At 41.0% G+C, this 120,784-nt stretch overlaps 4 protein-coding genes across 5 annotated transcripts; all 4 read left to right on the plus strand.

Moving 5' to 3' along the window:
- Positions 1 to 274: 274 nt before the first annotated feature.
- Positions 275 to 10,817, plus strand: LOC310985763 (uncharacterized protein). Its single transcript, XM_083971410.1, has 5 exons — positions 275 to 436; positions 1,502 to 1,658; positions 2,006 to 2,142; positions 7,070 to 7,327; positions 8,481 to 10,817. Exons 1-5 carry the CDS (start codon positions 370 to 372, stop codon positions 8,657 to 8,659), a joined length of 798 nt encoding a protein of 265 aa, XP_083827536.1. The 5' UTR covers positions 275 to 369; the 3' UTR covers positions 8,660 to 10,817.
- Positions 10,818 to 22,510: 11,693 nt separating this feature from the next.
- Positions 22,511 to 55,264, plus strand: itga7 (integrin, alpha 7). Of its 2 annotated transcripts, none has more exons than XM_083972315.1 (25): positions 22,511 to 23,056; positions 36,823 to 36,950; positions 38,098 to 38,177; positions 38,374 to 38,629; positions 39,568 to 39,699; positions 43,598 to 43,805; positions 44,142 to 44,338; positions 44,721 to 44,809; positions 44,951 to 45,078; positions 45,871 to 45,966; positions 46,070 to 46,131; positions 46,435 to 46,604; positions 47,188 to 47,343; positions 47,964 to 48,079; positions 48,327 to 48,513; positions 48,652 to 48,726; positions 48,998 to 49,077; positions 49,222 to 49,299; positions 49,589 to 49,691; positions 49,886 to 50,101; positions 50,308 to 50,427; positions 50,630 to 50,743; positions 51,423 to 51,521; positions 51,799 to 51,924; positions 54,342 to 55,264. In XM_083972315.1, exons 1-25 carry the CDS (start codon positions 22,839 to 22,841, stop codon positions 54,495 to 54,497), a joined length of 3,390 nt encoding a protein of 1,129 aa, XP_083828441.1. In that variant the 5' UTR covers positions 22,511 to 22,838; the 3' UTR covers positions 54,498 to 55,264. The 2 variants fall into 2 exon arrangements, with proteins under 2 accessions (XP_083828441.1, XP_083828442.1); XM_083972316.1 differs by lacking the exon at positions 39,568 to 39,699 and adding an exon at positions 40,436 to 40,543.
- Positions 55,265 to 58,570: 3,306 nt separating this feature from the next.
- Positions 58,571 to 60,666, plus strand: npffl (neuropeptide FF-amide peptide precursor like; the record flags this gene model as incomplete). Its single annotated transcript, XM_083971632.1, has 3 exons — positions 58,571 to 58,720; positions 59,608 to 59,723; positions 60,546 to 60,666. 3 exons carry the CDS (start codon positions 58,571 to 58,573, stop codon positions 60,664 to 60,666), a joined length of 387 nt encoding a protein of 128 aa, XP_083827758.1.
- A 12,918-nt stretch (positions 60,667 to 73,584) lies between these two features.
- Positions 73,585 to 116,444, plus strand: LOC310986533 (protein phosphatase 1 regulatory subunit 1A-like; the record flags this gene model as incomplete). Its single annotated transcript, XM_083972471.1, has 7 exons — positions 73,585 to 73,665; positions 91,612 to 91,672; positions 109,037 to 109,074; positions 109,182 to 109,245; positions 110,862 to 111,044; positions 113,819 to 113,926; positions 116,365 to 116,444. 7 exons carry the CDS (start codon positions 73,585 to 73,587, stop codon positions 116,442 to 116,444), a joined length of 615 nt encoding a protein of 204 aa, XP_083828597.1.
- Between the last annotated feature and the right edge of the window lie 4,340 nt (positions 116,445 to 120,784).

Here is a 120,784-nt window from a genome sequence, read left to right on the forward strand (position 1 = left end):
CACTTTGAACATCATATGACCATTATATTTAGGCTACGTTATTCTTCCAGTTTATGTAGGCTACTTTGTATTTAACCAATCTTTAACTAATTAATTCTTTTGTACTTGTGGAATATTTGAAAGGAGTCACAAAACATATCGGTATATATCAAAAAAAGGAAAAAAATAAATAAAGAAACTATAAGCTCGAGTTGTTCCGCGAATGTGCACGCGCGTCATTTCCCGGACGGTGACGTAGGCCGGGCCGTGACAGCAGCAGCAGCCGCTGAATGTGTGAACACATGAGATCAGACCAGACTGCCTCTCCCAGCGGTCGGCCGGAGGAGATCCCCACTTTCCTGCTCTGTATCCGTGAATCTGGAAGGAGCAATGGCGTCCAGCCTGAGCAGTGTTGTTGCCTTGGTATTATGTGTGGCTCTGACCCCTTGCGTATCAGGTGAGTGTGATTTTAAAAGTATAAACTAGCCTTTCGTGTTCTCTCGCGCTATCTTGTGTCGTTGTTGTCGTCAACTGCGCTTTTGTAGCTCGCGTCGACCTGTACGACAGGACGGGCCTCACTCATTTAACTGGGCGATGTCAGTGACGTGAGGGTATCTCTTAAAGTTAAACGTAACATGACCAAACATTAGTTTCACATGAATACGGCTCAAAAAGCCCAGCTCGGCCCCTTCTTTCTTTATTCGTAAGTCAACAAAGTGACAAAGAAAGCACCAACATTAACACCGACAAAGAAGCCCACCGTTCAGGGACTCAGCAGCTAGCTTAGGTTGTTATGTGTTTTCAAACTGCATTTGCAATGCACTGTAAGATTGTCACTTTTATCATAAGAATTTGTAATATTATTATTGAAAAAAATGTTAATTACAGTCTATGCCGGCCAATGCAAGAAAGAGCCATAAAATGAATTGCCTCCGTAAATCGTATTGAAATAGTTTAAGCTAACTTAAGCTATATGGTCCTTTTGGGATCTGCATAGTGCATGAACTGTGGCATATAGGCCCTAATAGGTATGTTGAGAGGTGTTTATGTAGTCCACTGTTGATATAACGTTAACGTAGATAGATGGCAGACATGAGGGGAGTCTCTGTTACGCCGTTTAATTCAACAAACTACAGCCTTTGACATAACTATAAAGATGAACCAGAACCTCTGAATATAAACTCCCACCATCATAAAGGCAGGAATTCCACTCTTTTTTAGATAGATGTAGGCATAACCTGGAATCTGAGTGTATTTGAAGGTGAACAATAGAACCTTTAGCACAGGCATGGGCGAAGGATGAGCAACAACTCTGCTCTAAAACTGAATGTAATTTTAAATGTGGCTTTTACATGTAATTACATGAGTTCACACAAACACAGTCACAATCCACCTGACACCGGCCCTGCTCTATCACCACCAGCTAGATCTAGTTGGTGGTGATAGAGCAGGGCCTGTCTCTACATTACTGTATATTACTGTTCATGTCTCATTTTTCCTGCCTGTCTCTGCTCTTTTACAGGGGGGAGCGACAAGGAATGTAACAGCTATACAGATAGCTATGGGAGGTATCGCTCAGGAGAATACTGCTACGTAGGATATTGCTGTGGGTCTTGCCACAACAGATACTGCTGTTCAGATTCTTTCTGGAAGCTTTCTGAGGACAAACAAGAGAACTGGTAATCATTTCTATCTTCTTCTGTACTAGTTGAGGAGTATCCTGTAACTTCAGTTGGCACTGTTGTGTGGGTTCTTTCTCCTATTCGGTTTGTAATCTGTTATTGCAGCGCATTGCACTGTAGCTACCAAGAAACAGGAAGTGGTGTCTTCCTGTGCCCGACCACCTGCAAAAAGCTCTACAATCTGTTAAAATCTTCACAAACATCACATAAAATATACCAGCTTGTGTAGTTAATGTGCTGCTTTGACATTCGGCTATTATTCTGAATTAGTAAAGTAATTGAAACCCTAAACCTAACCTGATTTATTTATTTTTTGGTTAATTTAGTCTTTCTTTATTTTCCAGTGATTTTTCCGACTACTCGTCGTCAGCAGCGCCCATGGTCGTTGGGATTACTATGGCTGTAATCACTGTGCTCGTCTTCATCTGCTGCTGTCTCTGTCCCTGCTGCTGTTTGTACAAGGCATGCCGCAGGCCGCGACGTAAGTAGCCAATCACAAATGATTATCACTGACTGTTGAATGTCGAAGATGCTTTTAAATACAGAACTCTATCTGTATTTAAGAGTTCAGCTGTCTTAATACATCTGTACTGTTTTTTTGCATGAGTTAGGCTGCCGTTTTTCACAACAGGCAGGCAGTACACGCAGTTCACAATTTCCACTTGTGATGAAACTCAGAGAGGTGTTGTTTTTGAGCAGTCTGGGAAGCCCAATTTTGCTACAGAAGTAACTACGGCATTACAAAAAAGATGTTTCAGGCGTAGTTCAGCTTTTGACTAATTAGGTAACAAGAGTTACTTCAGCCTTACAAAGTTGGGAAATATGACAATGTATACCAGAAGATATACCATATAGATTATAAATGGTGTTTTCTGTATAGATTTTGTCCTCCAATCCAAAAGTTCTATCTATGGTCAAAACCGGAAGCTGGTTTTGGAATTGTACTTTTACGTTTCCATGGTTTTCAGTCGTTGTCATAGTTGCGGTAAACGCATGGATCTATTAACGCTGGCTTTTAACACGGATGTCAATTTGTGTGATATCAATTGTTAAAAGCTGGTGTGATGATCCATGCGTTTTGCAGATTGTCATTGAAAAAAAAAAATCCATGCATTTACCGCGACTACCGAAACCAAAATTCCACTGCGCAAAACAAGCTTACGTTTTTGACGTTCGGAAAAAGGTGGATAGGAAGTCTGTATCCTGGACCCAGCTGGTTGACAAGTTAACATGGAGGAGAGCTGGTATTTAAGAGAACAGAACAAAAACAGAAACTTAAAAGGAGATGTGAAATCACATCCTGTTTTTACTGTATTAACTTACTATGATGTATTTACTTACTTTACTTACTTACTATTTGATCGGCCAGAAAATTTGTATTAGAAGATGATTGGATGGTGATGGAGCTCATTCAGCTGGCACTTTGTTTGACAAGAGTGATGATGACAATAAAAATCTAAGCAGCTGTTAATGGTGAAATCAGAGAGAATTGAATCGACAGGTGCTGCAACAAGCCGCTGCCCATACTGTATGTGGCTTTCCTGCACAAAAGCCACATGTTTTTGTATAGCTGTTTTTTTGCTGTCTCAACCAAGTCGACATACACATGAAGTGTCTGGTTGCTTTCCTGTTTAAAAGACGTCAAACTCTTGGTTTCCAATGTGTTGGAGTGTTTATCTGTCTAGTTTTCAAAGCAGAGTACGAGGGGACTCATTCCAGGACTGTTGGCCCACCCACCACATGACTTTCATTACTGCAGTAGCCTGGTCTCACTAATAACACTGACACTGAGGCAGAGCTCAAAATGATCTAATGCTCACACAATCATGAGAATATTCAAAAGATGTGCGACGGTGACAGCCACAGATACTTCATGTATGACTTTGTTGTGTGCTTGTCATCAAATGTTCTACAATGGAAAGTTTCACTTGGCTTTTTTGGTTAGCAGTGAGTGTAGCCCACAGGTTGATATTGCAGTTTAGTCATCAGAGATAATTGCTGGATTATACTGTTTTCTGCTGTTTAACGAGTCAGGGCCTGTGTATTTTACAATGCTCTGAGTTCCCATCAACAAATCTCACGAAAAGACCAAAAAAAACCCCAAAAAACAGCGATGAATCGATCTTAACAATTCTTAATCCTCTCCACCATGAAGTGAGCAACATGTTCCTGTGCTACAATAAACAGGAGTGCTGCTGACATTCATTATGAACCAATTCCGACATGAACTTGTCCTTATGTTATGAATATTCACCAGAGCCCACATCAATTTACAATTCCAGCTACTCCTATTTATATACTATTTGACATAAACTGCCGTGTCAGATGTTTGTAGAAATGATGTGGTTTTTCCTAAATAGGAACGTGGTATAGCTGTTTTTAAAGGCTGCGTCTGTACAGTAGAGGCCAGGGGGGCTTGTGGCTGAATGCCACAGACAGACAGGGAGGGGAAGTTGGAAAATATTGAGAGATGAACCAACACATTTTTGGCTTTTACTCTCTTGATGGAATTTGTTGTCGCTATCCCTGTCCTTTGAGTGATGGAGCTCATCTCCTGTGAGTAAAACAGTTAGATACAGTCACAGGCATGTTTTTTGTAATTATTATGAGAATCACATGTAAACAGAAGTGCTTGTCTGTTTTCCTTGACGTGGAAACTTCATACACGGCCTCTGTTCTCCCTGTTGTCGCCAGAGCCCATGTTGTCCTACATGCATTTACATGCACTCAGTCGTCCAGTTATAGTCGATTAAGGCAATCATTTGGTTGTTTGAGTGTTTGAGCAGCAGACATTTAGCTTCAGCTGCTGCTTTTGCTTTTGTGTTTTTTATCACGACTGTAGAGACGACATCACGCCACGTCAGGAAGTGAGCACAGTTTTATTATGTTGGAAGCACTCTTATGTGGTTTCAAACCAAGACTCTGCCTTTCACAGTTTCATCTATATTGTGAATGTAGATCATATCTAGATGGAATCAATTATTTCATTGTCTCTGCTCCCCGGAGGTGGAGTAGTAAAGAAACTGGGTCTTCTTGTGTATTTACATTTTCATATCCTAAGCTTCACTTACTGTTTTCTGTGAGATTTCCTTCAATGAGTTGAAGTCTAGATCCTCCAATCCCCCCTCACCAAACAAAGATTTTATATATATATTTTTTTAGTTATTTTGATTTGATTTTAATGTTTCAACCTAGTGAGGGGATCCACATTACTGTAATAATCAGTCTCTATAATATCCGGTCATTAAAAATATTAATAATAGTAATATCAAGAGTGAAAGAGGAACTACACACTCTAGAGCTATGAATCCGCTTTCAGAAAACAGCAGACAAAAAGACTAGTTAGTCGTGTCCTGTGTGGCGTGAGATGAGCCAAATAATATGAAGCTATAAATAGTACTTTTATCAACGACGACGATGTCAGTAGATGTGACTGTCTGTACAGGACGAATGCCACGTGTCTGGACCAGTTGTGACTTATGCTCTGTATCTCAGAGGAAATGAGAGAAAGAGAAAGTGCTTGAAAATTGGTGAAAATAACAAATAATCTTGGGTCGCTTGACACGTCTCTTAAAAATGAACGTGTGGCGGTTCTTGAGTGAGACCGGCATGCTGAAGGGAAAAACAGACAGATGTAATTATAAATTGGGCTGAGTGTTTGATATGCTCAGTCTTAGTTGGTTTGATTACTCAGTAAGTAAACAATGACATGTGACATTCCCATTATTTTGAGCTTTGTGTAATCGGGGACAGCCGCTGTCCACCGCTCTCTTTCTTTGCACTTTACATCTCCTCTTTTGTCCTCCTCAACCCAGTACTCCTGCTGCCAGATTTCTCTCAGCACTTCACAGTTATCAAACTAGAGTCACCCACCAACCATCGCCCCCTTTGATCCATTTCTCTAAATGGCTTTTCTTAAAAAGCGATAGTGGCGGAAGGCAAAATCACATAGAGTAAGAATGTGGATTCCCTGACTCGGGCTGATGCCTGTCGGGATCCCGTCCAAGAATGTCAGAGCTCCACCTCGTGTGATTCATTGTTTCCATGACCACCACTGTAGGGAAAAACCTATGATCCGCCCACATCTTTTTACAGGAAGTGGTCATGAACGCTCCCGCTCTGTTGCAAAATAAAAAAAGTTGTGGTGGGTGAGGGGAGGGGGAGGGGGTGAAAGACGCACACACACACAAACACACAGTTCTTTAACAGTGCTGCCTTTCAGTTTCTGTTTCTCTGCAAGGGCGTAGGTTTGTTCTAGAGCTATATCCACCTGTTTCACTTGAGTAAGTACCATGCTCCCTCTAACAGTGGTGATGAAGTCTAAGCTTTCTATTGCTCATACAAAACTGAGGATTTAAAAAAAAACCCGATAAACTTTAAATGAAGAACATACTATTTGAGATAAACAGGGACAGGTGTCCTCTGGTCTCTCTCATAAAACAAAGTCAAATCTGAACAAACAGATGAGGTATTTTTAGTTCCAATTAGACTTCCTGAGGATATGGTCTGTTTCTGATGCAAATAAACATCATAAATCTGCCTAGAAGTCACACAGAAAAACAAGCTCCTCTTAACTCCAGGCCTGCCTGAGAATCATCACGTCTTCCTACACATCAAAATAACCCAGAGATTGTTTTCTATACATCCGTTGTTGAATAGTACAGGAATATCTAACCAGTCTACTTTTAATGAACAATAGGAATACAAATAAACATCACAGGCTAAAAAACTAAAGTTACAGTCAGAGTCTCAGACTTGAGAATGTCAGGTATGTGCTTTATCTAATTTTGTAACCTAAAAACATGCATAGAAGTAGCTCAGAGAAAAGAGAGTCTTTAAAGTACACGCTGTTGTAGATGAAGCTCGGATGGACGTAGAATCATTTGTATCAGCTTTTCTCTGGTTTTGGATGTTGGCAGCTGGATGATCAGAGGACACTTGAGTGGTTTGGGAAGAGTTTCCTCTGTGAGCATCAAACTCACGAGCTCCTGTATTCTTTTCCATTAAAAGTAATCTGATGAAAGCCACGCAACGGTTTTAGAGGCTCCCAAATAAAGCAACGGCCAGACAGTACAAGTACAAGTATGGACGGTTCAATTTTAGAAGCTTGTTGACTCAGTAGATTTTTTTCTCGGCTCTCTTTCCTTAGTTTCACTATGAGATCTGGGCAGTTGGATAAATGCAGAAGTGGTAGTCTGACTCTGAGCTGAGGCTTACTGCACATTTAACAGAGACACTGCCTGTGTGAAATCAGAGCTTCTCGTTTGGTTTAAATGTTGTAATAGGCGGAGTAAGTGAAAAGTTAAACATGTATTTGTGCTCCCCTATGCTTTCTTTCATCCGAGGCTGCAACTGAGCTGCCTACTTAGTCTGTAATCAATGTGTTTCTCATCTGTGTCTGCCTACAGCGGTGGTAGCAACAACCACTCACACAACAGTGGTCACCAGTACGGCTCAGCAGTACCCCCAGCAGGCCATCGCAACGCCCAGCCAGCCTCAGGTCTACCAGGGGGCCCAGTATTCGCCCTACCAGCCCGTACCAGTGCAGCCAGGATACGGGACCCAGCCCATGCCCCAGGCCTACGGAGCTCAGCCCATGCCCACGACGCCCTACCCAGCAGCGCCAATGTTCACAGCGGGACCACCTCCGACCTATCAGGAAGCCAGTGAGTGTCACAGAGTGAAAATAATCAGTGTGCGACTGTGAAACATAATTGTTTCTTGGAAGGAAAAATTAAAAGATTAATGGACAGATTAATCTGCTCACTGTGCCACTGGAAATGAGAGATCAATCTTACATTTAATGAGCATTACTGAAAGACAGCTGATTGCAACATTATGACATCATTCCACAATAAATGTCAGCAGTTAATCATCTGACTCTTCCTCTTGGTGTGCACAAGATGATAATTACTGCTTTAATATTATGCAATATTTATTTATTACATTTATTTTAGCTGCTCACCTCACAGGTGAACTCACAGTGAACTGTGTCTGAATGATCCGGCTCATCTGCCACAGACAGCACAGGCAGCTGCTAGGGTGGAACAGTTCATGAAGGGATAGTTTAACATTTTGGTAAATTGGCCCATTGCCATTGTGTATTTGATGAGGGAAACCAAGAAATCCCATGAGCCTTCGTAGCGTAGCTCTGAGCAGCTCGCGGCTCTGCTCCGCAGATCTAAAAATAGCTTGCACCGATAATTAAAGGTAACGGACCTACTCCTAAAACTATATATAGGGATTATGGCAATGGGCCAATTTGACATGGGGATGGAGGGTTGGAGTGTCGAGCGCAGCAGCCTAGTCAGTTGTAGCAATTAAGCAAGTAGGAATTTATGAAAAAAATGCACATCTTTGCAAATGATGAACATTACTTAACTTATTGTATTTATTTACCTGTATGTATTTATTTATTTATATGGGGACACATTAATCGACACTACTTTAACTGTACATGTGCCAGTGTTAGCCAAGTGGCTAATTTTCAACTGCAACATTACTTTCCTTGAATACTGTGTCTTTCAATCTGTGTTGAAAGGACAAGTCTTGGGGAGTTTTAGGATTAACATAACTACACAGAGCTAAAGGTTACACAGTGTTTTTAGAAACACAAAGTCTACACCCTTTACCCTAAGGTAATAACACGTCATATTGAACATGCAATTTTGGTCAAAATGGCTGCAGTCGGAAGTATCTGCTGCCGGTCTGAACTTAATGTCTGGATCTTGTGGAAACAGGAAATGATCCATTCATGGTGACTTTTTTTTTGTTTTAAACCCTCTCAGCCACTTACTCATGTTTTCTTTCTGTGTCTAGCCGGTCCAGCCTACCCTCCCAACCCAGCGCCTTACAGCCAGGCTGCATTCAACCCCAACCAGCCAGCGTACCCGGCGCAGCCTCCCGCCCAACCGCAGCCCAACGCTCCGTACGCCCCCCCGGATTTCCTTTCCCAACCCGCCTACAACCCGGATTTTGTTGCACCCAGGACCGGATGATGGACCACACAGCGCCACGCTCACAGCCACTTTAAACATGCTGCAGAACTGGAAAATGTGTGATCCGAGTCAATATGAGAAAGAGTCATATGCTGCGGCGGTTGAATGTGGAAATCTGAACGACACATTTGTAGTTGTTGAAGTGATGTGGAAGAGTTACCACGTGAAAAATGTTGACACCTCTTGGCTCTGCATGGACATACAATATACAAGTGGTGAGATTTACTTTTCGTTTTTATATTTCTCAGCGGCTCTGCCATAGTCATCTTGGTGAATTAAACACAAAACCACTAAGTCTGATATTAAAGAGAAGATGAAGTGCTTCGTCATCAGGCATCTGAACGTGCCTCAACATGTCCCTCATAGTCCCTGTCTATACAGTGCACTGGACAAACATGCTTGACCTCCTTAATCCACTATCTGCAGTGATCACAGTCGCATTCATGGTCAAATTTGGCAGAGGGAGTTTCAGATTCCATGACTGGATTTAATTGAGCCCTTTCCAGTTTACTTCAAACCCATAAAGTGCTTTTCAGATGATATGAGGTATGTCTTTTTATAACTCCCCAGCAAAAAGGTCTGTGTAAGTTCTCAGTCATTCAGGTCATGGTAGTTGTTTAGTGCTGAAGTTGCAGTTTTACTGCAGGAAGTCCAGTTGCCTTCTCATTTAGCATTTATTTTATAATGCCCAGCAAAAAGGGAACATTCAACATGTAAATTCAACAAAGTAAACGCAGTGGCACACAGGATAAGATCACTTCACATGTAAGATGTTATGTGTTTTGTCTTTTCTTTTTTTTCATTCATCTGTTCACTCTTTCACTCGTTTTCATTTTCTCATTGTACAGTTGTGCACATTTAACTGAGCTAAAATGCATCGGCAGCTTTGAAATCAGTTAACCAAAGGAGATTGATCACTTTTCGAGCAACCCAACGTTCACCCCGTCTCATCTGCCACCAACACCGACGTTACACTTAATGCAAGAAACGATTGTGCCTTCTCAGCCATATGACTTTTATCAAACAACTGTGTGCATGTCATTTCGAGCACTTTAAAGTCTCATTTTGTATTTATTCTTGTTTCTGATATGGTTGTGTTACCTCCACTGAGCTGCCCTCATAGAGGTTAGATTGAGTTAAAGTTACCGTAAAGTTTACCCTCCCACCATGTTTTTCAGTGTATCCTGAACAATATGACTGCCATCAAACTGTGTAGCCTTGTCATTTTAGTTCCTTTAGAAACACCTCAGACTCTGTCTGTTTTTTATGAATCTTTACAGATCATCGGTTTCTTATTCATTAATCTGTGTCGAATCATAAGTTCTACTTTTGTCATTGCCATCACTATTGCCTTTATAAGACATCACCAATGTAACAGTAAAGTTTTTGGAAAAGTAATAGATGGAAAAGAAATTAACAGACAACCCTCCCCTGTTTTGCTCTGCCTTGTCACTTTTCTTTCCTTTGTGTTTTTCCAGCAAAGCCATTACTTCCTCTTTCTGCTGACTGAAATGACTTGAAATTTAGTTTTTACTAAAGTGACCTTTATTTCTTGTAGGTAGTCACAGCTCATGTGACAGACTGGACTTCTGAGTCACCCTGTTGCCTGATTTTATTTTCAGTGTCCTTTGTTGTGGTCAAAGAAAATAGTACCTAACATATTCCATTATATGTGAATGTCACGGGTGCAGATTTCAGAAGACTTCCAGTCACATCTATGCTGTGGCTTATTTAACCCTCCTGACGTTTGACAGACCACATACAAGCTAAAAAAGGGGTATAATGTCGTCACACATCAACTTGTAATTTGCAAAATAGGTTTTTTTGTGAGGAATGTGCATGCGTTTCCTATGTCGACCAATTGATTTATCTAAATTTCTTTGTAGGCATGCCCTTTGTCTCAGGTCTAGCTTCATATACTTGTATGTTCTGCCTGTCATTTTTAGTCTTGTGGCCAGTGTTGATTCGACAAGGTGACTTAAGTTGAAAAGTTTTTATTTGTGTGTTTGTGTGCGTGGATTATAGCCATTCATGTTCCGGCTGTTTCTCGTCCAAGAATAGTTGTCATTGATGCTAATATGAGAATATATTTACATGACTTTTATTGTTAAAAACCCTCAACTTATTCTTTTGTGTTCAATAAAATATATTTTTTGCTTCCCTCCCTAACTTTGGTCAAACTTAATTGCAAATGCAAGTCAGTTGGGTTAGTGAATAATAATAATTATTCATGATTTGATTAAATATGTGTCTCAAAAACAAATAATTTCCCCAAAGATTTACTAAGGAAAAATAAGAAATACAGATGACAGTGTCTAATTGGTATATTTACATACAGTATAAATTTACTTCCTCAAACTAACTAGATCTGCTTTCTAGAGTAGTGTATGAGCTGAATGGGTTTGAACATACAGTATCTGAGGAATAAAGCTGTTAGTTGGGAGATAAATTACAAGTGCTGACACGAAACAAAGGACAGACCAGAGGACAGTGTTTGGGTGGAGTCACTCGATTGCAGCCACATCTGAATTGCTTAACTGCAAAGGGAACATAAAACAGTGCTACGTAATCCTGCCTGTGGCCTGAGTGTCTGTGGTTCATATCATTTCCATCCTTATGAAAACATTGCTAGCAAGCATTATGTGTTGAGAAAGTTACTTAAGGTATATGTAGATGTATGGAAATATTTTAGCAAATGGTACTTAAACTATAAAGGGGTTAAAAGCAGACAAATGTGAACCATGAACTGTGAGTCCCCAGTTTGCAGGAAGTCATTTTGCAGAAGAGACTAAAATTAGACATGGGGGGTGGCTCCTGGGCCAGATGATCCCAGATGTCCCACCTACACTAAATGACTCCATTGTTTTGTCCTGTATCATTAGAGGACTTCATTGTTAACAGCTAAAATGTACCAAGTGTTTGTTGTGTATACAGACATCCTCGGGTAATAAAAGTAGTTTGCTGTGCTGCTGTTCTGTCTGATTGACATGTGTACCTGAACAGAGGGATAGGCCAGATTCTCTGCCTATGACTCAGTAGATCAGCTCCTGAAAAATTGCAATTTAAAGGTAACATATTATCCTAAGTGAAATGTCTTTGTGCTATTTTTTCATAATGCAGCTCTTGGCGCTTTATCAAAGTGTTACCGTTGCGACTTACGTTACTTTGTGAGGTCACTGGCCTCAGCCATGTTCTCAAGCCTATAGCCCATCCAGGCCCACTGTTGGAAGCAGTCAGCCAAGCAGTAGTTTAATCAGCCAATCAGAAAAGAGGCTCTGAATCTCACTGACCTGTAGTTCCTAGAGAGAAGTCTGAGAGAGAGGTTATGTATGGGTAAGGATGTTTTCGGTACTAAGAACTGATGTGAAAACTTAAAGGGATAGTTCACCCAAAATTCAAATTTGACTCATTATCTACTCACCCTCATGTCAACTAAGAGCTGTGAGAATTTTCAGAGTCCTCCGTGCCTTCTCTGAGTTACGGGGGGGTCCGCGCAGCAGTATTTGTCCATATAATGGTTGTCAATGGATACCAACTTTCTTCGTCCAAAAAGACACACCAAAAAACATCCAAATACCTCCATACTGCTCGTATGTAATGTCCCTCTTGTATTGAAGCCCCGACATGAGAAATTGTTCTGAAAAAAATGAAATAAGTCTATATTTTAAGCTTGTTTGTAGCGGAAGCTCCCAGTGTCTCGGTTCACTGCTCTTCCTGTGTCAGTGCAAATCTCGCGTGATTTGCACTGACCAGCGGAACAATTTCTCATGTTGGGGCTTCAATACAAGAGGGACATTACAGACGAGCAGTATGGAGGTATTTGGATGTTTTTTGGTGTGTCTTTTTGGACGAAGAAAGTTGGTATCCATTGACAACCATTATATGGACAAATACTGCTGCGCGGACCCCGTAACTCAGAGAAGGGACGGAGGACTCTGAAAATTCTCACAGCTCTTAGTCAACATGAGGGTGAGTAGATAATGAGTGAAATTTGAATTTTGGGTGAACTATCCCTTTAAAGTAAAACTCTAGAAATTGAAAGACAGTTTAAAATCTAGCCCTGACCCTGTCTGGGACACAGACTTCCCTGCTGTAGCCTACAGTACCTGTGTTTATAAACTTCTAATCTCATGCATCCTCTTCACAATGACACAACAATGAGATGTTTGTGGTTTGTGGTTGAAACATGTAAACGTTTCTATTGTCTGTTTGTGTTCATAATTGACACCTCTTTATCAAGCTGTCATCTTCACCAGCTCACATACAGTATGAATAATGGTTTTGATCTCAATTAGACCTTGTGAAATAAAGGAAAGGGGGTAAACCGTGGGGCAAGTTTGATTTAATGCAATACCAAACCATCCTAAGTGTTTCATATGAAAGGAATGTTGTTGGGTCACATGGGTGGTGCAGGCAGACAGGTTGAAACGGTTGCCTCAGTGTAGTCAGAGCACAAAGTTTCTCACCACCGTACCTATATGTCATGGCTTCAACCGTCTTATACAGTCTCGTGTGGGTTTTGTGTGTGATCCTGCTCCCGACCATTTGGGGTGAGTTTTATTTTTGTATTTATTCAGTAGATTTAAGATATTTGGGACCCGTTCGGTCACCAGGTGAGACCAAAAGGATCCATATCAAGTCAGACTGAGCTTGTATACACATGTAGAGTTGTGTTCAACTCACACAAATAAGGCAACTGTAAACTGTGGAGTTTAGCCTCTCTCCCTCACCCTGTGTTTTATGTCTCACAGCTGATAACTGTAGAGGCCATGGGGTTACAGGCCAGAGTGAAGAACTGCAATGTGGCTCACAGTACTGCTGTGGAGACGGGGACAGAATATACTGCTGCGATGAATGGGAAAAACGTTTAACTCCATATGAGGAAGGTCATGTTGAAAGGTGGGCTCCTATGACCGTTACAGAACATGGTAGAGGAAGAACAAAGCAGTGACATCAATTCACTGGCTAATTATCTATGAGTATTCTAAAAAAAAAAAAAAAAGAAAGAAAAAGAAAATCTGTGTTAAAAATGTGATTGCTTTATCTGTCATACCTAAAATGTGCTGTTTTCTGGGGGGGTTTCACCAGGCTTTCCAGACGCTACACGCTACACCCAATCTTCATCATCGTGCCCATAATGATACTAGCCATTATTGTCATTGTGATGATCATCATTTGCTGTCTATGTCCCTGCTGCTTGATGTATAAGAAATGTCGAAAAGGACACAACGGTAGGACATGTTTTTGGTTTCAGTTTGAGTTGTGCAGGCAGCTGTACAATAAAACCTTACAATGCATAATACATAGTGATAGCAATTCTGTTTCACATTTTCTTGCTGAGTTGGATGAGAAGATATCATTGTATCTATACCTCATTCATGCTGTGCCATTATAAATTCAAATCACAGCAGTTCCTGTCAGCTGCCTAATGTAACTCCAAGGCAGAGACGTCAGGAGAATGTGCCAGCGGCAACATCTCTCACCTGGTGAAAAGACATGTTGGCAATTAACACAAATACTGTACAGTCCATTCAGCTCATGTTGCAGAGCCTTTACACCATTTGTCTCACTTGTTAATTAGGACAAACAAAAGTAGCTCATTTAGATTAGGTATATGGTGTAACTTTCAAGTTAGCACTAGGGCTAAGGCTAACCATCCTAGTGGACAGTTAAGTCAGAATAAGGAGTTATGTCAGTTCTGCAGTGAACACACAGCTAAATTTGCTCTGTCCAGTAGCTACTGATTGAATCGACCATGCAGCAACTGTAGGCTACAGCTCTTTAACTTGACTGTATTTTTTTTTTGTCAGTTTGCTATGTTATGTTCAGACTTGTCTCTTTACCTGGATCAGTAGCAAGTCAGCCAGTGGAGGCTCCAGGAAGTCCTGACTAAGGCATACCCCACTACCTGTGAAATATTTTAAACAAAATGATAATCAGTGAGCTCCGTTTTGGCAAGACAGCAATGTGGTAGCCTACTGTATTTTTCAAAATGTAAACTAATTGTGTGTTTCTACTGTTGTGATATATATCCCAAACATTATAGTAATACATGATTTTGGGGTAAATATCACACCCAAAATCATATATTACTATAATGTTTGGGATATATATCACAGCACTACCTTGTTTTAAATTCATTACTTTACCTTTAGCTGTAATAGCCACCCCGGGAGTCAACGCACCCCAACTGCCACTCACACCCTATGGACACCAGCCATCCTACCCCGGCTACCAGCCCGTACCTGTCCAATTCGGCTCAGCCATGCCCACAGCACCACCTTCGTACCTGGAAGCTAGTGAGTTGTGCAAACATCTGGTTCACATTAAGGGATCTGTGTTTTTTTTTTGTTTTTTTTTATTGTTATGTTTTTTTTTTTCTACCTCAAACTCAGAGTACCCAAGGTCAGGTCCAGTGATAATCTATGTTTTTGTCTAACTCTTGAATATAATAGACCCAAAAATTATGTCACCTGTGTAGGTAAAGCCTATATCATTCATTCTTCAGTGCCATAGATCTCCATCGTCTAAAAATCATTAAAAGACATCAGTGAGTTACATTTGGGTACAAGCTGACATTAAGTCAATCCCATGTTTATCATCCAACTAAAATACTCATTAGTGAACCAAATCAAATCAGCATTTTAGAATAGAACTGAGTGACACCGCCGGTTCTTTAAAGATTGGCAGTACAATCACACGCTATATACAACAATATATACAGGAAATACATACTGACTAAATTTTTTTATTACATTTTTTTTATTATTATTGCTGAAAAGAGAAGAAAAGAAAAGAAAAAAGACTACTTGTCGGGTTGGCTGGTCCTCAGATAGTTCTTTAGGATTATCTTCAGGCTTTCCTGGCTTGTGATGGTGATGTCTTCTTGAGGAGGCTGGCTTTTCTTATTCTCCTCTGCCTCGACCTTTGAAGTGAGCTCATGGTTTAATAAGAGCTGATAGCTGAGCTGAGTTTTCAGCTCCAGCAGCTCTCTCTTGAGAACCAGCTCCTGCTCAGATTTTTTGTTGAGCCAGACTGATCTCCTTAGTTAACTTGCGATGGAGGGCATCAATCTCAGCCTTCAGGTTTCTCTCCAGGAGCAGGTCTTTGGACACCCTGGCAGCGTGAGTCTTGTTTCTTTCTCTAGCTCATGCTGTAGTCCCTGGACTTGTTGCCTGGCACTGAGGAGTTCACCTTCATACCCCTGACTGGATGTCTCTTTAGTTTTTTTGAGATTTGTGTTTTTCTCTCTTTCCGTCTGCACCACAGCCATTACCTCCACTTGGCTAATTGAATGCACCACTTGTTGCTCCCCGTTGCCTTTTCGCAGCAGTTTCTCCTTTTGATTGATGTTCCTTTGTACCTGTCCATGTCGAGGTACCTTTGGAGCCAATCCAATTCTCTCCTGGTCTCTTTCTCCCTGTGTGTGTAGAGTTTCTTAAGGGATTTCTGTCTGACCAGCTGCTCTTTTGTCGGCTCCAATTTTGCCCTTTTCCCAGCTGGCTCTCTCATTGCCCAGCAGGATATTCAAAGTGGAAATTTCATTTTGAAGATCCCTGGAAGCTATCACCGACTGAGCCTGGATCTTGTCTCTGAGTTCTTGGATTGTTGTCTCATTTTTCGTCATTGCACTATAGAACTCACCATCGTGTTTTTGCAGAATTGTCAAAGACATGTTGTGTGAAATCAGACTGTGCTCTCTGTATCTCTGTGTAATGAGCTCAAGTGCTATCTTCTGCTAACTATATGACCAGATGGTGTCACTGATGATATTACTATAATAGACAATTTTACTTACATTCAAAATCACAATAGATATAGGAAAAGAATAGATTAGTAGGACATCAATAGCATGCTACTGTATGGTGGGCAAATGCTGCCCCAATGCTATAGCTTACCCTTTGTCATTTTAATGAAGTAAAACAATTACTTCATTGAAAGCACTTAAAATATCATCACACTTTGGGGTCATAAGAATATATTTTCACATTCTATACAAACAAAGGCATCAAGTGTCACAAATAAAAACTACAATGCAGTCAGTTTACTTGTAAAAGAAAGAATAAAACCTTCAATGCAAACAAAATGAATAATTGGAAAACTCATTTTTCAATAACAATAAACCATATGTTTGTTTTTGTCTTTTTTTAGCTGATCCAGCTCGCTCTCCAGTTGTGACGTATCCCATCCCACCTCCAGGCCAGAATTACCTCCCACCACCACAGTCAGACGAATTCGTACAACTACCCTACAACCCGTCGTACGGTCCAAACCCCTGAACCCTATCACCACATAAGAATTCTATGGAGTGATTGTACTTCCAGTGCCATGGGACTGTGTGTACTGGATTGTGTACACACAGTGAAAAGAGACTTGTGGGATGTCAAGTTAGTTAACATATAGTAAGATCTTACATTTTGTGTTATGTGCCTTATTTAAAACCAGAGTAAAAAGTTGCAAACTCCTTAAATATATTGATGCACTGAGCAGAAAGGCGACTGCAATCCAAATTAAATATAAAAGTTATTTTTATAGAGTTGTTCTTGCACATGTTGATGATGAGTTGTGTTTGACTGTGTTGCCATTTTGCCAGTTTATCTTTTTAATAAACTGAAATGGCCACTAGATGGTGCCTCTGTCCCATTTCTGAATAGAAAATTGACCAGTGGAGGACACTGTGAGGTTTATGTCAGAGGCTGAGCTGCAATATATTGTTATCAAGGAGGTTGTTTTTTTTTGTTTTGTTTTTTAACACTTTATTTGTAATTTCCTGTTAACATATAAAACAATCATATTCTCTGTATTACAAATAACTATAACAAACAGTCCCGACAATAGACAGAGACATTTCAAACCCAAAATCAACGTGACAAACTAGTCATAGACAATAGACAGGCAAAGACAAGAAAAAAAAAAAAAAAAAAAGAACAAACAAACAAAAAAAACAACAACAAGTGCACTTAATACTTCTTATTACAGAATTTGTTCAAGGGCAGATGTAATGATTCAGAGTTCCAGTTCCAGACCAGGTAAATTGTTCACATAAGTTATTAGAGAGTCCCAGGTTTTGTGGAATCTGTTGATGGAGCCGTTGAGGGTACATCTGATCTTTTCCAGTTTAAGGTTCTGCATAACGTCCCGAATCCAGTGGTGATGAGATGGAGGAGTAGCAGCCTTCCATTTGAATAAAATCAAGCGTCTAGCTAATAAGGAGGAAAAGGCAATGACCCTCTGTAAATGAGCAGGGGGAACAGATCCCGTTGGGTCAGAAGGAGGTTGTTTTAAATGCAAAACAGCAAACCTATAATTGTTACAAAAAGGTGACTGTGTTTGGCACACATCATGGTCTGGTTTCATTTTGATGGGGCAAATCTTACATACAAACTGTACAGTCTCCCACCTATTACGTTTTCCCTTAATAGGTAATCCCTGAATACATTTAATTGCAGTATTTATGAAGTATTTACACTGAGTGAGTCACATAGCTAGGTCTTATAACACCAACCACCCACTGTGTTGTGTAACTAACAGACAGCATCTCCTGTGACATGTAGCCTACTGTAGTACAACTCTTTACACATTTAGTCTCTTTTGAGAATACTTAGATTATTAAAACGTTTTTATTCTATCATCCTGAGCCCATTTTGCAGCTAAGGAGGTTGATCGTGATAGTGATTATTACTTGTTTGTGTTGTATGATACACATCGTTTCAAATAACGGCCATTAAAGGGATAGTTCACCCAAAATTCGAATTTCACTCATTATCTACTCACCCTCATGTCGACTAAGGGCTGGGAGAAGTTCCAGAGTCCTCTGTGCCTTCTCTGAGTTACGGTGGGGGTCTGCGCAGCAGTATTTGTCCATATAATGGTTGTGAATGGATACCAACTTTCTTCGTCCAAAAAGACACACCAAAAAACATCCAAATACCTCCATGCTGCTCGTCTGTAATGTCCCTCTTGTATTGAAGCCCCGACATGAGAAATTGTTCCGCCGGTCAGTGCAAATCATGCAAGATTTGCACTGACACAGGAAGAGCAGTGAACTGAGACACTGGGAGCTTCCGCTACAAACAAACTTAAAACATATACTTAAATTTTTTCGGAACAATTTCTCATGTCGGGGCTTCAAGAGGGACATTACATACGAGCAGTATGGAGGTATTTGGATGTTTTTTGGTGTGTCTTTTTGGACGAAGAAAGTTGGTATTCATTCACAACCATTATATGGACAAATACTACTGCGCAGACCCCCCCCCGTAAAATTCTCACAGCTCTTAGTTGACATGAGGGTGAGTAGATAATGAGTGAAATTTGAATTTTGGGTGAACTATCCCTTTAAAGACCTTTAGAAGTTCCTGTCTAATTCATCACGACACTAATTATGTGCCTGATGAAGACGCAGTAGACATGTTGGCTTGTTGTAGCAGGAGCAGCAGGTGTTACTTGTAACATGAACAGTGTTTAAAATGTTATGATCTCAGTGATCACAACTGCAAATGTATTTTCAGATCACAACTCCTGTGCAGCTATATGCATCCGAGTTGCTGTTTCACCTACTCTTGAAATGAATGTTTTTGTTTCCAATACATCAAAGAAATGGAGAAAGACTGCACATTGCTCCATAAATCATCTCACAATGAAATCAGCTTGTTTTGAAATCCATAATGTTGTAACTAAATATTCTAACCTACAGACAGTGTGATCCCTCCTCCTTTGGGATCATGTGCACTTAAATAGCCAGAGTGGGCATGCTTGCATTTAATCCCATAATAACCACTGCCACTCCCCCTTATAGAAACCTGCATTGCACATTAATCAATACAGTAATAGTGCTGACTGCGGCTATCTCAGTCATCGAAGTGATGCGGGACTAAGCCGGGAAAAATGACCCTATACCCGTACGCTGCCTGCCGTCTAAAATAAGCTCTCTCCTTGAAGTGTGGCTCAAACTGCTAATGAGCACTTGTGTCAAGATGCCAGAGTCACGGACAACGTGGCAGATAATCTTTACAGCCAGCCATCTCTGTTTTCCTCCTCCACATCCCTTTCTCTTTCTCTCCTCTCCTTTCCGCTATCTCACCCTCCAACTGTGCTTTCCTCTGTCCGAAGGCATTCTTGCCTGGCCTCCTGCCTGAGCGGCCATTAAGATGTTTTCAGCATTTTTCTCAACATCCCACACACCATTCCACCCTCTCTCTTCTTCTTTTCTTCTTGCTCTGTGGAATCCTCTGTGGTAAATTATATCTTACATCAGAGTGGTCCAGTGCATACATAATAGACAGGGAGCTTACTGTGTTATTGAATATCAGTTCAAAATTTAACCTTTTGTTCAAGTTTTTGATTTTTTTTTTTTCCGTTCTGGGCCATGAGTGTGTGGGAGCTGCTACCGACAAGAGCACTGACTCCCCAGTGCTCGTCAAGATGATCCACAGAGATACAGAAATGCCAAACTTTCCCACATGCATGGAAACAAAAACAGACAAGACAGTATTATTTATATTTGGATATTTTTACATCTGTTCCATTGGATGAACAGTATTGTTATGTGACTTTTAGGCTCACTGCTTGGCTTTATGGATAATAGTAGTGTGCACACTGTTAAATGGCTTGCCATGAGAGCTTGTACAGATATTCATGGTTCAGAGGATGAATAGCCTACTAATGAGTCCCTGACTTGTCTTTTACTGTCACTATGAAGTTCTGGTAAATTACTGGTAGCTTACATTTTTTTTGTCAGCATTATTGAAATTACAAATTACTAATTTGTATGATTCATCCTCCGGATGAATTGTAATCACCTTGGTGATCGTTCCACTTATGGAGCCATCATTAAAGTTTGATTTGTGTCCAAATGGCGTATTGACCAGATATACAGTATATAGGCACAGAATTCCTTTGCCTCTGCTGTACTTTGTGTTAAGTGCTAATTACCTTAACGAAGATGTTAGGTTAACATTGTCTGCTAAATATCAGCACATCTCTACCAAACATATTTTACATTATACTTGTAAAATATTACTGGATAAACACAAGACATTTGTTTGAAGCCCATTAACTGTTCCCTCCTCTTTTAATTACCATGCAAGTACAGCAGGGGGCAGATGTGTTGGACACCAGAGTTGGGTCAGATCACATGAGAGGAGTTCGCCCTCATCCTGGAACCTGGAGTGTGTAGACATTGATGATAGTGCACAGAGACACTAATCTTGGGTCAGTTTTAATCCTCCTTGGTGTGCAAATTTTACAAAGGAACTTTGCTGGCTCTTTGTCAACGCTCAAGCTAACTTCTCACCAGAATATGCAGGAAACACCCACACCACCTTAACCAGCTGGATATATTTAGGTGAAGCAATAATCAATTGAATAGTATCTCTATATGAATGAAAATGTTAATGTTGAATGTGACATTACAAACTTTAAAGAGAAACAATCTACTGATATTAATCAATATCAGTAATATATTAATGTGATTAACATTTTTTGAACAGGGGAATCATGTTATTTGCATGTGGTTTTGACCCAATTTTATGTGAATCACATGTGAACCAATTTTCCACACGTGGTAACATGTTTTACACATGTGTTCTACATGGTAGCACATGTGGTAACAGTTTACTTGAATATATATTCAAGTAAACTGTATAAAATAACTCTATCACATGAAAAATAAAGATTTGGCTACTAGGCAGGATCTAGTTTTTTTCTTTTTTATTACTGATTACTAGTGATTATTTTCTTAATTAATCAGTTAACTCTTTTTTTATGTACTGTTTATGTACTTGTTTTATCCAAGCAACAAAACCAAAACCAGAGGTGTTTCATTTTTTTTTTTTAAATCTCACATTGGAGAAGCTACAACCTAAGAATCTGATTGGGCAACAGTTTTTTTTTTTAGTCACATGTGGCACCAGCACCACACATCTGAATATCCACCTCCAATACTTCACCTGTTTGTATTGTTGGTGTGCAACTGTTGTGTGTGGAGTTTATTGTGCAGAACAGTTGAGGTGACTGACTGACAGCTGCACGCACACTGGCCTGAGAGAAACAGAAATCAGCTGGTTAAAAACAGAGCAGCTGTGGTTGTGGTCGCCCCACATGGGCATTCTGCAGTCGAAAAAAAAAAAAGGGGAAATTCAATCAACATTTTTTATTCATAGTGGCAGATGGACAGAATTACATTTGCTATGCTATTCCTAATTATGTCCCTTGCTCTTTCACAGCTCATATATTTCTCCCACTCTGCCTTTTCATACGCGCTTTAAGCTCTGTAATAAAGTTTCCTGGGTCACTGTGCACATCTTGGCGCCTATTGTCTCCCAGGTTCACTCCAAATCACTGCCACCACAAGTCAAATGTCAGGCCTTTTCAAGCTCAGGGTCCCAGAGCCAAAGCTTTTCTCTTTCTTTTTTTTTACTCAGTGGCTCTTTAACCTCCAAGTCTGTACCTCAGTGTTTCCTCTTTATTCTCCTCAGATCTACAAGCACCTGCAGCAACGAGTGGCTGCAGAAGGAGGTGGTCTGGACCGTGTGAACTTTACAGATAAAACAGTCTGCTGTCTTTTCACCCTCTCTCTCTCTCTTACTCTCTCTATTCAATGGCCTCCAAGTATCTTGACAACCTTGCCTGGTATTTTGGCAGCAGTCCCTTGAGTGTTGATGTCAGCTGAGAGAGGGGAGAGAGGGAGGGAGGGAGGGAGAGCAGGAGTGAGTGGGGGTGGTTTAGGGAGGAGGAGGGGATGGCGGGCTGAAAGAGAGAGAGAGAGAGGGAGGGGAGGAGGAGGAGGAGTGAGCGGGCTATTCAAGGCACTTGTCCTCTGTCTCCCTCTGAGCATAGAGAGGAGGGGGGGAGGCGCACATGCATTGAGAGAAACACACTTGCGCACACACACACACACACCGTGGCCACATTTTCACAGCCTTGCTGCTCAGACTGACAGCAGCAAACGCAGTTGAGAGCCAGCACGGCACAGAGTGAGGGATAGAGGGAGAGAAAGAGGACTGGAAACGAGGGAGTCATCCACAGAGGAGAGGGAAGAAGAGGAGACTTTACAGGATTTGCTTCTTTTTTTCCTCCTCTGTGAACTACAATAGGGAATCTCTCTCTCCCCCCCCCCCCCTCCTCCCGGTGCTCTTCTTGATCTGAACTTGCTCTGCTGGAGGACCCGCACCTTGCTATGGCAGCCCCTGTGGGACATGGGGACACTGTCTCCCCTTCATCTTGCGCCTCTCTCCGCTGGACTACCCTCCTCTGGGTGCTGTTGACCCTTTGTAGCCAAGTGTGGGGCTTCAACCTGGATACTACCCACACTCTACATAAGTTGGGAGACAGAGGCACCTTTTTTGGTTTCTCTTTAGCACTTCACCAACAGATTACTCCAGAGCCTCAGAGCTGGTGAGTGCACGGCTGACTGACTGCGGCACTGAGCGTGTCCTCTGTGCCCTGTGTGATTGTGTGACTTTTTGGTGCACTTGCATACAGTACTCCTGTATCTTGTGTGCTGCACCTGCTCCCTATGCCATGCATTTCATTGTTGTAGGCTGACTTTTTTTTAACTGTGTCAGCAGGGATTTCTGTAAAAACGGAGACAATGATTTTCAACTGGTTTTCCTGGAGCAGATCAGGTCTGATGCTGAGGATCCTTTGATGGGACACTGTAGTTAAAGGATGGGGGAGAGAGAGTGTCCTAAAGTGTGTTGGTCTGTGAGTGTGTTCATGGGCGAGTTGTGCGCGTGTACTTCTGGTCCTTGTGACTGTTTGTTCTTTGATACTCTTGTTTGCCAACAGCTGTTTTCATATTTCTTTCAGTGTGACTGGATTAGTCATAAACCCTGCTCCTGTCCTCCAGAAATAATGAATAAATTATAACATGAAGCCTGTGCTTGTAAATCTTTGCAAGTGTTTACAGCATGACCATTAATAAAGTGCAATCTTCATTTACATTTCCTGTAATTAACATTTAAGGAAGCAGTGACAATAGTTTATCTCACTATGAGACAGATAAAACTCTTGTAATAGCTATAGGTCATAGGTCTGTACTGTTCTTTCCCCTATAAGTTTGCTGGGCATGCTTATAGACATCATAGTTAAGTTAAATTTTCTTTTAAACACAAGAAAATCAGCATATAAAATATCTGCAGATTGTGAAATATGAGTTGAATTCAAAACTTCCCTCTAAAATGAAGAAACACTAACTGTAAATCACAAGTAGCTCAAGTGCAGCACTTATGCCTTGTGTACTGTAATTCAAAATGAATGAATACAGAGTTAATTTACTACAGCTCCCTGTTTTGGAGCTCCATATTTAACTGTTGCCTGCTCAGTTTACCCGGGCTGCAGTCACCCTGTCGCCTGGTAAGACCAGGGGAATGACATCAGCATTCACACAGACGGGAGAGTCAGGTCGCCCAACTGAGACCTGCTCACTGTCCAGCAGCATTCCTCCAGCTTATTTTAAAAAAGTGACTGTGAGCTTAAAGTATTGTAGCCTATCACTCTCTGCTGCTGCCTGTTTTCAAACTGCCACGGAGTTGAGTGCTTGTTCAAACCAATCTGTGCTACATCAGCAGAGCCGATACTGCAAGGAACCGGTCAATAAACTGTTCTGACCTTAAACGCTGATGTGATGCGCCTACTGGAAGAGAGTGGCATGAATAATCCTGCTGCTGGTACACGGTGACATCACATCTGCTGTATCCATAGATGACTTGATATTGGAAATAGTGAAGTCATGGATAATGGATGTGCATTGCCTGATTTTGTTTATATTTTATTCATTATTTTTTGAATATAGAAGAAGGATGAATAGATTAGAATACTTAAATTGTAAACAAAAACTCAATACATCATTGCCTTTTCAGATTATATGGTCATTTTTTTACAGCACAGTTTTTAATCTGGAAACTTCATTTGGAGTTGTGTCTATGGGCGCCAATGTTCATTCTCTTTTAACTTTGTTTTTGGTCTCCAGCAGCTCCTGACAGAAATATCTGGTGCTTTATCTTCTAAATACTGCACTACTTTCACCAGCTAGTCGCTAACAATGTCTATCTGCTGTTTGGCACTGAGCATTTTGTACAGTTGATTTTTTTTAGAACGCATTTGTTGACAAGAGATTTCAGTCCTAATCACTAAAACAGTCTCAATATGAGCAAAAAACTTTCACATTGTCACACTGTCTAAACTAAAAATAATGCAAAGCTGTAAAATTGGCTGATTCCTCAAACCCAACCCCAAAGTTCACTGAAAAGCTGGTGATGACCTTATTAGCACTGACTGTGGGTGAAAACGTTATTCCACTATCAAAAATATAATATAGAGGTAGCAATTTCATTGTTCCTATCTGAATAATACATTTCCATTAGCTGCTGATAGGGCCATACTCTGTGTTATTGCACGAGGGAGTTTAGTTTCCAAAATGCTCCCATTATCATCTCTGCTTGTAATCTCTTCTGATGCACTGTCATGAAATGAGATGCTACTGACTCATTTTCTCTTTGAGTTATTATGACGTTTTGTGTTACTGTGGCCTGTGGCCATACTGTGTCACACTCATTGTTGTTAAGCCACCAAATTCAAGGGTGAAAATGATATCACTGCTTTGATGTGCTTACTCACAATTGTATCAGCCAGACTGTAATGTTTAAGTGCAAATACAGATCAGCTTAGTCACTGTGGAGTTTCACCTGCTTGGGTTTCTGAGTTGCCCAGTCCATTAGAGGCCCTGGAAAAAAAGAAGCAGATTCCTAAAGCATCAGACAAGTTATGTGCATTTCTTCTATCAGCTTCAGAGATGGAAACATTATGTCATGAATGATCTTTTGTTCGGCTTTACAGTATCTCTTCAGTGCAGGATTTTGGCTGCTCCAAGCGCTACGCTTCCTTTTCAGTGTGGCACCAAAAGCCATGGCAAAGGTCGAACCATGTGACACAGTGATCTCAAACTGATTGACGTGTTGTAAGGAGATCCTGTACAGCGACATGTCAGGAGGAAGTAAAAGTATGCCACACTCAGAGGGGGATAAGCACCTCGATCTTCCATCTCAGACCTCCGTAAACTGTCTGTGTTATCTGTCTTGGTTGATGTTGTCCTGAAGCAGAGGCCCCAAGCTGAACTCAGGGGGCTTCTTCTGCTGCTGCTGCTGATGCCAGACAGAGGATGAGATGAGAGGGTATTTAAGTCTGAGTTATGTGTGGGTCTGCTATTTGTACTGATGAGAAGTGCTTCCATGAATAGTTCACTGCCTGGTGAAGACAGGAAGCCCCCTGACCTTAATCCCTCCACTGCCAATCTCCCTGAAACAGCTACTGCATGTTTTATTCTACGCTGTAGAAAGGCATATAATCCACTTGAATTAGGTGGCACAAGTTTGTGCAGATCTGAACACAGAAATCGTACGTTTGAGGACAATAGCACTGCACTGAGACCCTTTAGAGGAGGTGGTCCCTGTGCAGATTCGTGTGCAGGTTGTGTGTGGTGGGAATGTGAGGTGATCTCTGTTTGGCACTGCAGGTTCAAGCTGAAAGGCTCCAGCAGCCAGGTGAACTGCAAAATACTGGGATAAGTAAATTCAGCAGCTGCTAGCATGTAGCTGGAGCACTATGTTCCCCACTTTGTATGGGACCGGGGAACATAGAACCCTTTTTCTTAAAAAGGGTCCTATGTTCCCCGCTGTGTACAGACCGGGGAACATAGAACCCTTTTTTAGAAAAAGGGTCCTATGTTCCCCGCTTTTCCCCAAAAGGACCCGGGGAACGTGCAATTTTTGTACCCATACCTGGAAGTGGAGTTGTGAGTGACTTGGCATATTTTTGCCTATTTTTGAGTGAGAAGTTGAGTTGTGACTTTGAGTGAGAAGTGTAATTGTCCCATTGGTTGGGTTTAGGGAATGAAGAAAGGAGTTGGTTAAGCTTAGTAAAAAGACCAGGTAGAGGCTAGACAGGCCAGATAGATAGAGAGAGTCCAGATAAGTATGAGTCCGATGAGTCCATCGACCAGCAACAGTGGGGAACATAGAAGCCTTTTTTTTTTTTTTTTTTTTTTAAAAGGTCCTACTGTATGTTCCCCGGTAACAGTGGGGAACATACTGTAGGTCCCTTTTTCAGAAAAAGGGTCCTATGTTCCCCAGTACTGGGACCAGGGAACATACCCTTTTTGGGAAAAACGGGGAACATAGGACCCTTTTTCAAAAAGAGAGTCCTATATTCCCCGATCGGGGAACATAGGACCCGGGGAACATAGGTACGCTCCTGTGAACAAAATAATTACCAAGTGGAAAGTGTCTGCTGCCATATTAGTGATGCCCAGTGAGCCCCAGTTGTGATTTGAGCTAAATGCTAGTGTTAGCCTGCCAACAAACTCATAAAAACAACAACTTAGCATGTATAATGTCTACCATGTGCAGAGTCTTAGTTTAGAGTAAAGGCATTCAGATGTATTTGCTAATTAACATAAAATTAACAAGGCTAATATTTGGCAATAAACCAAAGCACAGTTAGGCTACCTGATGAGCTGCAATATATGGCCAACTCCAAACAATTTAACAACAACAACAACAACAACAAAAAAGTCTACATGAAAGCTGATATGATTCATTCTGCAAAATTTCTATGGGAATCCACATGCTATTTGTGGATATGTTTGAGTCAGGACCACGTGGTGGACCAGAGGTCTCATGAGCCACCCTGCTAATGTGGCTAAAATACCGATAGACTGTATTCAGATAAGCTGACTCTATACTGCAGGCTTTTATACATCAATATACTTGATGCAGCAACCATGCAGCATCCGGCATCTAGTGCAGCATGTTGTGTCCAACCTCTGTAGGCATGGTTGTTTTTTTTGTTCTCATACACACAGTCAGTTGTGAGAAATCATATAGACCAGGAGTGTGTTAGTGAAAGCAAAGGGTCTGAATATCATTAAGATATTTCAGTTTTTGCTCTTTAACGAATTTGCTAAAAATGTAAATTTCTATTTTCACTTTGTCACATGATGCTTGTACAGTAGCTATATTATGTTTATTGCACAGGTGTGATATCCAATGTAGCCTACTCTTACAGACTGGAAAACCTGAGGCTTCTACATCTTGTCACGTGATTTAATATCAAGGTTTTTTTTTCTGTCTTGAGTGCTTTGAGTGGGGGAAGGCAACTCTGCTTGCTTCTTTGATGTAGGCCACAAATCATCTCTTATTGTTTTGTTTCTTTCTATGTGGCCTTGAAAGACACCTATTGTGCTTTATCTCCTCTTTCCTCATGTCCAGCCCCCTTTTGTCCTGTTTAGATTCATGTAAGTCATTTCCTTCCTCAAATCAATTTTTCTGTGGCAAATGAATAAATATGAATCAGTGTTATTTCTCTTTCTCAAACCCTGTCATCCTGCTTTGGTTGCAGCATGGTTCACATCATTGTCAATACTGTCAGGCTGTGATTTATCAGACTGCTGGCCTGTTGATTCAATAGACCTAGAATTTACCGTGTTGCGTTGCTGTCATGGAGAAAGCAGAAAGTCTCCGGTTGCAACGAGGTTCATGTTTACCGTGGACCTGCTTTGGTGCCTTTCCGAGCAGGAATACTCCGCCTGACTGGCAGTGGGGCCGCAGGTAGCTGATATAATCCCAGACATCTAGTCTAGAGTTCAGTTCCACGGGCTGAGTAAGAATCTAAAACAGAGCTTTCTGAAGCTGAACAAATCCTCCCATTGGACTGGAGGCTTAATAAACACGGCTTAACAAACAAGAGTGGTGCATGGGAGTCATTTTTGGATGACCTCTGAAAGAGTACAGAGATTGCAGGCGAGGTCAAATGCAGAAGATAAGAAAATGTTTACTTTAAAATCTTTAAGACATGATATTTATTTATGTTTGACATTTTAACATATGCTTCTTTGTTTGGTGATAAGAATGATGAAAAGATCTATATCACTATCTACCCCCAGTCAACCTACGCATAGAGGCAGGAAATGTGGCTGGTTTATATTCAACTAGCAATGAGAGTGTTATAAATCAGTTTGTAGCTCAGCAAGGCAAAAAAAAAAGAGCAAATGTTGAGAATGTTGAAGTGTTCCTATCAGTTTATTTATCAAGTTTGACAATTACTAACTTTTTACTTTGCTATTTAATTGTGTTATTGTGTTTGCCTTTATGGGTCAAACACAATAACCTCTGTCCCTTCCAGTGCCATGTAACACAGATTGTGTTTGAATGAGGCCCAACATAACTGCTTCACACATTCATATCACAAAGAAGAATTTCTGGGTAGCTCATTTGCATTAAAATGGCAAAGTAAAAGCAGCTTTTCAGCCCCGGCTTAACATTCGAGAATGAACCTTCCCCTTTTTTCCCTCCCTAATTCAATTCATGACTTTTCTCCTGCACCATCTTTCTCTTTCTCTCTCCTTTTTGGTTTGTCCCACAGTAACTCTTGTTACTAAATCTCTCAGAGGCCATTCATGTGAGAGCCTTATAAATGTAGGAACTCACCCTGCAGCAGTGCTTATTTATATGAGAGATCAGAAGGAGCAAAGGGTATAGCATTGGCTTTACAGTCTAGCATGCACACAGACACGCACGCACATACACACACACACACACGATTAATGCTCTTTACTACCTCCCACTTACTCTCTGTCTATTTAGCATTCTCCCATTCCTCCACCGGGCTGCCTGGGTTCGGACAAAAGCTCGGTGGGAAGCAGCGCTGCCTGGCTGAGAAGCTTTCAGGAATATTACTCTGCGGACCACGTGCTCATCGGAGGGCGAGGGACAATCTGCAGAGTCAGGAGGAAACATGCAACTTAGATCTGATGCAGGTGCAGAAAAAATCCATAGTTTGGCAGTGTATTTGGAGCAGGAGCTGATTGAGCATCTGCACCTCAGATGTAGTTGGCAGATAAAAACCTCAGGTCACATATTATGAAGGTCAAGATTTCTAGGGTTTTATCGCATTGTCAGTACAAACGTTCAGTATCGTTGGTGTGAATTGCTCTTGTTTGACCATGTCAGGTTTTCTTTCCCTGTTCTTGGATCAAAATTTCAGCTGTTCATACCTCGAAGTGGCCATGAATAACATATGATCTGAGTATTGGGGGAGGGGTCGCAAGAATGATGGGGACGGGAACTGCAGGGATGAATAAATCATGGCAGGCCTTCCCTTTGATTAAATATATGTGTGTGCGCACGTGTCCACGCTAAAGTGTGTGTGCGCTGGGAGGCACTTGGGCCGACTCTGATAAAGATGCAGTTTAATCAATCAGCTGATGGTGTCTCCAGAGGGAACCGATACTGAACCGAGATCAGCGATATGTCATGAAAAGCTGAAAGGAACAGGAAATTACTAAACACGAGGGGGCTTTTTGTTTATACTTAATTTGTTTGACCTTTTTGGTAATAAGTCTGGTTAAAAATACCCTCCTCGATCATTTAAACACATCACAGGCCTATCTTTTCTCATAAAGTCTGCCATTTTTTGGCCTTTTGCCTTAGAGACAGGGAACATGAGCAGAGAGAGGCACATGGCCTTCAACAAAGATCCCCTTGTTGGAAATCAATTTGTGGATCTTGTGGACATGTTGTGCAGATTCCCTTGTTTATCCAGAACTGTGAGTTAAATAAACCTCGAGGTATTGGCTAGGAAAGTACACAATGCTTTGGTTGACACATCCTATCTCAGTTTTGTTCAGGTGGGCTACATGGTTTTTCCCAAAGAAATTTAAATCAAAAGCAACTGCACTTGGTTATTTGTCTAGGAAGACGTTTCACCTCTCATCCAAGAGGCTTCATCAGTTCATGTACGCATCTGACCAGGCTGGGACTGGTCCAACTATCTGGTGTGGAGATACTGGTATTTAACCTCTACACTGGGTCTCCACACCAGATAGTTGGACCAGTCCCAGCCTGTACATGAACTGATGAAGCCTCTTGGACGTCTTCCTAGACAAATAACCAAGTCCAGTTGCTTTTGATTTAAAATTCTTTGGGGATAACGATGACCTGGACAAATATGAATATTCACAGGCCCGCAAGGTTTTTTGTTTCATGGTTTACAGGTATCAGTATGATGTGAATGTTAAAGAAGAGTGTGAGTGGGTGAAAATCTCTCTCTTTCTTCTCTTTGTTATCTCTGATCATCATTACATCATTAAGAGAGAAGATAGAAAGACCATGGAGATGATTAGTTTCTGCAGGGCAAGATGTGTCAGTTGACCTGAAACCTCTAAATTGATGATAGGTGTGACTGAATGAATGACTTGGTGTGATTGACCTATCGGGGGTGTTTCCCTCCTTTTCATATGGTCCTCTTCTCAGAGAGATGGATAGATGGGTGGATAGCTGATTGACCAGCCACACTCTCAAGGTAATAAGAAAAGGAAAGAAAGAACAACTGAAGGTGGAATATGAGAACCAAATAGATTAGTATCTAGATAGACAGACGGATCAATAGATGGATGAGTGGATAAGAGGGGAGAAGAAAGGGAGGAGGTAAAAAAAAGGAACAGGGGAAGGTTGTGTCCTCTTTACACTTTGGACCTGAGGGCCAATCATTACCCCATCTACGTCTGGAAATAGCTGTTCATTTATTGATCAGTAGTGGGGCAGGTGGTGAGCTAAGGGGTTGTTAAAGATGCATGTAAAGAGAGGATGGGGTTACCATTGTCCTCTGATACACAGGAAAACAGTCTGTGTCTTCAGGAAATCTACTACCGGTGTTGCCTCCAAGTTCCAAGGGTCTTTGTGATCTTTTAAAAAGATTAATATCAAACCACCCCTGTGATGCCCGCCGAAAGAATCGCTTCAGCAGGAAGTTGAATCATATCCGTGGGCGGTGAACCACAATATCCCAGAGGAGTTGGTGCGCAGACTGGCAGCTGTTTCTGTCTCTCTTTTTGCACTTTGCTGTTGTTATTACCCCAACCCCTATTCTCCTCTGCCCGGACCGGGAGAGCGTTGAGATGTTCAAAACATGATGATTCAGAGTCGGTCACCTCATTCTCAGCTGTCGTTTGCTCATCAGCAAATCTGAAAGGAGAAACTGGAGTCAGGTGTGAAAGCAGCATTTTCCGTGACAGGCCCTTTAGGTCTGCTTTATGAGGCCCATCATCGTCACAGCGGCCGTTGTCGGACAGGCTGCGGCCAGCGTGTTGATCCAAAGTTTACACAGTTGTTGCGCAGCCTTCTGTTGTCTGCTCCGTATCCACTAAATGTGTGCGTGACTTTGTGAATAGATATCTAAGTTATTCGGGCGCCCATGCCTCTATTAACGTTTGCATGCTTGCACATGTTTTTCTTCGCATGCACGTCTGTGTGTGTGTAAGTGTGCGTGTGTGTTTGTGTGTCCGGGTCAGAGGTCATAGCCTTGCCTCGGGGCAACAACAGAAGGCCTAAAGAGCCCCTGGCCCCCATGCTGATCCTATAGAGCCACTGTCTGTGGAGCAGCAGCCTCACGCTGATCTCGACGGACAGATGTTAAAGGCTGGGAGTAGACTGATTAAGAGGAATCAACTGTTTAGGGAATGTGAATGTTTAGGGAGTATTTGATTCAAATGTTTCACGCCCGGAAAAAAAATTCCAAGAAAGGGTTAGGCTTTTAAAATATTTGCATGTGCCATTTCACTTGCTTTTTAGTTGGGTCCTTGTGTTAAAATGAAGTGTGAAAAAGCCTCCATTCCCTCAAAAGCATGCTCTTTGGATGATGTGCAGTCACACTGATGCCCTTAGCAAATGGAGGCAGAGCAGCTTGTGTGGCCCTCTCGTCACCGACTGAAGTGTTTCCTACTCTTTTCTCTCTCACACATCATTTCTTTCTCATTTTCTCCTTTGTCAGTTTCAGTGCCAGAACTTTGTCTCCACAAACAAGACAGAGCTTTGGGGATTACAGAATACCCTAGTGCAGATGTGTGCGTGTGTGTACTGTTTGACTGTATCGCTAAGCTTTCATAAGTAACAAAGCAATGGCCATATTCTCAGCATGATGATCAGTGTGAAGAAAATAGATTTTTAGTAGCACAGAAGTTGCCAAAAAAGGTTTCTAACCATGTTTTAATGTTGTCACTTATTCAGTATATCGACATAGACTAATGCTGTTTCTGATCTACTTTGGTTTTATTTAAGTAAGAAATATGGTAAATTGCTGTTCATTGTGCGGTGTGCTTAGTCTGATCACATGATTTACAATCTACCGTGCACTTCCACTAAAAAGGCTGTATCCAGGGATGTGACTCCTAGGAGAAGTGGGGGGAGGAGGAAAGGATTGTGTGTGTGTGTGTGTGTGTGTGTATGTGGGGGTTTGGGTGGGGGAGGGGTGGACAGGATTGTGGAGAGAGTGTCAGGGTCACTGCACATGGATATGAGTGCAGTGTAATGAGGATGGTGTCTGTGGGTGCTCTGTGTTTTGTTTGTGATGATTAGCTGGGAAAACAATGATGATTACCCAGAGCTACACACTGTTAAACCAACACGGGGTTATGGATTTCTGTGGCTTGGCAATATGTTGTAATACACTGTTATTGTTTTGTTGCAATCAGTGGTTGAACCTTTGTTTCTGACAAACACGATCAGGTTGATTTACTTGCACTGCATTCCTTGTTTTGCTGTTTTTTAATAGTTTCTCTTCTGTTAATTACTGATTTGAACAGTGACTGACAGGTCCTCTCTACCACAGGTGATGCATAATGTATATCTGTTCATTTTAAATATATAGCCTACTGTTTATTTGCAGATTCTATATATTGAACATTATAACAGTCAGTGATTTTCATGAAATATGATAAATCCAAGTGATGTGATTTTCCCTTTAAACTGCCATGAAGTCAAATTTTTAATTTGTTAAGTTTGATTTATGATAGTGCTAATTAGCAAATGTCAGCGTACCAGCATGCTGTGATCAGATGGGGAAGATGGTGAGTCCCTCTGTGCAGCTGGAACGGCTGTAGACTTGTTTAAATCAGTTAGTCAGATGCAGACAGGCCCCAGGTGCACAATCTAATCTATACGTACATCCTGATAACGTAAATCACACACCATCACCCATACATTTCAGCCATGCTGGTGCCTGCTCTGTAGTGTCTGGGTCCATGCTGGCATTTCACTATAAACTCCATCACTGTCACACTCAACACCCTCATATCTCCCCCAGACTCACAACAACATAATACCCACAACCACACACGCGCACGCACACACACTCTAACTCAATGTCACATGTGGGTTTAGTGAAAGATGAGCTTGGCAGTGGAGATGGCGATCATGCTATCTGACTCAATCATGAACAATGAAGTGAGCTAATACGTGCGTAAAGGGCAAATAATTGAAAGCATTACTCATCCGAGACATTTGATCTGCGTCAAATTTAGGACATGTGTGCCATGTCTGCGTCCCTGCATGCTCCGACTTTAGATAATCAATTGTAAAAAAAATAATAATAATAAAGAAAGAAAGATACAAAGGGTTGAGCTGGGCAGATTGAAGAGGAATTACACACTTAAATCTTTCTCTCCAATGATGCTTTTTTTATTTAGGAGGATTATTTACAAACACGTATACTACAGTATGTATCTGGTAGTATGAGTAATTGTCAATGACATTAGCACAGCTTAAATTCCCTAACACTGCCTCATCCTGTCCTCAGTCTCCCTGACATTTCCTTGTAGTGTCTTGAATTAAAATGATCCTACATCTATCTTAACATAAATGTGATGCCAGTAGGTATTAATCAACCTGCCTTTGAGTTGGCAAACACTGATTTTCATTCATGATGTGATTCTTTCTCCTTGAAGAGTCATTTTTCCTCTGTCATGGTTGTACAGTTGACCACATACAGTATTGATGCATTTGCTGCTCGCAAGCCATTCGACTCTCTTCTCCAAATACTGGTGGTTTAACAGCTTAACAGACCCCCCACCCTGACACCCTGACACCTGCCTGTATGTCTGCAAACCTGGGGATGAGGGGGGTTCAGCTCAGCTCAGCTCCTATACATAAACCAGACCCCCCTGCTGGAATGCTGAGTTGTAAGAGGGATCCAGTCTTATCACTTTTTTTAGTGATATGTTCCTCCTCTTAACCAGATCCCTTTTGTTTAACACATGTTTGCATTAGATTAACACGGGCTGAAATTTTTCATGTGGACCACCGATGATGTGTGCACTGTGCAGTAGCCATTATCACATGAGATGTCTTTGCTTTGTGTAGCTGTTTTGGGTTTCCATTCATTAGGTTAGGGGGTATCGTTCCTGAGACATGCATGTCTGCACCTCAACAGAGGTAGCCTGTTTTTCAGGGAAGACAAGGCAGGAGTAAAAAATAATGTAGCGCTGTCTGGGTGGTATTCTTGGTAATTAGAGTATCTGAGTGTAATATATCTGTGTGTATTGTGCTTTGCCAGGATAAAAGGGTGGACAAAAGGTTTTTTTTTACACTAGAAGTAAAGACATTACATCAGAATGTACTGCTATTTTTGTGTAAAATTACTTCGACAGGGTAATTTAAAACAGTATGGACCATGGTTAGGTGGCTTAAGTGCTTTTTTTTTTACCTGAAATTATGTGATTTTACATTAATTTGTTAAATGTCAGAATAACCAGTTGTTCTTGCTCTATGACTGTCAACCAACATGGACTTTTCCAGAACTGCTACAAACTTCACGAAACATCAAAGTACAACGTTTTAGTTTACTCCTTTTAACCTTCAAGTGTGAATCATGGACTATTCAATAATTAATCAATTATAAATAAGTCTTTAACAGCAAGTTTCTATCTCCCTGTTTTGACTGTGAAATATGAGGATGTGCAGTCTGACTCTGGACTGTCGTAAACAGTATTGTGTCTGCATGCCTGCTGCCACCTGTTGCTCACTAGGAAAGGAAGAGTCCATTTAAGAAGAGGGTGGAGCTAGTGTTGTCAAATATACAGTATATCATGTACTGTATCAAACACACCTATCTCAATTACCCAGCACAAGAGTAGTGAGGAGTTGCTGTACACCCAATACTCATGTTATGGCTGCACTCAGGTTCTCTGTTTGTGTGCATGCTATATCAACTTGCTGCACCGTATTTATAGGACAAAATACTTCCCAGCCACAGAGATAGCTCTAATTTAAGTGTGTACACAACAAGATAGATATGAAGGGGGCTGATGGGGGGAACTCTTCGTGGGCATTGCAGCTAGTTAGTCACACTACTGCACTACTACTACACCGTTTCTGTCAACACCACTATTTTTATTCAGCTATAGGCACATTATAGTTGCTGCTGTTGCTCTAAAGTTAGGATTCATCTCTCTGTGTCCTATAATGCTCTCTTTGTCTTTTTGTCTTTCCATCCTACATTCCGCTCTTTATTCTGAAATCTTTCTCCATTCTCTCAGTTTCCCCACGTCTTGTTTCGCTTCCGTGCATACAGTATGCCACGGCCGACAGTGTTGGGTGGAATGTGGCCCAACGCTTGGTTTTTAAATAGCACCCTAGACTGAATCAGCCACTCCTAATAAGGCAGAGGGCAGTGACACTGGCCCCAGAATATCAGCAACCACCTCACTGAGAATAAAACTTTTCCTTTCCTTAATGGTGAAGCTACTTTACCCATTGACATTACAGAGATGCTCTAAATTGATGCTCTAAATTGAGCTTGTACTTAGTAGAGTAATGGTGGCTTCATTTGTAAAAAAAAATGGACAAATATTGTGTGAAAAAACAACCAAGGTGTTATGTTCACTGGGATTGTGGGGGGTATGACACCTTCAATTTTCAAATGCTGCTTTTGTCTGCTTCACTTTGTTTGTTGCATTGTTTCTGAATATTTGATGTTTGAGTCACAGAGCAAACCATATGCCATGCCATATGAAATACAAGCTGCTCTACATTACTATAATGATATTTTCTAATTAAAAAATAAAGTAAAGTACATTGTAAAAAAGAAAGAAAAAATAACACATACCAAAACTATCCCACCAGCAAGAGTCAGATTTGGTTGAATCACACATCGTGACATTATGCAATGTTTGATCATCACTGCTTTGACTAGACTTTTCATTGTGTGTGCATCAGATTTAAAAAAAAAAATGTTTTATGGAACCCAGGATGAACTTGAAAAAGACATATCTGTGTGAGACACACCTCTGTGGGAGCAGTCATCAATCTTGAATGTCACTGATGTTCCCTCAGGATCCTGGTGGGGGCGCCTCAGGCAGCGGGGCAGGGGAGACTTCGGGGCAGTCGACCAGGAGCCCTGTTCAGGTGTCCAATCACACCAGAGGAGTACGACTGTGAGAGGGTGGACATTGATGGAGATGGTAAGTGTAGCACAGCTGAAACTGTCTTTTCAAACAAAAATAATAGCCTACTATTGATGCATTGTCTGTGTAATATCTTAAGCAAAGAGGTTTCAGCTTCTCATGTTAATATTTTCAAATTTTCTTAGTCATTTGTGACATTTTTTGAGTTTTCAACTAGGCTACTTGAGAATCTAATTGACCAGTGCCTAATTAATTATAGGCTAATTTGTTTCAGCCCCGGTTGTGCACAGCAGAGATGTAACTTTATGATTATTTTTAGGTCAGTTGGTTGGACAGGACCTGTACAGCTAACTGCTAACAAACTAGGCTAACGTTAGCTAACTCAACTTGTCAAACTTACTGCAAATCTTGCATAGATATCGCCGCAATCTGCTCTTTTACTTGCTGCTGTAGATCAGCCTTCTAGTTCGCATCAGAAACAAGTAGCCTGCCTAAAACCTGTGTGGCTGCGTCGGTGCCCACACACCTGGTAACTCACCTGTAATTAGTAATGGCGTACAGTGGGCGCGCGCAAGCTAGTGTAAACAGGAAGTAGATCATCTACTCTGCTGTTGAAGCTTGCAAAAAACAGAAACAGTGGAGACAACTACTGAGTTAAATTAGAGTATCTTTGATACTAGCAACAACAACAAGGTCAGTGGTAATTTCATTTCTGTTATATCTGCTTTTTTCTCTCGCCCAAGACTTAACCCAGGCCGGTGTTTAACTTAGTTAGCAGTATTTCCAAGCACTTAAGTTATGCGTAGTGGACCAAAAAACCTGTAAAATGGTGCATTTTAAAATTAAATAGACTAGTAGTGCGAAGCCCTAGAGCGGTAGATGCTGAGTCAAGTCAAGAGCATCTTGTCAGTAACTTTGTGCACTTTCTAAACAGAGCCATGGAAACGACAGGTGGCGGTGCAACGTTTTGTAATCAAGCTAGCTCTCAGAGAGCGGTGGTGTCATAATGCCACTTGCTTCATATTCAAAAGCTTTAAAGTAATATTGCCATAGTAATGTATTTATTGTACTCTTTACATGTTTTTTTTTTTTTGCATTACATAAAAGAAAAGTATATTATGCATAGAAAAATTATATTTAGGCTACTTGGTGGTTTAGTATGGAAACCAACATGTCTACCATTCCTTTCTGTGTTTTCACTCAGTGAGCCTAGACAGAGAGAGCAAAGACAACCAATGGCTGGGAGTTACTGTTAAAAGTCAGGGCATCGGAGGGAAGGTGGTGGTAAGTACAGACCTCTTTGTGTATTCATTAACACAGGAAGCTGGGTCTGATTCTTCAGACTGATATTTACAAAATTAAATAGAAGACACATTTTCAACTTTGGTTGATCTGTTATTGCCCTGTATTAGCCAATATGACAATATGTTCATCACTAGTGAAAGTATTTATGACAATGCTGTTATCAATCCCTCACCAGACCTGCGCTCACCTGTATGAGCTGAGGCAACGTGTGAGTCAACCTTCAGAGACTCGTGACCCTATTGGACGCTGTTACGTGCTGAGTGAGGACCTGACAGAGCGAGATGACCTGGATGGAGGGGAGTGGAAGTTCTGCGAGGGTCGGCCACAGGGACACGAACAGTTTGGTTTCTGTCAGCAGGGTCTCTCTGTCAGTTTTACCCCGGACAACAACTTCATTCTGTTTGGTGCTCCGGGAACATACAACTGGAAAGGTAAGGAGTCTCACTTGCCTGCAGAAAGAGGTTTTTTTTTTTTACATGTTTATTTATATAGATAAATATTTATTATATGTATACCATTCTGGGAATTGTACTAATTAGCTTTCTTGCTAGTAATCAAAAAAGTTGAATTGACACCACATCTGCATCCAGCTAGCAGGGATCTGTCCTAATGCAACAACATATATATCTGTCTGTCCATCTGAAGATCACTATTAACCTGTTATATCTTTTTTTGTTCAATCCATATACAAATGGGTTTACAAAGTGTAAAAATGACCTAACTCCGTTTCAGACAATCAGCAGAAAGTGACTGTTCCTGGAAAGAAAGTGAATAAGATGATGTCCCAAAATACTGAAATGTTCCTTTTAAGGCTGACACTCAACTCTGGATATTGCAAAGAAAGCGTTAAGTGTGAGCTATGGAATAGAACCAGTCCATGTAAACAGTACAAATTAAAAAACGTATAGGACAATATACAGGGATAAAGAAGCAATTGAACTAATTCATGAGTCAATCTGGTGATTGGACAGTGAAATCATTTCAGAGCAGCAGCATCCAGTTAATTACAGAAAGCACTGAGATACTTCTGATGCAGTAATAAGTTAATGGATTGATTAATATTGCATTGTCATATAGTCAGCCAAGCAAGATTAATTCTATGATTTATTGTGTAATAGTTTAAGGCATTTATATAATTCACATTGTAGTACCACACCACATATAAGCCATGGCTCAGATTTGACTGAGGGTAAAGAATCAGTGTTGTGTGTGTGTGTGTGCGTGTGTGTGTGTGTGTGTGTGTGTGTGTGTGTGTGTGTGTGTGTGTGTGTGTGTGCATGTTTGAGAGGAGCGTGAGTATCAATACTCCTGTGTCCTCCACTAGTGTTGTGTTGTTGTTTTGCTGTGCCCTCACCTATTTCCATTCCAGGTGAGATGCGCGTCCAGCTCCTAAACCAGACTCTGCTAGACCTCGGTTTCTATGACGACGGACCGTACGAGGTGGCAGATCAGAAACAACTTAATGCTCAGCTGATCCCTGTGCCTTACCACAGTTACCTGGGTAGGATTTGCCCTCCCTGCTCACTGCTGCCTGTGCACAGGAGAGAAAGCGAGGGCAGGAGGAGGGGCGACATCAGGGCTCAGGCTGCACCCACCATGACTGATATAACCACAAGAGTTACCACCAGTAACAGCCGCCACCCTGCTTTTCTTAGAAAACATATTTTAATTTCCCTGTCGTTCCCTGCAGATTATTTCTGGCTGATCTGTGTGACTCAGAAAGCTTTGCATATGATCCCACTTCGTTTTTTTTATAAACACTTTCCCATGTGAATGTGGGTGCTCATGTCAAATGTGGTCAGAGCTTATTGTGGCCTGACATAAATTCTCACAATGCCAATATTTGTTTCCTCTCTATGAGAAACTGGGTGTTATCCTCATTCCGCCCTCTCTAGAGACGCTGAGCAGGAAAACATGTCAAAACTTTGGGTGGGTGGTGTGCAACGTCAGGGTGCAGTCTGAGCAGTGAATGTCATCCCTCTTCCGGGTACCCAGTGGTGTTGCAGGAAAAATCAAACACTGCGGCACCACAAAGACAAAACACCAATCAATCACAGCTTGTCTCACCTGCACCTCCTTTCCCCCCCTTTTTTCTCTCCTTTCACTCTTTTTTTCTCCTCACCATTTCACCACCCCATCACTCCCCTCCCACACTCCTCCCTCTCTCTCTCTCTCTCTCTCTCTCTCTCTCTCTCTCTTCTCTCTTTCTGTCTTTCTTTCCCTGTCTTGGGCCATAGGGCTCTTGTTCATGGCTAGCCCTGTTGAAGATGCACTGCTGTACAAAACTCTGGAGCCCTCCAGCCGGCCCACACCGTTTGGGGATGTAGCTCATAATAGCTACTTAGGTTTGTAGGCGTGAGATGTCGTTGTTTGGACCGGATTGGGCTTGTAGATGAAAACGTCCCTCCCTGTTTTCAGTCTTTGTCTTAATCTCTTCTGCTAACTCCACTTTATGTCTACGTCTGTAGATTATAGTGTAATCTATGTACAACATGGGATAATGTCATCACCTTCACTGTTTGTAAAGACACAGCCATCCAAAACTGAAATTATATTGTAAAATATGGTTAATTTGATTTCACTTTCAAACTTTTCTTTACTTGTTGAATGGTAAAGATGGTTGTCTCTTTGAGTAGCAGCAGGGTGTTTGTCTGTTCTGTCTGTCGATCTCCGTTGTCTGTAGTGTTTTGAGTCGGTTTGTCACTCTGCATGTGTGTATCGGTACGAGACTTTCCAGGTGGTGGTGGTTTTTCTCGTCGGTCATCGTCGTTCTTTTTTGACTAAAAGGGGTTAAACTAACAAACACGACCTAGTTATGTTGGCAGCACTTTAAGCTAAGTGCTAATATTAGCATTTAGCTTAATGGTGGGAAGTGCTTTGAGTTAAATGCTAACACACTCACAAGGATAATATTAACATGCTGATGTACCGCCTTCACTTAGTTTTGCATATTAGTATGCTAACATTTTCTGATAGCAGAGAACACAATGTATAGACTGGTGGGAATGCCAACACTTGTGCAGTATTTAGTCATAAAAGGTTTAATTCATGTTCCCACATGATATGTTGGAGATCGCTTAAGTCATTAGGATGCATCATTATGGAATGAGAAAATCTTTCCTTGCTGTGGATGTGGAGATAATTTAACTCGGCAAGTGAAGACTTTGATCCATCATCAGTACTGAGGAAAAGTCAGGGGACCACAAAAATGAGAACGATAAATCCTCTGGTGAGGATTAATGTGGTTGTGACATGTTTTGCTCTGGTGCAAACTGGTGAAAAAGCGTTAGTTAAGAAAGTAGTATTCTGAGACACGTTGTCATTCCGTCTTATTATTTAGTGACCATGTGTAATGACCTGTTGGTGTCTTAACAGGCCTGCTATGGTTATTGCTATCACTTGGTTCCGGTTCTTAATTTTCAAGTGTGTGGATCTGCTATAAATCTCTTCATTCACATACCTCCAAGCCTGCTTACCCTCCTACTCACCATATTGAGCCGTCTACTTGACAACGCTAATTCCCACATGACCTTTAGCCATCATCATAACTCACATGCTTCTGTTGATCCTAACCAGATGATATGCCACGCCTATGCATGCATACTAAAATGTCATAGACAGAGCTTTTGAATTTATGTGATCAAAACACACAGGGCAGGAGCACTGCTGAGTAGTGCTGAATAAAGGCATACAACCCTTATTACCTCCATCAAGACTCAATGACATACAGATAATGATTTTGTGGGGGTTTTGTGCCACAAAGAAGAGGTTACAACTAGAGCCAAAACCACAACTATTAAGAAATATTTTCTCACCAATTTAATTTGTTTTATTTCAGCTTGGAAGTTTACAAATGTACAGTATTTGTCGGAATATGAAAGAAAAGATAAAGAAAAATATTTCTTTGAAGTTAAAAAAAAGAAAGAAAAGAAAATGATGAGCAACAAATGAACAACAAGAGTATATATTGCCTCAGACTTACAGAACTTAATAATACATTTAAATTATATCATTTTAACATCATGGCATAAGACAAACCAGGTATGTAAAAAATAAAAATATCAGTAATGAGAAGGATTAGTCATTCACATGTAGAAATAAGTATGTTCATACAATCACTCATTAAATAAAGAATAGTGATGGGAATTTATCATTATTTTTTCAAACATTAACTAGATAGTGAATATTCTGTTGGTGATTTTAAGATAATGAAGAATTGTACACTGCCGTGCTGAGGTTACAGCTTCCACAGGTGTATGAAATGGACATAATTAGATATCGATTGATCGTTCAAAGAAAATCATTAGAAAAACACGACACACAATTATCACAAAAAATCTTAAGGCCGACGAATTTAAGTGAAACAGTTTATTGGGATTTCCACTGCCGGCCCGGCCTTTGTTAGGCAGATGCAGGGCCCCAATACCTTTTAAAAACCTTTTGTAGCATTGAGCTTCCATTCCCCATTTAGCTTTACAGTGTCAACCTTGTTGTGAGCCTGTGTGTTAAAAGCTACCCAGTGTGGAAAAAGTAGCACGTATTGGTTTTTACAGGAGCTGAGATGCAGACTGTTGCATTCCACACCTGCCACCCTGGAGCTGCTCACTGTTTGTCTCTGTTTTGTCTCTCTCTGACTGCATGTTTACTCAGGACTAACAAATGCCCTGATAGATTATCCTCCCTTTTCGCACCCTTTGCATGTCTTTTTTTTTTTAACTTGTGAAGCAAATGCATGTGGTTGCTTCTGTTTCGATTAAATGTTTGATATGATGTGCAATTTTTCACAGCTTGATACCAAAGATTCAACAAAATCTTGTCATGAAGCAAACAACCACACACACGTACCCATCCCCCTTCCACATCCTCCTACTTGTTCTTGTTATTTGATTTACATGCAAACACACCCCTGCATTCCTTCACACACACACGCACACACACACATGCACAAACACACACACATATAGATGTACGCTTCCACAATGCACATCCATACAAAGGAGGAGATGCTTCAGGCTATAAATCTGATTAATACCCACCACTATGTTTACACACTGCCTTTCCCATAGACGACTGATTCAGAACAGCAGGATCATGAATCTCATGAGACATTAGATGAAGCCCAATACATCTCCTCCTGCCCTTTTGCTCTTACTAGTGGACACACAACCATTCAGTGGCCTTCCCCTAGCAAACACAGCACACAGGACATTTACACCCATCATGGGTTTGGCATAAAATCAATAGTCACTTAAGGCAAACATTTCATTAGTGAGAAGATGAGCAGACCATGCTACACTGAGAGGAGATGAGCCACCGACCCCACAGTCGATACTAACCCCTGACCCTTCCTCTTCCTCCACCCTGCTTTCCGTCTTCTTCTTCTTCTTGTCCTCCACCAGGGTTTTCAGTGGACTCAGCCATGGGGATAATGAACCTCGGAGAGCTCACCTTCGTGGCGGGCGCACCCCGGGCCAATCACACAGGGGCCGTGTTGCTGCTGAAGAAGGATAACGTGTACCGCCTGGTGCCGGAGCACATTTTCTGGGGGGAGGAGCTGGCGTCTTCATTCGGGTACTCGGTCGCCACGGCGGATCTGAACAAGGACGGGTGAGGGACTCAAGTCAGTCTGGACAATCATCAGGAATCAGAGAGATGACTGAGGATTTGGGGCTGTGGGTTGCAAACAAAAGAGATCTAGTGGTGGACCAAAGCAAATAACCGCAAATGACACTTTTGACCCTTCTGACCTTGACCTTTTACCCATACTTAACATTTTCCTTTAAATGAAAGTACCAATTTTGACTTCACATATAACCTGTTAATAATCATATCACACAGAATTTTAAATATCACAGCCAAGTGTTTTGTATTACATGGTAAATGTCTGAGGTGGGTCTTTAACTTTCTCTTTAATTATCTGTTGCTGTTGCTGTTGCTGTTTAGCTGGACAGATCTGATTGTTGGATCTCCCAACTTTTTTGACCGTAAAGCTGAGATTGGTGGAGCTGTCTATGTGTACTTGAACCCATTTGGTCACTGGGATGATCAGGCTCGGCCGATCCGTCTCAATGGGACATATGACTCCATGTTTGGGATGACCGTCGGCAGCATCGGAGACCTGGACCAGGACGGATTCGGAGGTTAGAACAATGTTTTTGGCTCAGCTAATTATGACCCAACATGTCTGGAGAGTTTATAGTGACTGTGAGGTTTTTGTCAAAACCCAAAGATGGTATTTCTTGACACGGATGTTACATTTCAATCTATAACATGATATTTCATCATATATCATCCAAACAAAATATGAATGTGAATGAACTTGCTGCGACCAGGCTAGATTCACTTATTTGCTGATTTCATCTGGTGATCTAACTTTGATAATATTTGAACAGTGTGTGGTAGAATTTTTCATATTTGTCCTTATCACTCTGTCTGTGGGTCATATTTTAATCTATAAAATGAGAGGAATGAAGAGGATTTTAAGTTTAAACATGTAAAGCAGCCTCTCCTATATGTGTGCAGATATCGCTGTGGGGGCCCCATTTGATGGAGATGGCAAAGTTTTTATCTACAGAGGCTCAGAAGCTGGAATTGAGACAAAACCTGCTCAGGTGAGTTACAGGTTTTCAAATGATGAAATAATAATAATAAATGTATTTGTAGTGAGTGGTAGCGAGGGAAGAGGAGTGGAGGGAGGGAGATGATTGTGAATGACAATGAATAAGTAGTAATCAGTGTTTCTTGCCCCTCAGGTGTTGGACGGCCGTGACTTTGATGTGAGACGTTTTGGATACTCCATCTCAGGTGGTCTGGATATTGACAGTAACCAATATCCAGACATTGCAGTGGGCTCCCTTAATGACTCAGTGGTTCTCTTCAGGTGCGAAATATTTGCCCTGTGGCTCTAAATGAAAAAAAAAGTTTTGGAAAATAGTCTAGTTCAAATTCCATATCTAAGTGGACATTTAAAGGGATAGTTCAAAATGTTGGCAAATTGGCTCATTGTCATAATCCTTATAGTTTTAGGAGTAGTTTCGTTACCTTTAATTTTCGGTGCAAGTTATTTAGAGCGGCGGAGCAGAGCCGTGAGCTGCTCAGAGCTACGCTACGGAGGCTAATGGGATTTCTTGGTTTCCCTCATCAAACTCATCAAATACACAGTCCAACAACTCCAAAACGCTCTGGTGGACAAGTTAGACAGAGTTGTTTTCGAGATAATTGCAGAGACTGCTTGCCAAAAATCTGGCCCTGACGGAAACGCGCACCAGCGGTTTTGCATGGATTTCCCTCTAAAACAACTCTGTCTCATAACGTTCTGTTATTATCTCATAGCGTGGTGAATGTGCAGGTCACAACTTGTCCACCAGAGCGTTTTGGAGTTGTTGGATTGTGTATTTGATGAGTTTGATGAGGGAAACCAAGAAATCCCATTAGCCTCCGTAGCGTAGCTCTGAGCAGCTCGTGGCTCTGCTCCGCTGTTCTAAAAACGAACCTATTCCTTAAGCTATAGGGATTATGGCAATGGGCCAATTTGCTAAAATGTTGAACTATCCCTTCAACACATCCTTATGAAATCCAAGTTTTACAATACAATAAAAAAATACTGTTCTATGATCATTTTGTCATAATTTGTCTATCTATAAATCTTTGTGTGTTTCTGTGTGTCTCCAAGGTCTCGTCCAGTCATTCACGTACACAGAGATATATCTGTTCACCCTGAGCACATTGATCTGGGGCAGTCCAACTGCAAGGGCAGAAATGGAGTTTGGTAAGAAAACATTCAGGATAACTTTGCAAAATTCTAATGTAGTATTTTGTCATGCCATTGAATTTGTGAAAGATTTTTTCACTCACCATCTTCTTTTTTTTAGCGTGGAGGTCAACGCCTGCTTCACCTTCTCAGCCCACCCAAAAGACTATGCATCACACATTAGTAAGTCACAACTCAGTCTTCACAACCATTTTTGTTCTTCCCTCTTGTGGGACCTCATATCACCCTCCACTGTGACAAGAGTCATTTCTATTTACAGTAGAAAGTAACCCTATCTGTGGGTAACATAAGACGTTATTATGATTAAATCACAGCTGTGTAGCAGTGTATTCCCCCAGACAGGGGGTTTATCATATGTCCCATCCCTGATGGGCCTTTTAAGTGCTCTCTGTGTGTGTCCTGACATTTCTCTATTTAATCCCTTTCTCTGTTTTCCTGCATCGCCCCCGTCTCACTCCCATCAAGTCCTGGTGGTGCGCTTTGAAGCAGACATAGAGCGCAGGAAGCTGGGCCTCCCGCACCGCGTTAACTTCCTGGGTCGCAGTTCATTAGAGCCAGAGTACACTCAGACCGAAGAAGTGGTGCTGCATCGGCAGGCGCACGCTGTGTGCACCACCGCTGTCTTCCAACTCCATGTCAGTCACTTTGATTTGTTCATGTTGTCCACATCAGACACACGGGTGTAGTCTTTTATTGTGGGGTTAAATGTTAAAGAATCTTGTGTTCAGTTTGAGAAATTTGTAAACAACAGTTGGTGATGTTTGACCTAACTTTTATCTTTTACTTCTATCCACCTTTTTCCGTCAAAAATGTAAACCGATTTTGCTCTTGGAATTGTATGTTCACGTTTCCATGGTTTCAGTAGTCGCGGTAAATGCATGTTTGTTTTTTGTTTGTTTTTTCATTGAAACAATGGATATCACACAAATGGACATCCATTGTTAAAACCCAGCTACATGCCTTTACTGCAACTATGACAACTACTGAAACCATGGAAACGTAAACATACAATTCCACCGGAAGAGCAAAACCGGCTTACGTTTTTGATGTTTTGAAACTTGTGGATAAGGAAATGGGTTAAAATAATAATAGTTTTAATTTTTGTGCTTGGTTTGTCTTGGTGTCAAAATTCTGCACATGTCCCATTTTTTAACCCTATTTCTATGACCAGAGATTATGTTTGAGTATTAACCATTTTTATGATTTTTGTCCCTGCAGGAGAACATACGTGACAAACTGCGCCCCATCTCACTGGCAATAACCCACAGTATCAAGCCTGTTCCACCACACATACACAGACACTCAAGGGTCAAGAAGCTGGAGAATCTGGCGCCTGTACTGAACATCTCCCCATCTAACACAGTTCACACTGAGGTCTGTCGCAACAAAAAGAAGCAGAAGTATTTTATAGTCAGCATGCATGTTAATTGGTCAATTCTATGCTCTTCTTCTGCTGATTCATCATAGGCTTCATGGTTTTGCTCTCTTGAACCCTCTAATGCTTAATAGGTGTTTTAACCCTGGGAGGAGGAGACATGTAGTTAAGGTTATAGAACGATCATAGTCATGGTTAAACGGAGCAATATTGACCGTCCATTGGAAAACAGAAACGCAGCAGTCTCTGGTATTAAGGTCCAATGTTTTGTCCACCCATCAATCCACCCTGAACTCTTATCAAGATGGACCTAAAGAGGGGTTCTGTACATATGCTGTTGTGGGGCATGCACTGAAAAGAGCCACTGCTCTGGGTTGTAATAAGCTGACCTATGGTGTTGTTTTTTTATTGGGAGGAAAGTCTTGACAGTACAGGTCAGAGTAATTGTAAAAGAGGGAGTTTCTGCATTTTAAGCACATAGAAAAGTATAATGCAATAAAAACACATTCTAGCACTTACCTTCCTCCAAAATTGAATTCTGTTTTGAAAGCTGATACTTCTTGATACTGATATCACACATTTATGCTAACGCACAAGTGTCTCCTTTTGCCCCCTGAAGGTGAACTTCAAGCGAGAAGGATGTGGCAACGACACGATCTGCCAGAGCAACCTGAAGCTGAGCTACCAGTTTGGAACACGACCCATAACCTCCGACCTCTTCACCCCTCTGCCAAAGTTAGTATCTGCTTAACCCATTCTGTGTGAGCTGGGGGATTTTATAATGTGATCTGTTGCCTAGCAACCTTAACACCAATGTAAACATAACGCGTGCAACGGGATTTAGTATATTTTAACTTAACTTATTATAGCGCATAGTATTGTAGTGTTTTCACTACAGCACTTTGCCTTCAGAATGTGGTGATTCAGTTCCTGGCAGCTGTAGAGATCTGTTTTCATCTCCATCCTCTTTACCGCTCTGCAGAGATGAGGACGACGTGCAGGTGTTCTCTCTCAAAGACCAGCGGCTGGTGGTGCTGGAAATCACCGTCACCAACATGCCCTCTGACCCGGCTAACCCTCAGGAGGACGGAGATGACGCTCACGCTGCCCAGCTGCTCATCTCCATTCCAGACACACTGTCGTACGCCGGCTCCAGAGTGCCACCACAGGTATGTGGCCAAAACACGGTGCCGTTTGGCAAGTCCAGAGTCTGTGTATTAGATGTTTAGATCCAGAACAATATATTTAAAATGACAGTGACAGTTTTATTACTTATGTGAGACTGAACCAAAATGCTCTGTCTATAGATGAGATGTCAAGCGAACCAGAATGGCTCCCAAGTCGAATGTGACCTTGGAAACCCAGTAAAACGAGACACCAAGGTAAGAAAATCAGTCCAAGCTTGAGATATTCAAAATGATGACATCTACTCATTGAGAGGATTAATTGATAATGAAATTCATTGGTAGTTACAGCTGCATTTATCATCGTTTTAAGAATTTAAACTGAAACAAGATGATCATGTCATAGAAGAAAGAAATCTGCTCTGTTCATGAACATGCTAAACAACAAACATCAGTAAAACACATTTTTGGTTATTATGTGTCATCATTTTGTCCTTTCCTTTGGTGTTATATTTGTTTGTCTCTTCAGCTGAAATTCTCCATCAGCCTGAGCACGTCAGGCATCACCATAGAGACCACTGAGTTGACAGCAGATCTCTTGTTGACAACGTAAGTTCAGTCAAAATGACGTGATGAACTGGTGTGTTTCGTCTCACACCCACATCAGTCTTTGATTATATAATTGCAAATTTTGATCTGTTCAGAACAAATGAATTTTTGATCAATGAGTTTGTGTTTATCGTGTGTTCTCAGTATCAGTGAGCAGCCAGACCTGGCCCCAGTCACAGCATTTGCTAAAGTTGTGATAGAGCTCCCTCTGTCTGTCAGTGGGTGAGTAAAACAGTGACATCAATACGTATAAGCTTCTCTCAAGTGAAGTTGTTTTATATTCATCACATGCTTGTATTTCCTCCAGCTTTAGTAATTTTGTTTTAACAAATATATGTCAAAGCATTTGACAGTGACACATGTGACATATTCCAGTTGTTTTCAGTTTGACATTCAAGGTATATCAATAAACCTAAAATACAAATACAGTTTGACTGTGTGAAAGAGAGTTTAAGCTGCCTAGAGAACAGCGTGTGTACGCAGACTGACTCAATGATGTGTTTTACTGTAGGCTTGCCCGTCCTCACCAGCTGTTCTTCAGCGGGGTGGTGCGTGGAGAGAGTGCCATGACTAGTCTGGAGGACATCGGCAGCCCTGTGGATTTTGAGTTTGTGGTGAGGAACAAGTGTGTGTGAAGGACATGTGTTTGTAAAAAAATAATTTGTTGTCTGACTGAGAAAGAAGAGAGATATTTTCACAGGTTTACAATAGAATTTATTTATTTTCACAAATAAAAGGACCCAAGAAAGAAAAATGCCTGTTATTTCCAGTTCTAAAATTATATCCTGTTTATATTTTTGTCTGTCAGGTGACTAATCCTGGACAAGCTCTGCAGACGCTTGGCTCTGCGTTTCTAAACATCATGTGGCCGTACGAGCTGGCCAATGAAAAATGGCTCCTGTATCCTGCAAGTCTGAAGTTTGAGGGTCACCCAGGCACACAATGCATCCCAACAGGGGCCCTGAATCCTCTAAAGCTGCAGAGCTCCTCACTTGCAGAGCTTCCACAGACTGTCAGTCACAGGGTAAGCAGAGCAGACGTCATGTCTCACTACAAAAGGAAATGCTATTTAACACCACCATTAAACTGTTTTCATGAACCTAAGTTTTTCTCAGCCTGCCCACGTTTTCATGTCAAAGATTCAAGCTGTGCTGGGCATAATACTTATTTTTTCCTGAACCATTTGAAGTGACTGATCCATCTCTGATTGTGCTGACTTTACACTTCCAGGAGCCTGGGAGATCACGGCGCTCCCACCCAGAGGACGAAGGCCAAGTGATGCCAAAAGGCAGCGTGGGACGAACCACCCCAGCTGTGGCAGCTTCAGAGAGACGCAAGTCACTCAAACTGGTAAGAGGAGAAAGACAAGGACAGAGGAAACAAGGAGGAGGGAGTGTTTGATCGATTTGCAGTTAATGCACACAGCCAAATGAATACATGGCCAGCAGAAGATGCAGGCATTGTTTGTTTAGCTTTTCACTATTCTGCTCATGTCTGGGTTCAGTTCAATCCAAACATTGCCCATTGTCATTGTTTTTTGTTTTTTTTCCAGGATTGTCTCTTGGGGTCGGCACGCTGTGTCCTGTTCCAGTGTCCCCTCCATAGCTTCTCCGGTCAGGCCGTCCTCAAGATCCATGCCAGGCTGTGGAACAGCAGTTTCATAGAGGTAAAAAAAAACACAAAAAAAACTCCTGTCATTATTCCATCAGGGCCTTAGTGAGCACTACTCTCACTCTCTGCTTCATTTTGACTGTTAGAGCTGCTGCTGGCACTCACATTGACGCACTGGGTACTACGCAAAGTGAATGAGTGACAACTGAAGCAAGTGCATAATCAGAATGAGTGATGAAATGTATTAATTGGTTTTGAGGTTGGGGTAGTCAGCAGAGTGAGGCTGCAGCTTTGACCTCTGAATCACCTGCAGCTGCAGCTGCAAATCGTCAACAGGAAATATGGGGTGCTCAGAGGTTGAGTGGTTGGCTTAGCTTGAAGCAGTTACTCTCACTCCTTGCTTTCCATCAAATAGATGCATTTCTTTTTTTAACTTAAGAAACATAGAGGAAATATACAGCCAATATGGTTCTTAGATTTCTGATAAAATTGTTTTCCGGTTAGTGCTTGACCAATGAGTTTCCCCACATGAATCACAATGTTGTGGTATGGGAATTGGATTTGAATATTATTGTGCCTTTACAAATTATCATTCATGGCAACTTCAAGCTCTACTGCCAAACTCGATTTGGGAACAACAAAACAAAATAGTACTTTGAACATTTAATGTAGCTGGTTAGGTATTGAATGAATTTCCTGGTTTTCCTAATGGTTACTCTCTCCCTGTCTCTCAGGATTATCCAGCTGTCAGTGCTCTGGAGCTGCTGGTCAGAGCCAACATCACTGTGAAGTCCAGCATCAAGCACCTGGTCCTCAAGGATGCTGCCGCACAGGTACGTGGCTCACTTCACTTCCTGCAAAGCAGAACATCCACTGCCCACATCTCTTTGTGCATGCTACTTCTTTTTGAAATGTTTTTGTTATATCAAGAGGAACACTGTTTTTGTTTGTTTGCATTCTTACCAACAGTGAGCAATACAAAATCATTTCACAACAGGCACTAGTTACTAGGGCCTGACTCATTTATTGATCCACTACATGGCGTTAATTCAGCAGTGAAAAAATATTTCCTGCAGTTGTAATTTTTCCTCTCGTTGTCATTCTCTCCAGGTTCCAGTGATGATCTACCCTGAACCTGGTCGGGGCGACCCTTTCTCGATCCCCTGGTGGATCTTCGTCGTAGCCGTACTGGCAGGCAAAGTGCTCCTGACTGTGCTGGTCTGCATACTGTGGAAGGTAACATACACCAACATGCACACAATACATAATGCTTTAAAAATGGACCATGTGCACTTTACACATGGACCATCTCTGCATCCTCTCGTCCACTGTGTCAAAGTCCCAAAAGCAGTGATTATGTGGTCATTAATAAAACAGAAATCTTCAAGGTGGGACATTAAAATGAACATTTACCCCATTAAGATTCTCATCACAGCAAACACTGATAAAAGCCTCATTGACTTCATCCTGTCAGTTCCTTTTCCTACTCTAGCATTTCCTCATCATTTTCCCCGGCAGTCCAATTATTTGTGACTGCTTTGTTCTGTTCTGTCCTGTAATCATTTTATTCCTTCCAGCTCACTCTCATCTGTTCTCTTTTGTTCTTATGTTTTGCCCTCTGTCTCAACCTTCTGTTTTGTCTCCCCTCAATTTCACCTCTTATCCCTTAATCCCTTTTCTTTTCTATTTCTCATTGTTTTCTTCCTATTCTACCTCTCCCCACTTCCTCGTTGCCCCAGTGTGGGTTCTTCAAGCGCAGTGAGCGACGCCCGCACTATGACACGGAGTACTACCACGCCCATTTGGGGGTCCAACCCTCGGAGGCGGAGAAGCAGGCCTCAGAACTATAATATAATGTATTTCACTCTGGCCTGTTCTCCCCTCCTCCTCTCCCTCCAAGCGGTAAAGCCCTCACCCACAATCGCTTTGTTTTGACCCGCTCTGGTGTGGCTGGTGGTGTTCATTACATACACCATGAAATATTAGCACATTTTGGCACAGATGATCACAAAAACACACAGATGTACTGTAATATTATAGCAGTGACACTTGTTTTCTAAGGCCAGCTCCTCGTAGTTACTGTGTCTATGTTGGCATGGCCGGTTAACCTCATAATCAAACGTGCTCTGAATCTGAAATTAGAAAATTAGCAATAATTTTTGGTGAACACTTAACTGGATGGTGGCAGAGTTACGCTTAACAAAACTCTTGTGAACCTGACAGAAGTAGACAAAACTATATCAAGTTTATCAGTTCTAGCAACAACTGTTGGTTTGGTCGGTCAGCTATAGTTAGCTAGTTATTGTTTCTTTTATTTAAGTTTATTTGAAAACATCTTGAAGTTTGATTAAAATGTTATTTACAGTGTGTGATATTGTACTGAGGGAAAAAATTAAAGCAGCAATGTAACATTCCTAATTTTAAGTATGAGTAAGTATGAGGTTAGATGTAGGTTTATGTTTGTGTGAAAGGGCTGCTAGCATGTGACCACCCTGTGTGTTTAGTTTACACTCTGGTTTCCTGGAGAGCGACCTTCCCAAATCTGGGCTAACATTAGCCTAAACTGTGATACCATCCAGGACCATTTTTGTTACTAGTTGCTAGTTAGCCAGACACGCTAACGTTTTTAGTGTGGAGCATCGAAAAATGCATTCCTTCCACTTTTTCTCTTGTGCTTTTATTTTGGAAAGGATAAAAAACACCACTGATGAGATTAATATTTTTCTTTATAGAGTCGCATGTAAAGATAGAAAAATTGAAAGCTTGAAGAATCTGTTAAAGTTATTATTTGACAGTTGTTTCATGGGGATGGGGTATAGCCATCAGTGATGGATAGTCATGATAGTTTTGATAATGTATCAGCTGTGCTCTTGAAAAGGGCTAAAACAGCCTGTGCACTTTTGCCACCGTGGTGTTATTCTCTGTCATTTGATCAGAAATAGTAAAACTGTGGGTTATGAATTTATTCAAAACTATTTCCTTTATCCAGCATTGATCTGTCAGTCTCATCTGTGCGTATTGAACACCATCCAGCCATCTCTCCCTCAGGGCTGCAAGATGCCTGTTGTGCTGTGTGTTTTGCCGCCACTCTTCACGTCACTGTTTAATTATCTGCACTTGTTCAGTCTGGCACCAGTCAATGACGACTATTCATGTTCAGGATGTGCTTGCCAAGGACTTTTCAATTTCTTAACAATGCCATTGACATGCATCTTATGACCCACTGACTTTCACAGGTGTCAGAGTGAACCTGTCAATTTTTGTTCATATTAATGTGTGCAAAATGTCTTAATGGCACTTTGGCAGTGTGTTGGTGTGTTAATCAAGAGGCTCTTAGGACTGGTGTTGAATTAGAAATGTAGAGCATGTGGATGTGCTTTTTCTTTTTGGATTTGCTTTTTGTTAAAGAGTCACCCTGACTGTGCAAGGTCACTATGAGATAATCAGTTTCCTTTTCATCAGTCTGTGGTGAACAAGGCAACACTTAAATTGAAAAAGCAGGATTAGTCTCTTACTAGACTTGATATTGGAAAGCAAACCTTACCTTATCTACTGAAATAAGGGCAGACAAATGGTGATTCACCAAAGACCATCATTTAATCTTTTTTTTTTCTCCCTTTCTTCACTTCTGTCTCTCCTTCCTGTGCTGACAGTGTGGCTTCTTCCAACGGGCCCACTACAAAGACAAACTGCCTCAGTACCACGCAGTGAAGATTCCTCGTGAGGACCGGCCTCAGTTCCAGACTCGGAAATCAGGAGTTGTCCCTAAAAAGGAATGGGCCACTCACTGGAGCGACGGGACCTCGTAACTTACTTTGAAGCACTGACTGACTGAATTAATTCAAATCACCATGTGTGGCACTCATACTGTCTCTTGCATTGGAACTAACGGACTAAAAAAAAAAAAAAACGGCGCGCATAGGCTGAGACCATGAAATCTTGTGCACACTGTACTGTGTCAGTACTTGCATAATGGCAGCCCGTTACACTGTTAACTGGATCTATATTCTCCCATACAGTAGCCCACTGATCGTTGGCCTTGGATCGATAGCCTATTTATACTGTGCATATTTAACAGTGTTTTACAGTAAATACAGATGAACCAGTGTAGCTGCTCAGTATGTTTCACAGCCTGAACAGGGAGCACTGATGCTCGGTGCCTGTTTTGACTGGCACAACGACGGAGGACAGAAAATCATAACTCAAAGACATGCATGAATGCACAAACATACAGTGTAATTATACTATTAGATGTGTACAGAGGCACTGGATATCGATGAAGAAGCCACTGCCCATGACATAGACTACTTTTTTGCCTTAACTACTGTAAGACTGACAACTGAAATGGGCAATTGAAAAGAAAAGCATTTTTTTATATATAAATGGGATGTTTGGGGATTTAGTAAGCACTGGCGAACAATGAAAGAATGTCAGTTTGTAAAATTGGTGCAGAACACTGAATGTGTTGTTATCTTGGCTTTCTGATTGCTTTGGGCTGGCTGACTAAGCCATTAAACAAGTTCACCTAATGGTCTTTGTATATCTTCAGTGAATAGATAGTGTAATACATGTTCAAGAAGAAAAGAGCCTTATGAGGAGCCTTTTCAATTTGTATCTTTTTGCATTTTTTGTTGGTCTGCCAGTCAGATATATTTTACATCCTTAGTTGATCGCCTGGGTGAACTTGAATAACAAAAAAAAAAAAAAAAAAAACACAGTACAGCCTATCATAGCAATGACTGTAGCACTGTTGTCGCGTTGGAAACCAAATGTGTCAGGAGAGTGGAGCAATATTTGGAGTGAGGCCATTGATTTTTCAATGGATGTCCTGGCTGATAAGGAAAGTCATTTCCCCAGGGTACACAACTGTCATGTCTGAAATCAAACGTTGCTGTCAAAGTAAACCCAACACAATAAATGACTGAATATATATGACACATTGAAATCATGAGGTTTTCAAGAGACACACTTTTTTTTTTTTTTTTTACTGAGATGTATAAATGTTTCACCAGGAAGCACTATGACATTTGTACGTACATAGCTGTTTTCAAATTGTTTAGCTGAAATACTGTATATCCATCTGCTAGTCACCCTGTTCCTTGTAACTCTAGTATAACAGTCAGGGCTAAGATTGTACTTCATCGTAGTACTGACATTTCTAATTGCAAACAAGTGCCTTATGGTGAAAGGGGCAGATTGTGAGCTACTGGCAAGGAACACAAGGCTACTGCAAATTAGATCATGTTGCCCTGAGGCATCTGCTGGGACACCTGTGTGGACAGACAAACATCCCTCCGATACAATATGGAGTGGAGATTTCTGGAAGAGCAGAATTCATTGGAACTAGACAAACTTTCTCTGGATCTAATCTGGGTCATTGAAGTGGCTATAAAGCATGAAGAGTCGGCTTGTTTTTAAGGTATTGCTGGACAATCTTGTATTAGCTGCATGGAGCTCTTGTTGCTGTTCTGACGTTCCCCCATTTTTTTTATTGTTTTTTTCTTTCTTTTGTCTGTGTCATGACTTGGTGTTTTATTTATTTTTTGTTTGGCTGCACTGTTTTAACGTCATAAATGAGGTAAAAGGAAACAAAATAAACCCATCGGACAACAAAAGCTGTGTGGTTGTCATTGGATTTTCAGCCACATGAACAGTTTGAGAAAGCTGCAGTTCACCCATTGAACACTAGATGGCGCCAAAACTCTGAAACAATTTTGAAAAAACAGAACTCTTCTTGAGATACAAAATATAGATTCATATTGATTTTGCACATTCATTCTTAAATTTTAAGTTTAAACATGATTACAAGATAATACCAGCACTTTTATTGATTTTTAAAGGTTTATCTTAAATATTACAAAATAAAAGTTACATGATTCAGTGGAATACCATTTGTGAATGTGTCTGTTTAGCTAACATGAGAAAATGGTTGTATTGGGGACATCAGCCATTGCTCATCATTGTAGCAGTAAAAACATCCATTATCCTCATAATGTCACAGTCACAGAGCTCAGCCTGTGCTGTGGCTCATAAAGAGCACTACAGTATAAGGTCCACCAGATAAAGCTGTGGGGTCAGGTTGACCTGAGTTTTACATCGTTAGCTCATTTCCTGTTCTGACTGGCTGGCAACACATCGATGATTAAAGTGTTCGCACATCATCTCGTCCTTTAGATCCATTTAAATCCCAGCAGCAGCCATCCACAGATGAGATGTTTCACAAGTGTTGCAGCAGAATTATATATAAAAAAAAAAATTGGAAATTGGATATGAGCATAGGTGACCTCCAGGTATGATGAAGCCCATTACTTGTTTTTTTTAATATGTTTCTGTAATGTAATGTAAGAATATGAAGCTCCACATCACCTGCGTATTAGACTGATATGGTGATGTTATCAGATCTAAATCAGTAGGCCTACCTATCAACCATTTTTATTACATGATTCTGTTTTAAAATACACATCTTAAACAGCACAGACTAAACACAAACATTACCTTGTATTATCATGTCAGAGTAAGTGAATTAGATTTTTCCATAATCCAAAAGCTTATGTTCTTATTATAGTCATGAAAACTAATTCCCCCCAGAATCCTTCAGATGTCATCTTGGTTACCATGGTAGTTAAGCAGGGACAGTTAGACAGTTAGTGTGTTTGTGTGTGTGTCTGTCTGTCAAGACGGATTGTCACCCATTAGGCTCTTGGGTGAGCCAAATCTGTTGACGTCTCATCCAGTATTGGACAGGTGACTAATCATGATGCGCGCACACACACACACACACACACACACACACACACACACGGCAATAATGAAGCCAAAATGTCACAAATCAAGCCTAAAGTATTTGTTTAAAATGAACAAAATGAAAGAACCTGACATTTAACAAATGAAGGGTTTATTCTAAGACACATTTTCCATAGGGAGAAGCTTCTTCTTCAACAATACATTACAAAAAACTCATAAAATGCTTCCTTCTACTGTGTAAGCTAAATCCTTTGATGACCTGTCACTACTGACCTTTACAAGTCATTTTTGAGACAGTGCATGTGCATTGTACATGGTCCTGATGATGTTCAAATAATTACACCATGAAACAAAATAACCCTTTACTTGAAAATTAAATCTACAGCATGGTCTGGCCAATTCAGCTTCTATTTTCAAAATCATGACCTCACATACCCTCTGGTTGAGAAACATTAGCTCTACAGTAAGATAATTAAAAAAAAAGCTCGTAAATGTTTTATTGCCATTTTTATGTCTTTCACCGCTTCAAGAGTTGTTGTTTTTTTAGGTTCATTAGTTTCTTTCCTAAGATCATTGAAGTTGTGTGAGCTAATCTGTTTCATATTGACACCTGATTAAAGGGTAATGACTGTTTATACATATTGTGTGTCTGTACTTGCAGCATGGACCAATGGACAAAAGGGACTGGTGGCTCAGAGTCCATTTGCAGGGATTTATCTGTTTAATAACTGGGAGAGTTGTGTTGCATGACCCTAAGGGCCACATAATAAACGCAATCTGGTGCTCAGTCATCACTAATGCCCTGATCCTGCTAAATGGACCTGTTTAACTCTCATATTAGCGGCTGGTTCTTCCTGCATCCTGTCCCCTGTTCCCCTTTGTACAGTAGCATCTTTCTCCAGCTCTCCTGGGGTTTTCCAGCCAGAGACCGTGTGGTGTATATAAGCCCCGGCCAAGATGTTGCCACCACTGACGTTAGCCAGGACACCACACGAGGAGGACGCTTTAAAACTCTGACCAGGAGCCTTTGAAGTCAACAGGTGAACTCGGAAAACCGAAAATCTTCGTCGTCTTCTTCTGCCTTATTCTTCATCAGCTTTCATCTGACCCCCCCCCCACCACCCTCCAGACTGAGACCATGGACACAGCTGCGGTGGTGACTCTTCTGGCTCTGCTTGTGGCGATGGCTGGCATCAGCCAGGCTCTTCTCATCCAAAGTGGTCTGGACAAAAACGACGTCCTGCCAGGCAGCTCAGAGGAGAACATGGCTGACCGCCTGCTGGGGCTGGTGAGAGAAAAAAAAAACACTCACAAACTTCTATCTCAAAATGTAGTATTGTATTGTGGTACCTCTGCTCACTGACTTGTCTGTAGTCAGGGGCACAAAATGCATATTAGACTGTCACCATTTATGCATGTGTGAGTCAATTTACTAAAATAATATTGGCATCTGAAAATAAAAGTCAAATTCTGAGGCGTATCTCAGACACGTTTATGAAAATGAAAAAAACAGTGTTTTTATGAAAAAACACTGTCTGTAGGGAGGATTTCAATATGGACTGTCAGCTGTGCCACTTTAGACAGAGTCAAAAATCTCTTGTGCACAACCTGAAGTCATGCCAACGTTTTTTTAGGAGAATCTGTCACAGTCACACATTCATTTACATACTGTGTCACACAGTATGTAAATGGTATCTCAGCTGTCTTATAAAGTGAGAGAAGCTGAATCACACAGCCAACCTAGATGTCTGATAGCATTCCTCCTCGTGTGTGAAATACACTGATGTATTCTGTGACCAACAGGCAGTCAGAGCAGGAAAGCTGGTTTGATAAAGCACGAGGAATCACATCATCAGTGACAATGTAAGGTTTTCTGTTTGTGTGACAGATATGTCTGGGGTTTTATTTTGCGCGCTGATAAAGCACAAAAAGATCATGAGACACATTCTTGCATCTGTAGACTTCTATTTACATTTCAAGGTTCCTCGTCACAGCAGGACAGAGTTTCTAGAGATGCAACCCCTGGGGTGTGTGTTGCAACACAAAACCGGATCGGTTATTGCGCTTGATGTTCCCAACATGTGTTTGTGGGCTTTCTATTCAAAAGCAAAAGGAAGATTTTTGATACTAAGCTTTGTATTTCTGTGTGTGTGTGTATGTGTGTGTGTGCTGCAGGAGAGCGAAAACACAGATAACAGCATTGATGATCGCCTGCTGACCTCAGTGCTGAGGGCTCTGCTGCTCGGATCTCAGAGAGAAACCAGGAACTCTGTCCTCCATCAGCCGCAGAGGTCAGTGACATGACAGAGCCTGTATCGATCACACACATCAACACACATGTGGAGAAAACATGCAGGATATCAGAATATAAGACGACCGAACCAGCACAATAGAGTACTGAGTACTGTGTGTGATCATTTCAAAGAAATTTCTGTCCGACTCTGTCCAAAGAACAGGTGAAAAGGCAAAAATATATATTTAAAAAAAATCTGTTAGCTGTAATGGAAAAGAAGAAAAAGCTGCATAATGTGGAATTTAAAAGCTGCAGCTAGAGACTTTTTGGTATTTAGCCTTGGTGACTAATGAATGACTAATCAAATATCAAAAGAGATAGTCTGCAGAACATTTTTCTGTTTGACTAATCAACATCTAATTGTTGCTGCTGTGCTTGCAGATGGAATAATAATAAAAAAGAAGATTCACTAATTTGCATCATATCTAAATTATAAAATGTCACTGCATACCATATGCTCGGTTTTTGAACATTGTGTGCTTGACATGTCTATTAGTTTTGAGTTTCTGGAGCCATCTGCCTCTCTTGTGACAAAGATTAGATCTTGTTTTTTAACCTGAAAGTTTGGTCTTGAGGGTTTAAATGTTTTAAACTGTCGCCTGTAATGTTCTTTTACCTTTGACCTACTTCCTATGTCATATTATATCCGATGAGTTAAATACATTGAATGTCTAACAAAACAACATATTAGGTATCTTTTGTATTTGTAGCTTGTGACTGTGCAGTTTTTCCCTCATCAAATGCAGTATTTTTTTTATAGGTCTGTGAAATAAAAATGTCTCTTACATCACTTCGTGCTCCTGTTTCTCCTCCTTTATAGGTTCGGACGTGGCTCCAGAGGGCAGGTAGAGTCAGAGGATCAGATGCATGCCCGTAACTGGGAGGGAGCCCCCGGTCAGATCTGGAGTATGGCCGTGCCCCAGAGATTTGGCAAGAAATAGTCTGGCTGGCAGATTCACACACATCACTGTCCTGGTTCAGGGCCAAGCGGCGGGTGAATGTGGAGAGAGTAAATTTGAATGCATAAACATGAATTATATTAAAAACTCTCCTGCTCTTTTCAACATCGTCCCAGCCCTTATAGGCCTGACTTGAAATTTGGCATTTAGTTAAAGATGACAGGCACTTCATTATATCGTTTTCTGAAAACCAAAAAGCATGTTAACTGGTGTCTATCTAGTCTTCTGAGCAGGCTGCATCTGCCCTGACTTGAATGTTATTAATAAGAACCAAAACATATTTTTTGCTGTAAATTGATTGCTTTATTTTCTGTTATTATTTTGTTCTCTAGTCAAATAAAAGAGCTTTGAACTTGGAGCTAAATTTACGCATATGTGTGCTCATTGTGAATAATGCGCAGAGGACAGAACCATGGGCGTAACCATGCATTTTTTGGGGGGGACATGCCCCCCCGCCATATTGGGGTAATATCCATCTGCCCCCCCCATAATATATAAAAATATGTGACATATTATATCCTCCTTTTAAGAACCCCAGCTGTCACCACGTCCATCTCTTGTTATTCCGATTTATTTTCCATTTAATTCCATTGTTTAATTTGTTGGTTAAAGAAAACTAAAGTGTGTGACCCCCCCCTTATGTGTTAAAATACAGTACATACGTGCTGTGACTAATAATTATTTTCATCATCAGTTTGACAGTTAAGTCTGAGAAAGCTCTAACCAGAGAATATTCTAACTAATCAACCTACAGTATCATTTAGTCATTGCTTTCAGAAATTCAAATATCAAATTAATCTTTGATATCAGGAGATTTTTGAGGTGGTAAGCATCTAAATATTTCCTGATCTTGACTCAGTGTTTTGTCTTGTCCTTCATTTGCAGTCGGTTGCTGGACAGTTTCACTTGTTGGACACATATAAACATGAAAACACTCTGATGGGAAATTGTTTTATAATCTTAACACTAATTGCAAACAATTTGTACAGCACCAGCATGCAGTGAGGAGGAACATCTGCTGGACCACACACAAGCACATAATTACCCCGGTCATTTTTCCACTACATTAAATTTGTTTGTGACAGCTCCCTCACGTCAGAGCAGTGCAAATTAAGTAAAGGACACACAAACATGCACATCTGAAATTTGATATCTTGTGTGTTGAAATATAGCACCTGTAAATATGTTCCTTTACTTGTGTCTCTACACACAATAGTGTGGAGGATTAAATTACATGGAGCCTGGATGGAAATGTTTTTTATCCTGCTATCATCTATTTAATGTAAAGAGGCCGACTGTCTTCTAGCTGTTTGGTGTTCTTGCGTGGTGGTTGCGGTGGCGGTGGATTTACAGGCCACCTGGGGAAGCAGCATGCAATAAGCTTCAGTGCTAATTAAAACACAGAAACATGCAATTACTCTACACTTTCACGGTTTCCGCAGCCAATTACTGGGAAGGGCAGTGCGTCAATCCCTCTTAGGAGCCTTTTATTATCCCGACCTCCAATTCCTCTTTGGGCCAAGAAGACAAAATGAAGAATAACTAGTGTTGATTGGAGCCTGGTGGTGACCTCTTGCTGTTTTTACTGTAGTCACTGCTAACCAACATGTCCGTTCGGTTTAATGTCACCCAATTTCGCCCTTCTTTTCTGGCTCTTTTGCAGGTAAAGCCTCACTCAGTGTCTTTACTGGAAACACACTTAAATGTAACACTGAACAGGCCGAGAGTTAGAAAATGTTGCTGTGCTCCCAAAACTGCAAACCTCATTTCAAAGGAAATCAGAAAATCATACTACAAAAGGTGATGTACATTAAGTTCCAGATATTTTCAATCAATAGAAAACCACAAAGATATTAAGAGCCAGTAGGTTCTCAGTTTAAGTAATTTAGATGCTGTATTATTTAAATGTGACAAACATTTAAAGAAAGAGGAATATTGCCTGTGTGGCAAAACAAACTTCTCCTCAAAAGTGTTTCAAAAAAGGGTTTGCGCTAGAAAAACAAGGGAAAATCAAGATGAGCCAACCCTCCATCACAAAAAACCCGTCATCACGAAGCTCTGTCGTCTTGCAGGACATTTTATACAAGCCCGGCCAAATCTAACTGCGCAGCAATCATCCAGAAAACTCACTGATGTGAAGCAACACACTAAGAATACCACATCATCCTCACAGGTTGTTGTGAAGATTACTGTTAAAAACAATTGAAAAAGGGATGTCCCCACCAAGATTTCAAAGTGTACATTAGGCCTAAAGCAATAATGATGTCTGATCAGAAACTGCAGAGCTAACAAAAAGCATGTTGAGACAAAAAAACACACACACAACGAGAATGATGTGGGTGTGGGTGCTGCTGCACGCAGCTGAAGCCTCTGATCTGCACAGCCAAGTTAAAGAAAAGACCGGACTCATCTGAATTTCATGAGTCTGCAGGGGGGCTCGGGCAAAAACGTCTGTGGGTGCAGCCATTATAAAAGAGACAGACGGGAGGAGATAAGACGAAGAAAGAGATATGCTGATACTGTATTGTTGCTGTCACCATACTGTATACATTAACTTTACATACTGCACTTACCCTTCTGGTGAATAACCTGTCCTTCTTGCTGTTGGTTCCTCAGCCGCCCTTCTCTCCACTTTCCCTCATGGTCATCTTCTTGGAAGGCAGCCATGTCAAAAGTGGAGAGGGAGGTCTCAGACGTTACCGGCCATGGACATGACGCAGCACAATTTGTCACACACAACAGGCTTTAATGGCTACAGTGAGTGAATGATATGGTTTTTAAAAAAATGCAATAGCAATGTCAAGGGCAGACTGCAGAGGGTTGCTCCTCTGCATGATTGAATGCACAAAGTAGGGGATTGTGTCATCTCATAAAGTGCACGAAAGAAAGCACAGATTCTTCATTGTGCACTCAGCATGTGATTATGTTGAAACTATTGGGTCAATATAGGTTACTCCCCTGTTTTTTTTTTTATTTCACCTCAGTCTAAAAGGAGCTATTTGTACATTTTGCAGGCTTCAGCACTGAGCAGAGATGTACAGACAAATCCCAACTCCACCACCCCACAGGAGTTTACTAAACATCAGATTCAGGACCAGTCTGAAACATACTTTTTCATGACAGTAAGAGCTTTTTTTTTTCATAAATTTGTAGCCTTCCCTTTCTCCTGATTAGGCAACCTGTCTTTCCTGTGCTGTAAGACCCTCACCATGCTATTTTTCCATAAAATTATTGACAGCCTTTAAAATAGAGGGAGCACTACAGGATGGTGTGATTCATAGGCTAGATTTAGGGTTTCTGCCTTAAAAGGACTTTATGTCAATAACCAGAGTTATTGAAGATTTAACCTTAACCAATAGCCTACTTCCCTTGAAAAATAAGTAGGCTAAAGGGCAATGCAAAATTGGTTCAGCTCCTGCGTTGCAGTGAAAGGGTTTTTCAGCCCCAAAATGACTTTGTCATTCACCAGAGAAGATTTTCCTTAACCAAGCTTTCACTGACGTCACGTCCCAGGGACCTGGCGGTCAAAAAGCAACATTCCAAAGTGGCCCCGCAATGGACTTTCTATGGACAAACAACCGAGTAATGACTTAAATCATCTGTCAGCGGCCGAGAAAGAAAGATATAAAAACAACTTTGAAGTTTTGGGCACTTGTGACCCATATTCAACACCAGCTGCTGTATACGAGCTGTTTAAAATGACCAGTTCCCTGCCGAAGCTCCAGTTGGGCGATGTATTACCTGGTGGAGAGTCATCATCCTCCACCGCTTGCAACCAATACCTCCGGTGTTATGGCTCAACTGGTTTCTGATTAAAAGCCCCATTTTGTAGTTTTTTTTTTATCTTAAAATAATGTTTCTGAACTCATTGAAGTGGTAGAAATGTACCTGTAACTTTCCTGTGTGGGAACACCGTCCTGGTACCGCAGCTCCGCTGAGCTCCACAGCTGAGCTCCAGCCCACTGAGCCCAGGCTCCCTGCTCCTCTCACCCACAAACCAGAGCCCTTAGCTGGGCTGCACGGTGACCAGCTGCCCCCCTCCTTCCCCCCGGAGCTTTGCTACGCACCGCTACCGACGGCAACGATGACGGCGGTCCGATAGCAGCAGGACCGGCGGCGGCGGCGGCGATGGTAACCCGGCGGGACCGCCGCCACCGGACACCGGCAACAGTACCGCCCGCGGCGGCAGCGACACGGTAACGAGGGTCGGGACCGACCGCGGCGCGGCGAGGACGATGACCGGTGTTGTTTAGCGTATTTTCAGAGTGTTTTCCATTAGTTCGTAACTTTAACATGACAGGCTTTGTCATAGTGTGCAGTGTTGTGCAGACTAGTGAGAGTAGTGTGGCTGATGTCTGTAGATTGGCGGAACAGGTTCACTCACAGACGCATATTGGCTGCAGTAACATGTGAACTGCGGCTTTATTTGTGAATTTGTGACAAATCTGCGGACGGAAGTGCAGCACAGCTGTTGTTCGGTTCGGTAACCAGTTAAATCAGACACCAGTTGGGCCATAACACCGGTATTTTTGAAGCAGCAGGGAGCAGTGTGTGTTTTTCTGCCTTGTCCTAATCCGCGGACAGCGGGGAAGTGGATTGTTTTGACCGCCAGGGGGGCGTTCCATACGGGCCGTGACGTCACATGAAAGCTATCAATTGATAGCTTTCATGTGACGTCACGGTCCGTATGGAACGCCAATCTACAGACAGTCAGCGCCACACTTCTCTCACTCTGCACAACACTGCACAGTATGACAAAGCCTGTCATGTTAAAGTTACGAACTAATGGAAAACACTCTGAAAATACGCTAAACAACACCGGTCATCGTCCTCGCCGCGCCGCGGTCGGTCCCGACCCTCGTTACCGTGTCGCTGCCGCCGCGGGCGGTCCTGTTGCCGGTGTCCGGTGGCGGGCGGTCCCGCCGGGTTACCATCGCCGCCGCCGCCGCCGGTCCTGCTGCTATCGGACCGCCGTCATCGTTGCCGTCGGTAGCGGTGCGTAGCAAAGCTCCGGGGGGGTAAAGGGGGGGCAGCTGGTCACCGTGCAGCCCAGCTAAGGGCTCTGGTTTGTGGGTGAGAGGAGCAGGGAGCCTGGGCTCAGTGGGCTGGAGCTCAGCTGTGGAGCTCAGCGGAGCTGCGGTACCAGGACGATGTTCCCGCACAGGGAAGTTACAGGTACATTTCTACCACTTCAATGAGTTCAGAAACATTATTTTAAGATAAAAAAAAACTACAAAATGGGGCTTTTAATCAGAAACCAGTTGAGCCATAACACCGGAGGTATTGGTTGCAAGCGGTGGAGGATGATGGATTCTCCACCAGGTAATAAACATCGCCCAACTGGAGCTTCGGCAGGGAACTGGTCATTTTAAACAGCTCGTATACAGCAGCTGGTGTTGAATATGGGTCACAAGTGCCCAAAACTTCAAAGTTGTTTTTATATCTTTCTTTCTCGGCCGCTGACAGATGATTTAAGTCATACTCGGTTGTTTGTCCATAGAAAGTCCATTGCGGGGCCACTTTGGAATGTTGCTTTTTGACCGCCAGGTCCCTGGGAAGTGACGTCAGTGAAAGCTATCAATAGGCTACTTTTTTGCCACTTGAAAAATTAGTAAAGAGCCAATGCAATACATAATTTGGAGTTTTACACCTGCCAAAAATTTATTCTTGCTCCTGATCTTCTAAATATAACTCTGGTGAATGAAGTTGTTTTGAGGCAGAAATCCCCTCTCTGTACAACATCAGGAGCTGCAATCAATTTTTGGCAGGTGTAAAACTGCAATATATCTTTCCTACTCATTTTTTAAGCGATAAAAAGGACTGCGGTCCAATAGCCTATGTGACTGGCGAGTGAGTCTTTTATATCAATTAAGTCTACAAAGACATAAAAATTACATTTGACAGACAAAACAAAACAAAAAAGATTAGACATCATGGCCGCGAAATCTGTTTGCGCGTTAGTCTCACAGTCACAGCGATGTATAGGCTAAACTACGCTTTTCAGCTCGTGCGCTCCCGCTACGCCGACAGAAATACAGCGGTTCTTGAGGGGTCTTTATTTAGGCCCTACAGACTGATTCATGACAAACTCATAGCTTGTACTAGCTTGCCTTTCTAGCTCAAAATCATGATTAAAAAAAAAAAGAAAAAAAAAGAACGCCATTTGTGTTGCTTAGTCTCAAACTTACAGACTTAACATCCTGAGATAAATCAGTGTAGTTACTAGTGATGTTCGATACCACAAATTTCCTTTCTGATCCGATAGGCCTACTGAGTAAAATTCAGGCTGGTATCGGCGATATCGATCCGATACCGATCCGATACCGATACTTTGTGCAAATGCACCTAATGTGCCTGGTAAATCTAATACAATTTTAAAAAGTACTGTATTTGTACGAAGGATGCAAGACTTCAGAGTAACGTATTTATTTTAAACTCTGAACTATATTGAGGTAGTGGCCTCGTTTACAAGATAGCCGAAAATAGTGTTTCAAACACTAAAAAAAGAACATAAGTAAAATAATAAAACCATAAATTAAATAAGACAATGATAAACATAATTTTTGTAATTCATTCATTTATAATATTATTTATAATTTTCCCGCAGATATTACAGACTTCGTCTTCACTGTTTGTGGCACTGAAATACATGTAGCTCCACACATGACTCCTTTCCGCTCCGCCATTGACTCTACACAGATGACTTTGTGAGCAACTTACACGTTAAGCACTTACCCCATGGATGTATTATATTAAAGCAGAAGTGAGTGATCCGGTCGTTTTCGCTAATGCTGCGTTCCAGGCAGGCTTTTGAAATCATAAATTACAGCTTCAAGTCACAACTTACGACTTTGTAGCGTTCCAGGCAACCCACTCGTGTTTTTCCGACCTGTTTTACCGGTGAAAGTCACTATAACGGCCACTCGTAACTTCTGACCCGTGAAATCGTACCAGTACGTCTTTTTGTACAGTCTATGTACCAGATCGAACTGGTACGACGTCACAGGTCGGAAAAAAACGAGTTTCCTTGAACGCACCATAACAGTCCTCGTCCCTACGTCGCCACATTCACGGCGTTCCTTGGCTGCACACACAGCCCTGCATGCCGTTCTCTCTCCTCATTGGATAAAAACTGTAGGATACGATAAATGTTTTCTCCTCGACTCAGAGCAGAGCAGAGTGACTGACAGACCCGTGATTCAGACCAAACACTCTATGTAAGTGATTGCTGTCGGAAGATATAACTATTTAAGACTTATATTAAAGCAGAAGTGAGTGATCCGGTCGTTTTCGCTAATGTTGCGTTCCAGGCAGGCTTTTGAAATCGTAAATTACAGCTTCAAGTCACAACTTACGACTTTGTAGCGTTCCAGGCAACCCACTCGTGTTTTTCCAACCTGTTTTACCGGTGAAAGTCACTATAACGGCCACTGGTAACTTCCGACCGGTGAACTCCTACCAGATCGAACTGGTACCACTTCACGGTCGGAAAAATACGAGTTTCCTTGAACGCACCATAACAGTCCTCGTCGCTACGTCACCACATTCACGGCGTTCCTTGGCTGCACACACAGCCCTGCATGCCGTTCTCTCTCCTCATTGGATAAAAACTGTAGGATACGATACATGTTTTCTCTTCGGCTCAGAGCAGAGCAGAGTGACTGAGAGACCCGTGTTTCAGTCCAAACACTCTATGTAAGTGATTGCTGTCGGAAGATATAACTATTTAAGACTTATATTAACACAAATATATCACTCACTTCTGCTTTAACACAAATATATCACTCACTTCTGCTTTAACGACTTACCCAGGTGGAGGAAAAAGTAGTTCCTACCAAACGCGTGTCATTTAGAAAAGATCTGAATAGTTTAGTTACTTTCCACTGTGTTCCTGTTAATGATATGCATAACCACAAATGACTGAAGTATCAAAAGTATTGATATTTCATTTGAGTATGGATTCTAGAGCACACAGACCTGGTATCGGAAGTATCGATATTTCAGTATCGATCTGCACATCACTATTTTCCTCTTCTTGTTTTCTTCTTCTTCAGTGGTTATTTCTATGTTGCTCATGCATAGACTGTAAAAGTGCTCATGCTGCATTGTCTCAGGTGGAACAACAGCTGGAAGTGAAACCAAAGTTCTTCTCTGGTTCAACTCGCTTTCAGACACGGTACCCTGCTGCTACAAACAGACGGTGAGTTATTGAAGCTTTACCTGGGCAGGTGCTACTCACCAAGTTTGCCTTGGCAGCACGTTACTGTTAGGCCTACGTAGTAACGTTAGCATTAGCTTTAACAACACAACCTCATTCCTTTAGCTCGTTACACTTCAGACTCTACAACCATCCCTGTCAATGTAAGGATGTCTGAAACTCTCAACAGCACCAGTAAGTTTACAGCAGCTGCTCTTAGCAAAACTTACAAGCTCCAAAAGACCATGCTAGTTTTTGTATGGTGGCACTAATAGCCTACCAAACACATGAAGAAAATAGAAAGACAACAGAAATACAAAAAAAAAAAGAATAGCTACACATATTGGTTCAATAAGAAAGTCTATTTGCAGGCTCATTAGTATCAATAGATAATCAGATGTGTGCTCTTTTCCATTCAATTGATTTTGCAGGAGGTCAGTGGATTTCAAAAGGAGCCACAGTTTGACACAACTGATGGACCTGCAATGGGTGAGTTAACAAAACAACAAAACTCTTGCTTTTTTTTTTATTATGGTTTACAGCGATGACTGAAAACACTGGAGAAACTGATCCTGACCGCTCATCTTACCCATAATGTATATTATATTGTATCCATGACGACAAACACCCTCTAATCCAAGAGCTGAATTGTGTCAGGGGGTCAGGAGAAAAAACCTTTATGACCATTTAGGTTGGAGGACATGTATTCAACACACCCATCTATTGTGAGAGATAATTGGCTGAACAGATGAAGGCAGATGGGACTGAAGCAGTGCGTATGTGGGTGGATTGCTTTGATTATTCCCAGTAGTTGTGGCTTTTTATTGTTTTCTCTTTATGACTTGCATAACATAATACAACATAATGATGCAGAAAAAGACAGATCACAGTTTGTGCAATCCTATCCAAAAATCTCACTACGTCATGTCAGATAATAATCAAAACCATCGGCATGGACCTGTCAAAACATAAAATAATAAGACTCTACCATTTAATTAGTCATCAACAGGACTTTTTTTTTTTTTTTTTACCAGCAGACTATGTGCATAGCTGTGGGTTTTTCTGTTTGAAGCTCCCTCAGTCAGAGACACAGACACTGTGCTGGTCTTTAGAGATAAAATGAATGCACAGTTTGGCAAGTGCTTTCTTTGCATTTACTGTAGGAGAATATGCAGGCAGCTGATGTCAGCTCTGGCTCCCTCTCAAACACACACACACACACACACACACACACACACACACACACACACACACACACACACACACACACACACACACACACACACACACACACACACACACAATTACACACTCAAACACAATTACACAGAGCGTGTTGCCTCTTATTAAGACACTTCTCTGCTTTGATGACAAAAGACATCATTTAGGAAAAGCTGACAGTGGCTGCTTTTTGTCATCACTCCAGTCTTTCATTCTCTGCTACAAGAAAAAGAAAATGTGTGTTTTGTGTGGAGGATTTGTGTGCAGCTCTAGCAGGGCAACACAATCACGGGGGTAAAAAAGGATTCTGATGCTGTTTTCATTTATTTAGAGGAGGGTTTCCTGAGGTTAGATGCTTTACTGTGTCTTGATTCAGCTTCCTCTAAATCTTTCCAACCCATGCGGGGGCTATTAAATGTTGAGGTCTAGGCAAAATAAAGACTGCTTGTCAGTTTACTGTAAAAGCTGCAAATGTAGGTCTGTGGCTGGTCAGGGGGTGTGTGGCTTATGGTCGATTCGTCCCGGGTTCAAGTCTGTGTTGGGGACACTTACTGCATCCACCCTCTACATTACTCTTTCCTATTTCCTGTCCCTTTCTTAAAATCTGGCGGTGTAGAGTCACCAAGAAGTGAGTTAACCAGGCTGTGTAGCCCAATCCCTCATCTCTGATAGCTGATAGAACATATCTCACCTAAATCTTTGAATGAAGAGGGTGTGGTGGTTGAATATAGTAGATCTCAGCTTTTGACAATTGACAAAGGATGCGTGGAACAAACAAGACGGGGGCAAAACCCAATCTGTCGCTGGACTGTGTACGGTCCCAGTGTGTGAAATTGAAGACACATTGACAAACAGCTTATTTCAACAGAGAATTGCTAAAGCCTGATGGAAAAGTTGACGCTACTTACCATATTCATGAAGTCAGTGCATCATACAGAATTTGCATTTTGCCATCGGCCAGTTTCTGTTCGACTGTCTCCTACAAGAGATGTTCACGTATGAAGTATTTCAGTACAGCCAAATACCTTTTCTTTTAGCTTTTAGTCTCTGTTGGCTGACAGTTACATATAGGCTATCTTATCTCAGCTGTCCGTTGTTTGACAAAATCACCATGCACACATGATAAAAACAACCGATGTGCTTAGGGTATATATTGGTGAAATTATCTCTGAGTGAAAGTTATTGTCTCATTCATGTCTATGTGATTTGTGTTTGTCGAAAGTAGTTAAGTTTTGTTCAAAAACATGATTTACAGTAGATTTCTCACTAAAGTGATGGGATCTGGTAAATGAATACTGTGAAATTCAAAAGGAAGTTCAAAAGGCTTTTATTCTGAAATTACACATCAGATTGACCTGATTTTTTCAGAGTGTCATCCTGAGGTCTAGTACTATCAGTCTGAAGTGGAACCTACTCGAGATATGTGATTTGTGTCTGTCGAAAGTAGTTAAGTTTTGTCCAAAAACATGATTTAGATTTCTCACTTAAAGCAGAAGTAAGTGGTCCGGTCGTTTTCGCTAATGCTGCGTTCCAGGCAGGCTTTTGAAATCGTAAATTACAGCTTCAAGTCACAACTTACGACTTTGTAGCGTTTCAGGCAACCCACTCGTGTTTTTCCGACCTGTTTTACCCGTGAAAGTCACTATAACGGCCACTCGTAACTTCTGACCCGTGAAGTCGTACCAGATCGAACTGGTACGACTTCATAGGTCGGAGTTACGAGTTTCCTTGAACGCACCATAACAGTCCTGGTCCCGACGTCGCCACATTCACGGCGTCCCTTGGCTGCACACACAGTCCTGCATGCCGTTCTCTCTCCTCATTGGATAAAAACTGTAGGATACGATAAATGTTTTCTCCTCGACTCAGAGCAGAGCAGAGTGACTGACAGACCCGTGTTTCAGTCCAAACACTCTATGTAAGTGATTGCTGTCGGAAGATATAACTATTTAAGACTTATATTAACACAAATATATCACTTACTTCTGCTTTAAGTCATGGGATCTGGTAAATGTATTGATGAAGGCGCTAAGATGACATCACCAACTGCAAATGTCTCCTGATGATGTAAACAAACATTTTGCACCGTTACATTTTGAAATAGCAATGGCCAATAGGGAAACACCAACATTACATCACTCAGTCAGCAAAATTAGTTTTTATTGGGCAAATCCTGCTGTTGAAGGACAGACAAAAAAAAAAGATGAATCTTTTTTTTTTCTTTCTTTTTTAATTCACCATCCACATTAAATCTGCTGTCATAATATTATCAGTGAATTGATAAAGTTACTGGTAGTGATATGTACTGTATGTCCAAGGAACTGTAATATTTATGAGAATGCTGCCTGAACAACCCCCACCCCATCACCACCACTGACCCCCTCAAAAAAGAAAAAAAGTAGGCTATTGCTAATCTGGCACAAAACACCCACTGAATAGGTCTTGGCTGGTGTCAGGTATCAGGTCCCAGTAGATGTGTGTGTGTGTGTGTGTGTGTGTGTGTAGGGGACACTCAACCTAGAGACGATCAATAAAGATTGTGCTGGCCAGGCGGTAGTAAGAACAAACTGTGTCAGATACGAACAAAACCAAGATTAGCATTTCACAACTCTGTCTTAAGTTTCAGGCGAAGTTTTTGTCTCTAATTTTTGTTTCATGGAGAGAGAGACATAGTAGAGAGCTGGTTGTGGGAGTGTTAATTCATCAAAATATATCCTAACATATGTAGAGAGATTATTTGTGCCATTGTATTGAATTTTGTCAGAATATATAGATATAACTTAGGCGTGAGAGAGAGTTACTCTGTATATGACTCATCCATGAGACTCTTTTTATATTGAAGCATGTGTAGGACGGTGATATTAAAAATACTTTCTCTTCAAGCAGAAGCCAGATGATGCATCTTTCCTACCCATCCAAGAGAGAGAGAGAGAGAGAGAACATGTCTTTGTTATCCTCTCTCTCCCATCTGTGCAGGCAATGCTGCAGAACAGCCCTGCTCTCAGACATCCAATACAGACGGAAAGAAATGTGAAGAGTGGGTGGGACTTTGTGTGAAAGGGAGTCAGGCTCAGCGAATGAGAGCAAAGGAGAGGTGTTCCTAGCCCAGAATGCCCTTGCCTCCGCGCTATGAGCCGGGAGAGACAGAGAAGAAGGAGAGTGAAGCCACAATAGAGACCAGCAGGTGCAGGCAGAAAAAAAAACAGGGTTAAATAGAAATAGAGTGCCAAAAAACAGGGTTATCTGGGAAAAGTGTGTCAAAAGATTTAGGCAGAGAGCAGGAAATAGTCAGAGAGGTATAGCATAAAACAATCTGCTCATTTAGCAGCTGGATCCTACTTATATTTTTGTTTCAGGGACATTAACTCAGCTCTTCACACTTCTTCTCTTCGGATTCTCCTTCTTCGGATCATCCCCTCCTTCTCCTCCTCCTCCTCCTCCTCCTCTTCGTCCAGACCTCCTCTGTGACAGACAGTGCCACCATGGAAACTGGAAGCCCCAGGAAGATCCAGTTCACCGTCCCCCTGCTGGACACCCACCTGGACCCGGAGGCAGCTGAGCAGGTAAGGAGAAGAGGGGTGAAAGATGATGATGATGATAATGGCACTTTCAGGCTTGTAACAAATTCTTCATTCATCCATCGGTGACTTCTTCTGATGTTCAGCTAAATATATAGAGGAAATCACACTTTATACTTGTAACTATGAAGAAGTTGGACATATTTTTTCCAGTCATTAAATCTGACAAACTCTGGAATAAAAAAGCTTAACAATAGCCCGATAATGATAATAAATTGCTGCTTTAAAAAAATCGCATCATTACCAGTGTCGTATTACCCCCCTGCACCTGCTTTAGCAAGCTGTGGCTTTTAAATGCAGCTCTAAAGTGAACATGATGAATTTAAGATTGATTTTTCCACCTGCAGCCACAGAGCAGCAGTAGTTGTTAGAGGCACACAGGGCTTCAGCTGTGTTGAGCAGGGATGTTGCAGTGTATATAGACGTGTCTCAGGGGGGTCTGAGGTTGTTTTTGTTTAAGTAATTGACTGCATGTACTGCACAGCCGTGACATACCCTACTGATAAAACTTAGTGTGGCATACAGTAACAAGAAAAAACTTGGATCCTATCAATCTGCTATCATCCAATGTGATGTTTTTTTCAATTCAGGCTCAAATATATCAATAGCTTGCTCGACATAGCTAAGGGATAGTTCAACATGTTGGCAAACTGGCCCATTGTCATAATCCCTATAGTTTTAGGAGTAGTTTTGTTACCTTTAATATTTGGTGCAAGCTATTTTTAGAGCGGTGGAGCAGAGCCGCGAGCTGCTCAGAGCTAATGGGATTTCTTGGTTTCCCTCATCAAACTCATCAAATACACAATCCAACTACTCCAAAACGCTCTCGTGGACAAGTTGTGACCTGCACATTCACCATGCTATGAGATAATAACAGAACGTTACGAGACGTAGTTGTTTTCGAGGCAAATGCAGAGACTGCTTGCTGAAAAACTGTCCCTGAAGGCAACGCACATCAGCAGTTTTGCATGAATTTACCTCTAAAACAACTCTGTCTGGTAACGTTCTGTTATTATCTCATAGCGTGGTGAATGTGCAGGTCACAACTTGTCCACCAGAGCGTTTTGGAGTTGTTGTGTATTTGATGAGTTTGATGAGGGAAACCAAGAAATCCCATTAGCCTCCATAGTGTAGCTCTGAGCAGCTCACGGCTCTGCTCCGCCGTTCTAAAAACAGCTTGCACCGACAATTAAAGGTAATGAACCTACTGCTATGACTATAGAAATTATGGCAATGGGCCAGTTTACCAAAATGTTGGTCTATCCCTTTAAAGGCAAGGCTGAATTGATTAAAACATGCAAAAGTGAGTAAGTACTGTAGGGTGCAGTAAAGTGCCTGTAGAATATAGTGGAAAACGGTGTCCCAGTTTCTCATTTATATAAATATAATATGAACAGGACTCATCATTCATATTGAATGAGCCTCGAGTAAATTCAGCCAAGATTTATGAGTCTGACTACGACCCATCTCTATGTCTCTCTTTCTGCTGTTCACTCTTGTGTATGTGTGTGAGTCCTTGCCAGGACTTTTTTTTTGGGGATAGTTTGAGAGAGTGGTCAAGGTTAGAGCTACTGGTTAAGGATTATAAAGTGTCTAAAAGGCTCAGATGAGAAGAACTGAAGGTTAAACAGCTGAACATTGTTGATGTGTTCAAGTGAGAGCTGGGTTGGGTATGACATGACTTCACAGTGGTGATATACAGCAAACAAGACAAATGACACAAAGCCTGCAGCCGTTTCACGTCCAGAGCTGCCTGCAACTATTTCAGTCACGAGTGTCCACCTCTGCATATAAGGAGAAAATTGCCTGCACTTCTGTGAAATAACTTCCATCGGCACAGGAAGGAGCTGTGGCCTCAGCACACAAACGTTTCTTCTTCTGCATTCTTCATCATGGTTTGTAATGGTAAACTACCCAAAACCTGATGTAATACCAACATTTTTCTTGGTTTTTTTTTTATCATAGCTTATTGGATTTGCCCTTCAGCCTGTTGTGACTGCAACTCACAGTCCACACTGCAGAATCTGTAGAAAAAAAAAAAAAACTCTCTATACTGGTTTTTGTGCATCATACAGGGTGAAAGCAGATATCTACAACCTTAGATCACCCCTGGTGCAGCTACAGTAACACACGTCTTGACCCAAACCACAGGTGAAACTAATTTCATTAAGCGTGGCTCAGTTCCATTTATTGTCCCAGTATGCCAGTGACAGTGAGACAGATAGGGAAACAAAGCCTGGCTTGCTCTCTGAATCATAATGCAGCCATTGTTAATATTGTTTTCTGTGTTTTCTGCTGTGACGTAGAAAGTTGTGTAAGAGAAGGAAACATGGTGAATGTATTCAAGGAGCTTCTTCTCTATTAGACATTCCCTAAATGTCAGCCAAACTCAGCTTGTCTCCTCCATCTGTTGTCGCTACAGTTTGGAGAGATGTGCACTGCACTGCAACTACATGTGCATGTTTCTGTTTTACATATACGTTTCTTTTAAGAGGTTTGCTCCACGGAGAGAAGAGGCAACACTATACAGCACAGTACAGCACGTTCTAGCTGACAAAAACTTGATATATTTTACAGATAAAACAATCAAAACTATGCATAAAATATAAATAGAAACAAGAATCAGAATCTGATTTATTTGCTAAGTATGCACAGACATACAAGGAATTTGACTCCAGTTTATGCACTCACTTGTACACACATAAGAATATAAAAAGATGTAAAGAATGAGGACAGCAACAACTGAGCAATAAAATAACAGAGAACACGCACAAGTACAAACATAGTTAAGTAAAGTGAGATAAATAATAAATACTGGATAATTATATACTGTATATGTATGTGTTATTTACAGCAGGGTTGTGTTGCAATATATCTACAGTAAAAAATGAAATTATTAATGAATAAATAGAACAAAAGAATAGAGGAATAAATGAACAAAAAATGATTATTTAATAATGTAACTGCACTTCAAATTGTTGCTCCACATTGTAACCTTTATTGTCACGCATTTGTCACCATGGTTACCCATCAATGGCAACATAATGCATCAAAAATACGTCCACAAAAACAAGGTCATTTTAGTTTTACTGTAGATGTAGCAGCATGAAATGAAAGCAGGGTTGTTGGTGCATGTGTGAGCTTGTTTGGCTGCTGTAAACAGACAGTAGGAGCACTTCTGGTGTGTTTCTGCTACAGGAGCTGCTTAATGAGTGTTTGCTATAGTATCAAACTGCACTTTCTGCTACAGTAGCCTACCAAACACGAGTATCACCCAATCGACTAGGACTAGGATCATCAGGGTTATAACTTTGCTATATGGCTGCCAGCCAACGAGCATAAAGTGTGGCATGATTTTCCGGCAACTAAACTTATTAGTTTGTGTTTTGTGTGGGGCTAATTCTGTTGGTGTGTCATTTTACATTAGGAGCACAATCTGTAAATTGGTGCCTGTGGTACATTGTACATACAACACACTGTATTTGTCTGGTTGTGCCCATGTGTGTGCGTCTTTACCTCCCTGATCAGGTCTCTCTGTCTTGTTTGTGCCTGGGTGTCAGGGACTTGGTATTCACTGTCTGTATTTATTCGGTTCCGTGTCAAGGCAGAGGATTTGTTGATTCAGTACAGGAACACATCCAGCGTAGTGTTTACCTGCTCCTCTTGCCCAGCAGACCGATCTCCTTGTAGCTGTATACAAGTCAAGTTCAGTTTAGTTCTTCTGCAAAACTCAAGAGAGTTCTCAGCTCCCAGCCCCAACAAGCATGACCAAAAGCCTGGCTGATTGCCACTGGGACTTGACCCTCTTAGGATACATTTTCAATTTATTCTGAGACCACTGTGAGTGGCCACTGAGACTGCTGGGTATTAAAAGTGTGTGGTTTTATTGATGAAGCTGGATGAGACAGACAGTCCAGCAACAAAAAAAAACCAAGTAAAAAATAAATGAATAAGAAATAAAGGAATTGTGTGTTTGCGAGCACACTTACAGTATATATGTCGCACCAGGGGACTTCACCCATGGTTCAGTAATCTCTGCAACCTGACACCACCCAGCATGGTGAATCAGCCTCCGTGGAGAACTGCACGTCAGTCAGGACGGCCTCCCCGAGGTCAGACGCTCACAACAACAGCGCACACTCATCCTCTTATCCTCACACAGATACTGTGTGTCCCACAGTTATCGTAACCTTATCGAGCTCACTGTGTCCCCACGAGCACAGACTGACTGTACCAGAGGCAGAGACCTGATGATGGTGTAGATATTCTTCCAACTATTAATACAGTATGTGTCAAGGTGGTTGTGTGTGTGGTTGTGTGTGTGTGTGTATTGTAGTACAGTATGTGTGGGTGCATCTCTTTAGCATTGTTCAACTTTACCTTCTTTTCTGTATGTGTTCAATGTTTAATTTTCATTTTATTTTTATTTGAAAGGGACAGTGCAAGTTAATGGACATCACTCGTATACAATAATGTAAATATGACAGATTGCAGCCATTGGCTAATTTCCATCTGTTGTCCCTATAGCAGATGTTCCCTGGGTGAAGTAGAGACACAAATAAAAACAGGTAATCACATTCTTAAAACAAAGGAACAGTTCATTCAGTAGAGACGTCTGGTAAAGTGCGGACATGCCTCAAGTGCAATTAATAACAAAGTGCAATCAGTCTTAATAAAGTGCATGTAGCAATACATTACCGTATAAAGTGTAATAGTCTGGATAACAGTAAAGTGCAGTAGTCATTAAATAAACATGTTTCAGTCAAATATAAAACATTATGATGCATTTGATGTCATTTGTGTGTGTTTTTTAAAATGAAACTGGTCATATCAGTTTCTAATACGTTATATCATTATAATATAATGGAAAACATAGGCTATAATGTATTTTATTACAAGTTGACTGGGCGTTTCAAGAGATCGTTTGGCACATTAGATGCTTACTCATAGTCTTTCTGAGTGTTAGATGAGAAGATCAATATCCCCCTCATAAAGCTGTAATATGGCACTTTATCATTGTATTATTTGCCTGGACTCAACAAATGAAATCTCTTGTGTTAATCAGTGAGCTTCAGCAGAGATTCAGACCTGCATCAAGTTCAGTTTGTATTACACATCAATATGTTGAATTAAATATACATAAACAGTTTTCTCCTTTGTTGAGAGATAAACAATACACCATTACAACTTTACAATTTAGTATATCTGCAGTGTGTTCTTGCAAGTATTTCCTTGGGTTGTTCCAGACTGGCTCATTAAAACAAAAGAGAGGGCTGTTTTATTTCATGCGTGGGTCTGAATGCAGCCTTATACATGTAGGCACCTGTGGCCATATTTCCTTTATATTAGATTGGGTCAGACTACCTGCTTCGAGTCTTTATACTAAGCCAAGATCCCATCCTGCCTCCAGTTTAACAGCATTTACCATGAGGTTGGGTTCATTTAACCCGATACAGACCAATAAAGACTTGACAGTGGCCTCCTGCTGAGAGGATGACGGTGTTCCAAGGGTTTTGAGGGACTGTACATTTTGAGCAGTGGAGCGTATTCTTCCTGTTTACAGTCTTTGTTCTAATCTAAGCTAATGGGCTGCTAGCTACAGTATAGCCTCAAACACAGATGGTGAATATCCCACCATGTGAAACTATTGCTTTAAGCACGCCTTATGTCCTTGTTAATTAGTTTAGTGCACTAGTCGTGAACACTGGGTTATTTTCTCACATTAAAGTTTTAATGGCAGCACATAAAACACCACCAGCACCATTGCTTTACTTCTAAATTAAACTCACATAACCTCACATTTATTTTATTTTTTTCATTTACAGTACAGAGTGACAGTGTTGCCCACAGAAAGATAAACACTTCATCCTCTCCCATACCAACGGGCAGCTGATGTTGAACTCATTACATAATGGGGAGCACTTGCTCAGGCGATATTGTCCATGTTGAGATGATGAATCGTGACATTTGAGGTAATTGTCTTTTATCAGAGACATTTGGTGGTTGAAACAACGTCCTTCCTAATATCCCCTCTGCTGACGTGTCCCAGTGTCTCTCTCCTTCCTTGAGAACTTAACTTAATGACTCCTCATAGCCTCAGGACGGCTATTTCCCAAGAAGTGCAGTAGATTTTTATTATTCTCACAAGATCAGTATTTCTTGCACATGAAGGCAATTGAAACCTGTTAAAATATGTAGTTTTAACCTGGAGATAAACTCAATACTTTGAAAACTGAGAAACAGCACATTTTTATTTGCGATACAGTTATCACTTTCTTTTTCTTTTAGATTTTTAGGCTGTAATGAGCTGCCTCATTAATGGTTAAAATTAAATCAATTTTTTCACAACCTCTCAACTCATAATTTGTTCTTTTTAATGGATTGTAATTGAGATTTAAAGAATGATTGTATGATCTATTAATCAGCATAGCATTAGAAAAAGTGCTGCAGTTCGTTTTGGTTCAGCTGACCCTTCATAACACTCTGTACCTGGCATGATAAGCCTGTCAAGCCAACTAACTCAGTATGTTATTATCTGCTGTTTGAGGTGCTTGTGAATAGTTACAAGTGCACCTACAGAGCACACCGTATTATCCCGCTTTCTGATTCACTCAGTTTACCTATGGCTGCGGTGTAATACAGTGTGTCCACTGTCCAGGCCAATGAATCATCAGATTACGTTCCATTTGCTAAACATGCTGTAGTTGACAATATAAGCTACCGAATATACACCACAGTCTGAACTAAGTCCTTTCAGCCAAAACTGATGGTTGGAAATCAGGAGCCTCCAGTCTTAAATCTGTCTTAAATCAGGACTTCTTTGTTTCAGAACTCATTCATTTGTTGGTAAATTTGCCTCTGTTGTCATTTTTAATGGATCTTGTAATGTACAAGAGCCAAAAACTTGGTACATGTTTCAGTAGTAACTTCAAAACTGTCAATTTTCAATTCCTTCACACAGTTGGTCCTGTTTTTTTTTTAGTTAAAGCACAAGTACATGTAGGCACCTGCACAGTTTCACAGCTGCTGCAATAACAAGCCCAAGCAGACAAGTTGCAAGTTATAATACATCTGAGTTGTATTTAGTTTTTGCTAAACAGCTGGTATCTACTTTTATTATTCCCAGCAAAACTTTCCTTGGTTCTATTACAGAGACAAAATTACAGTCTCCCCCCTCTGCTTCCCATCTGCAGCAGCAGGTTGAGAGAAATGAGAGAGGAGATGATTTGTATCTTGCGTGATTGAAAGTGAGATGGAGGACTGAGGACTGAAGGAACTGAGATAACAGAAAATATAAGTCAATGGCTGGGTTTTTCAAAGTTCCTTGAATACAGTAATTATTTCTATTCAGAGCCAAATGGGACCACAGTCTGTGAGGATCTGTAATGGCTCAGCATTGATTTCACTCTGAACAAATACCACGATCATATTTCAAATGGCTGCATGACGGATGAAGAATCACATGAACCCTCTCAGCCTGTACTGGCCGGTGGACTGTGCTGAATTCCTACAATTTCTTGACAGCTCAGCAGCGCTGTGGACACTGAATGAAAGGTTTCAGAAAAGTTTTCTTTAACCTTTATTTTCTGCAGCAATTTCCTGGCAATAAATGCTCTTTTTTTCCTGAATCGTGGTGCTGAGTGGCTGAGTGGTTGCAAACACATTGTTCTGCAGAAGGTCAGGGGGGAAGCTCTGATAGCGCAGCGGTTACAAAACTTCTGCTGATTTTCCCAAAGCCGAGTCACGGTTAGAAGGTCAGGTCTTTTAACCTCAGGATTTCCCAAAGTAGATTTTAATTATAAGACATTTTGCCACTTCTGTCACACTAATTAGTCATTAATGTGATATATATGTGATTTCCAAAGCCAAGTCTCTTTGACCAGTGACCAATAGCTGTAGGTTCTCTAACTCATATCATGCTCTTTTCATGTAAGAACACATTGGTCATATATGATACATGAACTAAAAGTCCCAAGAAATGATTTGAATATGAACCTTTGATATGTATCAGCAGTCGCATTTAGACAATGTAAGGTAAATACAATGGATTTTTATATATTCTTTGTCTGTGATTGGTTATGTCAGTGTTAACATTACCGCTTGCATTCATAAACAGGTTTGCGCTTTTGTCTCAGCAAACAAAAGGAATATAATATTTATGCATAACCTTGGTTTGTAATTATTTTCCCTCTTATTGGAGACACAGCATGGAGGTCTGCTGGGAGAATTTGTCTGTGACTCTGCGTGACCTGTATTTTCCAGGCCAAGGGTATTTTGTCCGCGAGGCCCCAGCACAACAAGAATATCAGGCATGCACGGCCTTTCCTGCCCACCCATCACTTCGACGGCTGTTTTTGTTCATTGTTGTGAGGTCTGACAGAACCGCATTTCAGACGCACTGTGGGTTGAAAAGCAGGCGTAGCGGTTTGAAGGGCTGAGTCCGTCCAGTATAAGCAGTGGCATTTGTGTGAGTGGAGATTCAGGGAGTTGGCTTGGCTGCCAGCTGAGGAGAATAACAATGACTCTGAGTTTAACTAGTCATACACGGCCATGGCTCATTGTGCTTGGGTGTGAGCCAGCAGGGTGCACTATTTCTGATATGGCACCAAAATGAGACACAAGGCTAAAATAATAGTAAACAGATTTGTAGTAGACACAAGAGTGCTGCTGAGTAAAACTATTTCACTATATTTTCGTGGTCTTTAAATCCTTGGCTCTAAAGCTATTTGCAAACACACAGGACAAATGAGTTCATAAAAATAAAATGTAGGGATGAAAAAATGAGTAAAGTAGCTATTAAAAAAAAAACAGCACTTATATTACAGTCTGATGTGATTTAAATAATTGCTGACCTGACCCACAGGGGGAGACTGTTCATTAACCTGGGATCCAGGAGTGCAGACGCATGATCATCTGCAGCTTTGACTCTGATACAGTTACACGAGAGACCTTGCTGAGGGGACTGCACAGAGCCTTATGAATTATCATTTAAAATGGTTTTGTTTCAAAGTCAAACTTCCCCAGAGACTAACAAAGTGTAACCTTTGTCATTTTTCAGCAGGTTGAGACATTGTATAGGACAGGAGGGCTTAAATAATTCACTTTTTTAAGGGATACTTCACCCAAAATCAATAACGTCTTACCAAGGAAGGGTTCGGAGAACGTTCAGAGGGGGGGGCTTCCAGCTGGCAACGGATTTTCGTATAATGGTGGCGATAGTGCTCAAAGTTGAATGGTCCAAACAGGGCCGGCTCTAGCCATTTTGGTGCCCTAAGCGAGATTACTCCCAGGCACCCCCCCAACAATGATCAATAATGATCATAACGATAACATACTGTAGCAGTGTATCTCTACTGTATGTCCCCTCTGACCCTGAGATACACAACTTGCACAACAATCAAATTTCATTGAGTAAATCCTGGGTGAAGACATTAAAAAAAATGAGTCTCTCTACAGTCATGAAAATAACCTGTTGTGCTGCTTGAAATGGGTATACGAAAGTCTTCCCAGTGGCTCTGTTGATGTTTGTGCACATGCGCAAGATTTGCTGCAAGATGTTCGATGTATGATGTAAGCACGGAAGAACATCTCGCAGCAAATCTCGCGCAGCCACTGGGAGCTACTACTACAACAAGGCTAAAAACAGAGATCAAATGAATATATTTCCGAACAACTTTTTCATGTCGCAGCTTCGAGCAGTACGGAGGTATCTGGATGTTTCATAGTGTGTGTTTTGGATGATTCAAAAGTGAACTCTATCCGCCGGCATTATGTGAAAATCCGTTGCCAGCCGGACCCCGCCTGGAATTTCAAAAGATGTTTTGATAACTCCGGAAGTTCTCGGAGAGTAGAAAATTAGTACATCTTATGATTTTGGGTGAAGTATCCCTTTAAGTTTTCAAAGTCTAAAAACATGTATGTCCACAACAAACCTACTGTACACATAAACACAGCAAAAGTTGAGTTGGCTGATGTTTCTGGCAGACTGATGTCTCGCCTTCTGAGCATTTCTCCAGGTGAAATGAACGTGAATTACTGTCTGCTCACGCTGGGTAACTCATGTTCATGTACTTTTTGAACCTTGCTTTTAAATTGGATTCTGTAACGTGGTTGTTGCCTGCTGCTGCTGGCAGCTTAAAGATGTACCGTAGGCGTGAGGTTGCATGAAAGTCCATGGGTTCCCCACAATGGAACTGATTCAGGTTGCACTGAAATGTAGCTTTGAGTCAGATCTAATTTGTATTTCACCACCCATGGAGCATGTGGGCCATAGTGTGAGGGTGGGTAATTTCTCAAGTGAGATCCCTGGCAGTGACGAGGTTTTTGAGTGAATTACTCAGTGATTTCAGCAAAGTGTTTATTCGAAAGTGATGAGATTTGCAAGATCACCATCCCTCAAAGACGCTTTAAGCTCTAAAAGTATCGTCAAGATGAGAACAACAGACCATAGTCCCAAACCAGTGTGTTGTGTTGAAGCCTATATCGATGCTGTGTCTAAATCAGTTGGCTGCAGTTCACACCTGGCATCTCACCATAACTCAAAGGCAGCTCTGGTGATTACTTGTTATTGGATTTTGCCTCCTGTGTAAGGTTTTAGTTTCCCTGTGGAAGAAGTGTGAGTTCTTCGTTGCAGAGAAAAGGTGCATGTAAGTTCCAGCATGTAGACAGAGAGAGGGATCGTCATCGCTATTTCTGTTTCTGGACTCGAAAAGCTTGTCCAAGATGTAACCGTGAGTGGGAGAATCTGTTTTGTGCCCCATTCGACCCTGTCTCCTAGAAACTATATTTATATTCTACTAATTATGACAAAAACACACGTTTTGAAGGAGGAGTTATTGCAACCAGATTACTTATTCTTGTAATGTTGGTAAATTAAATATCTAACAAGCTACAAAAATGGTGACTTACTGTACAGACACAACCTGTTTGCTTATGTTTAGGGCCCCTGGTCTTTGCATGTACTCATTCACCCCAACCACATAGACCAGATCGGCATGTTTATGCAAATGAGAATGACTGAGGCATCCTGGGTAATTTATGGGCAGCGCCCGGCATTTTTAAATTCCCTCAGGTGTGCACTCAGTGGCTTTTTGTGTTTTGATGGAGCGTAGACTAACTAACTAACAATCAATTTTAGTGTTTTATCTTTTATTTCTTTTGTAGCACTATGTCTCATAATTATTTTGACACCCTCCTTGAAACCGACCGTTCATGAAAAATTACAATTAATTAATCTACTGGTATGCCCATTTAGCCTCCCACAATCTAACTGGATCAATGACCCCACACAGTGGCCAGAAATGTCTTACCCAGACATCTACACGTATTTTGTCGGATCACCAGGTAGGTTTTGGCTAAGTGTTGTCTGTAAATAGCCTGTTAATAGCCAACTTTTTGTTAGTTTGTCAGCCAGTTAGACTGAACTTTTCAATGGAGGGATCCCGCGCGCTGCCCCTAAATTACCCAGGATGCCTCAGTCACTCTCATTTGCATAAAGATGCCGCTCTGGTCTATAGGAATATTCACAAATAAATAAAAAAAAGATATACAATTTTTCTGTAATTCATCCAGCAACTAGAAAAAGCATTTCCAAGAATGGAAATGGTGTGAATGCTGAAAGCAGCTGAACGCTGTTGCAGAATTAGCAAATAGTGCAAGCAGTGACTGATCACCATACAAATGTTTGACCGAGGTAGGAATCGAACCCACAACCTCATGGTCAGTAGACTTTCATTGTGCCTCTAGGCCACAGTGTACACACAGTTTCAAAGACTGTTGTCTGTTGATGAGCTGCACTCTGTCTCACTCTGAAGTTAACGAGCCCAAAGCTGTAGTTCCAGTGCAAATCAATCTTAGTGCAGTGGTATAAACAAGAAACATGTTAACACAAACCAAGATTGAAAGAGGTAAAGAGAATAGGTGGGGGCGCATATGCATTATCAAGTTTGATCATGTGACCAGACCAAGTGGTATTGGTTAAAGTTCAAAGTGGCTTGCTCAGGTGGGATTTGAACGTGTGACCTTGTAGTCCAGGCAAAATAGCGTTTTCCGACAGACTAATTGTCACAGAAGGTTTTTCACCATACATCATTTCTATGAGGTGTCTAGAACAACATACTAAAAGTCCTAAGAAATCCTAGTTGGGGAAATTTATTTAATTCGCATCATTATTTACTGTATAAAGTCTATGGTGCTGACAACAATACACCTCAATGGGGCTATTTTTTTCCTTTACTCCTATCACAATGAAACTTTACACAATGAAAGTATCCATGAAATGTAACATTTTTTGTATTACAAGTTTCTTTGAAAATTAATTTGAATATGCAAATTAGCCTTACACTAATCAAATATGCCCAAAATACACCCGAATAGGCATCTTTTTTTCCTTTACTCCTACCACAATGAAACTTTATACAATGAAAATAGACATTAAAAGTAACATTTTTTGTAATACAAGTTTCTTGGAAAATGAATTTGAATATGCAAATGAGCAATACACTAATGGAATATGCCCAAAATACACCCGAATAGGCTTATTTTCTTCCTTTACTCCTACCACAGTCACACTTCACACAATAAAAGTATACATGAAAAGTAACATTTCTGTATTTCAAGTTTCTTGGAAAATTAATTTTAAATATGTAAATAAGCTCAACACTAATTGACTTATGGTCAAGAAGCCATAAAGCCACAAGCAGCAACAGGGGCCAAATAACTAACACATTCATGTCCATTGCATAAGTTAACCTATGCACTGAGTGCTGTCACTTGCCACACTTGACTTATGCATACACACGTCACTTGCCACTTAAAAGACCTATATTGACCTTAAGAATTAATTGCACAGTCTTGTCTCCAGTTGCTTTCTAAATTCTTTTTTTTATTATTAGCGAACAAGCCTTACCTAACGACTTTCCTCCCAGTTTGCAGAGAACATCAGAAGAAAGTCAGAATTCATCAAAGTCATTTCAACGGCCATGTGTGATGTTATATTAAATATGCTGTTATGTTCAACAACATATGAGCGGGACTAAGAACTAAGTTATTTGGCCCCTGTTGCTGCTTGCGGCTTTATGGCTTCTTGACCATAAGTCAATTAGTGTTGAGCTCATTCACATATTTAAAATACATTTTCCAAGAAACTTGAAATACAGAAATGTTACTTTTCATGTTTATTGTGTGAAGTGTGATTGTGGTAGGAGTAAAGGAAGAAAATAAGCCTATTCGGGTGTATTTTGGGCATATTCCATTAGTGTATTGCTCATTTGCATATTCAAATTCATTTTCCAAGAAACTTGTAATACAAAAAATGTTACTTTTAATGTCTACTTTCATTGTGTAAAGTTTCATTGTGGTAGGAGTAAAGGAAAAAAAAGAAGCCTATTCGGGTGTATTTTGGGCATATTTGATTAGTGTAAGGCTCATTTGCATATTCAAATTCATTTTCAAAGAAACTTGTAATACAAAAAATGTTACATTTCATGGATACTTTCATTGTGTAAAGTTTCATTGTGATAGGAGTAAAGAAAAAAAATAGCCCCATTGGGGTGTATTGTTGTCGGCACCATAGACTTTATACAGTAAATAATGATGCGAATTAAACATATTTCCCCAACTAGGATTTCTTAGGACTTTTAGTATGTTGTTCTAGACACCTCATAGAAATGATGTATGGTGAAAAACCTTCTGTGACAATTAGTTCTATTTTTGGGTCCAAAATGAGCTAAATTGCCTGGACTATTGTGGTTGGATGGCAGGAACCTTATCCTCTAGGCCATTCCAGAAGACAAGTGTGGCTACAAAACTGGAGAAAATAATTTGTCTAGAGTTTAATTTGCAGAAAAAGTTAAATATTTTAAAAAGTATAAATAGTTAAAAAGAGAAAAGTAATGCCGATAAAGTTAAAAAAAAAAGCTGCACGTATTGATATATGAATTGTTGAAATAGCACAAAGTATGAAGGACTAGAAGAAGACCGTAAAAAGGCGGAAGAAAATGGCTGAACAGAAGAACAATAGTGTGAATGCTTTCAGCATTCACACTAATTATATTGCCACCACAAAATAACTAATGAAACAGTTAAGTTGTATAAATATCTGAATATGACTGAAGATACATTTCCATTCACACAACACCACATACTGTGCAGTATGTGGGCGCAGGCAGGTGCAAAGCTTCAGCATATGTATGTGTGTGTTTTGCCTACTGGCTCGCTCGCTGCATCGTGGGTGTACCTGATTTTATTTGTGGTTTTATGTGACTCGACTGCGGATTCTCACTGAAACAAAAATCTGTCTCTACCTGTGTGAGGATATTACCATCAGAGATACTGATGCACAAAGGGAAATCAGCAGGAGGCAGGGAACACAATGCTGACACTCATCTCAGGATATGAGGTCAGCACTTTCCTTGGAAGAAAAGGGTAAAAAGCAGTTAAGACACCTGTGCCTGCATGTTGAAGGAAAGAAAGGGCACCTTCTTGTTCACAGCCTTCCTGTTTAGCTTCCTGTTGACTATGATTTTAAAGGTAAAGGAGATTTAAAGGGATAGTTCAATATTTTGGCAAATTGGCCCAATGCCATAATCCCTATAGTCATAGCAGTAGGTTTGTTACCTTTAATTGTCGGTGCAAGCTGTTTTTATAACAGTGGAGCAGAGCCGTGAGCTGCTCAGAGCTACGCTACGGAGGCCGCTGATGTGCGTTCCCGTCGGGGGCAGTTTTTTGGCAAGCAGTCTCTGAATTTACCTCGAAAACAATGGACCTACTCCCAAGACTATAGGGATTATGGCAATGGGCCAATTTTCCAAAATGGTAAACTGAGCAGAGGCCAAACTTTTAAAATTAAAAAGCCTTATTCACCCTTCTTACTTTAAGGAAAGAGTTGTGAAAAAACGCATTTACTGTAATAACATAACTCCAATCAGTCTAATGGATCTCTGATCTCTATTAAAAGAACAGGACAACAACCGAGTTTGAATAAAGTCATTTACTAATACAGGATAAACACAATGTCAACAACCACTGTGATGAAAATGGAGAAAAAGAGCGAGGTTAATCAAAAGCTGATTTAATTAACTGTGTAATAAATTGGGCAATCAATGGAGAGAATACGTTTTATGTGTATTGTATGGCTGTATTACAGTAGTAAATGATACAGAGATGACTACAGGTACAGTAGGCTATTTATTTATCTCTTATCTCAACATAAACCCCGTCATAAGTAGAAAACTTAGAGCAGTAGATGTTGATGACCAGGTTTTCTTTGCAACATATTCTGGAGTAGTTTCCCTGGAGACAACCTGTAGCCATCAGCAACTGGCTCCACCCACTCTCTCAGCTGATTGGTGCTCCACAGTCTGTCAACAGGCTTTTCTCTTGGCATCACAGTGGATTTCTCTACAGGCTTCAGATGGTATCAACTACTGTACCATCCTCTCATGGGTTCAGGAGCTCTAATTACAGCTTTTCGCAAATTACTTTAGACGAGATTGGCGTTGTACAGATTCCACGAAACCTTTCAGGACTCATCTAAATGATGACAGGTTAGAAAAATATTCAGAGCAACCTCTGTCCTGATTCAGTTGTTTTTGAGCTGGCTTGTAACATTAAAAGGTTGTCTATAAATGAGAAGCTATTTGGATGCTGTGGCAAAAGAAAGGACAAAAAACGGGCAGACAAACAACAGCAGAAAGGTTAAATTAAGTGAAAAATGGCAGAATGGCACAAGGCCAAAAAAACAATGTGGAAGGTGATTTCAGTACTGTAGTTGTATTCCCTTGGGGCTGGTGCATGTTTCAGAGGTGGTTCCTGCTTTCTCTTTTGGTTTCAACTGGAGAAGAGAGGATTATTGTACAGAACTGTACTGTTTTTAAAGACATCACTGTGTGTGTTTATGCCGATCTACTGATCATGGACTAGTTGTACATCTGATGAGATAGATAGATAGATAGATAGATAGATAGATAGATAGATAGATAGATAGATAGATAGATAGATAGATAGATAGATAGATAGATAGATAGATAGATAGATAGATAGATACATACATACATACATACATACATACATACATACATACATACATACATACATACATACATACATACATACATACATACATACATACATACATACATACATACGGTAACACTTTACTTGACACCTATCTCTATAACACATTATAACCATAATGAGTTATAATGCAGTTATAGCACTGTATAACTATAGTTATAAACACTCATAAATTATAATAATGCTTTATAACAATAATCATAACACACTATAAAGCATTTTATCATGACTTATAAGGTCAGGTATTATAATACGTTATAATTGTTAGTAACTCACTGACTATAATGTGTTATGCTTATTGTTATAACTGCATTATAACTCATTATAAGTATGGTTATAATGTGTTATAGAGATAGGCGTCAAGTAAAGTGTTACCCATACATACATACATACATACATACACCTTTTACTCTTGCTCAAACCTTTAAACGCCTTCTCTCTTTTTTTAAACCAAGTGGGAACATTTTGTAAAAGGCCTGTGATGTTGTATTGTGTCAACCAAAGGAAAACTGCTTTTTATGTGCACCAGCAACATTTAGAGAAGATGTATGGAGGACTGGAGCTCACATGACTTTCAGTCTTCGTCAGCAACCTGTCAACCATGCACAAGGAGAGAGTGTGTTTGTGTGTTATCATGAATAATGGGCCCCTATTTAAACTCCTACGTTTCAGGCTCTTAGGTTTAGGCAGCACTATAGCAGAAATGTAATCACTTGATCCTGGAGGCAACTGAAAATTAATCTCTGTTAATCACTTTCCCTCAAAAATACATAGATGCCGTTCTGATTTTAATTTGAAAGCTGCAGACCCAGGCGGCTCTTGTTTGCCTCTGAAAGCGTCCCTCAGCTCATGGGATGAAAATAATATTTTAGACCATTCTATTTGTTTCATGTGTCAGTTTATAATCTTTGTTATCGTCTTTCCCTGTGTATCAAAATGCATGTTGTGTGTGGGCTGAAATATCCTGGCGTAGAGTCCTAGATCTAAATTGCATCATTTTACCAACTAGCAGCCACACATTTGTGGAAAATACATATTAATGGACCACAGACTATAAATATACAGTGATGTTTGGGGGGTTGGGGAAAAAGAGCCTTACTTGTTTTATATTGCAAACATTTTATCCCTATTTTAATTATAATACAGTAAAATGAATGGTAAAGTTCTTTTTGTATTTTTCAAACACCTTTTCAATCTGTTTGTAACACACTCAATACATTTTGTGTCAGACCTTCAGTTTTCATACCCACTGGCTCGGCTTTCTAACAGCTATACGTTTGAATAGTGCTGATGCGGCTCAGTGAAATGTGCATATCTTTTCATATACTATCCCAGATTGCCTCATGGCTGCTGCCACACTCTACTAGTTGCGAGCCAAGCAGGGAGTAGTAGGTGATGGCAGGCTGCCCTGCTGATCTCCCTGCGCAGCACTGTTGAGAGCCAGCACTCAGACTGTAAGACACCCAAACATGGATCACACAGGCTGCAGTACGGCTGCAGGCATCATAAGGGACAGAGAGTGATGCTGCCTGGTCTGGGTAATGACTGCCATAATCCAGGTCATGAGGGAACAGTGCCAGACTCTCCCAGACTGCTTGAGAAATAAGAGAATGCAAATTTCAGTGCACTGCTTAGCATTTTGATTGGTGGATTGGATATAACCTATTTAGTGCATTAGTGGGTAAATTAGAGCCTGAAAAGTGCTTGAAATTTATCGCTCAACGTTTAAAAATGTTTGAACAAAGGGTCTTGATATTCTTAGTTTCAAAAGCATCTTAAGTTTACTGTCATTTTAATGGAGCCTGTGTTTCTTTTTCACCTGAGGGATAAATGTCATGAACTGTTCTACTTTTTCAGATCAGAAGACGTAGACCCACTCCTGCCACTTTAGTGGCATCCAGTGATCAATCATCACCTGGTAAGACACTTCAGTACAAACACAAACATACTCACACGCATACACACACACACGAGATATCAGCTGTCCAGTCGTGAAATACCAGAACAGAATCACATGTGGAGAGATTTTCTAGACTGCTGGTATTCTGCTAATCTTTCAGAGGAGCTCCACAGTGTCAGAAACGCACACAAGGTCACTTAATAGTTAAATCCTGTTTGAAGATATGAATAATGAATGAGGGCATCCAGCTGTGTGTAATACTCTGCACAGTTTTGGAGAGGTGGGATGAGTGTCTGTGCCACCGAGCAAGAGAAGAGACAAGAGGAAATAATTTACTGGAACCAGGTGGAGAGCCTCTCTGTGCAGAATCTGCACCTGTCTATGTCTGTATTTATTTCATTTATATGTGAGATTTATGTAGTTTAATGTAGTCTTTGCCCAAGCAGCCCAGCAGCAGTCAGAGCACATTCGACTGTATTGGCCCAAAGGTCAGGTCAGGGGTCAGGGCTGCAACTGATTAACCCTCCTGTTGTCCTCCTGGGTCAAGGAAGGAAGAAAGGAAGGAAGGGTGAAGGGAAAGAAGGAAGGAAGGACAAAGGGAAAGATGGGAGGAAAGAAGGAAGGGAAAAAGAAAGGAAAGATAGAAGGAGGGAGGGAACAGATTGGGTCAATTGGGTCAAAAAGGAAGGAAGAAGTAAGGACAAAGGGAAGGAAAGAAGGAAGGAAGGGAAAAAGGATTGTGGAAAGAAGGAAGGGAAAGGGAAAGAAAGATGGAGGAAGGGAACAGATTGGGACAATTGGGTCAAAAAGGGAGGAAGAAGTAAGGACGAAGGGAAAGATGGGAGGAAAGAAGGAAGGGGAAAAGAAAGGAAAGATAGAAGGAGGGAGGGAACAAATTGTGTCAAAAAGGAAGGAAGAAGTAAGGACGAAGGGAGGGAAGGAAGGAAGGAAGGAAGGAAGGAAGGAAGGAAGGAAGGAAGGAAGGAAGGAAGGAAGGAAGGAAGGAAGGAAGGAAGGAAGGAAGGAAGGAAAGAAAGATGGAGGTATAGGGAACAGATCAGGTCAATTGGATCAAAAGAGGAAGGAAGAAGAAGTAAGGATGAAGGGAAGGAAGGAAGGATTGTGGAAAGAAGGAAGGAAGGGAGGAAGGAAAGAAGGAAGGATGGAGGAAGGGAACAGATTGGGTCAATTTGACCCAGAAGGACAACAGGACAACAGGAGGGTTAAGATGTAACTGCAAGAGTCAAAGGTGCTGTGTAGTATTTCACACACTACTGTATGAGTGACCTCAGTCCCCTCAGTGTTTGCCCTGTTGTGATTTTGACAGGGTTGTCTGTAGTTTTCTTTGCAGATCTTTAGTCAATCTGATCTCAGTCTGACATACAGTACAGTACAGTATTTGGGAAAGAGAGGCAGCTGCAAACAGACTGTATCCCTGATTCATCTGTTCCCAACATCATCATCACCAACCAAAACCAATCCTGAACATAACAATAATTGTTTAACCTCGGGGGATTAGGTTTTTGTATCCAGGCGGGAAATGAATCTCTAAAATGTGTCATTGTGAGATTATTTTTTTCTCCCCGCTGTGTTAATAATGCAGGTATATGGACCCACACACTGACAACTGACAATAGTCACAATATGTCTCTCACACATTACCATATTTCTTGTTTTGAATCTTGCGGTGTTACATCTTGGTGTTATTATGCAGCAGATGAACCTTCCTGCTGCATTAGAGCCAGAGAAACAGTACTGTGTGTTTTCCTGTGTGTGTGTGTGTGTGTGTGTGTGTGTGTGTGTGTGTGTGTGTGTGTGTGTGTGTGTGTGTGTGTGTGTGTGTGTGTGTGTGTGTGTGTGTGTGTGTGTGTGTGTGTGTGTGTGTGTGTGTGTTCTCTCCTGGGATCTTAATGATCAAGCACAACAGCGCTCCTCTAGAGTGTTATCCTGTTCTATGAGTCATCCATTGGCTCCCTGCTTCCCTCCCTGCGTCTGTTGTACTCTGGTTTGTGAGTGTGTGACCTGCTGCAGAATTAAGAGATGATCAGATGGGAATTCAGGGCAGGGAGAGTAAATTCTCTCGAGGTGAGAAAACACAGGATGATATTGTGTTTGAATGGATAAATCAAAAAAAGCTGATATGTCACTGTGGATACCAGCAGGGACTGCCATTGTCATATTTATCACAGAAGTTTGACATAATTGGTGTTTTCATCTTGAAAACGACAGTCTTCCTAATTGGATATGATTTAAAAAATGTTCTTCTTTGCCTGTGATCAGTGTGGTTAATCTGTGTCTATGTGTGCCTGTGATCACATGCGCTCGTCTCCATGTTTGAATCAGTAATTGGGCACTGAGCACGTGGAGCTTCTCAGAATTAACTTTGATCAGATTTGAGTGAAAGTGTAGAGAAACCCTCCACGATCTTGAAGATTAGAGACAAGAGGAGAAAAAAACACAAAGTATAAACTTAAGAGGCTTGAGTGGTGTAGAAAAGGAGTTATTTGTGATGTGAAGAAATGAAAATGCAAAAACAAGAAGAAAGGGAGAGAAAGCACAAAAGATCACAGGAAAAGAGCAAAGCATGGCACATGAAAGGTTTGGTATTGTTGTGCTGCACTGGTATTTTAAAAGCATATTTTGAGATGTTTGAAAAGATGAAGAGGTTGAAGAGGATTTTTAGTAAAATGAACAAATACTTTTGAAAGACTTGGTCCATCATGGTAACAAGTCCCAGGACCCTCCTGCAGTATGTTTTAGGTTTGCGTAAGGTTTCAATTTAAAGCCCCTGTACAGACCTTTCATTTAGTGTTGATTTTGGTGGCCCCTGTGGATGAAAGCGGTGGAATGAAGACATTTGTCTGGCCAGCGCGTGTAGATTTATTTTGGAAAGAAGACGGGACTTGTTTTGGGTTTTTTTAGCAGCGTAATGTATCTATTCGTATCATTTCGTCAGTGGTCCGACCCGACCATGCCTTCCAGAGGTATAGAATTAGACTACTTAGAAATAGCGTATCTTCACACTGATGGACTCATTTGCTGTTGTAGGTAACAGAGACACATCAGCAGAAACCAGAGACTTTTGCGTATCCAGTTAAAAGCTCCGTACAGGGGCTTTAAAGGGGAACATACCATGGAAATATCACTCTGCCTTTCCGGCCCCCAAAATGTGAGAATTTTTTTTTTTTTTGAAATATTTTATTTTCCAGTTTTTTATATATGCAATATACAAACAAACATCCATATACCAACTAGGGGTTGCACGACTTCTGATTTTTTAAAGTCGACTCTAATGTTATGAAAGTCGAGTCGACGTCGACTAGTCGCTGATGACGTCATTCATATTTCCCATCATAACTAAAATCACAGGAGGAGGGAAATGCTTTGCAACAATCTGTATTCACTGACTGACAGCTCATGCACAGAAATTAGTCCACAGAACAGCAGCTTTATAAACAACAAGCTGTAAATCAGTTTGTAACATACACTCCTATAGCCTACAAGTGCAAAAGATAATACTGTAGCTACTGTGCATTAAACAATAGCCTCGTCACCATCACAGTCCTGCTCACTCACAGCTTTTTTTCCTGGTTGGTTGTTGCTGTTGTTGGTTGTTGTTGTTGTGCGCGACGTAAAGCTGTCGATATGAGCGGAGTTTTTTTTTTTTTTTAATTGCCGGCAGCCGGACACACAGCCCGCGGAAGCGCAGCGCCTCACAGGCGCGCCGCGCTTGGCGTCTCGCAGGCAGCAGCTTCTCCTGCTCTCTCTCTCCGCGCCGGTCAAACATCAACCCGTCTGGCTACTCGATTTTCCACACACACAGGTCTGTCTCTAGCGCTGTATGTATGGATGTGTGTCTCGGGTGCAGACGCAACTGACAAATATTTATAGACGGACAGCAAACTTAATCATCATTTATTTTATTTTGAAAATTGACCGGATTCTCTCGCCTTTTCTGTGCCCGACTTCCTGTCTGGTAGCGCTCGTTCTATCCAGCTTGACGGCGCTTGTATTTTTTTCATTCAGCGCACTCAGCTGTTGTTTCAAGCTGCTACTCTTGGACTGTCACATGATCAGCGACTAGTCGACGTCAAGCTGAAAACGTCATTGTGGAGCAGTAAAGTCGACTAGTCGATTAGTCGACTAGTCTGTGCAACCCCTAATACCAACAGTATAAAGACACAACACAAAACATGGAGGATAACCTTCCTTACTCTATAACCCCACCACCCACCCACTTCCACCCTGAGAGGGAAAAAAAAAAAAAAAAAAAAGGGCTCAGTCAGTGTGCAAGGTCAATACAAACCACTAAGTACTTGGTGTAACAGATGTACCGATATGGTCTAGATATGGCTGCCATATTTTCAAAAAGGCGTTATATCGTTTTCTAAGACAATAAGTGATTTTTTCCAGGGGAATGCAACTATTCATCTCAGAAGACCACCTGTCAATAAGAAGAAGGGAATCAGATTTCCATGACACTGCGATACACTTCTTAGCAACACATAGGGCAACTTCCATGAATTTGAGTTGTGCATTGTTCATAGAACTGCGTATACTTGTGAGGTTTCCCAATAAACAAAGTTCTGGGTCCCTTGGAACATTAACTCCTGTGATCTTGGTTAAAGTGGAGCAGATATCATGCCAGAAAGGCCTTACTTTCGCACACAGCCAGGTACAGTGCAGAAAAGAGCCAACTTCAGTGTCACATCTGAAACATATTTCTGACAGGTTAGATTTGAATGAATGCAATTTTTCTGGGGTTAGGTATAGTTGATGTAGAATATTATAATTAATCAATCTATACCGGGCATTGATAACAGTTGACAAGCTGTTTTGACACAAATCTGTCCACAGCTGTTCATCAATTGTAATATTGAGATCTGACTCCCATTTCATTCTAGATTTATGCAATCCTGGTTTGGGGCCCTCATTCAACAACAGGTGATACATTTTAGAAATAAGTTTGTGTGTGTTTCCTTCAAAAATAAGTTTTTCAACATCATTCATGACAGGCAAAATCATTTCAGAACCCAAATTAGCCCTCAGAAAGGATCTTAGTTGAAGATAACAGAAAAAAGTTTGATTAGACAAGTTATATTTCCTCTTCAGGTGTTCAAATGACATAAATAGTCTTTTATCGAAGCAGTCCTCCAAGTGTTGGATTCCTTTATGATGCCACGTGTCCAGAATCTTATTATCAAGAGTCATGGGTATAAGATCATTTTGCTTTAAAGGTGTTTTAGGTGACAGTCCCACCTTCAATCCAAGACTTTTGTGGGCCTCATACCAAATTTTTATCAGATGCCTCAATATAGGGTTGTCTGTCCTTTTGTTTACAGTTCCAGAGTTATGCTTATAAATGAAGTCACTATGGACCTTTTCTTTCAGGGGGTGTAGTCCGATTTGAGTCCAAGAGGGGGCGTCACCACTCTCAAAAAAGGAAGAGATGAACCTCATTTGAGCTGCCAAGTAATAGTTCTTAAAACTTGGTAGTCGAAGTCCCCCTGAACCATAGTCCCATGTTAGCTTTCCCATGGATATCCGGGGTACTTTACAGTTCCATAAAAATTCTCTGACATATCTATTGAGAGCTTTGAAAAAGGACTGTGGTAGTGGAATGGGCAGAGATTGAAACAGGTATTGCAATCTTGGTTGTACATTCATTTTAATACAGTTGACTCTACCAATCAAGGTGAGAGGCAAGCCCATCCATCTACGTAAATCATCTTCGATTTTACCGAGCAGTGGGATATAATTCAATTTGTACAGGTTTTTAAGGTTATTGTCTACAAATATCCCAAGGTATTTTATACCATCCGTAGGCCATCTAAACGGACTTGTGCGCTGGAGCTCGGAGTGATCAAAATTTGTCAATGGCATGATTTCACTTTTTTCCAAATTCACCTTATAACCTGAAATACTACCATAAGTTTCCAATACAGTTTGTAATTTGGAAAGAGAATTGCTAGGGTCTTTTAAGTACAAAATGACGTCGTCTGCCAGAAGATTAATTTTATGAACTGCTTGACCCACCTGAAAGCCCTTTATATCAGGATCTCGTCTAATTGCTTCGGCCAAGGGCTCAATTGCAAGAACAAAAAGTGCTGGAGACAGAGGGCATCCCTGTCGACTTGATCTACTTAAAGGGAATGTACATGAGATCTGTCCATTGGTGCTGATTTTTGCCTGGGGTTTATGGTAGAGAGTTTGAACCCAACTAATAAATAATGGGCCGAATCCAAACTTGGCTAACACTTTAAATAAATATGGCCACTCTAACCTATCAAAGGCTTTCTCAGCATCTAAAGCCACAGCTATACTGGGTTCTGTTTCCGATTTTGTTAAATGAATAATATTAAAAAGCCTACATAGGTTGTTTGCTGAGAAGCGCTTTGAAATAAAGCCACACTGGTCTGGATTTATTAATTGTGGCAGGTATTGGCCAAGTCTGTTAGCCAGAGCCTTGGAAATCAATTTATAATCTGTATTTAACAATGAAATCGGCCGGTAGGAAGAGCATTTCAATGGATCTCTATTTTTTTTGTGGATCACAGTAATTATGGCAGTAGAGAATGATTCAGGGAGTGTCTGGGTCTTAGAGGCTAAGTTGATGACGTCCATAAGAAGTGGGAGGAGTAAATCCTTAAATTCCCTGTAAAATTCTGGGGGGAATCCATCTTCTCCCGGTGATTTGTTTGCCTGCAATGAGCCCAGAGCCTTTTCAATTTCTTTCTGTGTAAAGGGCAGGTCAAGAATATTTTGATCTTCCTGGTCAAGTTTGGGCAGTTCAATCGTGGACAAGAATTCATCAATATTACTCAAATTTTCTGGTGGTTCTGATGTGTACAAATTTGTGTAAAACTGTTTAAATGTATCATTAATTTCTGTTGGGTTATATGATACAGAGCCTGTTTCAGTTTGGATTGAATTAATCATCCTAGAGCTTTCTTCTTTTTTTAGTTGCCAAGACAAAACTTTGTGCGCCCTCTCTCCCAATTCATAGTATCTTTGCTTGCTTCTCAAAATATTTTTTTCAATTTTATAAGTGTGCAAAGTATTGTATCTAAGCTTTTTATTTACCAATAACTGGTGTACTTCTTTAGACCTTGATTGTTGAAACTCCTTTTCCAGTTTCAAAATGTCGGTTTCCAATTCTTCTATTTCTGCCATGTATTTCTTTTTGATACCTTTGGTATAAGAGATTATGTGTCCCCTTAAAAAGGCTTTAAGTGTGTCCCATAATATAAAACTGTTGGGAGAAGAAGCACAATTTGTCTCGCAGAATAGCCCAATCTGTTCTCTTATGAATTTGCAAAAATCTGGCTTTTGGAGGAGAGTAGGGTTCAGGCGCCACCTATACATATTAGTAGCTTTTTCAGGCATATAAATGGATAGGGTCAGAGGTGAGTGATCTGATAGTGTTCTAGATAGGTACTCAGATTCTACTGCTCTGTGAATCAGCTGCGTTGCTAACAGGAAAAGATCAATCCGAGTAAAAGAGTTGTGGCGACCAGAGTAAAAAGAATAATCTCGGGTTTGAGGGTGCATTTGTCTCCACACATCAGTTAAGTTCAATTCCTTCATAAATTCTGTGGTAATTTTGGCAGCTTTCGACTTGGATACTGATAGAGCTGACTTATCTAGAACAGGATCCAGGCAGAAATTAAAGTCACCCCCTATAAGAATGTTTTGCCGTCCTCCTGACACCTTCAAGAATATGTCTTGGACAAATGACTCATCATCATAATTCGGTGCATAAAAATTTAAGAGAGTCCAGGGTTCTGAGAAAATCTGGCAATTCACTAAAACATATCTCCCCATTGTATCAACAACAGTTTCTCCAATTGTAACAGGGGTGTTCTTATTTATCAAGATAGCCACTCCTCGGGCTTTAGAGTTAAAGGATGATGATATTACATGCCCTACCCAATCCCTTTTCAGTTTTTTATGCTCCAGGGATGTCAAATGGGTTTCCTGGATAAAAGCAATGTCTATTTTCAGTTTTTTCAAATGTGTTAGGACTCTCTTCCGTTTGACAGGACCGTTTAACCCATTCACATTAAAGCTTACAAATTTCACCACTCTGTTCATCAATTGCAAATGATTTTACAGAGATATTGCCCCTTCCAGAAGACAATTGTGACCTGTACATCCAAGTAGAATATTAAAGTAAAGCACTGACTGAAAAGAAAAAAAGAAAGAAAAAAAAAAGGGTGGAACAATAACATTTCTCCCCTCCCACCCCGCCGTGTGCCTGCCCGAACTTGGCACATAGCATCCCGTATTGGTCTCAAAAGGAGCTACTGGGCAAATAACTAGAATATTACCACTCCTCCCCTCCCCGCGACTTTATAATAACATGAACTATAACATACCGCGATAGCAAGTGAAGCAATAAAAGTAAACAGTATCAGCACCTCGGACTGTGTGGACATGGCAGCAGCTCAAAACGGGCCATTGTAAATAACAGGTGTATCGTAACCTAAATAAACATTATATAGAGAGGTCCCAGTGCTGCGAGCAGCTGTTCAGCTGCTTTGAACAAATAGTTGCCTCACCTCGGCACAATCGTGAGTTGAATGAAAACAGTCAGTGTGTAGATCTACTCTCCTTCTCGTCCGTTGTTCCTTTCCAGTGACTTAGCCGCCTGCTTAGGGTCTGTGAAGATCCTGGGCGCTCCGCCGTCTTGGGGGTAGACATAAAGCTTGGCCGGGTACCGCAGTGTGTGTTTTATTCCTTCGTCGCGCAGAGCCTGCAACACTTCTCTCAAGGCGCGGCGCTGAGCCATGACCTTGTTGGTATAATCGGGGAAGATAAGGACCTTGCCTCCCTTGTACTCCATGGACTGTTGTCTGCCAAGGCGAAGAATCAACTCCTTCTCCTGAAAGTGGTGGATGCGCGCCAGGATGGTGCGCGGTTTTGCGCCGGCAGCCGGCTTCGGCTGGAGGGAGCGGTGCGCCCGGTCGACTTTGACGGGATGCGGAAAGTGCTCGTCACCGAGCAGTTTGGGGAGTAGACTGGAGACGAATTCAGTTGGTCTGCCTTCCTCTTCACCCTCTGGTATCCCCACAATCTTTATGTTGTGCCTCCGGGAACGGGCCTCCAAGTCAAGTACCTTGGTTTGAAGCTGAGTGTTGCGTCCCGCCAGCTCGGTGCATTTAGCCTCAAGCACCAGCATACGGGTGTCAAGGTCGTTAGCGGCTTGCTCTTGGTCAGCCACACGGGCTTGCAATTCGGCCTGCGAGGCTGCGAGCGACTGAAACTTAGCCTCAAAGGCGTCGAAACGTTCATTAATGCAGCGTAGGACTGATGCTGACACCTCCTTGCACAGTTCCTTACACATATCATAAGTTTTATCCGGAGACATGTCCATCTTGACGGGAGAATTGCTAGCAGGGCTGTTGCTACCAATGTTAGCTCTAGCTCCAGCTCCGGCAGCCTGGTTGTAGCCAATGCTAGTTCTAGCTCCGGTAGCTTGGATGTTGCTAATGCTAGCTCTAGCTCCGGTAGCTTGGATGTTGCTAATGCTAGCTGTAGCTCCGGAAGCCTGGCTGTTGGTGGTTTTGGCTTTGTTAGAGGCGTTTGGCTTCGGCATGTTGGATTTTCAGTTTGATAGCGTTCTTAGCGAGATATATACACACACACTTGTGGGTTATGAGCAAAAAAAGATGCGGTATAGAGATGATTTTGCGAGTCGCGGAGAGGAGCACCAAGTAAACACGTCTACATCCTTCGCATGCGCACTAGCGCCCCCCAAAATGTGAGAATTGACAATTTTGTCAATTGTCAATTCAGACATTACAGATTTGTAAATCTGTAATGTGCAGGCTCCCTAGGTTGAAATCCAGGTGGTTTTATGAGCTGTTCCCTCAGTTGTCTTCCAGTGATGTAACTAGGATTCAAATTTGCATAATACTACCCCTACCTGGGACCGGTAGAAGGGGCGGGGCCAGCAGTGGTTCATTTGCATTTAAAGGGACAGGCACTGAAACCAGCTGTTCTGAACAGGGCTGTTTTGAGAGTATGAAAAGAGCTGTGATGTTTGATCCTTGAGGTATTTTGACCAAAGCATGTCACAGACATGTCTTTAAGACACGTGGGAACTATTTTAATTTGTGGAAAGGGGGCATAATATGTCTCCTTTAAGTGTACTGCATGTTTCATTGGTCTTTTGTTGTCTGATTTGAATGAACAGTTCAGCAGCCAGTTATTGGTGATAGAGCTCTCAAATTATTAATATCCTTTCTGTGGCTTTCATTGGCTTTTAATATTACTTCAAAGAGGAGGTAATGTGCCGAGAACCACAGCTGAGCAGAGAACCACTCAGCAGTCACAGATCCTGTTGCTGTTTCTGTCAGTGACGGTGATGAAATCATGAAGACAGCGCATCTAAAAAGTCAATTCATTAGCACATTTTCTGAACATGTCTAGCTAAGAGATGGTAAATTAAGATGGACGTAACCTCTGTGATGTCACCTACTGATTTCCAAGGAGTGGTTCTGAAACAGAGTGAGCTGCTCTGCTGTCAACATCCTGCCAGTGCCCGACTCTGCCAAACTCCAACGCTAATCCAAAAATGGGCAAAGAATTGTGTGTGTGTGGCACTGAGACTTCAGTACACGCCGGCTTGTGGCAGGTTTACGCTCACGCACCTGTCACTCAAAGCGGCACACCCTCAATTATGCAGAACTTTAAGCCTTAATAAAATTTGAAAGAGTGAGTTACATAAACATTCACCCTCCCTACAGTTGTCCTAAAGGAGGAACCTGACTGTTTTTATAGCAGGCTGTAAAACTGCTTTCAAGTTGGGCATTTTAAAACTCGAGTCCTTGGGGATTGACTGGCTTTTGGAGCCTGCCTTATGCAGCCATCCAGAGAACCTACTAGCACTCAGGGGAGATCTGTACAGATCTCAGCTCTCATCTTGTGATACAGCAGCACAGGAGAAAATAATTTGGGAAATATCATTTTTCTGTTTTGGAATTTGCTTCACAAGTATGAAATTGTCTTAGATATTATTATCTCCTCACCCAGTTTGCTGCTGGATCTATCACTGCTGGTGCAGGAGGCCAACATGGGACTCTATGAATTAGATTTTGGAGCAATTGCTTTTGAAACGAGTTTCTGTCAGATTCACATTGTTGTTAAACTTAAAGGGATAGTTCACCCAAAATTCAAATTTCACTCATTTTCTACTCACCCTCACGTCGACTAAGGGCTGGGAGAAGTTTCAGAGTCCTCCGTGCCTTCTCTGAGTTACAGCGGGGCTCCGTGCAGCACTGCATGTCCATATGACGGTTGAGAACGGGGCTCACTTTTCTTCGTCCAAAAAGACACACCAATAAACATCCAAATACCTCCATAGTGCTCGTCTGTAATGTCCCTCTTGTATTGAAGCCTCAACATGAGAAATTGTTCCTAGTCTATCTACTAAGCTTGGTTGTAGCGGAAGCTCCCAGTGTCTCAGGTCACTGCTCTGCTTGTGTCAGTGCAAATCGCGCAAGATTTTCAGAACAATTTCTCATGTTGGGGCTTCAATACAAGAGGGACATTACAGACGAGCTGTGTGGAGGTATTTGGATGTTTTTTGGTGTGTCTTTTTGGATGAAGAAAAGTGAGCCCTGTTTACTGTCATATGGCAGTGCAGTGCTGCACGGAGCCCCCCTGTAACTCAGAGAAGGCACGGAGGACTCTGAAACTTCTCCCAACCCTTAGTCGACATGAGGGTGAGTAGAAAATGAGTGAAATTTGAATTTTGGGTGAACTACTGTATCCCTTTAAGCCTTCTTCAACAGGTCCTGCTGTGTGTGCAGGGTCCTGACACCTGTCTCTTTTGTTGCATGTTTTACTGCAACTAATTAATGACAAATAATGGTATAAAATCTGATCTAATCTGTTTCTTGAGAATGTTTGCCATCAGCAGGGTGCTAGTTAGTGTAATCAGGCTGATATAGCCAGGAGTATTTGGGGAATAAGGCATCACATATTGGAGAAAAGCTGTGTATTTAAATGTTTCATGTGCTTGCATTTGATCTCACACTGGTTTTTGTACCTTGCTGTGTGTGTGTGGCTCTGTGTGTGTCTGTAAAATGAGAAACTCGGAGACAGACAGCCATGTCATGGAAAGATTCACTCCAGAGATAAAAAAAAAAGACCAAATTAAAGCCAGAGACGAAGGGAACGTCACAGACTAACAGAGGCAAAGACAGACATCAAGTCAGACACAGGGATACAATCAGAGAGTGAGACCGCTCCAGTTGTGTGTATGTGTGTGTGTGAGAATGAGGATGTGCCAGATCGGAGGGGGATGGGGAGGAATAGATATGATGATGAGGGAGAGGAGCTGTGCTGGTGCAGTAATGGTGTGCCCCACATCAGACAGAGCTCTGCATTATTTAATGCTCTGCAGATTGCTCTGCCCCGTGCACCATGAACCCCAATAGCACATCAGAAGAGCAACCACAGATACATACAACAGGGACACAGTTTGAGGGCGAAATAATGAGGAAGTGGGAATTGTGTTAATAGAGTGTCTGATTTGAATCTCCTCTGAAGAAGAGGCGGCCGGCTTATTAGGGGATACATGTCTTTACTGATTCCTGGAGAGAGACAAAGAGACAACTTGACTGGGATAAAACAAAGCAAGTAAAAGACTGAATATCCAACTTTCCGACAGCACATAAAAGTTGCTTTACTCTTTGCCTCTCTGAATATTTCAGCGACCCTCAGCTACGCTATATATATGTGCTACCACAGGCCCACATCAAACGATCACTTGTCGTGTATAGTGCCCTTTACAGTAAGTGAGACACTTCATCTACAAGCACCAGCAGCAGCTCGTCTCTGAGGTTGTAGTGGGGTGAGCACTGCCATCTGAATGTGGATATACATTAAGCTACATAGAACTCTATAAGAAAATAAAATGTAAAATATACAAAATATGAGATGAATGTTTAAATCAAACCTTCTTTGTATATTATTAGAAAAAGGCTATTTAAACCAGAGGTGTTGTAATCACTTGGTTAGCCTCTTTATTCAGACAAATAACTGATATCACCATGTATATCAGTTTATTGAGGGAGGAAAAGACAGGGAATTCACATATTCACCCTCAACCTGGAGCTGAATGAGAAGACTCATATAATCAGTAGCTTAACTAACTGATAACTGACTGACTATATAGGAAAGCAAATAATTATCTCTGATTATCAAATTATATAATCATTATCTAATTATGGTGATATATATGATCCATGAGTGATAATATAATTGTATATATGATAATAAACAATCACAGATTTTTTGGTAACACTTCCTTTGACGCCTATCTCTATAACACATTATAATGCAGTTATAGCACTGTATAACTATAGTTATAAACACTCATAAATGATCATAATGCTTTATAACAATAATCATAACACACTATAAAGCATTTTATCATGACTTATAAGGTCAGGTATTATAATACGTTGTAATTGTTAGTAACTCGCTGACAATGCCCACATCGATAATGCATTATAAATATAGTTATAATTTGTTATCTTGTGTCTTAGAAATGTGTATAACTATCATTATAAACACTCATAAGACTTTATAACAATAAGCATAACACACATCATAGGGCATTTTATAATGGCTAATGAGGTCAAGTGTTATAATAGAGTTATAATACTCTATAATGATTATTGTTATAAAGCCTTATGATCATTTACAGTATGAGTGTTTATAACTGTAGTTATACAGTGCTATAACTGCATTATAACTCATTATAAGTATGGTTATAATGCGTTATAGAGATAGGCGTCAAATAAAGTGTTACCGATTTTTTTTTTTTTTTTTTTTTTTACATTTCATTTTACTCAGTTATAGCATGTTATCATGATATCACCATTGCTTAATTAGGATCATGGATAAAACAAAAATATCTGGTCTTGTGCAATAATTCTCAGTCCTTTTTTCCCTCATGGAAGTAACAAATCGTAACACAATTTATTTTTCTCTCTGTGTTTGAATACAGTTCCTGTGCCAATGGCTTAGCAGCAGCTTCAAAAAAGAAGAAAGATAAATTACCCTTTTTAGATGCATGACTGACTTCTATTTCTTTTTTGTTTGCTTCAAGAGTTTTCTTTATCTTGCCCATTTTTCTTCATCAAATGCGGCGCGGCAGCTCTAACCTGACAGCTACAGTAGACAGCTAAATTAGACTCGGAGCCTCTCTCTGTTCTCATCCTACTGTGTGTCAGACCGTCAGTCAGCTGGGAGTCACACTGATAGACTCTGCACCGCTGGAATGGCTGTTCTGTTATTGCCCCTCTCTCTCATCATCTGGCTTCAGCACGCAGACCACACAATCTGAATATCAGGCACGTGAAAGCCATATGTTGTGTGTTTCATCATGACCCAAATGATTCAGCCGCGTGTGCTACTGATGTGAAACCAGTAGTCATCATTGTGTTCGTTGAAATGAAGCCACAGCTGCTCACTGTTTTTGTCTTCTGCTACAGTGTATTTATCTTGTGCATTATTTCAAAACACATAATAAAAAAATTGAGGACACACACCTGATACATCTGAAGCTGTAGCCATCCCATCTGCATGGAAGCATGTCCAAATATCACATCTGTAACTGCAGAACATTGTTGGCATATTAGCACACACTTTTATGGTCAAGAGGCGTTTGTTCTCTTTTATTACAGAATCTATTTTGACTCTTTGCATAGTAGGTGTAAAAATGTTTGAGCTATTTCAATTGAAATGTATAAGTAAATTAAAAGTTGTTAACCTTAGTTAGTTAGTTCATCTTAGTTCATCTTTATCTTCCTTATTGATCTTGAGTTTTATTTTTTACAGTAAGTAACATAATAATTCATAAACTGGCCTAAACTGGCATAAACTGCTACACAATGATAAGAAGGTGTCACAAACAGATTGTAGACTGAAGCCATATCTTATTCCACCTCAAAACAAAAGGGTCCATGTGTATTACACACTGTGTGTACAGAATACCGGATGTTTTTACACTTTCGGGTCCCTAGAAATGCCTTCATATCTTACTCTGTGTCAGTTTGTGTCAACACATGTGCATGCACCTGTACTGTTACACATGAGACCGTCCTGTCAAGAAAAACAACAGATGTTTCAGCAAATACCCCAGAATAACATGTTCACCTTAAAGTGACAGAGCCTTGTAGTGGCTGTATGATGGGAGCAAATGAGGAAGAGATGCTACTGGAGGACACTGGGGTGGATGACAGGTCTGTTCCTGTTTCAAACTGAAAGTCAACATGTTTATTCTACAGAGGACAGTGCTCATTCTCCCAACCTATAGCCAACATGCAACCATGATGACAGATGTCCTTAAACCTTGACCGAAATTATCACTTTTTTTGAATTTGTCTTCATGATTTGAATGTGCAGACATGCACTCTGTTACAACACTGATCTTTTTTTCTTTCTTCTTTTTGTTGTTGCTGCTGTCTGTGCCAAATGCCCCATGCACCATTGGGATGGAATTCTAATTTCAGACTTCAGACGTGGTTCAATACCTGTCCGTCAAAAAGCTGTTTATACAGTAAAGTGTAAACTCTGTGTGACTTGAAGGACAGGCCTCAGCCTATTTCCTGGGATCGATCTGTAACAAAAATCCATATTGGTTGTATGAACCTTCTCACAATCCTGGGACTTCCTATAAATAGGTATCAGTTTCAAGCATCACTGTAAACCACGCACAGCGGAAAGATGAACGTTTCCTGAAATGAATTTGAATGATTTTTGTGTCAGGTTTTTTTTTATCACCACTACTGGGTTTGTGTTTGGTGCAGAGTAAAAGAGCAAGAGAGTGATGAATAAAGAAGCACATCACTGGCATTTTGAACAGCCTAGTGCATACTTTTAAGTAGGAATAATATATGCACACACACACACACACACACACACAACCATACACATTCACAGTGCCTTCCTAGTTGCCTAGGGATGCGTAGGTTGCCAGGCAACAAGATGGTGTCCTAGAAAAAAAGTTCCAAGGCAGTAAAACACAGGAGTTGGATGTGGGTTCAACACAATCACTATTGATCATCCTTAATGGTTGGACTGTGGTCCACTCAGCTCATGTTTGATTTCTATTTCAGTCCTTTCCAGCAGTGACCAGAGACTCTTGTTTCACATGTTGATGTTCAAGCTTCTCTTTGTCCTGTGGGACTCATATGATCTTCATCTGTGTGTGCAGTATCATGTGCTTACTGTAGTAGCCTACTATAATACATCTGAGGTACTTGTACTCCACATGTACAGTAGCCTAGTGATTTGTTTTCATATCCCTTTTTACTTTTTGGTACTCATATTGTACTTCTTTTTTACCGCATTACAATGATTTAACACATTTAATTTCTTGCTGCACAAATGAAGATTTAAAAAATCTGCAACTATTGTTTCAGTTATTTTTCATGAGCAAATGTGAATCATTTCATGGGTCCAGCTGCACTCATGCCAGGATTTGCTAATTTTGCTCTTAATCATCTTGATATGTTTAGTTTAGCATTTAGCATTAGAAAAACTAAAGTAGTTCTTAATGGAGAAAACAGCTTGGACTCTGGATAATAGGCAGTTTCACCATTTATTTTATATTTTACAAATAAATAATCACAATAATACTAAAAATACACTTTAGGTTCAAAGACCAATATGAGTTGCCTTGCCTGAGTAAATAAACCTGGATAGCACTAAAATAGAATAATAAAATGCTTCGTTAGTGTGAAGCTTTTATTGGGAAGATCTACTTAAAGTAGAAAAATAAATGACCGTCACTCTCTGTGTTACATTTTACTGTTGGATTGTTTTGATGGATGTCGTGGAGTATAAGTATAAAGTAGCATAAAATTAACATACTCAAGCTTTTATAAATAATCTCAGCTGCAGAGAACACTTCATTTTGCTCCTCACTCACTTCCCTCCTGGGGGTTTGTATAAACAGGGCCTCAATGTTTATCCATCATCAGTGCTTGGCTGTACGTGGGGGTTTATTAGGAAGTTGATGAGAGTGGATTAGCATCCACTTTGTTAGCGAAAATTATCCAGAGTGTCTGTTTTTATTCATACGTGATGGTGTTGAATAGAAGATAAAGTAATTCCACCCACAATGGTGAGTTAAAAACACTCACTGTGATGCTTGTAGTTGTGTCCGATAACCATCTAGCTGGAGGTCACTCCATATCCACTGTCTGAACAACACAGCAGCACTCCGGCTACACTGTGCTATTAAAAACATTGTTGGGACTGTGCATGGAATAAGCTGGACCAATGAGTTTAGTGCACCACATGTTTGCCTCCTTTAAATCTTATATTATGAATTACAACTGATTATTTTCTCTATCACAGAAATAGATGAAGATCGTTTGCCGAACCAGCTGTACAAGGTAATTTCATTCTGTATTTCAGAAATACAATTATGTGAATTCAGTTTTTTCTTTTTCCTTTTTATAATTAGCTCTGTCTCTAAAGTCAAACAATTGTCTCTGTCCAGGCAGCCTTGTTGAACTCCCCTCGACAACGACGAAAAGGGCAAAAGGGAACTCCTACAATGAAAGGTAGAGTTGGCGATCAGTCTTATATGTGACATTTCTTACACATGTTCACACTGTTGCTTTATCTGAATTTAAGATGTCATTGTTGTTTTTTTTGCTGCTGCTCCCACAAAAGCCTTTCTGAAATAGCTGCTCAGTCTAGCAAAATTACAAAAGTTGTTGCAGTCCATGACAAACCTGAAAACAAAGATCGTTCACATTTCGTTTCACATTACTTGTAACATCAGCTACACATGATTACACTGAAACTGTTTGTGGTCTGGTCACTTTAATCAGGCTTTAATACTTTTTGTGTTTCAATCCCTCCATCACAACTCCTCAAGCAAAAGCTGTCCCGTCAATGTTAAAAAAATATAGTGACTTTTTGGATGGTAACTACTGAATTAGCATCAATCAGACATAATTTAAATATTTTAATATATTTTGTCTCCCATCACTCACACTGGATTCATGTAAGAGAGGGATCTTTTCACAGCTGTATGAACAGGAGTCATCACAGAAACCTTCAGTTGTTGAAAATAGTTGATTGTTGAAAATGTCAACCTACCCTTAAATACGAAGCTTCATTATCCAATTTCCAGTCCTGGATGTCAAGTGTCACCTTACTTGAATTTACTTTAGCCAAGCTAATGATGGAGGTTTACTCTACCCGCATTGACACGTGTCAACCGCAGAGCCAATCAGGGCTGCACTTGTCACAGTGACGACTCATTATCTCATATTTTCTGACCAGAATTCCTCCAAGTTTCAATTTTTTTTTTAGCTAAAAGAAGGATCCATGTGAGATCTGTTAATGCACCGCCTAAAGAAAAGCCTGCAGAACAAAATGCACACAGGACCTGTGAAGTGTTCCACCTGATCAATCTGTGGGTTGTTTTTGTCACAGCAATTCAACCTCCATTTTTTTCTACAGTAAGTGTTAATGTAAACAATTCTCTGAAGAGTCTGGTCAGAGAAACCGAAGCAAGATAACAAGAGTGAGAAGAAAGCAGAGTGAAATGTGGAGCTCTAGGATGTTTATTCTTCAATTTGTTTTACAGAGTGATGAGTCACTACTTAGAGGAAACCCAGGCAATAATCAGTGTGCTTTAGTTTGCCACTACAGGGGGATTAAAAGTAATAAAGTCATGGATGAAGGAGGGCGAAAAAGGCGATTAAACTAATCATCTTCAAGCTCTGATGCATCTTTACCTGCCCCCTCAGTCCAAACAGTGCAGGCTGTTAATTCAATCTTGCCAATTTAATGTTAAAAAATGTTTAACTTACACTAAAGTGATGGATTTCAAGTTGAATCTCCACCTACACACTCACCTTCCCTCCATCTCTTTCCTCTGTACTGTTTATAACCCTTCCTCTCTCCCATTGGTTCCCTGCATCTCACACCACTTTCCTTTTCTTTTCTTTTTTTTGCTTGTCCTCCTTCTCCCTCCATCTCCCCAATGAGTTCACGCTTTTTACTCTCCACTTCAACTCCACCGTTCCATTCATACCCATCCACTCCCCTCCCTCTCGTCTTTCCTCTCTCCCTCTCTGTTAACTCATCTCTCTGCTTCTCCCTCTGTATCTGCCTCTTCCCTGTTTCTCTCACACCCTTCCCACCTCCACCTTCCTCCTCTCAGAGCTGCAGTTCATGGTAGAGCACCACCTGTACAGGCAGCAGCAGGGAGCTGGGGACGAGTGCTCCTCAGAGAGCTGCCTGTCGGACCGGCCCAGCCCCGACTCTGTTCCCACCGGGGAGGAGCTCCCACACGACGACGAGGCCACAGCGGAGGCCTTTGAGAAGCTGCGCTGCCAAATGGAGGGTATGTTTGGAGAGACTGTGAAAAAGTGGATTTCATTTGCAGATGGTTTATGTTGTTTTGTTTTGACAGACCAGTTCAGTACAAAAGGTCTCACAACACACCATTTGAGTTACTAAAAGGCTACCTTATTATATGAAAGGGAGAAAATAAAAATTGAGGAAAAGTTATCTCTGGAGGAGACTCTGTGACTTCAGGTGAATAGTCAACATTTCAAAAGCTCCACTGTGGTTTGGTTGCTTCCTCTCTTTGTGATAGTCATACTCAGTCTCTCAGTGGACAGACTTGTCACACACCCTTAAGCCTGAGAGGAAGCCCAGTCCTGAACATCAGGCAGCAGCTCATTAAGGCTACTTTGGACCTGTACATACAGAGGAGACCGAGAGTGGACGAGAGACCCAAGTACAAAAAGAAAACAACAGGACTTAGGGCCGTTTATGTAAGAATCCATTATTAACTGTCAGTCAGTCACACAGAAGAGAACAAGTAAGCTATTTTTTTAGGCCTGGATGTGTGTGAATGAGAAACTGCAGTGTTTGCTGGGAGGTGGGAGGCACACTTACACAATTCTGTATTCAATCAGCGCATCTGACTGCAAAAAAAAAGAAACCACTTCAACATACACATGCCAACACCACTCCAAATCAGTGCCCATAAATAAATGAGTAAGTGAAGGTGGCAATAAAGCTGTATGGTTACAGTGTTTTAGCTGCCCGCTCAGCTGCACTAAGCTCCTTGAACTTCTACTTCGGACTTTGGCACTTAAGAAATCGGGTCACGATTTTCCTCCAGACGAGTCTTAACTGATCGTAGATGTGGGAGTGAGGAGCTGTCAGTCTGAACTTCGGTCTGTCAAATAACATCTCAGCCGTGGTGGGATAGGAACTTGTGTCCGTAACTGAAGAAAAAGCACCAACACAACAGTGTGAAAGTGCATTGCAAATAAAAGTTATACATTCAGATTCCTCCTGAAGTAAATGCATCTAAGAGCCTCTTCCAGACCAGGGGTAAAGATACGTTCCTGTCATATAAAGGAATGAAGAGTCAACCAAAAAGTTGAGGGCAGGTGGTTATACTGTAAAAAATAAAATAAAATAAAAATGCTGCACTTCACCAACTGGTGATAAAAAACATTTATGTTTAATCTTAATCTAAAATGTAACCAGTAAATAGAATAGAGAGCAGATCAGAGGGTAGAGTATTTAAGTCACAAAGGAAACACTGTGTTGGGCTAGTTCCGTAGCTGTGGTGTAGTGGAGTAAAACATAATCAATATTTCCCAACCCCAGCATTAAAAGGAAATCCGCAGTAGTACCTCAGCACCGTGCAAAGGCATATTAACTGTCATTGCTGTGCAGTCGTTGTAAGCTGATAATAGGTAATATGTGTGAAGAGGACCAGGATGGAGTGAATGGAAACATGTCTGATGAAGAAGATTGAATGGATGAACACTAGAGGGTATGACAGTGGTGAAGTGAAGGAAGGACAAATGGAGGTCTCTAAAAAATGGATGATGCAGTACCACAAGAAGCAGAGCGCAGATGGAACACTGAGGAGAGAGGAGAAAGAAGATAGCTATGTGTAAGAGAAGCCAAAAAAAAACAGCCCACCTACATGAAGGGTGTAGTAGAATTAAGAGAAAGGGGGATGAAAGTAGAATGAGGGAGGAAGCATGAAAATGGCTGGAAGGGATGTATGTGAACACTCAATAGGACAAAGAGGGGGAAGAGGATAAGTGACACAAAGGGAGTGAAGGAGGGCACAGGAAGGAATGCTGAAAAAAATTTGTTAAATATTTTAGGAAATACATTGTAGTTTCTTTTTAAGAGAGGTTACACAACATTCTCCCACTAAATGTTAACCTTTTGTCTGAAGCTGGTTATCTTAGCATAGTATGAAGACTGGAAACAGCTAGCTTAGCCACCATAAACTGTTAGCCTACATGAATATTTTACACCTCAGTTTTTGCACCGATATGATATGTATTGTTTATTGGAAAGAACAGGTTACCCCTCAGTCTCCAGTCTTCATGTTAAGCTAAGCTAACCTGCTGCTGCCCTAAGCCTCAGACTTGAACTGAAAGGTATTGATCTAAAAGGTAGGCATATTTCCCAAAATGTAGAACATAACTTTAATGAAAACACTATAAAAGTGCATTAGCAGATACTCTCTCTTCTCTTTGCCAAATACTTTACATCTAATAACAAAAAACTGCAGTCAGCGCTTCAGCCCATAATTCACTTTAATAGCAGGAATAGAGACAGACCCAGAGTTCAGCACATAATGTTCACATTGTCCAGGACTAATGCATCATGAGTGGACTGTGCTATTTTTCTGAAGCAGTAGCACCAGAGTGTCAAAATTATATTTTTTGTGAATGTTATACATTTTCACTTTACCATTTTATTCTGTGGTGTTGGCAGGCGAGAAGCAAATTAAGTCCTCAGTTCAGATGAAAGAGCAAAGATAAGGCTGTGGGAAACAAATCAATGACCATTAACACCAGTCCAGCCGAGTGTGGCTTCACTGAAAGATCAGCTCTTTGAATTCACTCAGCATGAGTAAATAACGTAGCTGTAAATGTCAGGTGGCACTGATTGATGATTCGTGGTGGACTACGCCCGTCGTCTAATATAACTCAACAATAATTGAACCAGAGCATTCCACGTTCAGCACTGGAGGATGAGGAGCTTTGCTTCATCTCTCTGGTTTGTTACTGTATATCGGTCACTGTTCACCTCCACTTCATCCTTGGTTTGTCTCCCTGCCCTCTGCAGAGTTCTCCAGGGAGAGTCTATTAGAGGCTGCGGGTGGACTCGAGCACCCCCCCTCCAAGGAGAAAGAGGATTGTTCCAACGCATCACAACAAAACAACGCACAAGCAGGTATAGCTACATGATATCCAAAAGCTACGCAGGAATCGTTTCCCTCTCACATCTCCCTCAGGGGTCCCTCAGGGGACTCCTCATTATCCGCACATCAGGCAGAGTTTATTTAGATATGTTAAAGAGTTCATCTGGCTCAGCTTGGTGTCATGTAATCATGCCTCATAAACAAACATCTGCGAAGTGGCTTTGATCCACACTTCACAGAGCACCGCCATGGCTGGAAAAGCACTGGAAGGCAGCTACATGTGAAAGTGGGAACATTTGTGTGTGGATGGAGGTTGGAGGCGTTTACTGTCGATTTTTCTTCCTTCATTACTTTCTTTCTTTCCTTATATCCCAACAAAAACAGTAAGAAACTACTGTTCAAGTGTATGATATATGTATGCAGTGTGTCCTGAAAGTGTTCAGATCCATTCAGTAGTTTCACTTTTTTTGCAGTCTTATGCTAAAATGAATACAATAGATGACAACAGAATTCTTCTGCAAATTTACTGATGAGAAAAAAATGTGACGTCATATTTTATTTTTTATTTTTATTAGCCTTTATTTAACCAGGTCGGTCCCGTTGAGATACAATGACCTCTTTTTCCAAGGAAAGCCTGGCCAAGACAGCAGCTATGAAAGTTGCAACAATTAAGAACACACAGAAATCACACAACAACACAGATAAAATACATGCAAGATAGAAGCAACAGGACTAAGGCTCCGGATTTACATTAAAACAAGAACAAGTGCGATACAGTATGAAGCCGCTCCAATTTCTCTCACACGGGGTTTCAAAGTTGCAAGATTGATGAGCTCCTTTAACTTTAAAGTTTTCTGCAGTGTATTCCAAGCAGCAGGTGCAGCGTACTTAAAGCAGTGTTTGCCAAATTCATAATGAACTTTGGGCAGTATTCAGACCCTTTGCTCCAGTACTCCTCATTCCTCCTGATCACCTGTGAGAGGTTTCTACACCTTGATAGGAGCCCATCTGTGTTCAATTGGACTGATCAGATGTGATTTAGAAAAGCATAGGCCTGTTTATATAAAGTCTCAGAGCTGACAAAACGTGAAAGGAGGAAGAAAGAGGAAGGAAATAGGACCGTGTGGAGACAGATCAGGAGAAAGCTACACACCAAAGTGCTGTGTTCAAGGTTGGCAGGAGCACAGTGTCCTCTGTAATTCTTAGAAGGAAGGAACAACCAGGCAGGGCCGTAGATCCTGTGTGGAGACGACAACTGTCGCGGCAGCACTCAATCTGGTCTTTATGGCAGAGTGGGCAGACAGAAACATGAAAGCTGCCTGGTGTTTGCAAAAAAAGCACCAAGAAGACTCCCAGACTGTGATTAACAAGACTCTCTATCATGTCTGGAGGAAACCAGACACCACTCAACACCTGCCTAAAACGGCTCCTAATGCTGGAACATTGTGCTGACAGGAGTGTGTCTCAGTGGGAGAGGGTTCAGGGATGAGACGAAACATGGACCGGGCCAAAGGTTCAACATCCAGCAGCAGGACGACGACCTTAGGGACAACTCCTAATCTCCCTGAGTGGCCCAGCCAGAGCCCTGATTTAAACCCAGTCCAACATTAATAGAGAGATCTGAAGATCACCGTCCACTCTAACTGAGCTTGACACGATCTGCAGGAATGGAAAATTCTGTTTTCACTTTCATGTGAAGACGAAATGTAGATCAATGTGCTCCCTCCAAAATTCAAATCAGATATCGAACCTCAGATTGTGCTTAGGTTGAATTTCCAGCTTTCCGATGCAAATGAAACGCAACGTGAGATCAGTCAGAGGCTGAGTGAAAGGTTCTGTGGCCAATAAACAAACCAGTCTTCAAATTTGGACCCATAAAACACTCACATGAACTCTCATCTTTTATTGATCTTTGCCTTCAGAGACTTTAAGCCTTTCCTTCTGTATGGGATCGCTGAGTCTTGCAGGCTGTATCTTGTGCTAAAGTAAACACTTTACCATATACCAATATGATTATGACCTAAATGTTGAGTAATTCAGATATGACATGAGATTTATGGAAACCACAAGAGGCACCTGAAACATTAGGTTGAATCAGTGCCCATATCACTTCAATGTAAATGTCAACGACAACACAACATAAAACCAACATATTTAAGCAACAAAAGCTTTGTCAAAAATGTTCCCCTACCAGAGAAGACAGCGTGAACAACAGAAGTTATACATAGCTTCCTGTCTCTCAGCTTCTGACAATATGGAGCCAAATGACCTTACTCTTGTCTATTTCTATTTATCTAAACAAAAAATACACCGTAATTTTCTCCCTCATTTGCAGAAACAGCCATCCTTTTGTTGGTCACCAAATATTTTTGGCTGTGAAAGACTATTTAAAAAAAAAATCTCATCTGATGCCAGCCTCTTCTCTCTCGATGTCTCTCACTCTTTTATGCCTCTTGTTTATATTTTGCAGACACAAAAGCTGCAGCATCCAGTGCCAGTCAGCCAGCAGAGGAAAAGACAAAGAAATGCAGCCTGGAGAAAGAGAAATAAGAGTTTTCGTCTGTACAACACAATGCTGCTCAGTCTGCTCAACCAGCCCAACACAATGACAGAAGATTGTGTCTGCAGATCCACTTTTTAGAAACATCAGGGCATATAGTATATTCCTCTACGGTCAGGCCTTAGTTACCACCTTGAGAACATGAACAAAGGTTTATACACTTATTTTGTGTCAAAGATCCTGTGTAAAGGGACAATTATTTAATTATCCTTGTTTTCTATTGCTACCCCTGCACTCGCCTAAAAACTAAAATTAGCCTATTGTACATATGAACCAGACGGGGAGTTAATATCTAGTTAATGGGACAGTCTTCTCCTGTCTCGCTCACACAATCATTATCATAAACCACCACCACTCACATGCTTAATGTCTCGTTTAATGTTCAAAGGCAACAGATATTTCTATTTCCAACCCTTTGAGGCAATTCCCACCATTAAATATGTGCCATTACTTCTGCAATGATTGTTCCGTCTCCGAGCAATAAAAATGAGTTTGTACCTCATAAATAACTTGGACTGAAACCAAATAATTCAAATGACAGACAGTTTAAATCCACAAATATATTTTTACAGTACAAGATTGGACACCTACAAATGTATTCTTGAAGTCCAACTGAAATTAACTACAATGCAACAATAATTGATTTATTAGTTGATCAGCTGAATATTACTGTACAGTAATTGTATTTCAATTTTTAAAGAAAATCCATAATTCTTTGGTTTCGTTTGCTACAACATGAGCATCTATTGGTTTTAGTTTTCCTCCATTACATACTTAATATTTCTGTGTCTTGGAAAAAACAACAATAGACATGGGAAGATGCCATGTTGAATTCTGGGAAATCTTTGGATCCACCACTCCACACACGTCTGCTCTGAGAAACCTATAACCATTTTCTTCTCTGAGAAAACAACAGACACCAAAAGGGAGACATTCATCCCATACATCTTCATGGTTAAATGATGGTGCCTGTGATTGTAGTGTTATTACATCTGGGCCAGTGTCATAGTCTCTGTAGATGGAAAGCTTGTCTCCATAGAGCAACAACAGCTACATCAAATTAAAGAGCAAATAAACTTACCTGCAGATGTCAGTTCGGTCCCGTTAGATGCTGGCGTGACCTTTACTGATGAGAACCACACAACAACACACTGTCTGCCCGTGATGTGTGAACTAAAGTGTACTGTAGGTTGGCTTGTCTCTCCTCGTCCTGCCAGAGCTAAATCAACAGTACCAGCTGCTGTTGGACAATCACAGACAGAGACACAACACCAGCTGCAAAGTAGAAAATGAGTATTTCTGGTATTTTCACAAGACCTTTTTTAAAAAAAAGAAAAAAAATCTTCATTTTGATAAAACACACACATTAACTGCATTTGAAAAACGGCATTAAAAAATCCACAACACTGACATTTTTGACCACTCAATGTAATTTCAGTTGGACTTTATTATATAACTTTATTACAGATCAAAGATAATTGATATAAAAATAATTTTAGTGTCAAAACAGTGAGGATTTCTACTGGTAATGTCTCAATTAACAGAAATTATATCACATCTAGTTTCTGGAATGCAGAAAACCAGACCCTGACCAGCCAGACCTCGCTGTAAATCTGTAGTTAACAGGCAGGTTACATTACAGAGAGGAATGTGTCTGCAGAACCATTTACATATTTTGGATTAACAAAGACAAATCCACATCCAGCAAGTAAATTGCACCGTTATTTCTAACACTTGAATGCCTCTGGAAATTTAAATCCTGATCATAACATACCTTCTTGCATGGCACTGAATGTACAGTGACGTTTTCTAAACCCAAGGTCTTTACTGTGATTCAATGTGAATGGGAATGCTCCATTAAACAGTGAAACAAACAGACATTCCCTTTTTATTCTAGTTTTGTATGTAACAAGGACATCATCATCATCAAAGTCATCGCCACACTGTAACAGTGAACACCGGTCATACCATTTCATTTGTATCACAACCTAATGTAGATTTTGTGACAATCCTCCCATGACCTTCACCTTTACTCCTGACATGTGTGAACGAAACCAGACAAAAGAACAAAACTGCAACAGAAAAATAGAGCCACCCTAGTATTGATGTCACTTGAGCTGATTGTTCAGCCTCAGTTTGAGCTGTTCATCTAGCAGCTGCCAACAGCGACCACTCTGTCCACAGTGAAGAAGAATAACAGTCAAACATTCCTCTGCAAGCTTCAGTTTTTCTCTTCTGCAGTGTATTTATGGACCATGTAATGTCTGTTCTGTTTTTGAATGGTAATAGTGTATTTACATGAGTTCAACCTGAGGAGTTTTTTTTTTTTTGGTTCAAATTTTACTTGAATTGATTGATGATTACATCTGTAATCTAAATTTGTTTGATACAATAAAATGTTTAAATTGGTGATTGGGTGTTTTTTATTTACACAGGGTGGCCAATCAGATTGCAGGGGGGGCATGTGCCACCCTGTGCCACCATGGAAGACCCGCCCCTGCTCGCCTTTATGTTCAGAGAATTTTCATCTTCAGTGCCCAGAGCAAAGAAGGTCGGCCTCTGCCTTTCCATTTAAAAGTAAAAGTAAAAATAAATAAATAAACTAACAGTGTGAGACCTTGCACCACTTGTCATGTGTTTAGCTGAGGTTCACTTTGACGATACCCTAAAAATAGGCAAGCTGCCATAAATAATTCAACGTACTCAGAGCAGGCAGCATAAAGACACATACATTTTTCATAAACAGAAGTCTTTTTCACAAATATCTTTTATGACACTGCAGGAATTTAAGCTCCATGTCATTTATTCTCTACTGTATACAGACATACTACTGTTGCCTGTGTGAGCTCCATCACTTCTAGTCCTAATTTTTTTTGCTGTGAAAGCAAGTTGCAGTCATCACCTGCGGGGGAGATGCTGGGGGATCCTTTGAGAGTAAGAGTTGCTGTTTTGATCAGTTTTCTACATCTCACTGATCTTGTATTTTTAACGTGGCTCAGGGAGACATGTTGGTGTCCTAAAATATGCAGGATGTCCTGAGCTTCCCCTGCTTTTGTGCTGAGATGCTGCACACACAGAAAGACATGTGATATATCGTGCTAGTTGTGTTCCCCCCCCCTATCACTACGTATGTAGGCTATCAGTGTGGGTTGGGCACTGCATGCTTACCTCAGAGCAGCCACTTTGTTCCTATGATAAATCTGCTCAGTTCACCTAAATATGGAGCAGCTTCATTTCTCTAGTCAGGCCCAAAATGAAGGAGGCTGAGGAAGCACTGACAGCTGTGAGAATCAGAAACTGTGTTTGAAGCTGAGGCCTTGAGCTACCCCGGAGCAAATAGTCTCCACTTTGCTCTACAGCCCCTCCTGCTGGGAGAGTAGAGAAGTGACATGTAATGATGTAACAGGCACCAGACGGCGCTTTAAACAACACTTGACTGAACCTGTTTTTACTGTGCATGTTAAAATCAGATGATCTAATAAAACATGTTTAAAAGCTGCCGGTTGGAAGCGTAGGTCACGGTTTGAGGTAGATGGGAAAACTCAGCTAAATGTCAGGATATTACAGTATATTCTCTGTAACTTTTATGTGTTGTGTTGGAGCTATATAAAAATCTATTTTTTTCCTATTAGCAATGTGAAGAAGCAGACATGACGCAGAGTGAAGGTCAAATCAACTTTAACAGGAAATTGGCTTTTGGTGGATACACACTGCCTCTTTAACAATCAGCCTCCTCTGTAGTATTAACAATCTAATAGTATTAACAATCAATTCTGTGTAATCACTATGATAATGATTAGATATGACTATATGGATCCAAACAGGGATCATTTTCATGCATCATCACTTCTTCCTTGACAACCTCTGGAGATACCAACATCATGCTTTATGGTGTCTCCATGACTTTGACCTTTTGACCTCAACCCGCCAAAATCTAATTAATTTGTCTTTAAATCCAGGTAAATCATTTTAGAAAATTTGAATAAGTTCCTTCATGACCCAAACTGTGTTTTGTAAGGTCTTTCCTGATTATTTATATAGTTTTCTCCCTCTTTGCTTGTTTTGTTCACTGTAAAGGTCTGTTTTTTTGAAAGGTGCTATATAAATTTAAGTTATATTATTATTATTATTATTCACTCCTTTGACCTTTGACCCCCAGACTCTATTCTCTTCACCATTAAAGCAGAAGTAAGCGGAATGTTTGTGTTAATATAAGTCTTAAATAGTTATAGCTATCATCCCACAGCAATCACTTATATAGAGTGTTTGGTCTGAAACACGGGTCTGTCATCACTCTGCTCTGCTGTAAGCCGAGGAGAAAACTTTCCTT

The sequence above is a fragment of the Trachurus trachurus genome (genome assembly GCF_905171665.1).
Source record: "Trachurus trachurus genome assembly, chromosome: 5".
Taxonomy (NCBI): domain Eukaryota; kingdom Metazoa; phylum Chordata; class Actinopteri; order Carangiformes; family Carangidae; genus Trachurus; species Trachurus trachurus.

Bases quoted from the DNA above. Each gene is read 5' to 3' on its own strand.
- LOC310985763 (XM_083971410.1), top strand. From the start codon at position 370: ATGGCGTCCAGCCTGAGCAGTGTTGTTGCCTTGGTATTATGTGTGGCT. The intron at 1,659-2,005 runs GTAATCATTTCT...TTTATTTTCCAG, and splicing joins GAGGACAAACAAGAGAACTG to TGATTTTTCCGACTACTCGT. The intron at 2,143-7,069 runs GTAAGTAGCCAA...GTCTGCCTACAG, and splicing joins GGCATGCCGCAGGCCGCGAC to CGGTGGTAGCAACAACCACT.
- itga7 (XM_083972315.1), top strand. From the start codon at position 22,839: ATGGCAGCCCCTGTGGGACATGGGGACACTGTCTCCCCTTCATCTTGC. The intron at 38,630-39,567 runs GTAAGGAGTCTC...TTTCCATTCCAG, and splicing joins GGGAACATACAACTGGAAAG to GTGAGATGCGCGTCCAGCTC. The intron at 43,806-44,141 runs GTGAGGGACTCA...GTTGCTGTTTAG, and splicing joins GCGGATCTGAACAAGGACGG to CTGGACAGATCTGATTGTTG.